Raw genomic sequence first — 128,111 nt, 5'->3', positions numbered from 1 at the left:
CCTATCCAGTTCTCCCAGCACCATTTGTTAAAAAGGCTCTTCTCACTCCATTTTATGTTCCTTCCTCCTTTATCAAAGATTAGTTGACCATAGAGGCCTGGGTTTATTTCTGGACTCTCTATTCTGTTCCACTGATCTATATGTCTGTTCTTATGCCAGTACCATACTGTTTTGATTACAGTGGCTTTGTAGTATTGTTTGATATCTGGTGTTGTGATTCCTCCTGCTGTGTTCTTTTGTCTCAAGATTGCTTTTGCTATTCGGGGTCTTTTTTGGTTCCATATGAATTTATGGAGTATTTGTTCTAGGTCTGTGAAATATGTCCTTGGTATTTTCATAGGGATTGCATTGAATCTGTAAATTGCTTTGGGTAGTATGGCCATTTTGATGATGTTGATTCTTCCCATCCAAGAACATGGTATTTGCTTCCATTTATTTGTTTCTTCCTTAATTTCTTTCTTCAATGTTATGTAATTTTCAGAATACAGGTCTTTTATCTCTTTGGTTAAGTTTACTCCTAGGTACTTTATTTTTCTTGTTGCTATAGTAAATGGTATTTTCTTTTTTGTCTCTGTCTCTGCTATTTTATTGATGGTGTACAGAAATGCCTTAGATTTCTGTATATTTATTTTGTACCCTGCGATTTTGCCAAATTCACTTATTATATCGAGTAGTCTTTTAGTGGAGTTTATAGGATTTTCTAGGTATACTATCATGTCATCTGCATATAATGAAAGTTTTACTTCCTCTTTCCCAATTTGGATGCCTTTTATTTCTTTTTCTTGTCTGATTGCTGTGGCTAGGACTTCCAACACTATGTTGAAAAGGAGTGGAGAGAGTGGACAACCTTGTCTAGTTCCTGAGTTCAGGGGGAATGCTTTCAGTTTTTGTCCATTGAGTATGATGTTGGCCTCAGGCTTCTCATATATAGCCTTAATTATGTTAAGATATGCTCCCTTTATTCCCATTTTGTTGAGTGTTTTCATCATAAATGGGTGTTGTACTTTATCAAATGCTTTTTCTGCATCTATTGAAATGATCATGTGATTTTTGTCTTTCATTCTGTTTAGGTGATGTATTATATTTATTGATTTGCGAATATTAAACCATCCTTGCATCCCTAGAATGAAGCCCACTTGATCATGATGTATGATCTTTTGGATGTATTGCTGGATCCTGTTTGCCAATATTTTATTGAGGATTTTAGCATCGATGTTCATCAGTGATATTGGCCTGTAGTTTTCTTTCTTTGTTGTGTCTTGACCTGGTTTTGGGATTAGGATAATACTGGCTTCATAGAAAGAGTTTGGGATTTTCCCCTCTTCTTGGATTTTTTGGAACAGTTTGAGGAGGACAGGAGTTAGTTCTTCCCTGAATGTTTTGTAGAATTCGCCTGTGAAGCCATCCGGTCCAGGGCTTTTGTGTGCCGGGAGATTTTTGATTACTGTTTCAATTTCCTTCTTTGTTATTGGTCTGTTGAGACTTTCCACTTCTTCTTGATTCAGTTTTGGAAGGTTGTATGTTTCTAGAAATTTGTCCATTTCTTCTAGATTGTCAAATTTCTTGTCATACAGTTGTCTGAAGTAATTTCTAACTATCATTTGTATTTCTGAGGTATCAGTCGTGATTTCTCCTCTTTCATTTCTGATTTTGTTTATTTGTGTCTTCTCTCTTTTTTTCTTGATTAGACTGGCTAGAGGCTTGTCGATTTTGTTGATTTTTTCGAAGAACCAGCTCCTAGTTTTGTTGATCTTTTGGATTGTTTGTTTAGTCTCTATGTCATTTAGTTCTGCTCTGATCTTGATGATTTCATTCCTTCTTCTTGCCCTAGGCTTTGTTTGTTGTTGTTGTTCTAGTTCTTGTAGCATTGTGGTTAGGTTTTTTATTTGAGATTCTTCTAGCCTTTTCAGATATGCCTGTATTGCTATAAACTTCCCTCTCAGGACTGCTTTTGCTGTGTCCCACAGGTTTTGGGTTGTTGTGTGCTCATTATCATTAGTTTCTAGAAATTTCTTGATTTCTTCTTTGATGTCATTGTTAACCCATTCATTATTTAATAGCATGTTATTCAATCTCCATGAGTTTGGGTGTCTTTGATTTTTTTTTCTGAGGTTGATTTCTAGTTTCAAGGCATTGTGATCTGAAAAGATGCTTGATATGATTTCAATTTTCTTGAATTTGTTGAGGCTTGTTTTGTGACCTATCATGTGGTCTATCTTTGAAAATGTCCCATGTGCACTTGAAAAGAATGTATATTTTGCTTTTTTGGGGTGAAAAGTTCTATATATATCAGTTAGATCCATGTGGTTTAGTGTGTTGTTCAATGCCTGTATATCCTTGGTGTTTCTTTGCTTTGATGATCTGTCTATTGTTGATAATGGAGTGTTGAAGTCCCCTACTATGAGTGTGTTGTTGTTGATATCCTTTTTGTGGTCTTCTAGTATTTGCTTTATGTATTTGGGTGCTCCTATGTTGGGTGCATATATGTTTATCAAAGTCATATCTTCTTGATGGATTGTTCCTTTAAGTATTATGAAATGTCCTTCTTTGTCTCTTTTTATTGTCCTTGCTTTGAAATCCATTTTGTCTGATATGAGAACTGCTACCCCGGCTTTTTTTTCCGGTCCGTTTGCTTGGAATATTTTTTTATATCCCTTTACTTTCAGTCTGTGTAAATCTTTTGTTTTCAGGTGTGTTTCTTGTAGACAGCAAATATGTGGATCCTGTTTTCTTATCCATTCCGTTACCCTATGTCTTTTAATTGGAGCATTTAATCCATTTACATTTAAGGTTATTATTGACGTGTATTTATTCATTTCCCTTTGTACCTCTGTTCCTCTCCTCTCTCGTTTTTTCCTTCTTTTTTCTTAGAACACTCCCTTTAGCATCTCTTGCAATGCTGGTTTGGTGGAGATGTATTCTTTCAGTCTTCCTTTGTCTGAGAAACTCCTTATTTCACCTTCTATTTTGAATGAGAGTCTTGCTGGGTAGAGTATTCTTGGTTGTAGGCCTTTGTTTTTCATTGCTTGAAATATTTTTGACCATTCCCTTCTGGCTTGTAATGTTTCTGTTGAGAAATCAGTTGATAGCCTTATCGGAGCTCCCTTGTATGTTATTTGCTGCTTTTTTCTTGCTGCTTTTAGGATTCTCTCTTTGTCTTGGAATGTTGCCATTTTAACTATGATGTGCCTTGGAGTGGGTTTTTGGGGGTTCCTCTTGATTGGAACTCTCATTGCTTCTTGGACTTGCATAGCTTTTTCTCTCATCAGGTTCGGAAAATTTTCTGTCACTATTTCTCCTATCAGATTTTCAATTCCATGTTCCTTTTCTTCTTCTTCTCGTATTCCGATGATCCTTAAATTATTTTTCCTAATGCTATCCTGTAATTCCCTTACATCTTGTTCATATTTTTTCAATCGTTTTTCATTTTGCTGTATTGTCTGGGAGTTTTTCTCTACATTATCTTCTAACTCAGTAATCCGATCCTCTGCTTCATTTAGTCTGCTTTTGACTGATTCTACTGTGTTTTTCAGTTCAGAGATTGTATTCTTAAGTTGTTCCTGGTTCTTGTTAACAATTTCTATGTCTTTTTTTATGCTGGTGTAGTTCTCTGCAAGTTCCCTGTAATTTTCTTGGAGCTGTTGGTAACCTCCTTGAAGGTTGTCATAGTTGATTTTAAGGATGTCAGGTATATTGAGCTTCTTTACCACCATTGTTTTGAATTCCATGTCTGACATTTGGGCTATGTCTATTTCATCTATCTCTCTTTCTGAGGATTCCTCTTTTTTTTTCATTGAGGAGTTATTTTTGCGTCTTACCATGTTGGATTCTTTTTGTTTTTATTTATTTATTTATTTTTTTTTTGGGGGGGGTAGTCTGCTTTGACTTCCCTCCTTTGTGGTGTAATATTCTTTATCGAAGGTCTGGGAGTTTCAGTGGTGCAGTCTCTTTGATATCCTGAGCCTGATGTTCTTGAGTTACCCTTTATGTCGTTTGTTTATGCTGTTTGGTTATATTTCAGATGTTCTTTTATAGGATCTTCCTTCTGGCTAGTTGGTTGAGAATCACTCTATCCGCTTTGTCTTGAGTTCTTTTGTGGATATGCTGTTAAAGACATAAACACACAGCCCAGGCAGGAGACCCACACCCTCAAAAAGTATCCCCCACTCTATCCTGCTATCGTTAGCCAACTAGCCCGTATTAATATAAATGTAAAGAGATTTGAGCTTTTATACTATAAGAAGAATAGATAAGAGTTGTTTTTGTGGAGGAAAAATATAATTTTTGATAGAGGGGGTGATAGATTAGTAATATTTGAGACTGTGCAAGCCAGTTAGTAATATTTACATTGTATGTTAATAAAAATAGAAGAAAAGGATAGAAAAATACATAATATAGTAAGAAAGTGGGATTGTATTGTATTTGGGTTTATATAGTAATTATATTATATTATTTAGAGTGATAGGGGGGCTAAGCTAGACACACAAACGAATAAACAATGATTAAAGAGAAAGGATGAGAAGGAGAGGTTATATGCAACACGTTAGAGATAAAGTTTGTTATTATTGGAAGAGGTGAAGGAAAAACACCCCCCCAAAAAATCTCCAAGAAAATAGAAGAAGAAAGAGAGAAAGAGAAGAAAATAAAAAATTTACCACAACCCCCCCCAAAAATCCCAAAAGGTAAGAAAGAAAGGAACAAAGGAAGATAGAAAAGAAAGAATAAAGAAGAAAGAAAGAAAGAAAAAAGAGAAAAAAAAATATTGAAAAAATATATATATACCCCACAAAACCCCCCCAAAAAACCCCAGGAAAAGAATAAAGAAAGAAGGAAAGACAAGAAATGATTAAGAAGAAAGAAAGAACAAGGGAGAAAAAATTTGGGAGAAAAAATTTGGAAAAAAAATTTTTTTAAAAAAGCGATGTTTTTACTCCGTTTTAGCCTTGGTGTGTTGCCTTCTTTTTCTGGGTCCGCAGCTGGTCTAGTGTGGCAGGTCAGAGGTTCTTGTTTTTTGCAGGACTGGTGTGCGCCCCCGGTTGCTGCTATGGTGCGCGCCCGCGGTTGCTGGCACAGCGCGCTCCCTTGCTGCCCGCTGGAGCCAGTTGAGGTGCCCTTGCGCTCGAGCCCTTGCGCGCGAGCCCCTGCGCGCTCAGGCGGCCCAAGAGTTTGCCCCGCGGTTGGAGGCCACTGCTGCCCGGCCGCGGTGGTTCCCCGTTCGCGCCGAGGTGTCCCTGCGCGAGACCCTGCCCGCGCGGGCGGCCTGAGCGCTTTCCCCGGGATTGGCTCCTGCTGTTGCTGGGCTGCGGCAGTTCTGCGTTCGCTCCGAGGAATCCCTGCGCGCGTCCCTGCACTCGCGGGGGGCCCGAGAGCTTTCCCCGGGATTGGCGCCCCCTGACCCCGGGCTGAGGTGATTTCGCGCTCGCGCGCCGCCCCGTGCCCTCAGTCCCGCTGAGCCGAGCACCGGGAGTTGGTCTCTGGCCTCTTAGGGCAGGGCCGGGGACACTTGTGCTCAGTGGAAGCGAGCGTCCGTGGGTCGCCTCCTCCCGCTGTTCCCGTGCTGCAGCCGCCCGCCTTCCCTCACCCGTCTGGGCGGGCACAAACAGAGCTTGCGCTAGTGGTCTGCTTTCCGGCCTGGGGCCCTGCGCCCACGGGAGCTGTCTAGGGGTGTCTGTGCACGGTTCTCTGCCTGTTCAGTGGGCCCTCCCTGTGCCCATAGGGGCACTGATCTTATGTCCGTTGGGGAGTGTCCGAGGGACGCCTGGACTCACGGCCCCACGCACCTGGGCCAGTGAGTGAGAGCACTTCCCTATGCGCGCCCCGCGACCCAAGGGTAGGGTTGGGGAGTGGATGAGCGCGCCTCTGCGCCTGGCCTCCTCCAGAACGGCCTACCACCCCCAAACTTTCCTCCCCTCTCCACCGTCCACTAGAGAAAAATATAAAGTAGAATTATGTTCTCACTTGCCCGGCAGCACGCTGTCTCCTGTCCTTCAGCGCCAATGCCACTTGGTGGAGTCCTGTCTCTGCCAGCGGGCAGAGATCCGCTTTCCGCCTGCCTCCTCTCCGGGCAGCCTGTGGTCGCCAAAAATCCTTTGTGTGCTTCCCGCCGCAGCTCGGACAGCCGCCCCAGTCAGGAATCCCGTTTCGTCCCCTTTTTCTCCGCTATCCTCACTAAACAGGTTGTTCCCAGATGGATTTTCTCTAATCCAGCAGTGCCTTGGCTCAACTCCCACCAATGTCCAGCTGCTCACTGAGATGTTCTGTCTGCAATTAGCCCAAACTGCAGACGGGTCTCCGGAGCCTAAAACCGCAACCTCTCCTCACTCCTCCGCCATCTTACCTTCAGCATCTTGTTTTAATAGGGACTTTATCTTTAAGCTGCTTCCTTCTTTCCCTTCACCACCAAGCTTCCAAGGGAAATCTCCCTTTTCCTGGATGCTTCCCTCTTCTCTAGAAGTAGTGCCTTCTGTTACCTCTGGTCTCATGAACTTGCCAAGTCTTCTTTTGATCTCACCAGGTCTTACTTCTCCTCTGATCATTTTTCCATTCAGAGTTGGTCTCTGCCTTCACAGAGATATTACCTTAGTTGATATTACCTGTGTCCTACCACCATCATGACCATGCCATTTCCTTTTTCATGCAGTCCTTCCCTGGATCTATATTCTGGTATGAGATTTGATGTCAACTCTGCTAGTCTAAGATGTTTATTTTCCCACTGACATTTCACTAAAATTTGTGGGTTTTGCTCTATCCTGGTTACACTGTAGCTCTGAGTGATAGGTGGTTTTATTTGCTCTTTCTCTTAACAACTTTTCAAGGATATGAAAAGAGATTCAATTCAGGTGGTCTCAATAATCCTCTGGTGTTATTTTAGAATGCGTTCTTTCCTATTAATTCTGTGGAAGATGACTTGAGCACTTTAGTATCTACTTTTCATATTTAATTGGAACTTCTTTTCTTATAGGACACTGGTCACATTGTGGAGGTGAGTTGGGAGTAACAGAAAGGGAACAAAGATTTTCTTAAAACAACCTTAAAAGTTATGAAGCCACACATTAGAAATGGGGTAAAGTAGCCTTCAAGTTATACTTGCCATCAGCCAGCCAACCAATCTTTATTACAGGCCCACTCTGTGATGAAAAGTGAGTTGGGCTCCCTTGGAAAGTGATTGCTGAATTGAACATACTGAACAGAGAAGCATCTCAGGTGACACATGGCTAGCTGGACTTACCCAAATGGCATCAATGTGCACCCCAGGAACTGAGCACTAAGTTAGATTCTGTGGTATTCATTTCTCCGGATCAAAAACTCTCACCAGAATCACCATATCCACTCAGTAACTCTATTATTTCCTTCGTTTCCTTGTTCACCAAAATAATACTATCTGCATGGTAAGTACATCATGGGACATCCATATGACGGGCCACTATGCAGTCTTAAGTCTTTCATAACATCAAACTATACTAAGAAAAAAAAACAAAACTTACACACATAAATTTCTACTGAACTGTATGCTCTAGAATTCAGAGTTCCAAAGCTAAATATGTTGAGACAGACCATCTTTCAGAGATTCACAATGCACATCATCTTTTTAAAAGGGTCTGAGAAACCCTAAAGAAACCTTGTCTAACTCAGCGTTTCCTAGATGTTTTTGATTGTGGTTCCCCCCCCCCCAAAGGGCAGCAAATAACATTTACAAACCTTTTGGGATACCCACAGAAAATCTGAACTAGGTACCTGAGAAATATGTGTGAAGAAAAGGTGGAATGAAAATAGACCAAATACTTAATTATAGTTGTTTTGGGGTTGGTGGGGTTGTGGGGACCTTTCCTCCCTGCTTTTTATAAATCTAGTCATTCCAAATGCTCTAAATGTTAAAACACATTTGGTGAGAGCTAAAACACAATAATTAAAACCCCTGAACCATTGCCCAAATTATTCCTTGAACTAACAAGGAATGTCAGCAGGACCCAGTTTCTTCCCAGCACTCTGGCCCATGCTGCTTTTCTAGGTCTCTGATTTCATTTTGAACCTCCAGATTCCATCATGCATTTCAGCACTGAATTTCATTATTTGGTTCTGTTATCTTTCTTTTCATTCAACAAATATTTCCAAAAGTCCTACTTTGTGCCACATGTTGAGATTGCAGCAGTGTGCAAGAGCAGCCACTGTCCTGATCTTGTGACATTTACTGTAACAAATTATCACACCTTTGAACATATAACTATATGTAACATGTCTCAGGGAGATAATTTAGCTAAAATTGATTGATGAAATAGGAGCTAACTGAACACAGATGCAAAAGGAAATATACTTGCACAGGTCCAGTGGCAGGAGGATAGACAGCTTGTTTGGGAATATGAAAGACTCATGTCACTGGAGTACAAAGAGGAAAGTAAAGGTAGTAGTAGTAGGCAGAGGCCAGCTCATGCAGGCCTCATGAAGGCCATAAGGATTTTGGTTTTTTAATCATATGGGCAACAGGAAGCCACTGACATGGCTCTGAAGAGGCTGTACCTTAAAAAGATTTCCCTGATACCATGTGGAAAATGGATTTGAGGGACCCACTATGGTGGCTGGGAGATGAGTTAGGGAATCTAGTCCAGGTGAGAGACATGTAATGGCCTGAAGTAGAGTGACAGATGTGATGAAATGGATAGAACATGTAGGAGGTAAAAATCAAAAGGGCTTGGGGATAGAATGGATTTGGAGAGTGAAGAAAAGGACAGGTGTGAGGAATAATTCCTAAGTTCTGATTTCCGCAATTCAGTGGTGATGCCATTTGCCAAAATAGGGAACATAGCAGAGGACCTACTTTTGGCTATGAGATAAAGAGTTTGAGGTACTACTGAAAGATCCAAAGGAACATGGGTGCTCAGAGTAGAGATCTGGGCCAGAGATTCAAATTTGGAAGCCATAGGTACATTGAAGGTAGGCTGAAACTTTGGACTTGCATGAAATTGCCTAGAAAAAGTAAAGGAAGGAAGGAAGCTTGGACCTGATCCTTAAACCAACAATTAACATCTCCATGGAGGTGGGTTAGCCACAAAGGAGGCAGTAAAAGGCATTCCCAGAGTGAAAGAAGAAAGTGTGGAACCAAAGATGCCAAGGACACACTGTTTTGGGAAGAATGGTGAACAGTATTGGAAGCTGCTGTGAGATCAAGTAAAATGAGGGCTAAAAATGCACTGTGAGTGGGAGAATGACAGTTTGGGTGCATGGACAACATCTGTAGAAGTTTGACGGTGTCGTGTGTCCCTAGCTAGACTTCTTAATATTAAGGGTAGCAAAGGGCTGAGTAAGTTTCCATAAAATTTTGATGACGATTAACACACACTAAGATCAACCAGGGGTTTTGCTGTCACCTCTTCCTCCTACCAACCACCATTTTCAGATGCATCTTGACAAGACCAGTCCTGTCCTGGTCACTGGACACAGAAGTAGATCAATGCACTCCTTGCCCCATGGAGCTCACAATCTGGTCAGGTGGACAAGCACAAAACCCAGAGAATCATCACATTCAAAGCACTGGTTAGCAGCTCACCTACCCCAAGCTGTTGGTGAGGTACAATTTAGTGTGTCACAGACTCAAAGGCTGAAGTAGAACTGAGTATTTCGGGAATCGTAATAACCAGCTTCTGTTGAAGAACCCCTGAATAGCCTGGAAAAGGAATGGTTACCCAGGTGCAGAAATCTGAGAACATCTTTTAATTAAAATTCACCTCTTTATGAAGGGTGAGACACAGTTAATTTTGGTCACTAAAATTAACATTTTTTGTTTTCCACAAACTAGATCTACCAGTTTGACTTCATTTTGTTATGTACTGAAACTTTAAGGCAGGATTCTCTGGAACTGAATTCGGTTCCAGGAAATGATAAAAAGTTCAAGTCAATCCTGTTCTCACAGAACTCTTTCAGTAGAATCAGAATTCACTTTCCTATGCTCTGCACATCACATTAACCAATGTGGGAAAACAGATAACTTGGACCTCATTGAACAAATCTTCAAACATTTGTGGACAGGGCCTTTGGGGTTTTTTCCCTCCATAAATCATCCCTAATCCACATCAACACTTCATAGGACCCGCCTTCTCTAACCTGACAACAGCACTAAAATGTGAAAGTTGCTAGAAATTATACACCTTTGACATCTATGAGTTGAGGTTGTCATATGTACATTTACCTTAAGCACTCTCAAGTCAGGCCAATGTCTTCCAGGAAACCCAGTGCCCATAATCATGACAAAGAATGGGCAAGCTTGTCATCAGGAAATCTCTCTGTGGGTAAGAGGGAAACAGCTACTTTTCAGAAAAAGTGAGAATCCAAGAATTTTAAAGGATTTATTTGATTTCTCCACATGATCACAGCTATGGTTTTTCACATCAATAGAGTCTTGTTACTACTCACAAACAGAATGCATATTAAAAGAAAGCACTCCTTTCCTACCCACAGTTACAGAGTGGGTGTCAGGCTTCTTGTGAGCAAGGTGTCCCTTGAAGTCTTGAAACAGTCTGCATTCAAGACCCGGTTCTAATCATTTAAAACAACTCGAAGATGAATGACAGTTCTTAAGAGACAGATACTGCACATGACCTCAGTATGACTGCAGACAGAACAGCAACACTGACGTGCACAGGAGACATAAATGACCTCATGCAGGTTCTTCCTGCTTTGCTTGTCCTTTTTCACCACCCCAACTTCACACTGATCCATTGTGCGATCTGTTTCCTTGCTTATTGTTATTTAAAATATGTAGAAAATTACTCATTTTTCAGGCAGGAAGAGTGATATTTTTACAATAAAACTATGATGCATGCTTAACTTGTAGAGACAAAGCTTCATATGGAAAGCTGAGTCAACATTGAGGATCATGTTTAAATATCTGCTGTCTTTTCAGCTCATTTTAAATAAAAAGAGGTGGCTTCTGCTGCATGCAGTGCATGGTGAAAAACTCACGCTACACTGGGAGACTGAAGACATTTTTAAGCAAGATGTGCATATCATATTAGGATAAACTTTATTTTTACAGTGTTGTACAATTCATTAATAAACTTAAAAAAATACATGATTTAATTGTTGTCCCAGAAAAGATTTTTGTGATATTACCAGCTGCTTCCTCTAATGGTCACCTGTTCCTGTCAGAAATTACCTAATTGAAATAATTTGTGCAACTTGATAAAAATGTCCCAAGAGTATCCTGACAGATGACACAACACTGTGGTGAAACTCAGCCTCTGAAGGGCAAGGGGGGGCTCTGTGAATAGGTCCCCACAGCTGTGACTCTGACAGGATGAAATTCAGAGAACAGCCCCATGAAAGCAACATAGGGATCATGTTTGGCTCCAGTCTCTTAAACAGAACAATGTATTTCTGGTAATACGTCCCAACATAGGTTTGCAAACAAAACACAGAGAATGATAAAACCTCATTGATCTGAATACACTGTATATAAAGTTGGAAACACAGGGAGAAACTGAGTTTGTTCAAGTAGCCTCTTTTCACTAGGCTTAGCCTTGTGGCACCTGACAAACTCAGGGCACATCAAGAACAGTTTGGGAGGTGAGAACTCTTGAGTGGCCCTCGGAGCATGGCAGATGCAACAAAGAGAGAGCCCTCCCACAGGCCCTCACCAACGAATTTATTGTTGGTTCTTTTTGCTTTGTTTCTCACTAGTGCCTGTCCCTTCAGAAAGAGCAACCTTGTACAAACAGCCTGTATCTTTTCTGGAACAACCTACAGTTTACAGTTGAACTCTACCATTGGTACAGAAGAATAAAAAAAGCAGACGTATTTAATATGTTATCACTTTACTGCAACTATTTGTCAATAGTAACACTGATATATTTTGCAAATATACAATACATAGATGTGGCTTCACACGATCAACATCTATGACACACAGTACAATTTGACTTTCCCAAGTCAGAACATCCTTTAAACTGCACAATAGAGAATGCCTCAGGGAGCCTGGCTTTGAAGGAAAACCAAAGAATTCAGGAGTCAATGGGACTGGGGAGTCTTTCCCCAGCTGGGCCTGGACCAGATCAAGTGCCTGTGCTCTTTACCTCTCTCTTTCTGAGCGGATGCCCAAGAGAGAGATGCTGGACCAATGAGAAGATAAAGGTAGGCAGGTTCAAGTCACACTTCTTTTATAAAAAAGGCTAAACTCTAGATTGCTGTATTTGCTCTCTGTGGAGATTTACAAAGTGCTCAGTTTGCAGATTTGCTGGTATGATGACCTCAATGATATGGCAAAGGGGTGATGGAGAGGGAAATGGACAGACACCCAGTCAGCTGGCTAGGGTGGGTTCCCCTCTGTTGTCTGCAGTCCGGCCACAGCTCACCACGACTTCCAGGAGCACGAAGCCCCACAGCCTACAGTCCTGCGTTAGCTTCGCCCTTTCTGAAAGGGCTCTCCGCCTGGGTAGGTGCCGTGGGGCAGTCCTCAGGTCCCATGGCTTAGGAACACAGCACTGGTGGCTGCAGTGGCTCGAAAGGCTGAAACTACAAAGTATGGCCCATGGGTGACTCAGGCACAGAACCGGACGTGTGCAGCGCCCGGCCCCAGGGGAGCAGATGGTGTCACCACAACACGGAAGCAACAAGAGCACAGCTGAGTCATGTGATGCCCTGGCAGCTAACTGGACCATGAGAAGGCAGCGGGAGCTTCACCAGTGAGGGCAGGGCACCTGTCAGCTGGGGTCAGAGGGGCCACAGTGATGACACAGGGGTTATGCTAGCACATGGCTGCATGAAGTTACAATGATCACAGCTACCACTCAGAAAATAAAATGGGAAACACACACACCACCCTAGGTTGCTAAATGCTAAAATCAGCCTGCAGGTTTGAAAGAGGTTCCTGGTGAAACCCTGCTCAGGGGCTTCTGCCTGTTGCAGTTGGAAACAGGATGAGAAAGTTATGGCGCTGAGGGAGACGAGGATGAGAGCTGGTCGTTTCCATGTTGGAGATGATACATCTGCAGTGTATGGGTGCCCCTCTCAGAGAGCTCTGAGTGAGCGTGCATCAAATCATATGCATATAAAAACATGGGTCATGGAAATTCAGTTACCACAGCCATTCAAGTGTCTATGAATCTGTGTAACCAATGTTCTAAGACAACCAGTTCTTAACTAGTTATCCTGAGTTGCTACTGTAGTTTACTGCATTTTATCTATTTGCTTACCTGAAATAACAAAGCAGTTATAATACTGATTGCTTATGAGAGTATTCTGTTAATAAAATAAGGATTTATATAAAGCAATACTGGACTTTTTAAACAGCTATACCTATGTTACTTGGCACAGTTAGTAATGATTGCGTAAGTAATGATTTAGTCAGTCCTAGAGGGACTCCTTTGGAAGTGTCTGAGTTTGCTCTTAGCATTTAGGTTTTTGGTCTACTCTCTCACACATTCATCTATCAGGTGATGGAGCTCCTTGTAAAGTCTATATTGCTAATTTTGTGGACTGAAATGTTTGCCTTTCACACACAAATACTACCTATACAGTGTGTGTGTGTGTGTGTATATATATATATTTATATATTTATATTATATAAAGTTTACTTACGTATTTTCATCAACCATATCAGGTCTACTTAATTTTGCCCATTGTCAATGAGAGAGCAATAACACAGCAAGTTTTGGGTTTTCTGTTTTGTTCTGCTCTGGTTTTTGTGTCTTGTTTCTTCTTTTTCTAGGTTTTTCATATGCGTATACAATTAGGGAAGAGAGAGCTCTGGGTTGCGGGGGCAGGGGGAGCAGTTCAACATCAACTTGACCAGAGGTACCATTTCCAAGCTGATGGTGGCTGAGGCCCACCCCTTGGGTTGATGTGGATGGAGCCTGGGGCTCCAATGCTAAATTAAATCAGGAGCTTTGTTTCCTACAACACAAGCCCATAGGCTCGGGGTCAGGGTTGGGGGTTCCATCCAGGCTGTGGGGAGCAGGGCGCATAGATGGAAACGGAAGTGCCTTGGGTCTGGTCTGAGGCTGGCTGTCCCCAGGCATGCCTCTGTGTGGTATGCACTTGTTCCCGGGGTTCTGGAACCCCCTGCCCAGACTGTCTACACAATTGTGCTGATGACACTGGGTTTTGCCTTGCTGCTGGTGGGGAGCGGCGGGGCAGGGGACTGCCCGTGGTGGTGTGCTGCATGGCCTGAGTGGCCAGGATGGTTGGCGTGGACCAAGGGCAGTAGTGGGTGGCTGTGTGTGGGGGCCCCATAGGGCAGGTGTCCCCCGTGGGGTCCGTGGTGGTATTGGTGTGCATGCTGGATATGCTGGGGTGGGTGGTAGTGGTGGTGGTGGTGATAGGGGGGCGGGTTCTGCTGTATATGGCAGTACTGGCTATGGTAACCATGTATCTGGGCCTGGGGGGAGCCCTCTGCAGGCCCCTGGTGATGGCCTGGCACAGAGTGCTGAGGGTGGGGCAGGCCTGGTGGGTGTGGGGGTGGCTGAGGAGGGGCTGAGGGCAGGTGAACCTGAGGAGGGGGCTTCCCTCTCTTACTCCCAAATAAGGAGCCCAGGAGGGAGGATGAGTTAGGCATTGTCTGGTGTGGGCGAGATGGACACTCTCGTGTTGATGGAGCTCTCCGGCGCATGTGAGGGCTGCTAATGGTGGACCCCTAAAAAGGAAATTCATAGAAATCAAAATTAAAAGATCTTAAAGCACTTAGGTCAGAACGAATCTTTTTTTAATGTAAAAAGTTCACCCACTGACTGCTAAGCCTTAGTTCAACTCACTGGCCGTGAAGGGTGGGGCTGGGTGCGGCTGGACTCTGGTACCACTTCTTCTCACACTACTGTGGCAGGTCAGTTGAGGGGGTGAGAAGTGACCTTCCAGTGAGAAAAGTGGGAGATGGGCAGGAGAGGAGGGACCCTCCTGTCTAGTCAACCGCAGCAGCAGCATGTTTGGGCTCTGATCCTAATGAGCACCCTGTCACGGCAGGTGGCCTAAGCTTCCAGATAAGCACAATTTGTTTGGGGGTGTCTGTGAGAGGCGTGTGCTGAGGGTAGTGGGGCAGGCTGATGTGCATGAAGAGGAACCCTGCTCCTGCTGAAACTGCACCCTCAGCTCTCCTGGGTTCTCTCAAAGGGTCCAAGGGCATCTGCTTTGCCTGTGAGGAATCCAAGGTTTTCGGGAAGGTGGTGAAGGGACAGCCGAGGCTTGGGAAACCTTGTCCTGGAGCTGGGGACTGCCTAGGCATTTCACTGCAGCTACCTACTGCAAACCAAACAAGGAAAAAGAAAGAAACAAAAAGGTCTGCAAGCTGAAGTTAAGATGTGAACAGTAATATAGAGATGGCTGTTGGATGAATGAAATCTCATGAAATCCACACTGTATTTCTCTCTCTCATGGCTCTCCTCCCCCGAGCTAGCTAAGCAAGTCCATGGTGCCCTATCTGCAGACACACAGCAAGTGAAACTCCAGGAAGGAAGCAATGGGGATAGTGGAGCATGGAAGTCAGGAGACTGGCAAAGGGGAAGGTTGCATTGGCGCTCAGCAGCTGCTGCTTCCTGTCCAGAAGCAGTGCTGGTGGGTGGGGGTGGGGAAGTGCCTAGAAGCCAGGGATGTGAATCATGCTGGGAGGCCACAGGGGACAGGGGTTAAGAGGTAACTAAAAAAGACAAAATCCAGAACCAGCCCCCATCTTCCAGCCCAAACAAGCGGTGAGATTCTAGGCAGAGGGAAATCTGGCATGCGCTGGGCTGAGGCAGGCAGGGAAGATGGGGTGTGTTTGCGCCTCTGTGCAGCAGGAGAAGCACGCGCGCGCGCGCACACACACACGCACACAAGACAACAGGTATAAACCCAGGATTGGGGAGGCAACACATGACAGCCAGCTGAACATAGGTGCTTCCTACTTACTTCCACAGTGCTCTCTAGCGATCCCGCACTGCTGCGACGCCCTCGCTTCCCTGCCCAGAACATGCAATACCAGAGGTTAGATGCGGACATGAGGTCAGGGCACCGTGCCACTGCCACCACCACCAGGCTCAGGTATGGGGCCCACCTGCTGTGTGTCAGGGTAGGAGGGGGGGGGCTCAGCAGGGAAGCTGGTGGCAGGGCAGCAACGAGTTAATAAAAAAACAAAATACGGGTTTAAAAAATATATAAAAATAAAATTATTTTTCAACCAGCTCCTTCTCCCAGATTGGTAGTCTGTGGGGAGGGGCCTCAGGGTGGGCTAAGGCAGGTACAAAGGTGGGGCTCAAAGCCCCATAGCTCAAGTTGGCCTCAGCCAGCTCTGACAGGGGACAGGGTAAGATAACTTCTCCAAGAGCTAAAAACAAACAAAAAGTAGTCCTGCATGGGCCAGGCTTTCAGTGAATTTCATATATGTATGGTATGAACCTGCATATACATATACATACATATATATCTCCCCACTCCAGGCAGGGTGGGTATCATGGTTAGGAGAAAACTAAACTTGGCATCCTTTTCCTCCTGGATAGGTTAAAGGAGCTGGTGCCTCTGGGAGACAGGGTCAGAGGCTGCTGAGAGGGCCTTGGAATCCTGCTCCCCTCTGTGGGCACCACCCGCCAGGATACCACTAGCCTTCCCTTGGCACTCACTGCCAGTGCCTTTTTATATCCCCAGCGCATGGAACATGGTGGGCACTCCATATGTGTCAGCCATATTAGAGGAAAACTTTATTTTCCTCTTGGTTCTGGATGTCCAGTGCCTGGTCTGGCCTGCAAAGTCCCTCTGAGGACTTCTTCATGGGTTCCTGCAGGACATCTGGGCCAGTGGGAAGAATGATGACCAAGCTTAGGGGGCCAGCCTCCGTTGGGTCTCTGGGAATGCAGATGGGTAGGGGACACAGAGAAGGGGCCTCCCTCTTGACATTTTCTAGGCTTCCATCTGTGCAACCCTGGCCATCAGTTAAGTACCATGTTAGTTCTTGGTCAAGCCCCATAACAATGCAGGACAAGGGTCCCTCTGTCCATGCCAAGGAAGAGGAAATGGAGGCTCTGGTTGATGGCCTGACCAGCTCAATTCCCATAGTGAGCAGGGTTCACTCTCAGGTCTGCCTGTCCATCTGAGGCTGGAAATCTCGGCGATGTCCAGGCCAGGCCCAGGAGCCTGGAAAATGGGATAGATTGCCATGTGCCTCTCTCTGGCCCGCACCTCTGTGGAGAGGGTGTGCCTGTGGGTCCTGGTAGCACCTGAGCAAACTGGGTCATGTCCAGGATAAGGCCTCTGTCCTAGGCTCAGGGAAGGTCCAGTCCCTTTGCCGCGCCTGCTGACCCTCCACCCCTTCCCCAGCCTGAGTTCCAACCGGGAGCCTGAGGTCTGCAGAAGGCCTTGCTGGACTTTGGCATGTGTGCAACGGCCTCAGAGCCCAGTTAGGACAGGGCCATGGCAATGGATGAGGGCAAGAGTGTTTTCCACCAGTTTCTGAGAACCAGGGAAAACCCTTAATCCTAGCCAGAAGAAAGATGACAGTCACATTTCCTCATCTTCCAGATGGTGTGAGAAAAGAAGTGATCTTCTCAAGGGCCTCCTCCTCCTGCCAAATGTAGGCCAAGACTTAGGAGAGCTTTAACTTGGATATCTTTGAGTGATGTTAAGTTTCTTAGAACTCATCTTTTCTACTTCTCAGATCATCATGAGATATAGGATGTCCCTACAGGAGCTCTCTGAGCTCCAGTCCCAGAGTCCCTACTCACAGGCATACCCACAGACAGCTGCTCACTACACACCCATGTCCAGATGTGTGCACACACACACACACAGACCGTCTATTAATAGAGGCACAGCATGCCAGAACAGGTCTTACACCTGCATAACCACACCACCCCTCACCTGCACTGTCTCCAGGTAACCTTCCCTGGGTCCTACACTAGCTTCAGGTGAGCCCCTCCCCAGCCAGCACCTGTCTGAGAGCCAGACTGATCAGAGATCATGTCTGGCAGGGCCTTCCACTGTGGCTGTTCAGAGCCTTCCGCTACCTCTTAAGAGTCAGGATGCATGTGAGCTCTGTGCCCTTAGCAACGCTGGAGGCCATGCAAGTGCACTTGCTCAGCGCCAACAGCCACACACTGTGCCAGGCCCTGCTTTAAATGCTTGGCACGCATCGACTATCTCACAGAGATAGCACTTCCCTTCAGAGGGAAGTACTAGTCCCCACCTTGCAGCTGGGGAAACTGAGGTCCAGAGACATTAACTTGGCCAGGGCCTGACAGCTAACGGGCAGCCGAGGAGGGTAAAGATCTTATCAGTGTGACTCTGAAATCAGTGTGCTGTGTGTCCTCTGCTGGGCTCTGCTTGGGCGGCCACCGCAAGCACGTCCTTGAGCACGCCCCTGTCCCAGAAGAGGCAGCCACGGGTTACTTGTGTGCAGGGTGCCCACCGTGGGGCAGTGCCACAGCCGCCAGGGAGCTACCAAGTCTCCCCGGACAGGGCTGCCCTGCTGCAGGGCACAGCAGGTCTCCAGCTCTGCTCTGGGTGAGGATGGGTGCAGACGGGTCCTACGTCCCCATGAGGACTGGTGCTGAGCAGTTCAGCTGGGAAGGGACAGAAGGACCCACAGAGTCCACCATGACTTGACTGATCTGGGGCAGAGGCTAAGGCCCAGTCACACTGTGTCCATGGTTCTTGCCAATCCTTGATCGCAGGTCAGCAGGGTTCTGGTACCACTGAAACGCACATGGGGCCCTGACCGAAGAAAGACCATGTGGAGGGACGTGGGGTGAGGCTTCGCAGCTTAGTAGGGAGCTTGGGTTGGAGCCCAGGCCCCTCTGCCTACCTCTCAGAATGTCAGGGGTTCCTGGAGGCATCTGCTGCCAGTTCTGGGCCATCAAACCATGGCTGCCTCTTGGGTTCTCAAGATTCATAAAGGGCTGAGGCCACATTCCTGGTGTGCTGTCTCCTAGAGAGATGTGTAAGCACAGGCCTGGGCAGCTCCTCGGGGAGTAATAACTTGCCAACCACTAAATGCTGGCTTTCCTGAGGGAACAGGCTGCCCAAGGCCTTGCCTCTCTTTGGCAAGGTCATCCTGCTGATGGCCGTGATGGACAGGAGTGACGCTGCGTCTTGAGAGCTTTGCCCTGCCTAGTGCAGAGCACATAATTACACATCTCTGGCTACTCAGCCCAGTATCTTCTGGAAGGCTGCTGGCACTAGCCTGTCCCCGGGAAGTCACAGGTGTCCTGTCCCTAGTCTGGGGCCCTGGCAGCTGCCAGAAGGCAAACGTGCACCTCACCACACCTTCCAACCTTCCTAGAGTCAGGGAACTTGTTTCGCTGTAGCTGCAGTCCCTGAGAGGACACAATCCCTAGGGTCCTTCTCACCTCCAAATCCCTAAACGATAGTGGCACGAGTAACAACAAATGGAAATCAGCCACATCTTGGAGCTCCATCCCTCACACGGCCATGCGCCTGGGTATGCGGCACTTTCTGACCCCTGAGCTCTAAGCTCTGCCAGAGTGGACACACTTATTGCCTGGACTGAAGTGAATGTGTGGACACGCTGAGAACCTCGGTTCCGACAGAGTCACTGCTACCTGAGGGGGTGGGACAGGTCCTCCGGCTCTCCGAGGAACAGAGGCCAAGTGCTGCTCTGCTGCACAAACTCATATACAGGCCCGAGGCACCAGCCCGCAGAGGCCCGCAGTGGTCCAGTTATGTTTAGCTAGGTTAAGAAGCCACAGGGAAAATCAGTCATTCTCAACCAAGGGTGACTCTGCCCCTCAGAGGATACCTGGCAATTTTTGGAAACATTACTAATCGTCACGACTAGGAAGTAGAGGGCAGGGATGCTTCTGAACCTCTTGCATAGGACTGTCCCTACAGCAAGGAATTACCAGGCATAAAATGTCAATTGGGCTGGGGTTAAGTAGCCCTGGGTTAACCCTCCTGCTAGCAATGGATTTCTGATTTTCACTATGAAAAAGAAATGACAATACAAAAGCAAAGGAAAAAATCCAACTCAAAAAAAGAAAAAAAAAGATAAAGAAAAAAACAATTTCTGAGAAATGAATAAACCAAACAAAGGGAGGCAAGCTGCTGGCGAGGCAGGTCCCAGATGGAGTCATGAACAGGCTCTCTTAGGGGGGCCTGCAACTGGCTACTCAGTGATGCTTGAGGCAGCCCCTAGAAAAGGCAGGGCCACTGGTCCACTGGAGAAGAGGAGACTGATCTTGACCCGAGAGGGTCTTCCCCAACAAAGCAGGGGCTCCTGGGGCCAGATATCTGGGACCTCAGGGCAGGTAGAGCCTGGAGTCCCAGGAGCCTTCAGTGGTGGGCACAGCCCTGTGCCCGCTGTGCAATGCCCTGCAACCCCTGCTGCACTGCAGACCCTGAGCCTCCTCCTCGGAGAAGCTAGACTGGCTAGACATGACTAGCAGGACACTGCCAGGATACATCCCTCACTCCACAGCTCCTCTGATAGGGCAGCAGGCAAACTAGGCTGGAGCAGCACTCAGAGCAGTTAGCTGGGTCTGCTCCCAAACCTTCCTGCTTCGTGTGCCCCAATCATGAGGGCCAGGCCATGTGAGGGCTGCTGCCAGTAGAAGGCATGTGAGGGCTGCTGCCAGTAGAAGGTCCCTGCTCTCTGATGCTTCAGGCACAACACCCCTACCGCTACCCCAGGAAAGCTGGGAGGCTTGAGAAGTGCTGCTTGCTTGGGGGTTAAGAGTCTGGCAGCAAATTAAACACACAGAGAAACAGAGAACAACAAAAATCACAGTTTCCACCAGGGCTTTTCTGATTCCCAGGGCCAGCTGTGGCTGCTGCTTCTGGGCTGGACAGAGGCCCAGAAGGGAGATCTTTGGGGAGAAAGCAAGACCAGGGAGAGCAGGAGAGGGCATTTTCAGATGCAGTTCAGAGAGCCTTACTCCATTTCATTCATCAGCATAAAACACAGGGACATGGCAGCACAGAATACACAGGACACATTCATCAGCGGGCCTGGCTCACTCTTTGTGAGAGCCATTTTCAGGAAATAAATAAAAGAACAAATAAAACCCCAGAACAATAAAGGGAGAATGGAGGAAACTTCCTTGCTGTTCTGCCTTTGACATTCGGTCCCAGTTTTGTTTTGTTTTTGCCTTTTCATGACATCCTCTCTGCATGCTCTTACGTTGCTATGATTTGGGGATGGTCATGGGAAACTCAGCAGTGCTCTATCTGAGCCCTCCACCACTAGCCATACTGTAGTACCTTCCCGGTGCCCAATGCATGCCCCAACCACTAGCATGCCCAGCCTGAGTCCTAGGCCCAGCTCTTACCAGCTTCTGAGAGGTCCCTCAGGGAGCTGCTGAGGGCACTGCGCTTGAGGCCCTCGCCGCTGGCATAGCTGTCGTCCAGGCAGGCCCGATTAAGTGTCCCATTGCCTGACTCCTTTTTGAGGCTGGAGCACTGGGACATGCTGGGCCGTACAACACCCTTCTGTTTCTCGAGCTCCGCTGAAATAGAGGAGCAAGGGCCCAGTGAGAAGAGCATAGCCTGGAGCGGGCAAGGCTGGGGGTGGGGCAGGGCTAGGAACCCCTGACCAGGAGGAGATAAACAGGACCCCACATACCTGAAAAGGGGAAAAATTAAGGGATTAAGCATTGTCTTGGGAAAGAGGTGTGATGGCTACTTCAACAAAAGGAAGACAAAATGAAACTCCAGAAGGGACATTGCAGAGGCCAAAATGCCTTGTGGCCTGCAGGAAAGATAGTCGCTTTCCAGGCTTGAGGATCAACAAGGAGAGAGAGTTACAAGGTATGGAGATAAGCTAAGTGTTAAATGGCCTTTTGTGGAAGGGTGAGAGGTAGGCACATCTGAACCTCCAGAGGGTGAGGCTTGGAGCCTGGAGAAGCAGGGGTTGTATCAGCTCTAACAGGTGATGGGCGTAGCTGTGACCTCATCAGTATGCTGGGCCCTGATGCAGAAAATGAATAAATAAGTGCGAAGAGTTCAGCGCCAGAACTCTGAGAGCTCTAGTCTAATGGGGTAACCAGGAATCAGAGGGCCCTCCCGTCAGGATAGGACTCGGCCTCTGAAGCCCTGGCTCTCACCAGGAGGCCTCTGGCATCCCCTTCCTCTGTCTGTGCCACCTTCGGTGGCCTGGGCACGTGGGCTGACGGTCACATGGATATGAGGTCAGAAAAGACTGGGGCACCTCATTTCTGCAGGCTCACAGAGTCACTGCCACCACATAGAAGCCAACACCTGTGTCCAGAGAGTCCTAAAAGATGCCAAGGTTGCTGGCTCTTCCTCCCCAGGAGGTTTGCAACTTACACTCTATCCTGTGCTTCTCCATCTCCTGTACCTCTGCAATGGACTCCCGCAGGTCATCGCTGAATTTCTTCCGGTCTTGAGGATTGGGAGCATTAAAGTTTATTAACACTTTTATGTCTGCTCCAGGGACTGCTGATGTGAGCCGGATACCATTGGGGTAGTCTGCAAAGGAGAAGACGAGAATGAATGGGCCCCTGCATTCTCTGTCATCTCCATTCTGGCCAAGAAAATACTAGTAAGTCTGGATTCAGAATGGGCATGAGAAAAAAAAAAGGAATGGTTATGAGAAAAGTGGACAGAGTGCAGGCTCTCAGCAGACATGTCTGAAGGGGAAAAAATGCTTCTCTAGTGCAGACTGGTGGGACCACCAGCCAACCTTCATCTGCTAACTTGGGCCCATGTTGCTTCATATGTAAGTCAGAGGAAGATTTGGCTGATCTCGAGGGAAAGTCAGGGCCCTCTTCTTCTCCAACTTGAAGGTCATTGAACCCAGATCCTTCCTTTCCAGGCCCTTGGCCACTTTGAGAGAGCGGCCAGCTGCTGAGTCCAGGAGGAGACAGAGGGAGCATCCTGTGCTAGACGGAGTGTCTTACCCAGTCACCTCAGATCATTCTGAGACTAAATTGAGTTCTGTTCTCTCCCAAATGACCTCCAGACCCCCAGTACCTTGGGGTGCACTGTGGGTGCCCCATACCCAATGCACTCTGTGCTGAATGCAGGTGCAGTGTCCTTCTACTCAGACCTGCCTGGGGCCACTTCTGAGCTCAAGGGGTCTCTAGAGTTTTGAGCTCCTGGTAGCACCTCTTCCCTCAGTGGAAATCAAGCATTAATCACTGGGTGTTTGAAGGAAATTGATTCAAACACCAATCCCACCTTTGATCCATGTCTAGGCTGGGAACTCGCTTAGAAGCCCAAGAGACTCTTCTAAATGCAAGTGGAACTGAGAACACCTAACAGTGCTGGGGGTGGAGTGTGCAGCCCAGGACTCCTGTCACTCAGGAGTGTGGGCCTAGGGATGCCAAACATTTCTCACTTTTTAAGAGAAGCCAAAAATATTAATGTGAGTATTTAAATATCAGCTCAACAAATTTTAAAAAGTATACAAACTAAATATAACGTAACTGAGCCAGACGGACCCAGGGGCTGGCAGTTTGAGAATCTTGGCATGAAGGCATGGCCTGTAGGATGTAAAGTCAGCCCTTATTAGGATGTGTGTCCAGGATCAAGGGCTAAGTGCCTAGAATCTAAAAATGATCCAGGTACAGCCTCTGTCTGGGGATTCAGTCTGGTCAGGCTGCTGCTGGGAGCATCACTGCTACGACCACCCCTTGGGAGAGGGGGGCTTGCTGGTTTGGACAGTGCAGGGTGGCACCAACCTCCATGGTGCCTCCTGGTGGAAACCAAGGTAAGGCAGACCTCTGGCCTTGGGTAGGGCAGACAGTTCAGGAAGTAGGGAAACTGCAGGGTTGTCATCCTGGGTCTCTTGTGGACATGTGAGAAAGGAGAAGGCACAGCAGGCACTAGTCCCATTTAGGACAAATAAGAGGTAAAGAGCCCCAAATCCAGGTGCCTGACACTTTCAACTTGCAAGATGAAAGGCTGACCAGAAAGCACCATGGCAACCTGTTTCAGAGGACGAGGGCACCCTTGCTGTTGGAGACTTCATAATGTTCCATCAGGACAGTTCTTCCCTAGGGCCACTCCATAATATGTGGGACAGCAGGACTGCTACCCCACCCCATCTCGGGAAGACTGGCTCAGCCTGCAGCTCAGGGATCTCCAACATGGAGAGAGGAAAAGAAAAGGGCATGGGGCATGAGAAGCAGCAAAGTGAAAAGACAAAGTCAGTGGGGGTATCCTGGTTAGGAGCCAACTACCCTAGGCCCCCGTGATCCACTCACACCCAAAGAAGGCCTTCCAGTTGGAATTCAGAAGAAATCCTGACCGAGTACTTCCTCTGTGCCAGGAGTGCTTCACACGTGTGTAATCCTGTTATGCAGGCCCTGGCACCACCCTATTATACAGATGAAGGAAACACAGCCCAGAGGGGCTAAGCAGCCAGGCCACACAGCTGCCAACCATAAGAGCTGGGATGGTAACACTGGCTGTCCGCTCCAGCTCAGCCCTGGACCTGTGCATTCCCATATTACCTTCACCTGCTTGTTCATCCACACTTGCATATTAGCTACACCATTTATTTCATGCTTTCCCATTAACACTTTATTTAAATAAATCTACTATGCCCTAAATTAAAATGTCTTATCACCTGCAAGAAGTAACAGTAAAAGGAAACCCAATGAGCACTACATATAATGTTATTAAATTCTTTCTGATCACTATTGCTTATCAGAGAGCATCAGAGAAGCTACCCTGGGCCTCTGTCCTTGACAGCACAGGGCAGGAAGAACAGAAAATGGAAGAAGTGCTTCTTGACTATGAAGTGAGAGCCGTGTGACGCGTCATAGCCACATGCAGACAAGTGTTCCGACACGCATGCACACAGCCAGGCCAGGGCAGGCTCCCAGGACAGACTTACACTGGTTCTCGAAGAGCAGGACCTGCATGCCGTACAGGGAGAAGGACTGTCGGAAGTTGTATGTCACCGAGTTCTTCTTCTTCTGGAAGATCTTGGTGACCTGGGTGGGGGCAGCCAGAGACAGAGGCTAAACTGTATCATCTGCCCTGCCCTAGAGCAGCTCTGGGCGCTCAGGACTGAGAATGGATCTGATAGCAGCCATGTTCTCCTGTAAGAATTACTCTATGATTCAAAAGTCACAAGGCCCCTGCAGCGGGGAGAACTGACAGGGGAGGAATGCATATCCACTCACACCCTGATGTGGATGCTGTTTTCTGTTCCTGGTGCCATCCTGGCCGGCTAAAAAGCCCCTCAACCCACCACAGAGGTGGCAGGCGTGTTCGTGTGGCACTGAAGACACGGTGCAAGGGTCTTATGTCCAGCACCCTATCTGACCACTGTAACCCTCAGAGATTAACTTTACAAAGGAAACTAAGATTCAGAGGTTTGAAGTGACTCACTCAAGGTCAGGGAGGCTTAATAAAGAACTTGAACCCACACATCTGGATTCCTACCCCAGGAATCATACAAGTGTAGCTGATCCTTAGGCAGGTGGGGACTAGGGACATGGACCTACAGCAAGGAAGTCTGTGGTATGCAGAGGGGACAGAGACCCAAGAAGATGTTCCCCCTGTTCTCTGCAAGGGCATCTTCTTCCCCACTGGCTAACATCATGCTGCCTTTTGGGGGGCCAAGAGTGCCTCAATATCCCTCTCTGTCACCCTCCTGGGGACCGTGACCAGGCTTAGCCACTGAGATAGCACCACACCTGCCTGGCCCCATGACTAGCTCAGGCTTGGGCACAGAAAACAAGAACTTTGCTGAAATTCTTAGGAAGAGAATCCCACTGATGGCCAAGGAGACAGATTAAGCTTGGAGAGGCTGAGGCTGACTTTCCTGTCTTGGACAGTGCCTGCCTGAGAAGGGAGCCCACACAGAGGAGAAGCCTACAAAGCTGAGAGACAGAAACTATTTAAAGGAGTCCTGCTGACATGTCTGAGCCTCTGGAACAGCCAGGGCTGAGACTCCAAAATCCCCTCTGGACTTTTACACAAGCCAAGGAAGCCCCATTTTCAATGGTAGCAGTTTGTGTTATATTCTGCCCCTGGATATCCAAAAAGCTGGGCTAACTCCACCCCCCCTCCTCCACCCCACACCTGTGGGGGCATTTCCCCACATGCAAGCATATAGCCAGGTCTCCCTGTGCAGCAGCTGTCAGCCATGAATGCCGTGGGGGAACCACATACCACCAGGAGGTCGTTAAACAGGAAGATTTCTCGCTGGTGCAGTCCGAGTTTCTGGGGCTTATTTGGGTCTGGAACCTCGAAGAGCCGGCAGTAGCAGACCAGCCGCCGGTGAGGCAGAGAGAGGACCTGTGCAGGGAAGGCAGACGTTGTCCTCAGCAGCCCGCCCCAACTCCAGGGCCCAGGCAGCACGGGAGTCTAGGCTGAGTGCGAGGTACCCAGCCCCTGGGCCTTGTGTTCAAAAACACATTTTCTTATAAACTGCAGAGTGGACCATGTGTTTTGGTTTGTGGCAATTTTCCCACTCTGTCCTGTAGGACCATGGTAAGTGTCCCCCTACTGGTGAGACCTCTCTTCGATTCTTTCAGGCAGGTACCAGACTTCTTAAGAGGACCATGCTCACACGTAAGCCCCCACCCATTGAGAAATTCACGTGTTCCGAGTTCTCGCAAAGCACCCATTAGTTCCTGCAAACATTTTTCTACGAGTCTACTCTAGATGTAGAAGAGGAAACTGAGGCACAGAGCGGTTGAGCACCTTTTCTCAGTCACACAACTAGGAAGCTGCAGAGTCTCAGTTTTCCCACTCTCTCTAAATGATTTCAACATTTCTGAAGCCTGAAAGACCTTATCCAAACTCTTGAGCCAATAGTCACTACTCTGTGGGGCCTGTTCAGACCCTTTTCTATGCACATCTGCCTCTGAACACACCTGCCACAGGTTCAAGGAGCCCCCCACCTTGCCACAGTACAAGCTGCTATCAAGGCCTGGTATGACAAGCCATCATGGAGGCCCAGTCGTGGCTCTAGGAGCACCCCAAATCCCTCAGGAGACAGACAAGTTAGTATGGAGACAGCACACACCCAGATAAGACCCTCAGGGGGTAAGCATGGTTGCAGCCAGGGAGCACTAACTCTGCAAGGGGTGCCCTGGTAGAGGGGTGCCTGAGCTCAGCACATCAGGAAGACAAGACAATAGGGCCAATGTGTGGCCCAGCCCGGCACACTTGGAAAACAGTGTTGTCTGGAGTAAAAGTACAAAGGAAAGAGGGTAGTGGGATATGGGGCTGGAGAGGTGGATGAGGGCAGGTCACAAGAGCATCCAGGGGTCTTGGTCTCTTTCTGGGGAAACTGAGATAGAAAAGGCAGTCATAGGGTTTTGTGACACTGATTCCACTGACTAGTGAAGGGTAACGACAGGCACAGGAGGGTTGTGTCATGGGACTGCAAAGCTAGCAGTGTACATGTGTACTTCAGGGGCAGTCAGGCAATTTCCTCAAGGCTGTGGCAGCAGAGAGGATCCTGATGTTTTGGGGGCAGAGGTTGGGTAGGGTGGGGAAAGAGAAGGCCCTCCAGTGCACACCAACATCATCTGTTTCAGGTAGTGTCTCAGGGCCTGGGGACAAACCTTGGTCTCTGAGCTCAACTGGACTCAGACGAGAGGGAAGGAGACTATCTGCTTTCAGCCCGATAGCGCAGCCCTCCCTGTGTGGCTATAATCTCTGGGCTTGCAGAGATTTGAGGCTGGGCTGGGTTAATTATTAAAATCAAATTTCTTATTGCTCCAGAAATTAACTCAAGCAGCCAGAACTGTGGATCTGGGAGCAGGGAGATGTGGCCTCACTAGGCACCCTCAGGGCAGGATATCAGCCAGAATGTGAAAGGAGAGGGATACTTACACAGCCAAGCCCATGATGCAGGGATCCAATCTACATGGGGAAATAGCAAAGGAAAAAAGACATCAGTATTTCAAAAGATGCTCCTGGGCCCTAAGGAAAATATTGGGTAACACAATGCCTTCTTAAGGAACTTTCCCTTAGCTCTACCAGCCACACCAAGGGGAGAGGTCAGGGAGGCCCTCTCGCTGGCAGGCTCTGAGGGTATTCCCAAGTCACCAAGGAACTGTACAATCCTGCCTGCTGATTTATTAAAAGCCTCAGGTTCTCTTCAACTTTAACCCAGAGTAAACAGTTGTTACTCCCAAATATTAGAAACCACTTCAAGAAACCCAAACGCTGAAAGAAGTCACCAGCCCTGCCTAGAAGGGGCATCAGGGCCATTGGCAGAAGCCTTGGCCAGCAGGTGGCCTTGGTGGGAAAAAGGATGTGAGCACCTGGGACACAGGGCCACCACATACCGGTTTCTTCCCCACAATAAGCTTCTCCACCTTCTGCACCTGGGACACGTGGTCCTCATTAGTCTTCAGCTCCCGCTTGCGGATCCGCTCATAGATACCAATCAGCATCTCCCGGGGAATGTCCTCACCATCATCTACACCTGTGCAGGAAGAGTGGTCAGGGGTCATTTGGGACGGGGTCTGGGTGGCCCCTTTAGCCTTGGGTCCCAGGCTTACTTCAATTTACCAGTTTCTAAACCAAATCAACAGTTTCACCACTCCCAGGGAACCACAGACCTTCCAGACCCACAGTTACTGAACATCCTCAGTCAATCACAAATTCCTCAGAATCCTTCCATGAGGGACAAGGCCAGCACAGCCACCTGGACAAGCGTAGCAGGGCTGCTCAGAGGGCTTTATAAATATTACCTTGCTGATCCTGACCACAGTCCCGTGGGGTGGACATACCATACCCATTCCACAGATGAGAAAGCTGGGGACCAGGGTAGGGGTTGGGGTTGGGTTGAGGGGAGGCTGTGTAGATAGGATTTGTAAATTCAGGCTCCAAAATCGGGCCCAAGTCCTCACTTCACCCCTTGTTAGCCTTGTGACTCAGTCTTTCTCAGTTAGGCATCTGTGAGACAGGCCGTCAAGAGCATGGTGGCTTCACAAGGCTGTTGGGAGGAAATGTGAGCAGCTCATGGCCTGCCCCACAGGGTGAGAGCTCTGTACATCTCAACAGTTTTGACAGCTGTTGTCCCACGGGCAGAAGTTGGGGGCCAGGATGCGAACCCAGATTGCTCTGACAACAAGCGCTTACCTTCTGCTGCACCACCTGAAAATTGCTGTGAGAAAAGAAACTCCGCCCTACTCACAAGAGAAACACAAACCCACATCCACCCTCAGATGGCAGACTGGCATAAGTTCAGAAGTTTGAGAACACACCCTGTTGGAGAGGTTATGGGGAGGGGCTTGCAAAACCCTTCAGACCTAGCAGCAGACCTCACACAGAGAATGGCCATCCGAGTGCTCTGAACTAAGCCTCTGTGCCCCATTAGGAGTTAGCAAGCTTGGGAAGGGGGTGGTCCTGACATCTCCTGGTGGCCTCTGCCCTCTCCAGCCTTCCTGTTATGGTGGTGCCCACCACCAGGGAGCATGCTAGAATGGTTCAAATCCCAGGAGGGGGTATGACAGAGCAGCCTTTATCACAAAAGTAAGGGAGAAGAGTAGAAATTTTAAGCTGCTCAACAAGCTCACACCTGGACTTGATTTAGAGCAGCTTTTTTGCTGTTTAGAAAGTATATACATGATACGTCCTCCCTGGCTGCTTGAAGACGGGCCACCATCATGAACGACACGGTGACTATGTGGGCCAGGAAGTTCATGACCGACAGACTACTTCAGTGGGACCAAAGGGTCATTGATGTCCTTCATCCTGGGAAGGACGGAAATTCGGGAAAAACTAGCCGTAACGTTTGATACCACATCAGGTGTCATCTTTGTATTTGGATTCACAATTCATCTCGGTAGTGGCAAGGCAACTGGCTTTGGCATTATTTACACAAAGAAAAATGAACCTAGACACAGACTTGAAAGACATGGCTTGTATGAGAAAAAGACCTCAAGAAAACAGCAAAAGCAATGCAAGAACAGACTAAAGAAAGTTGGGTGGCACTGCAGAGGCCAATGTTGGTGCTGCAAAAAGTGAGCTGGAGACTGGACAACAGGAGGAGTAAAGGTTCTTCAGTGACCTCTGTAGTGATTGTGCAGATTTTCATGAGAGAACTAATGAACTAAGAACTTTTATATGAAAAAATAAATAAAAATTTTAACAATGACACCATTTCAAAGGGAACCTCAGTATGCTGCAGATGGTATTTCCCAAGGAGAGGGACACAGTCCCTGCTCTCCTTCCTTCCAGAACTCCAGCTACACAAGGCACATGCCAACAGCTAACATGGAGTCACCTGGAAAACAGCTATTTCCTTTTCCATTCCTTCCCTATCTCACACCAAGAGGAGGCCCCCCCTTCTTACTGCGTACCTCATCAGCACCTGTCTAACATGGGTTCACCTGCCAAGGAAAGGAGAGCAGCCTCCGCCTCAGGGCCCAGTCAGAAATAGCTCCTGCTGGCATCAACAGTGGTACTTTCTTTTCATTGTATGTATTTTAAAATGACTGCCTATGTGTGGCAAGTACTACTGGTTTCCTATTTATGATAATGATATAAAGTTCCTTTTGAAAATATACTAAAAAATAAAAAGGCAAGGCGGTTTCAAGAGGAACGTTAAGTGTAAAGGAGGTATGGGTTGCGCAGATGCTGTGAGGGGTGCAGCAGTCACAGGGTAGGGCGTGCTGGGCCATCTGTCCAGATGCCACCTGCTGGAGGCTTCGGGGCTCTCAACACCTAGATTCCACTCTGCTCTCCTGCACATCTCCTAGCCAGGCCTTGCTCGACCTGTGTCTGGCCCAGCCCTCTAGTACTATGATGAGTTGGTTTCTCAGGCCTCTGCCCCCTTGTAACTAGTTCCCATCCACCTTGACCTGTCAAACCCCTGTGCATCCTTTAACAACAAGCTAAAAACATCACTTTCTCCAGGGGTTAGGCTTCCTAAATCCTAAGACCTAGGCATGTGTCGCCTAGTCTGTGCTCCTACCATGTGCACCCCTAAGGAAGCACTCACTTTTAATGGTAATTTGCACCGTGTTCACCAATTCTTGGGACCAACACTCCCCAAAGGCCCCTCTGAGAAAGAACTGGGTGTGCTGAAGCCAGGTCCCCTTGCTCTCCCTTGCACCCAGCATGAGGCTGTGTTGCATTCACCTCTCAGCCCCACACACAGCTGCGGCTCACACTCAGAAGGCGTCTGTGGGGAAGCTGTGTGTCTGAGCCCAGGGCCAGAACAGCTCACCTCGGAGGTTCTTGACGAAGTCCTCCAGCTTCATCTTGCGTTCGGGCTTGACGTTGGGGCTATACATGTCTGTGTTGAGCAGGATGATAGCGAAGGCCAGGATGAAGATGGTGTCTGGGTTCCGGAATTGCCGTACCACCCCAGGGTTGCAGATGCAGTACCGCTGGCTGGGGGCCAGGGAGAGGGAGGAGGGTCAGGGCTGCCTCAGTCAGGGCAGGGAGTGAGTCTGCCTGTCACTCATGAGTAGCTGCCTGGCACTAAACAGCTGAGGCTGGTCACTGCTTTTGGAGTGTCAGCTTCTGTATCTGGTAAATAGGGATAACACTTGCATGGCAGACAGATGACCCTGACTATCCACTCACTCCTTCTCACTTTAGTTATATACCACCCATCTGTACAGTAGGCAATGGTTTTCAGAGTGAAGACCAATTTCCTAGGCTCCCTAGGAGCTAGTACAACCACGTGATTAAGTTATAGTCACTGGGATATGTGCACTTTCAAGGCTGTACCTTATAAGGCAGGGGTGTGTCCTCAACTCATTTGCCATGTCTGGAACAAGGATGTGATGGCGGATACTGGATTGAGAGTAGAAGAATCTGGCCTCTGCACCACTAAGAGGGAGATGTACTTCCATCCTGTTTCAGCCTCGGCTGCTGTGGCATCTTGTTAAGGCACCTAAACCCACAGCCTCACTAACATACTCTGCCTCGCTGAGACATCTGTCTACTGTCCTCACTGCCTCAAATACACCCCCTACCCTCACCTCCAAGAGGCCCCTCCATTGGTAACCTCATGGAGGCACGGTGAGAGGGGCAGAAACAGAGAAGAGGAACCAGGTGGGGCATTGTTTCTGAAGCGGTAGCCATCGTTGCTCAGACAATATGGGGCTCAATTCTGTCCTCCCCATTAGTGACCCCCCCCCCCCAAGAAGCCTTCCTGGAAGGAAGTGGCTGAATACCCCCCTGCCCAAGGCCCTAGGACTGCCCTCTTCCTGTGTCCACATTCCTCCTTGGACCACCACTGGAGTAGGGTTCAGAGTGCTCCATCAGCAGCTGACTGTGTCTATCATAACCAGCAGAGGCCCCTAGACACACAATGTGCACAGAATCCCAGAATGAAAGACTGCAATGACCTCAAATGCAGGCTCTCTATCATGCCAGGTGCTGGGCTAATTGTGCCCACAGGTCCTAAGTGGTTTAAGCCTTCCAACCTATCTAAGGTAGGTGCTTTTGTTATTTCCACTCTAAAGGCAAGGATGTGAGCAACAGAGATGTTAACAAGCACAAGGTCACACAGCTGTTAGTGGTGGAGTAGGGTGTTAGAATCAGGCCCTCTGGCGCTGCAGTTATGCTCTGAGTCACTGTGAGAGACTGGCTGCCCTGAAAAAGGGCAAACAAATAAAAACACAGATGGACTCATGAATGGATGAGGCTCATGAGGACTTGGAGGAAGACAAAGACTGTTCAAAAACCCTGGCTCTAGCACGGAGCAGCACAGCGCCCGGCACCCAGGAGGGGCCTCTGCTTCACCCTCCAGGTGAGTTCAGGGCCACCTGATCCTGCGTAAGGAAGGAAGCTAAGAGATTCAGCCACTGTGCTGGGAACCTTCCTTTCCCCGATGCCCTCCCCCTGCCCTGCCACAGCCCAACCTGAAGGCCTCAATGAGCCGCTCCACCTTCTGAGCCTCCCCCTGGACCCGAATGTGCGCCTGGAACTTCCTGAGGGCTTCGTCCAGCTCCATGGCAGAGAAGTCCATCTCGTCCACCACGCAGCTGAAACAAGACAAGGCCGCATCAGTGTCCTCTGCCCACATAGCCTCTCCACCTTCCCAACAGGTGGGCTGGGCACATGCTTGCAAAGGATGCAGAGGGGTGGTGCAGGGGAGCCAGGGAGCTGCCTGCAGGGCCATGGGGACAGTGCGGTCACAGTTCTGGGAAGGCATCTGCTCAGCTTCTCTCATCAGCAAACAATTTAGGTAATGGCCAAAGATCCTTGTGCTTTCAAGGAGTCCATAAAGCCCTGAAATTGTAGGAAAATGTTGGTGCCTATATCTGTGTGCAATTTTCTATAGACGTACAGGCAGCCAGAGCATACGGCTATTCTCAATAAGGGCCCTTTGTGCAGAAACAAATGTTTTCAAGCATGTGCCAGGCTCATAGCAGACTTAATGTATGAATCCTCTCGTGTTCTGTGAGGGAGATGAGGAGCACACTCCCGTCTTCACAAGGAGGAAATGGAGGCTGGGGCACTAACTCTCCATACAGCCATCTCACACAGAGCCTGTCCTCTCATGTCAAGGGTATGGGGAGAGGTGCTTGGGTTTGGCCAGTGTTTTTGAGACCATCTTGTCTGACAATCAGAAGAATGGAGGGCAGAGCCTGGGGAGGTCTCCAGTTCTTATCACAGCCAGGCTCCCGCACTATAGCCTGCTGTGTCCTCTGACTGGGTCTCCTGAAGAGCGAAGGAGAAGTCTGATCCAAGGACCCAATCAGCATAACTAGTGTCTGGTTTATATTTGTAGCAAGGCCACAGCCACCTTGTTGGGGCTGCAGAAGCCTTATAGACGGGGTAACCTAAGCCCACTCCTTGAACATACCCTCCACTGGGGGCAATGGTCTTAGGATAAGCTGTTGTGCCCCCCAACCTTTTCTGAGCACGAAGGGCCTCCTGGGGCAACAACCTTTGTGGGGAATGTTAGGAGGGGCAGGGGCCACATGGTGCTATCTACTGACCAGCACCAAAGTTGGATGTTGGTGTAGAGGAAAGAACCTCACTACTTCCTGAGGCCACTGCTATTTTCTGATCCAAGGAGAACAATGCACGGATTTCCTATGGACCAGAAGCCAGTGTGGAGGCAGATACAGAGGGGAGTGCAGAAATGGCTGTAGGAGAGGGGAGCTGAATTGAACTGGTCTTAGGCCCAATTCACTAAAGAGTGAATCTGCTTTTCCCTGAACCATTTCCTCATACTGGTTTGAAAGGGAGGGGGGCGGGGAACATTAACCATACTAACAATGCAGCAGGCTTTTCCCAATGAGGCCAGAACAGAAATAATGAGCAGGAAGAAAGCAGCCCCGATGAGCACACCTGGCTAAGAAAGGACACAGACTACAGTCTGCTGGGTACTGACCACATACCAGCCATGGCCAAAGTACCTGGCTCACTGCATTTCCTGCCTGTGCATCTGCATGTGTAAACGTGTGTCCATGTGTGAGGGACTGAATATTTATGTGCATGTGTAAGTCAATGTGTATGGGGTGCACCCAGGCCAGTCCCTCCCACTCTGACCTTGGGTTTCCTCTCCTGTGAAACAAAGGCCACAGCACCCACCCACCTCCCCCTAGGGAAGCATCAGAGGCAGCAGGTGCACATGTGGCCATGGCCCCTTGCTTGTCCTTTTCCTTGATGATGCAGGGGCTGGAGAGATGAAAGCCACTGCTGTTGTTGTTGAAGGTTGGCTCTTTACCCTGCTCTGATTTCTGTTTCTAGACTACTTGTTCAAGGTCAGCATCATATCAACTCACAGCTGCCTGGGTCAGAAAGATCCCCTAGGTCCCAGCAAAGGGTGAGTAGGACACATGTATTGAGCCATCTCATTCTGCTGGCTTTGGCTCCTCATCTGTGAAATGGGGTTGTTGATACCTGACACCCACCCCATAGGTGAGATAAGGACACAGGGCTTGAACATAGTAAACACAAGGGTCCAAACGCAGGTGCCTTTCTATTCCAGGCAGTCTGAAGGAGGAACGGAGAGATTTAGGATACATGCTGGGCATACTTATCAAAATTGACAGCAGAGCTGAAAACCCATTTTTCTGCAGTGTTTCTAGTAGCTGAGTGCTATGGCCTCCAGCTCTTTGGGCTGGGGTGTGGGGAGTGTGGTGTGCAGGGTGGGGAGGTAGGGGTTGGACTCTCCTGTTCTCTCATCCAGGAGAGGCAAAAGAGAGAGGCAGAGATCTGTGTGTGGTGCTGCCGGTCTTGGAGAGGCTAGAGTCTCTCTGGGCTGCCCCCCCCCCCCACTCCTTCAGAGGGTGTATGTCAAGGGTATATGAGCCACTGAGTGCTGGGTGGCTCAGCTGCCTGAAGAGAAGTGGAGGTGCCAAGGGAACAGGGGGGTATCCAATGAGGGATGCCCACATGTATGTCTGGCAAGGTATGTGTAAAATGGTGTGGAAGTATCTAGGAGCTAGAAAGAGGTAAGGGGAGGATTTGCTGTGTGTCCTAGCAAGCAGGGCAAGCCTGACAGGTCAAGCAGTCTGTCACAGGAACGTGGCCATGTGGCCCAGGCCCCAGACCCACAACTCACTCCAGCACATCGCGGTTGAACTGCTTCTGCCTGTTGCCCAGGAACTCGCCAATCATCTGTCGGCTCAGGCCCTTGCGCTGCAACAGGAAGTGGGCTACCCCCACTGGTGTGTCCAGCACGAAGCCACGCTCAATGAGGTACTGGATGCCCTTCTCAGGCTTCCTGGGGGGTGCGACAAAAAAGAGGCTCAGTCCTGAAGCCCTGGCCCTTCAGGGCTTGCTCTCCACTTCCGTGGGCACCCAAGGCACCCCAGCTGGCCCTGGGAGACCCCAGGCTCCAGGCACCCTGTCCTGTCCCATCCCCAGCCTGCAACATGGGGGAACCCAGAACTGCCCAAATTCTACACCAAGAATGCATAAGACTGGGCCAGTCATAGGAATATAGCATGGGACCCTCTCAGCTGCCCTGCATCGGCCTGAACACCATCCCCCTGACCCCCCAACGCTATGCTCCCCACTGAGAAGCTGGTTCCCCATGCCGCACGTCTCGCAGACCAGAACCCCTGGCCCAGCACATGCTGGCATGCCCTCCACCCACCCTCCACCCACCCACAGAGAATAAACAATCTTTAACCCTGCGCATCACGATCTAAGCACTCTATATGCTTCTTACACTCTTCCTTGGGGTCAGCACTCTTGTTACCTGTGCTGTTTAGGAGCCCCACAACCTTGTGACCTTCCTTGCTGTAAGGACTTGCTAACAGCCAGTGCCTAGGATGATGCCCACAGTAAGCACCATGAGAGGTTCTCAGGATTAGTCAGTTTACAAGAGAAGAAATGGAGGTGCAGCATGTGCCCTCCCAGGGCAGTTGACAAGGGCTTTGGAGACAGCCTGAGTGTGTCCACCTGCGCAGGGAGCTGTGGGACAAGGAGGCCCCCTCGGGGGCTTGGCAGTGAACCCAGGCAGGTTCCTCCCACCCTTTGGGCTTCCATCCTCCTGCCTGTTGTGTGGTATGACATGAGCTTGGCTGACCTCACAGGGAGGTACTGGTGGTCCAAGGAGACAGGGTAAGGTGAGGAAGCCACACACATGACCCTGGAAGGGCAGGTGTCCTCTTCTGATAACCCCAGAACCTGAGGAGTTGTGAAGCCCTTAGGGTACACCCAGGGGCCGACCCTATCCCTTGCCCAGTGGGCAGAGAGGTCAGTGTTCTGCTGTTCCCCGGGGGCATGGAGATGAAGGCTAGTGTCAACCAGCCTTATCTGTGCTGCAGCTCCTGGCTGACAAGTGTCCTGCAGGTACTGCATTTCCCCATGCAAGCAAAAGTGAGCCTTCTGCTGTAAGGTGACCTTGCTATTTTTATCCTGGGATGACGATACACCCTGACCTCGCCCTCAGGTCCTTGTCAGGAAGCAGAGGCCAGTCAGATGGTTCCTGACACTAAAGTGGTGACAGAGTAGCCTTGTTCCCTCACCCCTGCCAGGGCTCCCCACATCCCTCATTCTTCCCCATGACTCTAGGGTCTTTAACCAAGAACTCCACACACTCCAGGCCTCTACAGCCACTCTGCCATTGATACTCTGTCCAGGGCAGGTCACGTTTTCTCACTGACCCACTCCATGCTGGCCCCACAGGACCCCAGCCCATGCCCAACTCCCCTCCCTCAGCTTCTAGATGAGGAGTTACCCCTGGGCCTGTGTTCCTATGTGGCAATGACTGGAGGGCTGGGCACCCTGAATCACCCACCCACCCCTGGCCTGCCTGGCCCTTTGATGACCTTGATATGGTGTGCACATTCAGGCCCAGCCAGCTCCTGCTTCCCAGGGGATGGCTTCTCTCCTCTTCTCTGCCCCCACCCACTCTCTCCCATATTTACATACAATGTCATACAGCATCATGGACAACCAGGAGATGCGTTCTTCCACCCTAGAGGAGCTCAAAGTGCAGTGGAAGAGTGGACACACTACAGGAAGGAGCGGCTGTGCAAGGGCCCCTGGGAACACAGATTCTTTCCAGATTAAGCACCACGTGTTTCCTCTGTGCCAGACACCACTCGGGACAACAGCAGGGAACGGGACTAGCTGATTGCCCAGCAAAATGGCAGGCTGCATTTCACAGTCTGGAGAGCAAAGGGACTGAGTGATGGCCAGAGAATGTGGAGAGGGGCCCCTGCAGGTGAAGCAGAGGCCTTCTCTGAGCAGGCAGCAGTGAGGGGCCCGTGATTAAGAAGCTTTCTGGTGGAGGGAAAAGCGACTGCAAAGACCCTGGAGTGGGAATGGGTGCTGCAGGACTGAGGACCAAGAGGCTGCTCTAGGGTGGCTGAGAATAGAATAGGGGCTCTGGGGGAGGGGGAAGGGAGGGCAGTGGGGTATGGGTAGGGGGTAGACCATACAATGATGTGCAGGCCATACGGGAAGTCCGGTTTTCCTCTGAGTGGGATGGGAAGTCCCAGTGTGTTCTGAACAGGGCAGTGATGGGCCCTAATGTCCATGTTTAAGAAGCTCCTTCTAGCTGCTCTGTAGAGAGCAAGGCCAGGCCCAAGCTGGTAGCCCAGCTAGACTCCTGCAGGCATCTAGGCAGCGGGGCAGGGTGGGGTGACAGAGATAATTTAGGACATAATTCAAGGGTAGAAATGACAATATTTGCTGGTGGATCTGTGTGTGAACCTGATGGCTTCAGCTTTTAACCTGAACCAAATGTGGAAGGGACTGATTCTACCTGGCAGGTTCCACAGAGATGATGCAGGAAAGGAATTGAAACTGACTAGGCCTTGACCAGTGACCAGGAGCTCTCTAAGCAATTGAGAGGAAAGGCGTGGTGGTAGGAGGTACTGGTGAGGAGCTGAGTGGGGTGGAGGGGCCAGACCAGGCTGAGGTTCTGGCGTTAGGACGGACATGGCTGGTGAAAGGTGCCTCTGAATGGCTATAATAGGGGGGGTGACCAGTTTTGAGTGACCTCTCTGACGACACCCAACCAATACACCATACATCTGTTTGTGTTGAGTCTCCTGCCTGCTGGGACCTTGCTGGTCCCTGGCCACACACAGCAGTGCAGTCAGGCCCTTCCCACCTTCAGTGTGCCCCACATCCACTGTCTGCCAAAAGCCCGGGCTGGCTTCTCCAAGTCAGCTCCTGATTCAGACACAGCTGTGACAGGTGAGCACATGCAGACCACACCAGTGACTGGCTGGCTGCTTAGCACCTCTCTGCCAGGCATCGGTAGGCCTCCAGATTTCCCACCCCACCTCGAGTTCTGTCCCCTTGACCCAACAGGCTGACCTCATTCCTAGCCTGGCCAGTCAGAGCGCACCACAGCAAGTGGTTCTCTCAGTAAATGGTTCTGAGAGAACCAGCAGGAGTCAATGAGTGAGGAGGGGCTCTCTCCCAGCCTTGAGGTTGGACCCTAAGCCCGGAACTGCTGGCAGTCCTCCTGCCCCGGTGGGGAGACTGGTGGGAGATGGGGCAAACTCCAGAAGAGATGGCTAGGAGATGCCCAACAACTTCAGGTACATGAACCAGTAGGACCTCTTTGCTTAAGCCAGTTTCATTGGGCTCCTGTCGCCTGCACAAGAGAAGACCCTGACTGACACAAAGACCAACACAAGGGTCTGTATACATGTAGGGTCTAAGGATCCAAGGTCAGAAGGCTAACCCATTCTGGTGATGGCTCTCAGACTGGCCACAGAGGTGGGATGGACTCACCAAGTGTGGTAGGAGAACCCCTGCATGCCTGGAAGTGCCCTGCAATTTGGCAACCCAATCTTGAAGCTCTTCAACGTACTGCAGAGAAGTGACCACCTTCTATCTGCTCACATACCTCCATGATCAGCAAGATCACCACCTCCTCAGATTGCCTATTTCACCCAGCTCTGATTTTAACAAAGTTCTTTTTGATATTGAGAACCCAAGCTGAATCTGGCTGCTGGGGTCTTCCTTGCATTTATCACAAACAGAAGGTGAAAGAATGGCCCACTAGCATGGCTGGTATAACCTGTTAGGGCCGGCCTTGGCACTGTCTTCCTCCCTGAGTGACTTGGCACAAGGACTCCAGACCCAGGACAGAGTTAAGGATCGCTGGGGCTCTGAGGGCAATGAGGGCCACAGGCCGGAGGAGTGGCTCATGTCGCGGGGAATGGGACCCCAATTTCTTAAGTAGCTCAAAGTTCTTCTAAGAGAGCCGGTTGTTTAAACTGTTAGCACTACCAGCAATAACAAAGAGCCTGAAACAGGCTCGGGGTCCAACCAGAATCCTGGAGCCAGTACTTCTGATCCTGTGGCCTCGAGCTGGTACCTGGGCCTCTCTAAGCCCTGGCTCCCTAGAGCCAAGCTTCTCAGGATTACTTGAGGATTCAATGAGATGATGCACATGATGTGTTCAGCACCGTGTCTGGCACTTAATACATATGTATACAGGTTGGCTATCGTCATTATTTTCATTAATCACAATAAGCATGTTACATGCAAGGAGCAAACTTGGAGTTAGCAGATCAAGAGCCAAACCCCAGCTCTGCCGCTTAGAGAGAGAGGCTGGCCAAACTCTGCACCCTCTGAGCCTGCCCACCCACCTCAGGCAGAGTACAGGTGCCCCTGTGGATGTTGGAAGGGTGAAATCTCAGACCAACCCCCAGACTCACAGCAGCTACAGCAGGCAGCAGGCAGGGTGACACCTCAAAGCTGGTGAGCCCCAGGGGCTGGGGATGGGTGAAGTGAAGGCCTGCCTCCCAGTGTAGGCCCTGGGCTGGAAGGCACCTCAGAGGCCCCCATGAATAGTTCCCAGCCAAAGCAGGAGTCCCAGCACCCTGTCACATCACATGGTTGCTGAGGCCCTGCTTATATGCTTACTCCCTTATGAAAGCTCTTGATTCATCACAGGGCAGCTCTGGGGAGAGGGCAGTCTTTCAGAGTTGGGAGAGGTCTGGTCTGGTCTGCCTATGACAAAACTGGCTTGGACTGCGCTCACCTGGACCCCTGCCAGAGATTAAGTGAGAGGGGTAGGAGAGAGGGGAAAGGGACACAGTGAGACCTGAACCCTGGAGCACAGGAGCAGGGGACCCTGGGGTGGGATGAAATGCTTTCCATGGGTAAAGAGGTAACAGGCTGAGTAAGGGTCCTGCTGGGTGCCCATCAGGGTTGTGGGATACTGACCCCAGCTCCTGACATTGTGACCCAGTGGGCAGGTAGAAGTGCATAGGGCTACATATGTGGTAGCAGTTTCTACACTGGATTTTAAGAGGATGTGTTCAGGAGCCACGTGGCAGGGGTGTGAATTCCAGCCTGGCCACCTACCATCTGAATACCTCTCAGAGTCTCAGTTTCCCCATCTGTAAAATGAGATTAATAATAGTCCCTCCCAACAGGAGAACTGATGTTTAAAGCATGACAGGCTCATAGAACATGCCTGGTACATTGTCAATACATCTAAGTATTAGGCATTCTTATTATTTATGATTGCTACATTCACAAAACCACCTGTTAGGTCCTCCTAAAGCCCCACGCTCTGAAAATTCCCTTCCCTTTGCACCAGCTATGGGTGAAGAAGCCCCAGCTATTATCCTCAAACACCTCTAGGCAAGGCTCTTGGTTCCACTATCTCTAATCCATACTAGGCCTCTGAAAGCAGGAACCCTGTGCCTATTTTCCAGGTGTGTCCAGCGAGGCTCAGAGAGTGCAGGGAGCTGTCGAATCCTGAAGCTGATATGTGGCAGAACTGGGGTCAGAACCCTCCTGCCTCTGGCTCCTATACTCCAACCCTCCCTCCAGTGTTGTGAGACAGATGTGTGGCCCCAAAGCCAATAAATGGCAGAATCTCAGAGGAATACCTGAATGTCAGGCTTGACAGTCCCAGCCTCCTCTAGCAGCCTGGAATGGGCCCTGCATGCCAACCCACATCACTTTTTCAGGTTTCCTTTGTTTTTCTTTTCCTCCTGCTCATAGGCTCACCCACTTTGGACACATCATTCAGACCATCCATATTACCATGAAGTGGGGGTCTGTGACTGGAAACCTCACTGCTGGAAGTGGGTGGGAACTAAGGGCTGTCTGAAAGGTCGGGTAGGCAGGGGAGGCAGTCAGGGGTGTGGATAAAGGTGGGAGGCTGGGGAGGGAGAAAGACAGAGAACAAGAGACCCACAGGGAGAGCCATGGGAAGCAGAAGCAGGTGGTGGAAAGGTCAGATATGGTTAGGAGAAACCTTCTGGGGAGGGACCCCGGCCTTGGTCAGTATGGTGTTGTTCAGTGTTCAGTGGGATCTCCTGCCCTCAGCCGTCCTCTGCCTACAGCTCCAGGGCCCTGGGACAGTGCTGCCCAGCCCTGAAGGCCTTCAGCCCCCAGCTCTGGCTTTGCCTCTGCAGAGGGCCCTGGCTTTCTGTCCACTTAGAGTAGAACTACCAACCCTCTGGACTCCAGGGGAGACAGCCAGTGGGCATATATGTGGAAGGGCTTTATGAATCAAAAAAAGTTCTGCATCTGTATAAGAAAGGTACTTGCTTGTTTAAATAGCACAGCTTTGGAAAAGCGGTTTCTGCTTCAATCCTCCCAACAAACCACTGAAGTGGTAAACCAAAGCTTGGAGCCATGAAGGCTGTGTTGGGAGCAAGACTATATTCTGTAACTAGTACTCATTGATGGGCAGAAGGCATATTTCACAAGGACTCCAAGGGCTCTTGGGACAGAGGAGAGGGCTGTTCACACAACTTAGCCCCACACCCCACACGCAGCCAATATCATTGTGTCTGTCCCTCTTAGTACTTCACCCATCACTGTCTCCCAGAGTGCTCTGCAGCCACGAAGTTGTTCTAGACCCACACTGCCAGGTACTGCAGCCAAGAACTACACGTAGCCCATGGGCACTTGCACTGCAGCTGTACACCTGAGGAACTGGGTTAATTTTAATTAGCTTTAATTTCAGTTTTCAATAGCCATCTATGGTTGGACCTCAATGCTGTAAAGGTTTGAGTTACTCCAAGTTAAACTCTGAGTTGAAGGTGACTCCAGTGAAAAGTCCATCAGGATTTTTCATGGGTCATGACAAGCTGATTCTAAAGTTCATGTGCAAGAATACCTACCAAGAAGAGCCAAGACAATTTTTAAAAAGAACAAAAGGGGTTTTGTTCTAATAAGAAAACACATAAAACTAAGTCTGATGTTGGTAGAGCAGTGAAAAAACATATCCTCTAACAATTAGCGTGGAGCTTCACAAATATCTTTAGTCTATTGAATGGTATGTCCCAGGTCTCTAAAACAGTGCCTAAAATGTAGTAGGTATTCAACAAATAGTTGTTGAATGAATGAAAGGATCTAAGCACAAACCCATGTTCATGTAGGAATTAGAAGGAATTTCAAGACAACCTGCCTGAAGAAAGGACAGACTATTCAATAAATTGGTAGGAGACAACTATCTAATTTATACACGATAACAAAAACTAGACCCCTCACCTTGTACCATTCTCCAAAACAAATTCCAGGTTAATGTCCTACTGAGTATAAAACAAAACTCTGAAAGCACTGAGGAAAATCTTTCAAAATTATACTTATGACTTGGGGCAGATTTTTAAAATACAACATGAAAAAACAAAGTAATAAGAAAACACTGATGAACAACACAAACAAATGAGCAAAACTGAACCAGAGGCATGTAAACAAGGAACACAATAACAGTTACCAGGGGGATGGGAAGGAGGGAGAGAAGGGGGTAAAGTAGGGGAAGGGTTTAGTAAAGGAACTAGTATAAATAACCCATGGACATGGACAACAGGGTGGGGATTGACTGTGGGATAGGGGGTGGACTGGGTGGGTGGGGGGAGCAATGAGGGAAAAAGTGGGACAACTGTAATAGAAAAACAATTAAAAAATAAATTAAAAAGTTGTACAGTATGACAAAAACAGTAATACTGTATTGCATATTTGAAAGCTGAAGTGAGCAGATTTAAAAATTCTCACAAGAAAAATAATTTCTAACTGTATGGTAACAGATGGTAATCAGACATATTACGGTGATCATTTCCTAATATATACAAATATAAAATATGTTGTACACCTGAAACTAATGTTACATGTCAATTATACCTGTTTAAAAATGTAAAAAAACAAACATAAAAAGCTTCCACTAAACATAAAGTTAAAAGATGTATAATTAAAAACCAATGGATTGTACCCTTTATAAGGGTGAACTGCATGGCATGTGAATGATACCTCAAAAAAAAAAAAAAGTAAAAAAAAAAAAAGAAAAGAAAAGGACAAGTGACAGTGTTACAGAAACAGGGGAGTCCAAAAACAAACCCCAGAGTTTACGGCTGGGAGATAGGGAGCAGGAGGCAGCTTTCAGGATGCCCTTGCATGCCTTGAGCTAGTGGCTGGATACATTGTTGCAAAGATCCACTTTACTTCTAAGACTCAGGAAGATGGGAGGATCTTGGACTGTGGACGAAGCAGACAGAGCCTACGTAGGGTTCTGTGAATGGTCAGAACTGTTTGCAACACCCACTGCGTCAGAGGACGCAGGGAGAGAGAGGAGGCAGTGAGGAGGAGAGGAGCTGCGGACATATTTTGGGCTGGCTCTGGCTCTAGGAGTCTCTCGCTCTCAGGCTTTCTCTGGCCCTCACGCCCTCACTCTCTGGCTCTTGTGGGCTCCCTCCATGTGGCTTGGAGAAGGGGTCTCCAGGCTGCTTGAAGAAGAAGGTCTCGCCAGGAGGTTTTGAGAAGGAGAGGGATCCGCGCGGTTTGCAGGAAGAAGGCAGTTTACAAGGAGGCTGAGAATCCAGGCGGTCCTGCATTGAGAGCTGGAGGGCACCACAGCACAGAAAGGACCGCCCCAATCAGAACCGAGTGATTGGCAGCTACTGGTAAAGCTGAACTGTGCCTAGGAAGTAGGGAAACGGTATTTCTGACTTTCCTAAGACTGGCTAGGTCTGGGAGGGAGAGGCAGGACTATGTGTAAATAAACAATTCTTTTTCTTTTTACCAAACTCTGATATTCAGAGTTATAATTCTGGCGGCGGGCAATCGGGCCCCTAACTAAACAGCCCATGGGTTCTGTTTCAATCGGAGCAGCCCAGGGGTTCTGTTACAACAGGAATAAAATATTCGTAATTACAAAGGATTCGTATCAACAAAACATAAAGAACTAGTTAAATCAAAATGACAAATAACCTAATAGAAAAATTAGCAAAAAACAATGGACATTTTATAGAAGAGAAAACCCAAATGCCCCAAAAACATACATATAGATGCCCCATCTTAGAACTAATCGGGGAAATGCAAATTAAAACAACCAAGAGACACTTCCTACCCTTTGACCCGGGATGGGAGGTAGATGATAACACCGAGTGTTGATAAGCATGTGAAACAGTGAAAGCAACTGGCCACATCAATACAGCTAAGCACACACAGACCCCACACACCAGCAAGCAGAAACAAGGTGGTCCATGGTACTGACAGGGAAGATCTCCAAACCATGTGTCCTCATCACAGTGAGATGATCCCCGTGACTGTGCACAGATGATGTCAGCAAGGCCACAGTAACTGCAGTTAATACTTGGGCAGGGTTGACTCTGTGCCAGCAGCTGCTCTGAGAACTTCTCAGGTCCCCTCCTTTCCTCCTCATATCCCCTTGTTTCCTCCTCACATCCTCTGAGGTAGATGATATTGGCCTCAGCCCCACTGTACAGACAAGGTCACTGTGGCACAGGGCTGCACTGCCCAGGGATATATAGAAGAAGTAAAAGGGCCAGGCTTGAACCAGGCAGCCTGGCTCAGAACTGTATTCTGAACCACAGTGGTCTACAGTTTCTAAGAGCATACACATATGCTCAGAGAAAGGGATCTGGAAGAAGGACTCCAAAATGACAAGAGTAAAGGGGATGCTACCCTAATCAAAAAGCTTTCATTTTCTTTGGAAAACATACTTCACGTAATACACATGCAATTAAAAACTAATACAGACTTCCAGTCAAGATGGTGCCATAGGTAAACGCTGCTTGCCTCCTCACACAACCACATCAAAATTACAACTAGGAACTTCCCGCCAAGATGGAGGCGTAGGTAGACATGCTACATCTCCCTCACAACTAAGAAGGCAATACAACTACATCAAAACTTAAAGAAAAAAAAAAAAAAGGCAACCAAAAGTTCCAGAAAATTGAACTGAATCAAGTCCAACAAACAAATAAATAAAGAAGAAATAATTATCCAGACGGGTAGGAGGGGCGGAGCTGGGCAGAGAGGACACAGTGTGGCAGCAGTGGCGGCTGCGCCAAATAGTCATACATTTTAAAAGTAGGGAGGGACAGCTGGGAAGGGATCCCAGCCCCAGACTGGACTGCACAGCTCACAGTTTCAGTGCCAGGGAAAATAGAGCCTCACTGCTTCTGACTGAAAAGCAGTAGTCGTTGGGGGGGAGGAAGAAACTGCCAGTCTCTCAGCAGAGTCTGCTTGTTTAGACAGCCCCCATGTCCTAGAATGTCTGCAAACCCATCCACTCTGGGAACCATCAGCAGACAACAGCTAGACAGGTGCCAGTTACATATGAAAAGTGGGGGAGGTGCCTGAAAAATAGGCTCACAGACTTGACAGACAAGATTAAGTACAACAAACGCATAAGGGAAGAAACGAAGGAAAACTGACATGAAACCAGTGATGAAGGCAAGGAAACCAGGATTCAAATGAACAAATTGAAACTTAAGGAAGAAATAAACAGTCAACCTGTACAGAAGGAAGAAACAAGAACTGAAAAAAAAAACAAGGAGAGGCTCAGGAACCTCTGGGACAACTTTAAACGTGCCAACATCCGAATCACAGGAGTGCCAGAGGAGAAGAGAAAGAGCAGGAAATTGAAAACCTATGTGAAAAAATAATGAAGGAAACTCCCCTAATTTGGCAAAGGAAACAGACATACAAGTCCAGGAAGCAAAGAGAGTCCCAAACAAGCTAGATCCAAAGAGGACCACACCAAGATACATCATAATTTAAATGCTAAAGGTTAAAGATAGAGAATCTTAAAGCAGCAAGAGAAAAGAGTTACCTACAAAGGGGTGCCTGTAAGACTATCAGCTGATTTCTCAAAAGAAACTTTGCAGGTAAGAAGGGACTGGCAAGAAGTGTTCAATGCGATGAAAAGCAAGGACCTACAACCAAGATTACTCTATCCAGCAAAGCTATCATTTAGAATGGAAGGCCAAATAAAGTGCTTCCCAGACAAGGTAAAGCTAAAGGAATTCATCATCACCAAGCCATTATTATATGAAAGGTTAAAGAGACTTATTTAGGAAAAAGAAGATCAAAACAATGAACATTAAAATGACAGCAAAATCACAACTATCAACAACAGAATCTAAAAAATAAAAACAAAAACAAACTAAGCTAACAACCAGAATAGGAATAGAATCATAGGTATGGGGAGCATTTGGAGAGGTATCAGCTGGGAGGGGGAAGGTAGAAAACGTGGAAAATGGTGCAGGGATTTAGAAACATAATTGGTAGGTACAAAATAGACAAGGGGAAGTCAGGAATAGTATAGGAAAGGGTGAAGCCAAAGAACTTACATGCATGGTCCATGGACATGAACTAAGGGGGGTGGGATTGCTGGAGGAAAGGGGGTTACTGGGCAGAGGGGAAGAAAGGGAAAAGAAACTGGGACAACTGTAATAGTATAATCAATAAAATATACTTAAAAAAAAAAGTTACAACTAAAAATAGAACAACCATCACTCAGAACCATCAAAATTCAGTTAAATAGAAGTCCAACAACTACGGAATTAAAGAAACTACATCCATCCAGACTGGTAGGAGGAATGGAGAAAGGCTGGTCCCACACCCACATGTGGTAGATAAAAATTCAGAAGGGATCTCAGGAGTGAGGAGTCTCAGCCCCATGCCAGGTTTCCCAGCCCAGGATTCCAGTGCCAGGAAGATAAGGCCCATAACTCTGGCTGCAAAAACCAGTGGGGACTGAATCAGTGGAAGAAACTTCTGGAGTCCTAAGCAGTTCCCCTTAAAGAACCCACATACAGACTTACTCAAATTCATTCTCTCTGAGCTCCAGCACCAGTGTAGCAGCGTGAAAGGCACTAGTGGCATACGGGGAGAAACTGCAGTGTCTGGCATCAAGGTGAGAGCTGCAGGACAATTTTCTCTCAGGCGGAAAGGTGGGAAGAGGCCATTGTCCCTTTCTGAGCTCTCCCCCTGACAGAGCCACAGAGCTGGCAGGCAGCTGCCTTATCTGAGACTCCATAAACCTAGCTCACACTGCCCCACCCTGGAGATCCCCTGAGACTCCATCCCATCCAACTTACGAACCATCCAAACTGTTAACCATGACTTTTCCTATGAATGGCTGGTCTTGGTTCATGCTTCACAACTTCCTAAATCCTCTCAAACAAGCAACAGTTGGCCTCAGCGAGCCCCCAGCTCCTGTACCTCTTGCTAAGTGGCCCCAGGCCTGGCACTAGCAGCAGCCAGCCAAGATTCAGTTTGGCTTTGTCTGGGACTCTTCAAGCCCAGCACAAGTAGCAGACATCTCAGATTGCTTTACAGCTCATGCAGGGTGGCCCCAGGCAGAACACAGATGGGGCCTGACCTTGGCCTGCAACACCTGGGGATCCCTAGAGTCTGTGCAGACCTCATCAGAGCACCACCACCCTGCTCCTGAACAGCTGATCCTCCATGGAGGGTGGAGGCTGGGGTTCAGTGGTCACAGCCAGTTCATTGACCTGCCAACAGCAATCAAGGCTCAACTATAGAGGCAGCTGTATCAGTCCACATGAAGGGCACACCTTGAGTACCCAGTTTGGGTGATAGGAGAAGCTGTGCCACTGGACCCTACAGGACACCTGCTACATTAGGTCATGCTACTAAGACATGGAGTCATACCAGCTCTACCTTATACACAGAAACAAACACAGGGAGGCTGCCAAAAAGAGAAGACAAAGAAACATGGCCCAAATGAAAGAACAGATCTAAACTCCAGAAAACAAACTAAATAAAATGGAGATAAACAATCTACCAGATGCAGAGTTCAAAACACTGCTTACAAGGATGCTCAAGGAACTTAGTGAGAACCTCAATGCATAAAAAATGTCCAGTCAGAAATGAAGGATACACTAACTGAAATAAAGAACAATTTACAGGGAAACAACAGTAGAGTGGATAAAGCCAGGAATCAAATCAATGATTTAGAACATAAGGAGGCAAAAAACAACCAATCAGAACAACAAGAAGAAAAAGGAATCCAGAAAAGCAATGATAGTATAAGCAGCCTATGGGATAACTTCAAGATTTTCAAGGGCCCTGGCTGGTGTGGCTCAGTAGATTGAGCTCTGGCCTGCAAACCAAAAGGCTGCCAGTTCAATTCCCAGTCAGGGCACATGCCTGGGTTGTGGGCCAGGTCCCTAGCTGGGGGTGCGCGAGAGGCAACTACACATTGATGTTTCTCTCCCTCTCTTCCTCCCTCCCTTCCCTCTCTCTAAAAATAAATAAATAAAATCTAAAAAACAAAATAAAACAGATTTTCAACATTTACCTCATAGGGTGCCAGAAGGAGAAGGGAAAGCAAGAAATTGTAAATCTATTTTAAAAAATAACGAAAGAAAACTTCCCTAATTTGATGAAGGAGATAGGCATGCAAGTCCAGGAACACAGAGTTCCAAACAACATGGATACAAAGAGGCCCACATCAAGACACATCATAATTAAAATACCAAATGTTAAAGATAAAGAAAGAATCTGAAATGCAGCAAGAGAAAAGCAGTTAGTTACCTATAGAAGCCTCTCCATAAGGCTGTCAGCTGATTTCTCAAAAGAATCTCTGTAGGCTGGAAAGGACTGGCAAGAAATATTCAAAGTGATGAAAAGCAGGGACCTAGAGCCAAAATTGTTCTACCTAGCAAAGCTATCATTTAGAAATGAAGGGCAGATAAAGTGCTTCCGAGACAAGAAAAAACTAAAGGAGTTCATCATCACCAAGCCATTATCATATGAAATGTTAAAGGGACTTATTTAAGAAAAAGAAGAATATCAAAACTATGAACAATAAAATGGCAGTGAGTGCTCGCTTCAGCAGCACTATACTAAAATTGGAACGATACAGAGAAGATAGCATGGCCCCTGTGCAAAGATGACATGCAAATTCGTGAAGCATTCCATATATTTTACTAGAGAAATTTCTCTGAACGTGTAGAGCATGTGAAACCATGAGGAGGAGGTGTAGTGTTCTCTTCTGAATGTGAAGCCAGCTTTTGGTGTTGCTTTTTTAACTGCTAATGGCCAGTGATGATCGTTCTTCTCTTCCTTTGGAAGAGGAAGAGGAAGAGGAAGAGAATGCAAAAAAATAAAAATAAATAAAATGGCAATAAATACATATCTATCAACAATTGAATCTAAAAAACAAACTAAGCAAACAACAACAGAGACAGAATCATGGATATGGAGAGCATTTTGATGGTTGGCAGATGGGAAGGGGTTGTGGGGGGAATGGGTGAAGAGGTGAGGGGACTAAGAAGTACAAACAGTTACAGAATAGCCACGGGGATGTAAAGTAAAGTATAGGAAATGGAGTAGCCAAAGAACTTTTACGCATGACCCATGGGCATGAACAATGATGTGGGGATTGCCTGAGGGAGGAGGGGTGCTGGGTGGAGGGGAGAAAAGGGGGAAAAACTGGACAACTGTAATAGTATACTCAATAAAATATAATTAAAAAAGAACTAATACAAATAGAATAGGGTCAAGCAGGGATAAATGGTGATGGAAGGAGACTTGACTTGGGAGAGTAGACCTATAACAAAAATGCAGACAAAGTCAAAAGGCAGGTGCTGGTGCAAAAAAAAAAAAAGTTTCTTCAGGTGCCGTGACTTGGGAGACTGTTGGACTCTTGTCTCAAAGACCATCCCCTTTTCCTGCTCAAGTCCAAGGTTCTTATAGGGATAGGGAGGGGAGGGCTTTTTTTCTATCCAATTATCTTGCTGGCTTTCAGTGTGCTTGTGTCCTGTCCATCCATCTTTCTAGCTTTTGGCACACTGGATCCTGTCCGTTCATCTTTCTGGCTTTTGGCGTGCTGGGCCCTGTCAATTTATTTATCTAGCTTTGGCACGCTCTGTTAAGAACCTCTCCCTGCTGCCATCTTGGCCAGTGGGGGAGACTCCCCAGCGCTCCCTGACTCTGCAGTATCCAAATCAGTGGGGTGGGGGTGGGGGTGCTGCAGGATCCGCTGTCAGGAAGCCTGGAGATACTGCAGCTTTCAGCCCACCTTCCGACATTGGACACAGCACCTACATATCCAGGGGAGCTGGTTGGAATCCATGCTACTTTTGGCAGTGCTAAGAATAGCCTGCTTTTAAATACCAGTATCCCTCCTTAAATTTGCTCTCAGGACTGCCTCTCTCTTACCTTTCTAGAACCCATGGCATGTAGTGGCTACTTAATAGACCTAGTTCACACACCTCCCAAAGCGTCTCGCAGCTGGTTGAGAATTATGCTACCATAGATTTACCTGTGTCCTGCTTCCCCTGACATGTGCCTCCAAGTTCAGACTGCACACAGACTGCATCATGCCTTTCTCAAAGATCTTCATGCTCCAGATCACCCAGAGAAAAATAGCCAAACCCTGGAGCCTGACATACAGAGCCAGGGGTGGCATTATACACTGCATCAGCCTTCACATAGTTTCCTGAGCACTTACTGTGTACTGGTCACTGTTCTAAGTGCTGAGAGGGCCCCAAAGTCATGTTGCTAAAGCACATAGAAGCCCAATTCTGCCCCCGCTCAGCCTGTTAAGTGTCTGCTCTCTTCCCAACACTGTCACTGGCCTCCAATCCCCACTACCAATAGACCTGGTTATGCCAGATGCTGCTGAGGGCCACCCTCCCAGGTGCTCACAAAGGCACTGGGGAATGAGATGAAGGCCCTGGCCGAGGTCCCCTGGGTGTCACTGCCCTGCCTTACTCTCCCCTGCAGAGCTGGCAGGCACTCACTTGTTAAAGAGGTTGAGGCCAATGCGATAGTGCCTCTTGCGGATGACGTCGTTGCTGAAGGCAGGTGAGTCCCAGCTGTTTCGGGTCTCCTTGTGGTAGGTCTGCTTGCTGAGTGTCTGCTCCCGCAGGCTGTCGCGGGATGATGACTCAGAGCTGCAGTTGATGGTGTCATTGGAGTTGGAAGTGCTGTTGATGCTGTCATTGTCCCCATCCGAGTAGTCTGACTCAGACTTGCTCTGCCTGTTGGCTGAGCCATTGATGGCCAAGTGGCCATCAAGGGGCCTAGAAGGCTGGGGCCGCAACTCTGGCTCCTCCCGGGGTAGGCCCTTAGAGGGGCCACTGTGGGGGCCGTGCTTGGGGCTACCCTGCTGTCCACCAAGACTGCGCTCATAGGTATTCTGCCTCTTGAGTGAGCCACGGTCTGAGCGGTCACTGAGGTCCACAGAGCTGTCACTGGGTGGCTCAATGGTGAGCAGTGGCAGGTGCTCCACCCGCAGCCGCTGTTCCTGCTGCTCAAGTGATGGTGTGCTCTGGCAGCTAGTGTCCGTGTCCCCCTTGTCATCCTTGTGAGCCAGGGGCCAATAGTCCTGGGTGGCGCTCCCCGCCCGCAACTGCAGGTCTAATTCAGCACTGGATGGCCGGTGCCCCACCTGTGAGAGGGGCAGGGGTGGTGACAGTTCCTCCTCATCGATGTACAGGGTGACATCGCTGTATGAGGCTGTCATCTCATCCAGTTTGTGGTGGTCCATGGTCTGCAGGGCTGCCTGGGGCCCGGCGTCCCGAGCTCGCTCTGGGTCAGTGACTGATGCCTCCTCAGCATGAAGGCTGCGGCAGTTGAGGGCATCATCGATGGACTCAGCCAGTGATTTCACCTGCCGGGAGAAGGCGTCCTCCAGCTCGGTGATGGCATCTGCGAAGTCACTGGATGGGACTGAAGACTTGAGGGAAGGTGGCTCACCAAAGTCGCTGCACTCAGATGGCACCAGGGCCCCCAACTGAGAGCCATCATTGGTCACTGAAACCTGCTTCCCTTCGAAGTAGGAGCTGTGCATCTTCTCAGGCCCCTCAAAGGAGAACTGCATCCTCATGTTGGACAGCACAATCCTGCGGGACATGCGGTTCTCTGACATGGAGCTGCGCAGGCGTTCGAAGTTCTTGTTCATCTGGTACTGGCGGAAGGCCGTCTGGATGGTGCGGGCTGCATGGCGGGTCACGAGGCGTCCCCCATACTTCCGTTCTAGCATCTCAACCTGGAAGGGGAAGGAGAGGAGACTGAAGACATTCCAGAATGCTGGAGCCGCACAATACCTACCAGCATCATTCCCGCTCCCCAGCCCCATAGCGGCACCATCTGAGAAGGCTTCGGCACGTCCCACAACTGCTTAAAACCGTTTGGATATGCTGATGTGCAAAATCTGGGTTCCAAGGTAAAATAAGATGGAGAAACAGTGTGTTAAAATTAAAGCAAGTATGTTCCCTTATAAGACTCCTCAGAACCTTTAAAAAGCGGTGATATCTCAAACCTTGGCCACAGAAGCCTTGGTCATCATGCACCTTACGGTATACAGTTTAACACAACTTCGGAGATGCTGGGAAAGGTGAGGGCACACAGACCCGACACAAGGAACTGCGGCGTGTGCAGATTAAGAGACCTGCCAAAGACCTCAGCAAGATCCTGGTGCTGAGCCATCGGCTGTAGGCTTCTAGCCTTGTTTCCTCTCTATGGCACCAACAGCCCATTTTTGCTGGACTGGAGAAGTCACTAAATTTTAGGGAGGCCTGAGAGAATCACCCAAGTGAGGAGCAGTCTTCAAGGCCAGATGCCTGGGTTTTAACCCTGGTCCTGCTCAGAGACTGTGCTGATCACTCAGTGAGACCAAGGAAAGCTCAAGACATGCCAAGCTCAGAGACAACTGGGGCTACAAGACCCTCAAGGTGGGTCTTGGAAGGTACTGACAGATTATGGGGTTCCCACTGTTCATAATGAGGAAACTGAGGCCCAGAGAAGAGACCTAACACCCAGAGTTGGGAGCCAACTCTCATACTCTAGCACAGATCCTGATAGCCCTTCTCCTTGAGTTTGGATATGGGGCAGGGCTGCAGATAGGCAAGAAGGTCTGGGACTCCCTAATGTGACACATGGGCTTCCATCAGTCCTGAGGCCCATGCCAGCTCACTTGTGACCAAGGACAGCCCTGAAGGCTGTTCCTCGTGCCTCGGTCCAGAGTAACAAATGTACACCTGGAGCTGTGGCCTCCTTGGCAGGAATCCAACAGAAGGAATCGTTTTCTCTCAGGTGGCCAGACAGCGTGGGCACCTGATGTGAGGCCCAGACAGCTCTCAGATGCTCAGGAGCAAGTCATACTGCTCAGGGAGGCAAAGCACTGCACTCTGCTCATCTAGGTCCCACCTGCCTGCTCCATGCTGGGCAGCACACCAAAATTGGCAGCACAGAAAGACAAGGTCCCTGCTCTCAAGAATCAAAGAGTCTGTCAAGGAGAACAGAAAGAGAGGCACAGATGTCACTGAAATAAAGACAAACAGATGCTGGAGTTGGGGGAGTGGGTTGCTCAGAGCCACTATGGGGGCTGGGAAGGAAGGGTTCATAGCCTCATACACCCAAGTATGGGTACTGGTCCCCTCACTTGCCAGTTAGTGGCCTATTCACCTCTCTAGAAAGTAAGAGCGTGCCCAGCTGCATGAGCCATCCATTTCAGGGATGCCAGCTCCCCCCAACGGAACATTCCAGCTCTCTGGTGTCCATAGGAGAGGACACGGCAGGCTAGGTAGAGCAGCTATCTTAGCAGAACAGGGGAGGGAAATAGGTGTGTGGGGGGGGGCGGGATGGGGGGCAGGGAATAGAGTGCATGTGGCTACAACTGATTTTTCAAAGCCTGGCCAGACTCAGAGTCAGTCAGGGTAAGTCTGTTTTTTCTTTTACCCTGAAGGTAGCTTCCCTTTCACATCTATAAGCAGAATTTTTTTTTTTATTGGAGCTCTGAAAGCCCACAGGTCCAATAAAGGGCCCAAGGCTGAGCTCCTGGAAGCCATCTCTTCTCTTGCCATCCCAGGCCCACAGTCCGGAGCCCCTTCTGTGAGCCTTAGCGGGGGTGGGGGTAGAGCAGAGTCACGATGCCAGGGTCACAAGCTCAGGCCTGGAGCTCGTTTCAGTGCCTGTTTTCTCCTGCTGACTCTGGATCTCACAAACCAAGCAGCAACTCTCCGTGTCTGAGACCGGACTCCCAAGTCTGAGGGTGCAGGGGAGGCAGAGAAGAGGGACTTCAGGAAGGCGGAAATGGGCTGTTCTGTTATCAAAGGCCCTCTCAGTCCCTCCTATCTGGACTTCCCCAGAGAACACAAACTGAGCCAGGCCTGTTCTTACTCATTCCCCAGACTCACCGCGACCATTCTTCCCTCTGGGCCAGAACCCACCCAAGGCCTGTTCCACAGTTTTACTGGGACACAGGGGAGGAGATCCAATCAGTATGTCGTCGTCGTCGGCAGCCGTCCGTCTCGAGAGACGATGGTGTAGCTTCTTAAGAGTCTATCTGCACCGCCGAGAATGGCTGTGCAGTCCGACTCGGGAGTGACACGGTATATGTCTCCTCCCGTGTTGAATCGACATCTTGCGATGACGCTGGAGTGTCCTCTCCAGTGAAGCTGAAGCTACAGGGCCTGGGCAGGGTGATATGGAGGGTCTGCTGTTGCCCATGCAGCAGACCCCCCCCTCTCTTCGCAGCTGAAGGGTCCAAGGGAAAGACGGAGTCAATACAGCTTGGCTTCAGGTGCGCCGCAGGAGTTGCCGGTGTTGACTACAACGTCAAACCGCCTTAGGGACTCCGGCTCCGGATTTTCTGTCGGGGTTTACTCCCTTAGCCTTTCCCTGAAGAGGTATGCCGTAAGGCAGCGGAGGTTTTTTGGAGTCAGAGTTTTCCTTCTCTGATGTGCCCTGACTGGAAGATCGAACCAGCGACACTTAGCTCGCAGGCCGACGCTCAATCCACTGAGCCAAACCAGCCAGGGTCTATGCATACTACTAGAACACGTCAATCTGAAGTGCTTCTAAAAGGAAAATCTGTTATTTCAGAACCGAAATAACTGAAATAACAGTCCCTTTAAACGGTGAGAATTCTAACACAAGAAGGAATCAACGTGTTAGGTTAGTATTCTCTCCACTGAAAACACCCCCAGCTGGAATTCTCAGGATGAGCTTTCTTCTGTGATGAGGCCGCACCCACAAGGCGGGGCGCTCACCAGGGGAGTGCAGAGAGGCCCCCCTTTTCTGAAAGCCCCCGGCCCTTACAAACTGCGCGATCACGTAGCCACTGCGGAAGGGCTTCTCTAGTCGGTGTCCTTTTCTAACTTACGCCCGAGTGACAGGGTTCACGTGCCAGTTCTTTCAACAGACAGTGAAATTCAAACTCAGGTTTCACCACCATTCCTTGACGAAGCGGGTGGCAGAAGGACGCCCACGCCCACCCCCGTGAGAGCTCAGGGAGTCCGGGCAACCTGGTCGCACGCCGGCATCCCCGCCGAGTGAAGTCCCCCCGTCGTACGCGCAGGGCCCATGTTTGCACAACTGTCACCGGAAACCAGAACCAGCCGTGTTCTGTTCAGTATGTGCTCACCTGATATTCACAATGATGCAGTCTTCAGATACTCACAAGGATGCACACTCTTAGCAGCGGCTCAAAGAATCAGTGTGACAGGAGCCAACACCAGCCAGGTCTCTCCCATCAAGCCCTCACTCTCCCTTTAAAGGGGCACTTCTCAGTAGCAGGGAAGAAAAACTGAAACACCCTTTCATAAAGTAGAACTACCACCTCTCAATGACTTATGCCTCTGGCTCTCACTGACCATAAACTACCAGGAGGTACAGAGGCCCAGGGGCCAGACAGAAAAGCCATGGCTTCCCATTGGGATCCTTTCACTTAAATGGGACTTTGCATTACCCAGACTTGAACTCCTCTCGGAATCAGGCATCTTACATTCATCTGGCAATCTCATGCAATCTGTCCTAGTCCCACTTTTGTCTTAATTGCCAGGAAGCTCAGCACAGAGTCAAATGCTCAGTGGCCCTCAATGTCACTTCCTCACTCTCACCTTTTACTACCTCTTCCCTGGAACCCACTCTCCCAAGTTCATTCTGTTTCAGGGCCTCTCACCTGCTATTAACTCTTGCTGGAAAGCCCCTTCCACAAAAACCCAGTTCTAATGCCGCTTTGGAGAGGTCTTCCCCACTACCCTTATCCAGTGCTATCACCTTCCACAATCATGCAATTTCTTTCACCTATTTCATGATCTTTAATGTTTGTATCACTTTCTGGAATTAAACTGTGTCTTTATTGCTAACTCGTCCATGGTCTATTTCCTGGACCACATTGTCAGCTCAACCCTTTTGTTCACTGTTGACTCCCCAGCACCCAGCACCCAGTCTGGCACAGGTGGGCATTTAATTAATATGTACGGATAAAAATGAATAGCTGGGGTCATGTTAAGGCTGTATGAGGCACGTGATTATCTCTGTAGGCTTCCAGTAAGTCCTAACCTTTCATACTTCTATTTTAATGGTCCTGCTACACATGTTTTTCACTATAAATTATTTCTGGTCCACTTTGGATCCAGGTGTAACTGATAAATGGAACAGAGGTTCTCCCCCACTGCTGTGGGCCTGTTCATGAGGCCAGATACCACAGGGGCAGAGGATTATTTGCTCTCACAGACTGAGAAGGGGCAATTTGCTATTAGGCTCTGGCCACTTGCTGTCTCCCCTCTCAGTATCAGCTCACAGGTAGAAGAATTAAGAGCGATCAGGGCTAAGGTAGGCAGGGCTGTCCAAAGTCAGAAAGCAATACCGGGAGCAGGAGAGGAGGGGCTGATGGGGAAAGACCCACCTTGGGCAGTACCCACACTGCCCTCCAGAAAAGTCAGGGCCATACCGGGCCCAGACCTCTGCTCCAAAAAAGACAAATAGAAAGATTGGAAGCAGATTAAGGGCATCCAGGCCACAGAGCAGATGTGGGCAGAAGGGAAGGGCAAGATGGCTGCTATAGCCTGGTGTCTGAGGGACTGGGGTCCTGGGACCAGGGAAGTGCAAAGGTGGCTGCTGAGGACCCATAGGAGATGGTCTAAAGCTGAGTGCCCCGGACCTAGGGAGAGTCAGAGAGACAACCTGGTCTTGCCTGCTTGCACAGCTGCTTCCCAGCAGCCTAGAACGTCCTGGAACTTTCCTCGGAGTTTCATACTTAAATTCTTGTTAGAGTGTCTCCTATGTGCCTGAACTCTGAAAGTAAGAACTTTCTGCCCCCTGCTCCCTACAATGACTCCTGCTCTTTGCTTCCCCACCCACCATCACCCAGCTGTGACAGACCTTTCCCCTCTTCCCTCTTTGCTGTAGCTTGGCTAGGCGGTGCATCAGCCCCATTCAGCACACAGGTGCTGACCTTCCAGTGTGCGTGTGAGCCCAAGGCCCCTCAAGGAGGAAGTACAGTCTTCAATGAGGTGATTTCCCACAAGAACGCTAACTTAAACTGGAAGGGATATAATAATAAGCAACCTCTCTTCTCTGGTTGTGGTTGGATTTGGTGTTCTTTACAGAGTAAGAGCTATTTCCATTGTAAATTGACCGACCTCCCTCTTCTCCAGTGGCTCCCTGAACAGACTTCCCAATGGTCAGACTTTTCTTGTGGACTTAGAATCTCAGTAGCCGGCCACACAGCCTGTGTGTCCTTGTGGTGTCAGGCCTTGACATCCAGATCCTCAACATAGCTCCCGACCCCAGGCATTAGGCCTGACAGAAGAAATGTCCACAGTCCTGTCCCTTCACTCTGAATCCCTCCATGCCTCAGGAGAGACAAGTTAGCTCAGGCAAAGGTCACATTCTTAAGGAGTATGCACCTCACTCATATTTCCGTGTGCTGGAGAATGCAGAACACCAGCATGAAAGTTGAGAGACTTCTGCTATCCCAGCAAAGGGCAGCTTCATTCCTGGGAGGACATGTGGCAGGCAGAGCACCCCTGCTGCCTGTCCCCAAGTTGCCAAGAGGCTGGATTTGCCTACCTGCTTGTCCTGCAGGTCCGAGGAGAGCTCATAGCTTTCAGAGAGGGACCGTGAGCGCTTGATGGCCTCCTCCTCGGCCTGCTTGCGTAGGATGGAGGTCGAATGCTGCAGCTTTGGCCTCCGTGTGCGCTGCTGCTGCCCCAGTGGCCCGGAGTATAGCCCATAGGCACCCCCAGACTTATGCTCGTAGTGGTCAGGGCTCAGGCTGGAGCCAGGCACTAAGGAACCTTGGCGATAGACCGAGGGGCTGTCCAATGATGTGCAGGTCTCGCTGCTGGGGGCTTCACCTTCCACACTGCAGAAGAGAGGAGAAAGGCCTCTTGTGAATACGAACCCAGAACCCAGGGCCTTTCCGGACACCAGGGGGTAGGAGGGGATGACAGCCAAGAGGCAGCCTACTGCACTGCAGTGGGATTCCTTAACTCCCAGCCTTCCTACTTCCCCATCACCCTCCCACAGTTGATCAACCCCATGCAGCTAGAGGGACTCTGCCAAGGCTCTGCCCTGCATCTTCCTGAGGTTTACCTCCCTCAGGTTTCATGTTCTCTGTAAAACTCACAAGCTTCTAAAATCTGACACTTTACTAATTGATTTTGCTTACTGTCTATGTCCTACACAAAAATGTCAACTTGTGAGGATAGAGGTTTAGCCCATTGATCCACTGAGGATCCCAATGCCAAGAAGAGGTGGAGCACACAGTCGTCGTCGGCAGCCGTCCGTCTCGAGAGACGATGGTGTAGCTTCTTAAGAGTCTATCTGCACCGCCGAGAATGGCTGTGCAGTCCGACTCCGGAGTGACACGGTATATGTCTCCTCCCGTGTTGAATCGACATCTTGTGATGACGCTGGAGTGTCCTCTCCAGTGAAGCTGAAGCTACAGAGCCTGGGCAGGGTGATATGGAGGGTCTGCTGTTGCCCATGCAGCAGACCCCCCCTCTCTTCGCAGCTGAAGGATCCAAGGGAGAGACGGAGTCAATACAACTTGGCTTCAGGTGCGCTGCAGGAGTTGCCGGTGTTGACTACAACGTCAAACCGCCTTAGGGACTCCGGCTCCGGATTTTCTGTCGGGGTTTACTCCCTTAGCCTTTCCCTGAAGAGGTATGCCGTAAGGCAGCGGAGGTTTTTTGGAGTCAGAGTTTTCCTTCTCTGATGTACCCTGACTGGAAGATCGAACCAGCGACACTTAGCTCGCAGGCCGACGCTCAATCCACTGAGCCAAACCAGCCAGGGCACTCAGTAAATATTTACTCACTGAATGGATCCTGTCACTCTCTCTCTCTTACTCTGATCATCTGCATTAAATAAACCACTGATTTTTGTACTTTTTTAAAAAACAGTAATTAACAAAAGTGACTCTTTACTACACACCTGCTCAGGGTACATGCCTTGGTGTTTGTTATGGGCTGAATTGTGCTCTCCCTCCAAATCCATATGTTGAGCTCTAACCCCCAGAGTACTTCAAAATATGTCTGTATTTGAAGGTAGGGTCTTTAAGAGATAATTAAGTTAAAATGAGGTTATTAGGGTGCTAATCCAATATGACTAGAGTCCTTATAAGATTAGGACACAGACACACACAGAGGGATGACCATGTAAGGATATGGCAAGAAAGCAGCTATCTACATACTAAGGAGAGAGGTCTCAAAGTAATCAACCCTGCCTACACCTTGATCTCAGACTTTCAATATCAGGAACCGTGAAGAATAAATGTCTGTAAATGTCTGTTGTTAAAGCCACCTAGCCTGTGGCACTTATTCCCATACAGGCAGTTGCCTGAGGTTGTACTGTTAGGGTTAAAGCCCAAGACCCAAGTGCCCCCCTCCACATCACCATCCCTCATCCCCAGGAAGTGGACACATCCTCCCAAAGTTCCAAGCACCACATAGGAGCAGGGCTGACTGGGGAATACAGAAAGGGACTTGTCGATTTACTTATCCCAAACTCATGAACTAAGCTGATAGACATCGGTTCCCGCTGCAGATTGCTTTTTAGCACAGGACAAGGAGAGAAGGGAGAAATTTATACAAGACATTTCTAACACAGCTTCTGGTAGCCCCTCTAGTCATATCTTTCAATTTGCATGTCCCTGTAGGACATCACTCAACCTTTAAAAACACCTGGGGCCAGGGCAAGGTCTCTCTGGAAGCGACCCAGTACTTCCAGAGAAGGGATACAGGCCCTACCCAGGCTACGGACCTTCTTCAGTGGTCCAATGGGAAGGCCTTGCATTCAAGTACCTCAGGGCCAATTGGTTTGCCCTTTAATCACCTCTGCTTCCACTGCCTCCATTTGTCACAGGGACTGGCAAGGGACTCATTGCCAAGTATAGAATGTGAGACTGTTAACTGACTCCTAGGTAAGACTCAAAGTAGGGGCTTAGGAAAGGAGGTCCTGGAGCAGAGAGGACCAAGACAAAGGCAGCAGACTCACACAGGTGGGAAGGGAAGTAGCAAATCCAACTCCTAGTTTAAGAATAGGACAAGAATTCAGCTCCACTAGCTGGTTCTGGCCTCTGGAAACAGGCAGTGGCTTTCCAGTGACAAAAGGACATCTCATCCTGCTGCCCAGAGGATGTGTGACAGAGGTCATCCTTCCTTGGGGAAGAGCCCTGGGCTAGAAATTAAGAGAATGGGTGCTCTGCCTTGTTCTGGCTGTGAATCAGGGTAGGTCAGCCCACATTTCAAGGCCTGCTTCCCTACCTGTAATACATGTGGGCTGACCTAGATGCCTTCAAGGTGTCAGAGGAATACCACACTTCAAGACCCAATAGCAGCTTCCTTTGGGCCTCAGGTATATGTGTAGGGAAGGGAAAGGGATGGAGTTAGACAGAACTTAAAATTTTACTACTGTTTTGCAGATGAAAAAGGGACTCTAATAAATCTAAAAAAAAGTAACCTCAGGATGATCTGATCATAAATTCCTACCTGGGCAGGTCATGGTAACTACTCACACACTAGACAAATAAAAGGCTTATCTTTGTCTTAAGCGAGCCCTGTCCATTGTTTTTGTGCATCTAGGTTAATACACCTTTGAAATGCCTTTTTCAGAGTAGCAGAGGAGACACAGAGGCAGGACCCTCGCTGTTAGCTGGATGTGGCCATCATCCTAACTGCCTACCCCTGGGTCTAGGAATCCCTCCCAGATGTGGCCTTCCCATATGGGAGAGGTTTTGTAGGGTCCCAGTCGGTTGGCTGTCCCCAGGCAGGGGCATGCTGTTTCCAAGGGCTGGCACTGCTGAACAAGCTGGGATTCTTGTCAGATTCCGGGGGTGGCGGATTTGGCAACAGGGTTAAAAGGGTGTAATTAAAACTATGGCCACTAGGTGACAATGGGCAGGGATTCATTTTCTAATGTCCTACGTCACATCAAAAAATTGGCTTCTCTGGTGGAAGGTGTGCAGGGCGCGTTGCCCCTGTTCAGGGCCCTTCCGCCCACTAAACTTGGTTTTGAGCTGGGGGGAGTAATTTAGGATTTTTATTTACTTTTTATTGTTTAAAGCCAACTCTCTTTGTGCTGAATTTTCACATGAACACATTGGTCAATGAAGGTTTCATACTCTAGATTCCGTTTTGCTTTTTCTGACTCCAGTGGGGCAAGATTTTCCTTCTATACACATCATTAAAGTGTCCATTGACAGGTACAGAGAACTAACACTATTTTATGCAAATTTTTTTTTGTAGATGAAAAAGCATGTGCATTGTTCTGTTTAATAATACTATCCTTGCCCTGGCTGGGGTGGCTCAGTGGATTGAGCACTGACCTGTGATCCAAGGGGTCACCAGTTCGGTTCCCGGTCGGGGCACATGTCTGGGTTGCAGGCTGGGTCCCCACTTGGGGGTGTGTGAGAGGCAAACACACATGGATGTTTCTCTCTCCCCCTCTTCCTCCCTTCCTTCCCCTCTCTCTGAAAATAAATAAATAAAATCTTAAAAAAAAAGAAAAAAAAGAAATGCCTTTTTCAGAGTCCTCAGAAGTAATCATCCCCAAGGGAGCACATAATCTTGTTAAGTATCCTGTACTTTGTTTTCTCTTACCTTCATGTAATCTTTCTTATGTTCCCTTCTTAATTCCAGATGTATAAAAGTAACATTATCTGGAGCATCTGAGATCTTGCTTCCCAGCATGTCATTAGTTTGGCTTAAAAAAACATTTCCAAAAATTCTCTACAGTTTTGGACCATTTCTTACATTAACATTTACTTGGTTTAAGACCTCTGCAGCATTCTGAAGAAGCCCTCACTACCCTTCCTCCGTCACCCTGCAGACCTATACCCTGGCGCCAGATATCAGTGTGAGAAACACTCACAATAAAACACTGGGACAGAGGACTTCAGCAGGAAAGTGAGGCGTTTATTCATGAGTATGCAGAGCCCAGCTCACAGCCAGCCAGTGGCATGAGTGCTCAAAGTAGACAAAGTAAAGTGGTTTTATACTAATGTGATTAGCTCCCCCTCCCCTCTCTTTCTCCCCTGTTTCTTCCTACAGGTTAATCTAATGTGATTAACTACTTTACTCGGGGTATGATTAACTAAGGGTAATCTAGGTATAGGTTTATCTCCAACTTATTTGCAAAGTTATATAGCTACATCATCCCATTTCTCTGTGTTTGGTGATGACAATCTTCCTCCTTTTGATCCCAGAGATATGTGTGAGGAGCTGCGGAATGTCATTTCCTTGCCATTTTTTATGATTCATCTCTTAATTATCTCCTACTGGTTTGAGAGTCACTGGCTTCTTTATCCCTTACAATTCCCCCTGTCTCTTTTGGGAAATTGACTACTCAAACCTCTAATTTGTCCTTTCAAATCTCAGGAAGATTTCTAGATTCTCTGCCGCATAGCAAGGATTTTCTTCACCCTCCAGGAAGAGATTATTTTGTTGGTAATTTACTGGCATCTGTCTAGTTAAAGTAGTCACAATTAATCTCTGAACTAAACCTCTGATGCAGGGAATAATACAGCAGCCTAAAGCAGTAAGGACACCTGCTACTACAATGAGGGCGGGGAGACGAGAGCTGACCTGATCATTACTTTCCAATAGCCAGGTCAGTTTTCTAACCATCCTGTTACAGGACTGTCGATGCCTGAGTTTTCCGCTAGTTCATTTGCTACAGTGGTCAGTCACTGTAGAACCTTAGTGATAGTCCCATTAGAAGCTGTATTATTGGGAATAAAAGTGCAACATTGTCCCCTGAGCATTACACATACACCTCCTTTTTCTGGTAGCATCATATCCAGTGCCATCCTGTTCTTCCAGGTAATTTGACTGGTGATGTCTAACTGTTGAGCTACTTCTTCTACAGCATCCCTGGTATAATTAATAAATTTCTGCTGATTATAATAAATACAGTTTATCCAATCAACATTCTTATTAGTTGTTGACCACAAGAAGAGGATTGACTCAAACCCTGCTGCTATTTGATTCCTAGCCTTAAACTCATCCGGAACTCCTTTAGAGACCTCAATGGCATCGATATAGATGTGAGGATCAAATGATCCACCAGGGGCTCTTGACCTCTTTTTCATCACCATTTTATAGTCAAAATCCCTCCCATCTCCTGGGGGCCTTGAAAGTACCAAAGCCATTTGTGTAACTAAGATACTAGCTACCAGCCACAGCTTTGCAAAGGCATCTTGAAAGCTGTCTTCCCTGATTACCCAAGGGCAGGCTCTGGGGAATTTGGGGATGTGGGGGGGACCTTACTCTGTAACAATTCCCCCTCTCAGACTTAAGACCCTTTATAATATTATAAAGGAGAATGGGTAAAGGTCTAGTGCTCCTCTAGCTGCTTCAAGCTGGACATGGCCATCGTCCTACCTGCCCCTGGGTCTACAAATCCCTAATAGAATGGGAGTGAGGAGGGGAGGGTGGCCTTCCCACACGGGAAAGGATTTTGTAAAGTCCAGGTCAGTTGGCTGTCTCCAGGCAGCAGCATGCTCAGTTTCCAGTGGCTGGCACTGCTGAACAAACTGGGATCCTGGGGACAACAGATTTGGCAACAGAATTAAAAGACATAATTAAAACTATAACCACTAGATGACAACAGGCAGGGATTAATGTTTAATGTCCCACATTAGGAAAAAAATTGACTTCTTTGGTGGAAGGTGTGCAAGGGGTAAGGAATAAAGAAGCCAGTGACTCTCAAACCAGTAGAAGATAATTAACAGATGTCATCACTTTAGTCCCCCTTCACAGCCAACCCCAACCCTGCCCCATTCAATGTCACCAAGTCCTGTAGAAATCTACATAAATGGTGTCCCCTTGAATTGTGCTATGTGGTAGCCTTTCCACGCCCCAGAAATCAAAACCAACCTTAAATTATCCTGATAAGAAAAGAAATGGCCAGGCCATCCTATTACAACCACCATGGTGCCACAACCAACACCATCCTCCAATAAAATGAGTGGACAAAAGTAAACACATCGTGAATGTAGACATGTACCTTAAGAACCCATCTTGAGTCAGAGAACATCACTTCTTATTGGTTCCAATCAGAAGCCACGCCATATTAGACACCAGAGGACAGTTTTTTCTTAACCTACCTACCAGAAATATAAATTTTTAAGTGAAAATGCCCAAGTACGTGAAGCAACAGGCACTCTCAGAAGAAGGTAGAACTTTTTCAGAGTAGTAGCTAGAAATAATTATCAAATCAGTAGATGCTTGACTGGCTGAACCAATAAAGATGTTTTATTTACAGCAGCACCCTAAAACTCAGAAATCTAAGCCCCTGTCCCAATTAGTACTCAGTTCTAACCCCAGTTCTTTCCTGGGGGTGAGGGGAGTGACAAATGTGAGCAGAACAGTCATCTTCTCCCTCCCTACAGCAGAATTCCCTAGGGACAAAGATCTTTGCTTTTGACCTGAGTACACAGGTGAGATTTTTGGGTCAGAGAACTGCCAGGTCCACCTCCACCCCCACCCCCACCCCCACCCCCACCTGAACCTCCCCCTGTTCCTGCTACTCCCTCCTCCCTCCTGAGTCTCAAGCCTGCTGAACCATGCCTTGAACACCACGTCTTTGCCACAGTTATTTTCCACATGGAGCTTGGTGTCTCACCACCCAGGTCTACTCCCTTCGGGAAGCTTCTCCCACAACCCAAGTCCATCAGCCAGGACTGAATACTCTGCAGTCAGTCCTCAATTCCACACCGGGATTCACGGTCTCTTAAGATTCCTGGGCCACAATCAAGGAATGGGAAGGGCACCTGTTCCAAGTTCCTGATATTCCCTGACAGTTTAGTTTCTGGAACATTCTATGACAATTAGGTGGCTGTTGCCTGCAATCTCAGAAGAAGCTCCTGGTCCAGAAATTCCTTTCCTAGAAATTTATACTAAGAAAAGATCAATACACAAAGAGGTAAATACAAGGAATTTCACTGCAGTATTGTTTCTAACTATAAAAATTTGGAAATAATGTAAACACCTGTCAACAAGGGACTGATTCAAATTAATTATACATCCATATAATGGAAACAATGTCAAGATGGGTCAAGGTTTGGTTTGATGGCTATTCTTATAAAAAAGACTGGGGGATTTTTTTTTTTTTTTTTTTTTTTGTGGCTGACCACTAATTTAATATGAACTGATACAATACAACTGAGAAGCCTGTCACTAATAATAAGAAGCCAGAAGCTAAAACAGCCTTGCTGTCCACTGCAGCGTCAGATCACAGCAGAAGACCATGTACCAGTGCTGCACTGACCAACCACCCTGGGCCCCAAAGTGGGGACTGTAAACCTGGGGCATGTGCTCACCCCTACTTTTGCTTGCCCACATTAAGCAGACCTGCTAATTGATCACAGACTCCCTCCCAACACATCTGTCAACACAGCACTCCACACTGTGTGGATGACCTGGAGGGACAGAGAGAAGTCCACCCATCCCCAAGGAGTCCTGCACCGTGAAGAATGGATTCCTGAGAACCCTGGTCTCCAGCAAAGACAGGGACACTAGACTGACTCCTCCCCAAGACACAAGACCCACATGTGTGTAGATGGAGGCCTAGATAGACACACTGCATCTCCCTCCACAACTAAGAAGGAATACAACTACCTCAAAACTAGAGACAACCAGAAGTTCCAGAAAATCGAGCTGCATGGAAGTCCAACAAAGATATAAAGAAGAAATACTCATCCAGACAGGTAGGAGGGGTGAAGAGGACGTGGTGTGGTGGTGGCGGCAGCAGTAGCAGTGGTAGGCTGGTGGAAAGCACAGTCAAACATTTAAAAAAGTCGAGAGGGACACCTGGGGAGTGCTCCCAGCACCAGCCCATACTGCACAGCTCACAGTTACAGCGCCGGGGAAAACAAAGCCCCATTGCTTCTGACTTTGCAAACCAGTGGGGGTTGAGGCAGAGGAAGAAACTGCCAGTCTCTCAGTAGAGTCTGCTTGTTTAAAGGGTCCTCACAAACCTAGAATGTCTGCAAACCCACCAACTCTGGGAAGGACGGCCAGGGCAACAGCTAGAGAGGTGCCAGCCCATATGGAAGTGGGAGAAGTGCCTGGAAAAGGGGCAAGTGCTGAGCAAGCGGCATTGTTCCCTCAGACACCTCCCCCCAACACAGCGCCACAACATGGTGAAATGGTTGCCATGTAATGACAAATACCTAAGGCTCTGCCCCTTACAATGTAACAGGTGCGACAGCTCTACCTAAGACACAGGCAAACAAACACAGGAGCCTGTCAAGATGAGGAGACAGAGAAGTATGGCCCAAAAGAGGGAATGGATCAACATTCCAGTGGGAGAGCTAAGGGATGAGGAGATAGCCAACCTAACAAACGAGGAGATAGCCAGCCTAACAGATGCAGAGTTCAAAACACTAGTGATAAAGATGCTCACAGAATAGACCGATATGCTTAAGTATGGCAAACGCATAAGAGAAAAATTGAAGGCTATACTAAGTGAAATAAAGGAAAATCCACACAAAACCAATGGTGAAGGGAAGTAAACCGGGGTTCAAATCAATGATTTGGAATATAAGGAAGAAAAAAACAGTCAACTAGTACAGAATGAGGAAATGAAAGAATTGAAAAAAATGAGGAGAGTAAACATGCCAACATCCGAATCATAGGGGTGCCAGAGGGAGAAGAGGAAGAGCAAGAAATCAAAGCTTATCTGAAAAAATAATGAAGGAAAACTTCTCCAATTTGGTAAAGGAAATAGACATACAAGTCCAAGAAGCACAGAGAGTCCCAAACAAGCTAGACACAAAGAGGACCACACCAAGACACATCATAATTAAAATGCCGAAGACTAAAGATAAAGAGAGAATCTTAAAAGCAGAAAGAGAAAAGCAGAAAGTTAACTCCAAAGGTATGCCTATAAGACTACCAGCTGATATCTCAAAAGAAACTTTTCAGGCAAAAAGTATTCAATGTGATGAAAAGCAAGGACCCACAACCAAGACTACTCTATCCAGCAAAGCTATCATTTAAAATGGAAGGCCAAATAAAGTGCTTCCCAGACAATGTGAAGCTAAAGGAGTTTATCACCACCAAGCCATTATTATATGAAATGTTAAAGGGACTTATTTAAGTAAAAGAAGATCAACACTATGAACATTAAAATGACAACAAACTCACAACTATCAACAACTGAATCTAAAAAATAGAAACAAAAACAAACTAAGCAAATAACCAGAACAGAAATAGAATCATAGGTATGGGAACCATTTGCAGGGTTATCAGCTGAGAGGGGAAGGGGGAGAAATGGGGAAATGGTGCAGGGATTAAGAAGCATAATTGGTTGGTACAAAATAGACAAGAGGGTGTTAAGAATAATATGTGAAAGGGTGAAACCGAAGAACTTAAATGCATGACCCATGGACGTGAACTAAGGGGGGTGGGATTGCTGGAGGGAAGAGCGTTACTGGAAAAAGGGGAGCAAAGGAAAAATATATTGGGACAACTGTAACAACATAATCAATAAAATCTACTTAAAAAAAAAGAAAAAAAGAAGAAAATGTAGGGAAAAAAAAAAGAAAAGATCCACATGGGCAAAATGGGATCCCACAGGTGGGACCAGAGCGAAAGGACTGGAGAGCAGACAAGAGTGGAATTGCACAGGAACATGTCCGCACTGGCCTCCAGCGGCCCTGCCCCTCTGCACCACTGAGCCAGGAACTCCAAACTCTGAGTCACTGGGACAGTTACCCTAAGCTGCTCCTCTCCTGTTTTCCAAGCACACCTTCCTCTGTGGGAAGCCAGTCTGTTATTTTTATGTGGGGAAGTGAGTTTCTGTCTGCCCTAGGATGTGGCAAACACATAAGAACAGAGAACACATTTTGAAATGCCCTCCCCTCCATGTCCTGCCTCCTTTCTGCCAAGTGAGGGGCTCAATGGGCTCATTGCTGTGGCCTCTGAGCCATATGTCTAGGTTGGAGTTTGGGTTATAACACTTATCCACTGTGTGACCACAGGAATGAAGACTTCTATGCCTCAGTTTCCTTTTCTATAAAATGGGGGCAATTAGAGTACTGATCTGATATGACTGTTGTGAGACTTAAAGAGACTTGATAGAGGTAAAGTCCTTAAAAGGATGTTTGGCTCATGAAAAGCACTTTCTAATTTCTGTCTTTGGGAATTCTTGACTGAGAGGGCCCAACTCATACTTCCAAGCAGTTAGAAAAGGGAGGGGAACACAGTCCCAGTGCAGGAGACAAGGTCACCTGCCCCTAACTACTGCAGGGCCTCTCTTTCTGAGGACACCCACCTCCAGCTGTGGGCCATAGATATTGGTGATCAGGGAAGACAGGAGAGTCCTGGAAAGGAACCCAGACCCCATGACCCAGATAGCACATCCTGACTCTAGTTTGGGAGTGAGTCAGGGTGTGTGTGTAGGGGGGGGGGGGCTGGGGGGAGTGGGGAGCCTCAACCTCTATGCCACAGATGTCTCTAATTATGACCTGTGAAGTCTTAGATGACTTTTCTGAAGAAAAATGTTAGTCAGAGGTGGCTTGGACATAGGCAATGGAGCACAGCAGAAACTGAGACCCACTGTTAGGGTGCTCCCTGTTCACCTCTAACATTGATGATGATAATAATGATAATAACAGCTAATGTCTATATAGTTAGCAGTGCTGTATGCTTTACATGTAGCTCATTTCATACTATCAACCATGAAGAGGACAAGCCCATCTCCAAGGTCACACAGCTAGTGAGTGAAATCAAAACCCAGGCAGTCTGGCTTCAGAGCCTACACACTCACTGTGCTTATATGACTTAGTCTCATACACACACACACACACACACACACACACAAACTGGGGTTATGTCACAGCAACTCTGCCCCATAAATCTAAACCTGCCAGGTACAGGTGCTCTGCTGGGTGTTTAAATTACATGGCCAGTAAACCAACCACCAGCCCTTGGAGCTAGCAGGAAGCCAGGTCATTGTCCTTTCTGAAGATGAACCTGGGCTTGGTGAAGCTGAGTCGCTGGGCTGAGATCACCAACGCAGGGAAGAGTGGGACTAGGACATGACTCCAAGCCGGTATATCTACCACTGGGCTGCCCAGAGGAAGAGCATGCAGTACCTAGTACCTGGAGGTCTGGGAGTGCTGCATGGTCATGAGATAAATAAGCCTGGGCCAGCTGCAGTCTTATCACATGGTAAAGCCACTCTTCAGAGTGGGATGGGCCCCATGTTAGAGGAAGTGGCAATATGAAAGCCTGCCTGTGGTTAAATGTCCACACCAGGAGCCTCATTCCAGATTCCTGGCAGTCTTCACAGGCCAGAGCAAAACAGCCTCCTGAAATTCATATGCCCCTTACGCTTCCACGCCTTATGGCCTTCCCTACACTCTGCTTTCAGGGTTTCTGATTTCCAGAAAGGGAGTCTAGGCAGGACCTATTAATTCCCAGCCCTCACAAGCTTCCTTGTGCGGCTTTTTGCAGCTCTTTGCCTCCTAGGCTATATTAACCCATGTTTATCACCCAGGATGTAGAAGGGAATAGTCTTGCCCTGTTTCAGATTTTTGGGAGAGGGACTCAGACCAGGACAAGGTCTGGGCAAGAGGTGAGGGTGGGAAGCAACTGGAGGTACTGTCCTCTGCACAAGAGCAGGGATGGCTCAGCTGGAGTAGTGCCACCTTGGGACAAGTTGCCACACTAGGTCTCTCTGGAGCAGGCAGTGCCATGGGACCAGAAACAAAGTGAAGGCAGTCTGGGGGCTTCGGAGAGTTTTTAGCAGTATGTATAGCTACTGGAGAAGGGGATGCCTTGTGTAGGCGTTCCAGCAGGGTCTGCTGTGGCTTCAGATGTATCACCACCATAGTCACCCACTATGTCATGTGGGAGCCCTGGCACAAGCTAAGTCTGTGCATTTAATCCCTGCAGTGATTCATCAGAAAGGATTTGTGGTTCGGTCATGACTGTGGAGCTCAGAGCAGAGCCAGGATTCAAGTGCATGTCATTCTTTCAGTCCTTCCCATTTGGTGAAAAGTTCCAGGGCCTGCAGGCACCCCCAAGGATCAAAACTGAGCTCCTGAACTCCCTCTACCCACTGCCCAAGCCAGCAACTCCAGCAGCCTGACCTATTTCTGGCTGGTAGCTACTCAAGCTTTCCAGCTGCTCAGACCAATAATCTGAGACTCACTCTTGGCAATTCTTTCTCTCACACACTACTTACCATCTATCAGCAAATCAGGCTGCTTCACCTTCAAAACAGAGCCAGCATGTGAGCACTCGGCCTGTCCCCACAGCCTCCCATCAGCCTAGTCTGCCTCACCCTCACCTCTTCCCTGCAGGACTGCCACAGCCTCTCCAGTGGGTTCCTTAGGCCTCTCTTGCCACACCCTACACTTAGCAGCTGGCAACCTATTAACATGTTGTGTACCGGGTATTTAAATGCCTTTTAGAAATGACGAGAATTCTCGCCACCCATACGCAATGTGTTAAACCACTACTTTGACCAGGTCCCTCCTCTGCTCCTACCTCACTGGAATTTAGAACCCAAGTCCTCAAAGTGACCCAAAAGACACTGCAGGACCTGGCCATCCCACCTCAGCTTCATGACCCCCTGCACTTTCCTCTACACTCGTGATACATTCCTACCTCAAGACCTTTGCATGTGCCGTTTCCTCTGTCTGGTGTCTCTTCTCCTAGATATCCACCTGGCTCACTCCCTTGCCTCCTTCAGATCTTTGTTCAACATCACCCTAAGTCTCCATGACCTAAAACTACATCTTCTTCCCCCCGCCTTTCTTTTATCTTTCCCTGCTCCAACTCTCTCTATAGCACTTACACCACCACATCACTATGTGGGAATACACATATGTGGCTACCACACTAGGATGTCTGTCCTATGAGAGCTGGGGCTCCAGAACAGTACCTGGCACACAGAAGATACACAAACACTGAACTAACCCTATCAAGCCAGACTCCTGGGGACTGCTTTGTCATGTCATGTGGACTGTAAGGTCTATGGGGAGCGAGAATCCTGGGCTAGGGTGGCAACCGAATTACAACAGCCACAGCCAGACCATCAAGTGATGCTTTAGATCCTGGCTGGGGAGAGCAGGATGGGGAACCACAGATACACACACAAAGCACACTCCAAGTTAACATTTCGATGCAGAAAATCAATGTAAGTATTACCTGGAATTGTCTAAGGAACAGGTTTTCAAAAGGAATGCTGGAAATTTTTTTACCCCCTATCCCCAACTGTGGGGCTTGAAAGGTACAAAGGCCAGGCATTAACATCCCTCCCTCAGGACAGTGGTAACCAGACACAAGGTAACTCTCAGACCAGAAGACCCTCAGAGGGGCTAGGGCCATGGCGTCCATACTGGCTGATTCCCAGACTTACTTGGGGAGACTTCACAGCCTATTCCTGCTCAAGCCTAAGAAGTCCCAAGAATTCAAAGGGCCAGTCAGCAACAGGGTCCCAGAAATGATACTTCGAAAAGAGCCCCGAATGACTGTGACACGTGACCTATCTGGAACCCCATGAATACTAAGCCCCTCCATCACACAAATGAGGAAAATGAGTCCCCAGAGTAGAGACCTGACCAAGCTCTGCTAGGTGCCCAGTAGCAGCCAGGGCAGAGCGCAGCCCCTCCCCTCCCACTGCTCCACACCTCTGGCCAAGGGCCTGCGTCTAGCCCGTAAGGCTGTTTGGTCTACACAGAGCAGTGGTTACCTTCAATTTCATTTTATTTCTTAAATTAGAACAGGGACCAAGAATATTCACTCAAAATCCAGATTTCTGGCTTTTCTTAGAAAACGAAAACCAGAAAAGAATGCATTCCTACGTGACATCCATTGTTGAGTGGGTTGGCAGCCACCTGCAGTTCCCTGAATCCCCAGCTGGCTGTCCCAGGAGATGCCAGATGCCAGGGGCCTGGCCAGCCTGCTTCATTACTGCAGAGAGCACAGAGTTGCAGCCACAGCTCTGACACTGGCTGTGTGCCATGTAACTTGCCCCAGTTGGACCTCAGTTTCCCACCAGTAAAATGGTCCTCAATTCGCCTGGCTCACAAGGCTGTTGTGAGAGTGGCTGAACGCCAGGCTATTCTCACAGAAAGTGCTCAGGAAACCACTTTGTGCTCAGACTCAGAGCCCCTGCCAAGCCAGCACCTTGCTATAGCAGCCAGAGAGCTTAGGATCCTCGTGGGCCCCCACAGGATAACTGGGTCCCCAGGCTGAAGACTGCAGGGTCAACCTGACCCAGCTCCGTTACTTAGGATTAAAACATATTTAACAAGAAAACTTGCGTTTTTAAAAAAGGAAGGTGATTTAAAAATGTCACTGCTTTTAACCTGTCTTGGGATTTTTCTCTGGACTTGAAAAGTCTTATTCATCAAACCATGGGCTGGGGCAGCTAGGGTGCATAGGAACCAAATGTAGACACAAAACAAGTCATGCACTGGAAAATCCCTTTAAGCTCTCTCTTCCCTGGCCAGTCACTTCATTCCCTGAACATTTACTCAACACCAACTATGTGACAAACCTGTGTCAGCCACTGGGGACATGGCAGTGAGCACACAGACATGACAATCCTCATGGGGACACAGATAATGATGATGGCTTGTGTTAGGAACAGTAATTGGAGAAGCATCAGGCCCTGTAGGATGTCAAGCAGAGCTCCAGTGCCAGAGGCAGGAGGACTTCCTGGAAGGTGCTCACCATCAGCCAGGACCCGAGGAGAAGCAGCCATGTAGCAGGTTAGGAATGCTTCCAGATGAGGACACCCCCCTCTATGAAGGTTGAGCAGACAGAGATGGAAGTCCATGGTGTGTACAGGAATAGAAAAGTTTAGTGTGGCAAGATCATGTATTGGGGGGAGAAGTAGCACCAACATTTTCACAACCTTGTAAGGCTTGCTAAGTAGTCTGTGCTCGATCTCAGGATCAGGGCAAGGTTGAGGGAGGGTCCAGGGTTTAACTGGGGTGGAAGAGGACAGCAGTGGGATTCTAGAAAGCCAACCCTAACTGCAGAGTGCAGGATGCTAGCAGGGGAAGGGTGGAGGGAGCCGTGGCAGTGAGCCTGGGGAACAGCAGGGCCTGCACTAGGCTGCGCCAGAGGAGTGGGGAAGAAGACCATTTGAGGGACAGTGACGGGCTTGAACAGCATGACAGCTATGGGAGGGGAAGGAAGGGTAAGAGTCCTCAAGGTCTTAGGGGCCAGGTTGGTGAGACCAGATGTCATCAAGAAGTTGAGGAAGCTAAGGACAGTGACACGGTCACAAGTGGTTGGCTAGGAGCTGGGGCAGAAGCTGGGCTGTATGAGGTAAGAGAGGGAGCTGGGGATAGAAGCATGGGAGCTGAAAATAACTTTAGAGTTCTGCGGTTGAGAAGAAAGTAAGATGGGGTAGAATCTAAAGGGGAATGGGGGCTCCATGCCTGTGCTTTCAAAGCTGAAAGACACCTACATACTTTTGAATGGTCGGAGATGCTACCAGAAGGAAAGGGCCCTGGACAGGAGCATAAAGTTAGTGGGTGGGGATAAGGTCAAGTGAGAGACCCTCCCTCTGGGAGGGGGGCTCTACTTTCTCTGAGTGGGTGGGGCTAAGGCAGGGCCAATTTCAGGAGCCCAAGGTTTCAGTCAGACAAATCATGAGAAAATGGGTTCATTTCGAACCTGTGTCCAGTTGCAAAGAGTAGACACACAGACCTTACCCCCGCCACTGCCTCCATCCCTGCAACTCTCGGCCTCCATGACCCTCAGACCTCTCAGATGGCTGACCGCCTGCCTCCCCACCCTCCCAACCTCCAGGGAGAGAGTCTTGCTGACCTCCCAACCTGCCAAGTCTGACTTACAGGCTTACCTCTAATCACCAGGCACTGAGACCTCCAGAAGTGACTTTTATATACCTACAAAAATATAGGACTTCAAACAATTAACTTCTCAAAGCACAAGGCTATTTTTAGGGCTTTGCTTACTGACCAACATTCAGCATTTTCCTGTGTGTCAGCTGCTGTTGGCAAGATGAGCAGGCCACAGGAGGGAACGAGGAGAGCAGTTAGGAGCCAAGGGGGACTTATCAGGCCATTCAAGCGTATCAGAAAAAGTAGTTTTCCTGGATGCCCAAGTTGGAGAAGAGGGTAAGCATGGCAATGGTAGCTGACTCATCATGCTCCCTGCCCTCTGGTCCCAAATGTCCTGCAAGGCACTCACCACCCTAATATTGTAATGACATGAGTGAAAGCAGAGTCTGAGCTGGACTCTGACACCTGGGCTCTACCCCAACTTCTCTGAGCCTCATTTCCTACCTTCATGTTGGGGACCAGGCTGCCTCTTGGTGGCATAATGGTGGAGTCAGGGAACTGGTCCCTGGCTAGCCCTGCAGAGAGCTAATGCTACACCTAATAAGACAGGAATTATTCCAGGAGGGGCTGAGACAGTGCCCTTCCTCAGATGAGGCTTGTTCTCATTAGTGTATAGCTAGATGGCTGAAAGAAGTCTCATGTCCTGTGCACCCAGCACACACAAACAGGCCCTTGCTCCATCCTGTCAACAACATGTTTGCCAAGGTCGGCTTTCAAGCCCAGCGGAGGTGGCAACTCCAGCCTCCTCGGTCCAGGACTTCCTCCCAAACATAATGAACATGTCTGCCTGCCTGTGGAGCTAGGCTAGACCTTCTGACAACTGTCACTCTCATTAAAACAGCGTGGAGTACCAGAGTGAGCTTTGGAGATTAAAATTCAGGGTCAGAAGTCAGCCTGAAGAACCTGCAATCAAATCAGATCTTCCCTGTTTGTTTACAACTTTAGGGGTTCCCATCAGAGAGGGCCAAGGGTCTCGGTTGTGCATAAACACAGCACTCAGTGCAAGGGCTAGAAGAGGCCCCTCGTGGCATGTGAGTACCAGTGCACAGTGTTCCAAGCCACTAAGAGCTTGGATCTCCAGGTGCCATCTGCCCGCACCTCCACTATCTCCATCACAAGGAATTCTTGGGTTTTTTCATACCATGCTTCATGACCTGACTACCTCTTCTCATTCATTCTGATTTATAAGTCTGTCTCTTGCCATTAGGAAGTCAACTCTAGAAAGGCAGAGAGGTAGCTGCCTATGTAGCCTGTTCCTTACTCAGGTGACTCGTGTATGAGAACAGGGTTTAGAATGAGTGATGCTACCAGAAACTAAGAAACCAGCACAAACCTGAGAAGTATTATCACTCATTCGTTCATTCATTCAACAAATACAGAGATGGGAACGATGATGCCCAATGGATAACCAGGATCTGAAGCCACAGAGCTCTGTACTGAGCGCATCCTCTGCAACGGTGGCCGCATGCCTCACCTTCTCCCTAGCCAGGGGCCCTGAGGACCACAACCCTCTCTTCTTCCTCTAAGACCTTTGGGTGGTGCCACCCTCATCCCTGTCTCCCTTGGAATTTCACCTAGGCCACCTCATTCACTCCCCATAACAAGAGGGAGCACCAAGGCCTGGAGGGGAGAGACTTAACCAGGTCACACAAGTGACACTTGGGGCACTCCCTCCACCCTACAGCTGGACTTTGGAAATTCTAAACAGCTGCAAAAACTGGCAGGTTTTCCCAAGGTACAGACATAGGTTCTGCACCCAGAACGCCATTCCTCAGGCCTCTAGTCACAAAGGAACAGGGGATGACGCAGCCCTACCCCTTAGGGATACCCTGGCACAGCCTCCCTGGGCCTACCTCTGTTCCGTGCCCACCTCCCAAAACCCTGGGACGCTGGCTGGCTAGCACTGGTGAAGCCTTGGACAGGAAGCAGGAACAGAGACTCACCCCTCAGGCTGGCAAGCATGCACTTTTACTTGGGCTCAAAGCCTGCTGCCATGAGGTTCTGGGGAGGGGAGGGGGGCCTATGCAAACACCTACAATTGAGCCCAACTAGAACCTCTGCTTGAGAAGTTGTCACTCATACTGGCATTACTGTCTGAGGGCTTCAACCTGCCTGAGGATCCCACTCTGCATCCTGGAGACCAAAGCACCAAACCAGGGGACAGACCTAACCAAGAGGAAAATCAGGCCTCTAATGTCAGTCCTGCAGCCTTTCCAGAGAAGCTGTGAAAAAGCCCTTTATTCTCCCTGAGCCATTTGAACCAGGACCAAGGCAAAGGTCAGGTGCATCTGTCCCGGACTCTGGACCTCTCCCTTGGGACAGCTGGATGAAAAGCCTGGAGCCACTGAAGAGTCAGGCCCAGTGCCCACTCTGACACTCCTTTTTATGTTTAATATTACTATTATTTAAAAATACTTATGCAAGGATATGTTTATTGATTTTAGAGAGAGAGGAAGGTGGAGAGAAAGAGAAAGAAACATTGATGTGAAAGAAACATCAATTGATTGCTTCCCGTATGCGTCCTGACTGGGGACTGAACTTGCAACCTAGGAGTGTGTTCTGACTGGGAATTGAAGCTGCAACCTTTTGGTGTATGGGATGACATGCCAACCCACTAAGCCACCTGGCCAGGGCGTCCCTGCACTCCTTATATGGATACTTCAGACAGCACAAAGCTATTTTGGAGACAGAGCCTCTGCAAGAAGCTCAATAGGTCTCAACACAGAACTCCAGATTGACTGCCCCTGGACCAAACAACATTTTGGGGGAAAGAAAACCTAAAATGAATCACCTGTATTTTACCATCTAGAGATCTTATATCAAAATCTAGGCTTCTGACTTTCCTTCAAGGGGGAGCAGTAAGGATCTGGCCACACTGGGTCCATGTACCTGCTTGATAACAGTCACAGGGAGTGATGGTAGCACACCCATCAGACTGATGGGCTGTTCCATCACCACAGTCCTGACCACACATGCCTGTTCCTTTCCCTCATATCACCACCCTGCCTATCAAGGGCATCTGTATTTGTTTCCAATGATTGCAAAAAATACATAGAAAAAGAACAAAACAAAATAAAAAACCCAAAACAAATTCAAGACCCAACTCAAAGAGCAGAAGTCAGATCTACAGCTCTGGGATCAGTCACTCCCAAGGACCCTGATTTAGAATACCAAGTCCCCAGGGACAGGGCTCAAGAATTCCCACAGCTCTGCAGAGCTGGTGGAATGCCAAGGCCTTCTGCTCTGCTGCATCCTTTGAGTATGATTTTTACAAGACTCTATCAAAGTAAGGCCACCACACTGACCACGATCTGCAATCATATAGTTGGCAGAGCCACCAAGCTCCAATGCACCAGATGTAAAGATATAATTTAAAAAGCATCTGATACCTGGTGTTTATTCCAAAACTAGACTCTCAGGTGGTTTCCTGGGGTTTGAACCCAAGCTCTGTCCACTTTCAGCAGACCCTTTACCAACAGAGTGGGGAAGCTCTGCTTAGAGATCACACCAGGACGAGTCCACCTTCCCCACCTCTGACTGAGTGACTGGGGCAGGTTACCTCACCTCTCTGGGCCTCCATTTTGCAATGGGTATCATTCCTGCCCCACTCGCCCAATGAGAATGTGGGAATTGAGCAAGGACACGCTTTGCCAATTGCAAATCCCTGTGCAAACATGTGGGGCTATTTGTGTTCTGTACCATTGATCAGAGAATTCAACTAAGAGGCTTTGCCTAGATTGTCAAGGCCAGAAAGAGGGATAGCAGGAGAAGTCCTTTTTTTTTTTTTTTAAAGTATATTTCATTGATTAAGTTGTTACAGTTGTCCAATTTCTTTTCCCTTTGCTCCCCTCTTCCCACTACTCTTCTTCCCTCCAGCAATCTCAACCCCCTTAGTTCATGTCCATGGGTCGTGCACATAAGTTCTTCAGCTTCACCCTTTCCTATATTATTGTTAACTTCCCCCTGTCTAGTTTGTACCAACCAATGATGCTTCTTAATCCCTGCACCATTTTCCCATTTCTCCCCCTTCCCCTCTCAGCTGATAACCCTGCAAATGGTTCCCATACCTATGATTCTGTTCCTGTTTTGGTTATTTGCTTAGTTTGTTTTTGTTTCTATTTTTTAGATTCAGTTGTTGATAGTTGTCAGTTTGTTGTCATTTTAATGTTCATAGTGTTGATCTTCTTTTACTTAAATAAGCCCCTTTAACATTTCATATAATAATGGCTTGGTGATGATGAACTTCTTTATCTTTACCTTGTCTGGGAAGCACTATATTTGGCCTTCCATTTTAAATGATAGCTTTGCTGGATAGAGTAATCTAGGTTGTAGGTCCTTGCTTTTCATCACATTGAATACTTCTTGCCAGTCCCTTCTTGCCTGCAAAGTTTCTTTTGAGAAATCAGCTGATAGTCTTATAGGCACCCCTTTGCAGTTAACTCTTCTTTTCTCTTTCTGCTTTTAAGATTCTCTCTTTATCTTGAATCTTTGGCATTTTAATTATGATGTGTCTTGGTGTGGTCCTCTTTGTGTCTAGCTTGTTTGGGAGTCTCTGTGCTTCCTGGACTTGTATGTCTATTTCCTTTGCCAAATTGGGGAAGTTTTCCTTCATTATTTTTTCAGATAAGCTTTGATTTCTTGCTCTTCTTCTTCTCCTTCTAGCACCCCTATGATTCAGATATTGGCATGTTTAAAGTTGTCCCAGAAGTTCCCAAGCCTCTCCTCATTTTTTTTCAATTCTTTCGTTTCCTCATTCTGTACTGGCTGACTGTTTATTTTCTTCCTTATATTCTAAATCATTGATTTGAACCCTGGTTTCCTTCCCTTCACCACTGGTTTTGTGTGGATTTTCCTTCATTTCACTTAGTATAGCCTTCAATTCTTCCCTTATGTGCTTGCCATACTTAAGCATATCGATCAAGTCTGTGAGCATCTTTCTCACCAGTGTTTTGAACTCTTTGTCTATTAGGTTGGCTATCTCCTCGTTCGTTAGGTTGGCTATCTCCTCATCCCTTAGCTCTCCCACTGGAATATTAATCCATTCCCTCTTTTGGGCCATACTTCTCTGTCTCCTCATCTTGACAGGCTCCTGTGTTTGTTTGCCTGTGTCTTAGGTAGAGCTGTCGCACCTGTGCATTGTAAGGGGCGGAGCCTTAGGTCTCTGTCAGTACAGGGCAACCCATTTCACCATGCTGTGGCTCTGTCTGTGGGGGAGGGGTGTGAGAGGGAACAATGCTGCTTGCTCAGCACTTGCCCCTTTCCAGGCACTTCTGCCACTTCCATATGGGCCTAGTGGCTCTCTAGCTGATGCCCTGGCCATTGTTCCCAGAGTGGGTGGGTCTGTGAACATTTTAGGATCACAGGGGCCCTTTAAACAAGCGGACTCTGCTGAGAGACCAGCAGTTTCTTCCTTTGCCCCAACCCCCACTGGTGTGCACAGTCAGAAGCAATGAGGCTTTATGGTCCCTTGTGCTGGAACTGTGAGCTGTGTGGTCTGGACTGGTGCTGAGAGTGCTCCCCAGGTGTCCCTCTCAGCTTTTTTAAACGTTTGCGCTTTCTGCCATCCTGCCGCTGCCATCACCACACCACGTCCTTTCCGCCCTGGCTCCGCCCCTCCTATCTGTCTGGATGTGTATTTCTTCTTTATATCTTTGTTTGTTGAACTTCCATGCAGCTCGATTTTCTGGAACTTCTGGTTGTCTCTAGTTTTGAGATAGTTGTATTCCTTCTTAGCTGTGGAGGGAGATGCAGCATGTCTATCTAGGCCTCCATCTTGGCTGGAAGTCCAGGAGAAGTGTTTTCTAACTCAACACCAAATTAAGCACTCCCTGCTCAGAAAACCAGGAATACATTTGGTATGTCCACATAGAACTTTATACTTTGAAAAGCCCCTTTTCTTTCATTCTTACTCACAGCTTATCGGTCTGCAGCAACAAGGTTTACAAAACTGCTTCCCTTGCCATGATCTCCTCTGCAGCTAGCATCACCTCCGTCTTTTCTGTATTTTTTTATTAGTTATTTTCTATAGCCTGCCCTCTGCCAGACCCTCACCCCCAGCTAAGCCAGGATAGTTCTTGTGTAGTTCTTGTTGTTTATTATTAGTTATTTTCTATAGCCTGCCCTCTGCCAGACCCTCACCCCCAGCTAAGCCAGGATAGTTCTTGTGTAGTTCTTGTTGTTTTTGACTTCATAAAGATGACTAGAGCTTCCAATCCCTGGGCTCACTTGTTCAGAGTTCCAACATGTGTGCACAGAGCCAAAAATCTTCTTAGCGGAGCCAAAATAAATAGAGGCCTCTAGTTATTTCCATATGCACAAAGTGGACTTAAATAAAGTAGTTCTCTGTGGAAGGCTCCAGCAGACAAGGCTGGGCTGGGCCCCAGGGATAACCCAGAGGTGCTGGAAGTGAGGCACAGGCCAGAAAGCCAAATCTGGCAAAGAATGTGGGTACAGAAGAGGAAAAAAATGCCAGAGGAAGGCATGTGGCCCTCACAGAGCCCTGGACAATCTTAACGTCAGCTTTCTAGTCCCATCCAAGACTGCCACCACCACCAAACTGCCCTTAGGGATCCCCCCATCCCAGCACTTGCCCACCCTTGGCTGACAGAAAACACCTTCTAAAGTCCAAATGGTCCAAGTCCTCACTGGCTTAAAGTTTTTGTCCTGGTCCAAACTCCTTAGAGTGGCACCAACACCCCACCCCTGCCCACCTCCCAGCCCACTGAATGTTGTGCTGACCCATCTCACTCTGAAGCTCCATTCATGTGGTGCTGTCTGCAGTCTGGCAGCTATGTGCTGCTGGCTGGTTCACTGATACTGTTTGTCTTCCTGGGACATTTGGTGCCCCGCAGTAGAGGGAGCATAGCCCATGAGTGCACACAGACTCCTCTGCCCAACTATGAGCCAACCCCAGGAGGGGGGTGTTCTATGTGTCTATATCATCAGTGCCAACACAGTGGCCAAAAAGTATGTCGTAGAGCCCTGGCCAGGTAGGTCAGTTGGTTGCAGCATCATCTTGTGCAACAAAAGATTGGGGGTTCAATTCCTGGTCAGGGTAGATACCCAGGTTGTGGCTTTGATCCCCGGTTGGCGTGCATACAGGGGTGGGGGGTAAAAAGCATGTTATAGAATGAATGAATGAACTGATGATGGTGAAAAGAATAATAACACAACAGCAGATAATACCTGCTTGTCAGGCACTGTCCTGAGCACTTCACGTGGAACTAACACATAGCATCTATTTTTTAAATAGATTTTTATTTATTAAAGTAGTTTTTAGGTTCTCTGCAAAAAATGAACAGGAAGTATAGAGTTCTCATATAGCTCTCGCTATAAGAGAGGGCATGAGGAGGGCAGAGGCTGACTGAGGCACTGGTCTACCGGTAGATGGAGCAAGCTACCTTATACTCTCACCTTTGTCATACTCTTCCCTCTGTGGGGAAAGCCCATCTGCCTTTTCTGCCCAACAAACTTCTCCTGCTCTTTTAGGACAGGACCTGGGCCTGTAGCCACAAGAATCCACAGCACGTCAGCATCTAACTGACAGGCCCCCATCTATACATGGTACCCAGAGCAGGTGTGCAGACAGGGTCTACGAGGGAAGAATGAAGTCACAGAGTAGGTAAGCTCCTGCAACTGTAATGATGACACACAGAGCCCTTCCCTAGAGACTATCTGGCACCTGGGAGGCAGGAACTGTGAGAACTTGGGAAAGTGACTTGGCCTCTCTGTGTCTCGAAGGCAGTATGTCAGGCTGCCCAGAGGCCAAACAAGGGTGAGAGGCCAATATGTCTGGGGATAGGAAGGGAAACAGGTGCCACTTTCTGATCTACCACCCGCCAAGGCGCAACCCAGAGGCAGCAGGAAAAAACTGTGGAGACACTCAGCAGAGAGCCCCAGTTTTGCCCAGGGAGCCAAGGCATGAAGGTAAGTGCCTTGGGTAACCCTTCCCCCATAAAAGCCGTCTGATGGGTGCTCACAGGCTGGCTTCCCCCATTTACTCCTAGACACAGGGCTTCCCACATAGATTTCCTCAAATGGGGCAAGGCATCACGTAAGTGTTCTAGGCTGGGAAACTGGCCTAGGCAGCTGACATAGCCAAGAGCTGTTGAGGAAAGGCTCTGCTCTAAAGGCCCACCCAAGCAACATGACACCTCCACTGCCAGAAACAAGGCTGATCATGCAACAAGTCTTTGATGTAAATTCAACAAAATGTCTGGTATTTGCTTCAAAATAATCTGGAGGCAATAAAATAAAATTGCCCATGAGGATCATTATGCCATTCTACATCTGTATATGTTAAAAATTTTTCTGTAAGAAAAAGTTCAAAATAGAGTGAAGAATTTGCTATCCACATTAAGGCCTATTGTCTTCCTGACCATTGTGCCATTTTTATTAGGTGGGGAAAAAAAATCTAAAACCCTGCCCGTTTATATTATGACTCTGAGAAAGGGCAAGGCTCCAGAGGGAATAGAGAATTCACCTTTGCACGCCTACACCTCCCTTCCACTAATGACAGAGAAAAGAACTACTTCCCCAAACACTTGCTCTCCAACTCACACCCAGGACTAATTGCACTTCAGGGCCCTTTCCAGGGCTTGCGCAGGGAGATAATAGCAATAAGAACAATAACTGTGGTAGATACATTAGTTAGTAACAACCACAGAGTGTCTGGCATTCATTGAACACCTATTATGAACCTGTACTTCTCTAGCACCTTCTGTCCTACCATCTCTAGTTCACAGTCATCCCAGTACTGACGGGGAATCCAGAGAACAGTTATTATACTCAGATGGCCTCCTGGGGATGGCAAACATATTTTTGAGATTCCAGGCTACTAGTCAGAGCTTCAAAGGGAGTTCTGTCACTCTGCAAAGTGAGATACATCTCTGTGTCCACCTATAAGTGTTGGGGTCCTGCAGGTTTCTGTCACCCCACTCCCCCACCCTTTTCTGCCTCTGCCTCATCCTCCACTCTGGAAAGCCCTACATTAATTAGAAGACCAAATAAATCTATATTCTGCAAAGTTTGAATATGCTAGTGTCATTTATTCTTGTCTCAGGATCCTTGTCTGTAAAATGGAAACGATACCAGCTACTTCACAGGACTCTTGGGAGGTTGAAATAAAACATATATGTATAAAATTCAAAGGCCACCCAAATGTCAGATACTACCATATTGCAGGCCATCTGCCAGTCTTGTCTAAGAAATCTTCACCCTAGCTGAGTTGAAATTTTTCTAATCCACAGGCAAAACACCTTAACTGTCTACTCCCAGTGGACTGTTTAAATCTGGGGAAACCTGGGGACAGTGGGCTATAAACATACACAGCCTATGAGCTTTAGTCCCTTCTCACCAAGTCTGATCTGTCTCACCTCCAGTTGCCGCTGCCACTGCCTCACACCATGAATAGCATTGGCCATTCAACTGCTTCACTCACCACCATCTCTCTGTGTCATTCTCTCAAACCTGGCCTTGTTCATGTCTAGAAAGAGAGATATCCACTCACTCCCATCTAGCAACACATCTCCCCTAAACAAGTAACACAATCTAGTTCCAGCACAGTTGAACCTCTCAGCTCTGAAATACTAAAAGCCACCATCTATCAGGTGTTTCCTCTGTGCTATTTATACACTTCGTGTGTATTAACCTAATCATTACAACAACTCCATGAGCTGCTACTGGCACCCTGTGCTACAAATAGGAAACTGAGGCACAGAAAGGCTAAGGAACATGCCCAAGATTATAAAGCATGTGGGGATCAGAGCTGGGGTCAAGGTTATAGATAGCCTGGCTACAGAATCTGCCCCCTTAACCATCCACCCTCAGCAAATGATCACAAGTCATGAAGCTCATCTACCTTCATAGATATGGAAACTGAGGCCCAGAAAGGAAATGTAAAGAGATGATTGATGTCAGAACTTCTGGGGAAGCCTGATGTCAACAGTTTATTATAGCCAGCTCCTCCCAGGCCTCTCTGGGTGGTCTCCTGTCTCTAGAGGGAGAGACCCTTCTAAGCTTAGTAATAATCAATATAATAAGGCCAATTACAATGGTTATAACTAACATTTATTGAGTGCTTACTATAATACAATAAAACACCATTTTAAATGTGTTGCACATACTATCATATTTAATTCTTATACCACCTAACCTCCCAGCCAGAAACAGAAAAGCGAACATCATTTGGAGAGAAAGCATTCATGTTGGCAGGCAGATTCCAACGCAGTATAGGAGATAGTGATTTCAAGGAACCCAAATGAGGAGGCCACCCACTAACTAGCTGGTGACTTTCCAAATTTTCCAGTTATTAATGGTACCTATCTCCTCCCATGGGATGAAATTCAGCTGCCCACATGCATGTACATCCCCCAATGATGTCAAAGGCCCTGGCCTTGGGTTTCCTCAGCACGAAAAAGCCGTTTGCACTTGTTTCCCAGTGACTCAGCTTTTGTCTCCAAGACCCTGCTCCACACTGAGGCTGGCCTGCAGCAAGTGTGCTGCCCTCAAAATGCTGCAAGTCCTCAAGACCAAAGGATACTGTCTCAGAATCCTACTGGAGTCTTTAGGGACGCAGCTTTTGGGGTCTGTGGAGTCTTGCAAGACACAAGGAGAGCCCAGTGAGCTCAGGGAATACCAAATGGGGGAAATATTTTGGGAATACTGACATCAAGGGATACCAAACACCTGTTCTGTGGTTTGGGAGATGCAAAAGGCTCTACTTGCAATGATGACATATTTTGCTGAGGATTATTTAACTCCAGAGGAAGCAGAGCCTGGCTATGAAGAGCACACCTCAAAACCTGGCAGACGAAATCCCAGCTTTAGCGCTTAGTGGTTGGTGACTTGGGCAAGTCATGTAACCTTCCCTCATCTGAAAAAAATGAGAACGCAGAAGCCCTTACACATAAATTGCTTTGAGAATTGGTATTTACTTCACACAGAGTTCACTAAATGGCAACCATTGTTATTATTATCATTATTAGTCCGAACTTTGAACAAAGAAGAAAAACCAATATTGGCATAGTCCCATATATACACACAGGGATGGAACTCTTGCTATGGTTACACATCTGGACCTTAAGTTCAAATTAAATGGTCACCAAGTTAGGAAGCCACAAAGCAAGAAAGAAAAAAAAAAAAAAACCCCGAACAATCCTTTCCATGAAGGAGCACAGAAGCCACAGCCACGCACAAATAAAGCATAAAGATATTAAAATCAGAGCAACTAGGACCAGGCCTCAGCCCCCCAGAGAGATTTCACAAAAAGCTATATAGGCCCCAGAAACTAGTCTTCAACCCCCAAAACTAGCAAAACGGACAACTGTGAGGAACGTCTTTAATTCAGCAGTTATTTCACAAATGGGAAAAGGTTATAATAGTAATGATAGTGACAACAGCTGTCATTTGGGGGTGGGGGGCATCTAGAATGTGCCAGTCACTAGGCAAAAAGCTGCACATCCCCTCAGGAGGTAATTTTGGCCTCATTTCACAGGTGGCAAAATTACGGTCTAGATTGGGCAGGCAACATATCTGAAAAGCCAGCTAGGAAGAGGCAAAATTAGGGTTTTGTGCGAGCCCAAGGCCTGTGCTCTGTGATGCAGTTTCACATTATTCACCTTGGTTCCTCTACATCTAGCCCAGGGCCTAGCACAAAGTATCACAAACTGTTTGGTGAATAAATAAGGAAACATAGGAAAGTGCAACATTGGGTGCTCTTGGGTCACAAAGCACTCCTTCAAGCTCAGGAGAGCATGCCTGCCTTCGTGGGCTTGTTCGTTCACGATGGCTGTGGCTGCCATGCACCTAGGGCTGGAGGGGCACACTTGTCCAACGAGGAGTTCAGCCATGGCGGCCAGAAGAGTGGCAGGGCCAGGTGGAATTGTGCCATGTTTTTCCCCACAATCACCGTTAATTTTCTCTCAGCAGCAGCTCATATAGTAGGAGCAGCCAGATTCTGTAAGGCCACACCAATTAATTCTTCAAGAGCCTTAATGGCCTTTAAACTCATTATCATTTGCTTTTGAGGACAAATAATAAATCATTCTCAGCCCCTGAGCATCCTCCTCCGCCACACAAACACACATTCCAACAGGGGACTGGTCACCTCTGTGGAACTCTCTCCAGACCTGGCCAGATCTAAGCCCATCAGAGCTGTGCTGTCATCTTGCCTCTGTACTTGGTGGACAGATATTCCATCCCTCATTATAATTCAAAGCAAATTTACAAAAGAGGAAGGAAGAAAGTTCAAGGGGTTAGTGGAAGTGGGAAGAGTAGAATGCTGACTTGAATAATCACAGCCTCTGACTGAAGGCCTGGCGCTCGCCAGCTGGGCAAGGGCTTTTAGATACCCACTTTCTCAGACACCTCTGGTGATGCAGTATTATCATTCCTTTCCATGGCGGGGAAAACTGAGGTCCCAAAGGGTGTGGTAAGTTGCACAAACTCACCAAGCTGAGCTGGGATTTGAAACAAAGTCTGTTTTTCTTTTACAGCTGCCCTAAACTCATAGATTCACCTGGAAAACCATGATCCATCCCATGCTCCACAAAGTCCAGCCAGATAACACCTGTAAACACACACACTGAGCTCCCATAGCCCAAGGAGCCCTGTTCAATCCCTTCGAGAAACACCTATTTGCCCAGTCATCTCACTGTTTGTGCAGATGTCAGTTCTGTCCATGTTTTTGAACTCAAGCTGTGTAAATATTAACACAGCTAGTTCATAGTCAGACTTCTTTGAGCAAAAGTCTGAAAATCCCAGCAGAGCTGGCAGAGGCCCTCCAGAGGTCTAGCATCAGAATATCTGTGCTTTACTTCAGGCTTCCTTTGTAATATTCTGCTCACCCTACCTTAATGTGCCCATGTAGAAAAGGAGGGCAGGGAAAGACTAGGGCTGCCACAAGGCTCAAACAGCAAAGCATTAGGTGCTCTACATGAGGGCTGTTAGAAAAGCCTGCACTTGCAGGGTGTCCCAAGAGAGGGTGTCTTGGACTGTTACAGACTGGAGTTCTCCCGAGGTCTCTGAGCATGCTGGATCCTTTCCGGGTTCAGAGAAGAAGAGATGACCAGTGCAAGGAGCTCCTTGCTGAGCCCCTGCAGGCCAGAAGCTTTGCTGATTCTCTCTGGTCCTGCCCCAAGCATGCTTCAGAACCACACCCCAGACATGGGGGAGCAAATGTGGCCCACCTGCTCTGAGGCTGAAGGGTGAACTGATACGTACCCAGAGCCTAGAGCAGAGGCTGTATACAGCAGACTCTCAATAAACCACGGAGCCTTGGTTGACAAGACTTAACACTTGAACTCAGTTTTCTCTCCTGCAATATAGGATACCAGTACCACAATAACAAGTATGCAAACGCAATACCAGGTGGGACAGCTGCTTAAGGCAGTGGCACATGTGGGATATGAATATCAGTATCCTCGTTCTCAGGCTCATCCACTGATCCCGGACAGCTGGTGCTGCAGCTGCAGCTTGCTCAGCCTCCACCCCAGATGCAAGGAACAATGGGTCCCTGGGAACTGCATCCCCACCACCTCATAAGAAGTCTCAGGCCCACAGCCTCAGGCCCCTGCAGTGAGGAGGGGGCAAAGGGAACATATGCATGTTCTCAGTGCAACTGCCAGACACAGGCTGCAGGATTTCTGAACTCAAAGATCAAATGGTTGCTGGTGGACCTCCCCCCAGAGGGCCTGACACAAGCCAAATCAGTTTGTCAACAAATCCCCTCCATCCCACAGCCCTACTCCTTAGGAGAGGCCTGCAGACAGCTCAGGGGGCAGCTATGCTGGCTAGTGGAGAGAGGAAATCAATATTCCCAGTACATACACACCCTCTCTTGCCATAAATATGGGTCTTTTGATGCTCAGACAGCCAGCCATAGGCCCTGAAGCAGAAAAGGGTTGGTTTCTGGGACACAAGCTCATCCTTCCCACCCCCAACCCACCCCCATACTCCATTCCTTACCACACCAGGTGTACATAAACAAACACTCCCATTCCCACCAGCAGCCCCCTCACAGCCACCACAGGAACCACAGAGAACTCCACCTCCCTCATCTCCAGGTACCCAGTACACTGGCAGGTGGCCCCGCCTGGAGCACACCTGAACCACGTACGCTCAGCACTTGAAGAGGTCCCTCAGCCTGGCACACACTCACTGACAGAGTGGACACACAAACAGGCCTGCAGGAGGGCTCCCTGCATGCCTCTGGCCCCTGCGACCAGTCCCGAGCACAGACGCCCGCTGGCCTGGCTCGCTCTCACAACGCGGGGCCATGTGCTCCCCGGCCTCCCACCAGATAAGAAGTCCTGTCAGTTTCTCCCACGTTTGCACCTCGTCACTCACGAGCATGAACACACACGCACGCCTCCCACCCAGACAGCATCTTTTTCCCGCACGCACACACTCGGGTCCTGGGTCCGGTTCGAACACACTAACACAGACGCGCTGCACCCTGTCACAGCCCTCCCTCTCACACAGGCACCGTCCTGACAGTCAAACAACTCTCACACATCCGTGCCTGAAGCCTCTGTGCGGTGCGCGCACTCACACCCCCAGCAGTTTCTAACAAACCATCGCACGACAGAGCACAGTGCCCGGCTCTCACCAACCCTCCCCTGAGTAGTGGCTGGGGTGCTGCGGGCACTCCATCGCACCCAGGGCCCTGTCCGCCCGCCTCTCCCCACCGCCCTCTTCCCCGAGCTCCCCGCCTGCCCCTGGCCTCGGCCCTGCCGGGTGCCCTTACCCGCAGTCAAGCTCCAGCTCCAACAGGGACTGGGTTCGCTCCGAGTTGCAGTGCAGGCACCACATGGTGGCCGCGGCGGGAACTGACGGGCCCGGCGGCCGGGGCCCAGGCCCAGCAGAGAGCCGCCTACTCCCGCCAGAGGCGGCCGGATCCTGGGGCCTATACCCGGCCACCACGGGACCTGGCCACCCGCCACGCGAACGCCCTGGCGACCACCAGTGCCTGCCAGTTCCCACCGCTCCCGGCCCCAAGTCCGATACCCAGGCCAGCCAAACCCAGCACTCCTCTTGTTCTTCCTCCTCCTCCTCCTCCTCCTCCTCCTCCTCCGCCACTGCAGCCCCGCCGGCCGGCTAGGCGCAGAGCGAGGCCCGGCCAGAGGAATGTGGCCCGGGAGAGGGAGGGGCTACGGAGCGGGGCTAGGGGGCGGGGCCGCGGCAGGAAGCGCGCGGGGGGGGGGCAGGGCAGAAAGGGGCGGGGCTTAATAAAGAGGCGGGACAAGCAGATCCACTGTGCTAGAAGGGTGACTAGCGCAGAGGCGCGATTCTCGGGAAAGAGCCTCACCTGTCCCAGCAAGTTCGGCCTTTTTCTGGAAGGACTGTGCACTTCTCCAACACAGATATCCCTGATATCTATACCTACACTTCCCCAACGTGCAAGCACAACAAATACAAAAGCTCAAACCAGGTATCTGTAGTCCTGCTCTGCTGATGGAGCCAATGTCTGCAAATACTGACTTTGGCCACAGTTTATAAAGCCGGGTCTTTGCTGTCCTGGATGGTGTAATTCTGGAGCTCTGATGCTCCTGCCCCAGAGGAAGGAGTGGGTCCCACCCTGAGGCTAGGGATGCCCTTTTGGGGACTTTTAGATGTGAATCTAATGGAAGCAGCTTCTTTCTCCTTAAGTCCATCTAACCCCCTGCCCTTCCCTCACTCAGAGACAACTTTCAGAAACCCGTGGCAGGCTTAAAGTAATACTTATTAATATTTCAGAACTCTTTACTGATATTTGGTCCTCAAGACAACATCGTGATGTTGTGGAGTTATTATAGACCCCACTTTCCAGAGAGGAAACTGAGGCTTAGCCTAATTGGGTTAACTAAGGCTCTTCCCTGCATCTTCTCTCCCAGGCTACCCTGCTCAGCACACCCTATTATATATACACAATCGTGGAATGCTGCTCTCAATTTGTATATTTACTTGTTTATTATCTGTCCTTGGGCTTCATGAAAACACACACAGTGCCCAGCACCCACACTTGTGGAATACCCAAATGTGGTTGGGAGATATCAAGCAGACATTGATACAATAAAAATCCGACCTGTCTTGGGCCATCCCACCTGTCCTGGGCTGACCCACCTGCAAGTCTGCCTCACAGGGCCAGGCAGTTGGCAGTTCTGTGGAAGGCAGAAGTGTAGGTTCACTAAGGTAGTCCCAACCATCTTGTGTCTTTTTAAATCTTTCATTGGTGGGGGTAGTGTGAGGCTGACTTGCCCCCATGTTCTAGAGAGAGCAGCCACCTTCCTTCCCCCAAGACATAATATAGTGTCCTGAATAGATTTGTTCCGCTGTGGTCGTGAAACCTCTGCTGGACAGAGTAGTTTCCAACCGAGCCTCAGGCGTTGGAGGCAACTCTGCCTCAGTGGTGCAAAGGGCCTGTTAATGAGTGTTATTCCCAGATGGGGAAACTGGGCTGGCCTGAGGGACAACAAAGGAAGAGGGGTGAGCTGGCCCAGCTTACGGCATGAAAAAGGGCAGTCCCCAGAGCCAACTAAGTGCACCAGGGTACCCAAGCAAGAGACTGGGTAGGAATCCAGTGCCCCTTATTGCCCATCTCCACATTCCTCCTCTTTGCTTTTTTTTTCTTTTCTACATTAAAAATAAATAAATAAAGGCACAGAATGGGAGAAAATACTTGCAAATCATATATTGGATAGGGTTCTAGTATCAGTACTATATAAAGAACTCTTACAACTCAATAATAAAAAGGCAAATAACCGAATTTAAAAATGGGCACAGGATATAAATAGACATTTCTTCAGAGAAAATATATGAATGGACACTGACACATGAAAAGACATTCAATATCACTAGGCACTAGAGAAATAAAGATCAAAACCACAGTAAGATATTACCTCACGCCCACTAGGATGTCTAGAATCAAGAAAACGGACAAAAGCACCCACACATAGAGTTCTAGAATGAGAAGACCACTGATTCACATTGTTCAAAGACTCTGATCACATCCTACATCCTGGATGGGGGGGTGGGAGGAGCTGGGAGGAAATCGGATTGATACAGTCCTGTTGCAGCAGGTGAACTCCACCCCAGCTTGAACGGCCCTCTAAAAATAGGCTGCAATACACTCAGAGCCAAGAGAATCCCCCAATCCAGCTGCTAGAGCACTCCAGACAGGCTCCAACAGCCTCAAAACCTGATTCTTTAAGAATTCCAGGCACTTCTTCAGGTCCAGGGCCTCACCATCCACTGGACATTGTTCCAGCTGGGATTTAGAAGAAGGGGGCTGAATTTCTCTGTTAGCTTTTGGAACACCATAGGATGGAGTGTCTGAAAATCAAATGCCTCTTAACTCTCTTGTCTTGTTTTATATTCCTGCTAAATGTGCCTATCACTTCTACTCAGTTAACTGCTTCACAGATTAATAATTTAGCAAATTATGAGGTGAGAGAGAAAAGTTCCAGCCTGAAGAGGCAGAGACAGCCAATTTTTCTGTAGAAATGACTAGACTGCAAAGAATTCATACATGTACCATTTGGGCAAATTGCTTAGCCTTCTGAGTATCAGTTTCCTTCACTGTAAAGTGTAGCTCATCAGCCACCTCTATCCCTGGCTAATTCACCTTGCCATTTAATTTAATTTATCAAGCATTTATTAGTGTTTATTCTGTACCTGTCTTCTGAGACCTCAATAGGGAGATACTGTTGTGATAAGTGTTCCCCAGTATAATAATGTCATCATAGTCTGGAGGAAAGAGCCTATAACTCGGCCCCATGAGAGGCTTCAAAGATAAAAGGGCATTTGGACTGGGCCTTGAGGGATGAATGGAGTTACAGGATGCAAGATCAGGATAATATTTACTGCCACTGTATTGTCCTGGGTTTCAGTACTGAGCTGCTTATCTTGGCCCATTTCACGTGCCACAACCCAACTTTGTCCCTTCCCCGTGGCTTCTAAAAGCCTCCCATTTTCCACAGCCTCCCTGTACTCCTTGGGCCATATATGTGGCACTCCACCAAAGGTCAACTTTTGCAGTCCCTCTCCCAGAGCTATCAGGATGAAGGCCGTCCTCTCCACACGGCTGGCCTTGAGGCCTGTGTGGCCTGGTTCTGATTCATCCTTCTAGCCCTTGTCCTTCATCATGCCCACTCTATTCATGCCACACCTCCAGCAATGCTAAACTTCTTTCAGACTCCCACACTCCCCACTGTACCTGGCTTATGGCTAGGACTTTGTGTTTCATCTTTCAATGTTACTTCTTCCAGAAAATAACCCCTTACTGACCACTAGTCCAAATTAGAAAGTCTCATGTTACCCCCCCCCCCCCAATTGCTCTTTCCTCACACCAATGAGCTGTATTGTCATTGCAGGTGTTAGGCCTGCGTCCTTCTCTATAGCATCCCTCATGCCTACTATGAGGGCAGGGACACACAGGTGCCCTGCAGCTGAATAAATCAAAGGTTGTCATACTAAGGCCTGAAAGCCAGATTTAGCCCACTGTCTGATTTTTTAAAAATAAAGTTTTATTGAAACAGATTCATACTCATTCACTTGCATATTTTCTGTGGATACTTTTGTGCTACAACAGAGTTGAACAGTTGCAACAGAGATGTATGGCTTGAAAAGGCAAAAATATTTATAATTAGATCTCTACAGAAAAATTTTGTCAACCCTAAAATAAATGAAGGTACCCTGAAGAAGTTTTATGTTGGCTCCAGCTACCTCAGCGAATGCCTTGCCCTTTCAGCCAGACCCTTGATGCCTTCGCTCAGGCTCTGTGAATAAAACCTGAAAGAGCAGAATCCAAACATCATGGGGGAAGATGGTGATTAAAACAACAGGGCCAGGCCAGGTGACCTTCAGACAAGACAGTCACAAAACGAGACATTCAGTGTTAGGAACGGATCCTACAAACTAGCTATCCATGTGCACAAAGACTTAGGTCCAAGGATATTAGTTATCTGTAACAGCAAAGCATGGAGGAGAAAACACACAATGTCTCTCAGTGATGACTCGTTAAGTAATCTGCGGTACACCCATAAGTGGAGGTCTATGTGTAAATGATGGCAGCAGCACCATACACACTTATAGGAAAAGATCTGAGACACAACACTGACATTAGAAGTCCAGAAAAATGTGAAATTTATTTGCAGTAAAATATATATAACACTAAGTGTAGACTATTTCTTATAGGACACCCAAGAAAAAGGTACCAGTGGATGCCTCAGAGAAGGGAAACTGGGAGTTCCAGAGATTCCTAGAGACAGGTCTCTGCCCTCTAAGTTGGAGGTCTAGTTGGGACAGAAGTGGGAAGAAGGAGGGAAGACTTTACACTCTATGCCTTTGCAAAGTTTTCAAAAATTTAAATAAGTGTTTATTACCATAAGGAAGAAAAAAATGACCAGTGAAATAAATCAATAAAAGGTATAGTAATCCAAGGGGATGGAAGTCTTCTGGCATCTTCTAGAATTTTCTAGAAGACTCTGAAGCCTGCCAGAGCCAGCCCACAAAGACCACAGTTCCAGACTGTACTTAAGCTGCCTCTGGCCACTCCACTTTCCTTGTCTTTTGAGCAGGCTGTGTCTTAACTGGCAGCCATAAAATTAAATTACATTTGCCTTATAGTCCATTCCAGCTTCCCTCTCAGTGTCTATGGGTAACCAATATGTTACTCTTCATAACTCTGAGACAAACATCTCTGTATCACAGCCAGAAGCTCTGCGATCACCCCTCCAGGCCAACCCCTCATTTGACAGACAGGGAAAGTGAGGCCCAGAGAGATGAAGGGATGAACACTGACACTGGCCTAGGTGATCTGCCTCCCAGGCCACAGTGCCCCACTGCTGGTATGGCACAGCAGGAGCATGGACAGTCCAGCATACAGCTTGGGATGTGTGAGTTATAGGGAGCTGTGGATTCTACACAGAATGGAACTTATTTGTATGAATGTTGGATGCTGTAAAAAGAGGCAGCCACACAGAACATAGAATTCTCTAAAGCGACATCTCAGCAAAGTGAGTCAGTCCCCAGAAGAGAAATTATCCAGATAAATAAAGCTGTACTTATTAAGTGCCAAGTTACTTTTTCAATTTCAATAATTTTTAATAGAAACCACTTGCAAATCATGGACTTCTCTGATCTTACTAAACAAGGTAAACTAAATGACATCAGCATACCTTACTTTAGGAGGCTGAGGGTTGTTTACCCCGAGCTAGCCAATATGGCCATTTACCTGCTCAGGCACTGACTTGGTTGTCATCCAGCACATGACTCTCTTTCCAGCCTCATTCCCAACTACTATCCCTAATAGCTAGCACCTCCCAGAATGCACCAGGCACTTTCCCACCCCAGTGATGATGCTAAACCCACTGAGCCACACCAGTCAAGCCTCCTGTGGTCTTTAAATGAACAATAAAATTAGATGCACTTGTTACGGTGACAACAGTTGACAAATGGATTGATATAACCTGTAAAGGCATGTAGAAGACCCTCAGAAAGAGGCTACAATAATAGAACCACAGTTAAAATACAGGATCTGATACAAGGAGAAACAAAATCTCATACAGTGTAGGTATAGGGTGGCCTTGTGGGAACTCTGAAAAACATAGCATATGACTAACCAAGTGAATATAAGATCCGGAAGTGATCACCTCCTGCAAGAAGCCCTCCTAACCTAGATCCTTAGAGCACTTCGCGCTTCAAAAGAACCCACTACCCACGGCAACCCCTGCCACATTCAGGGTGTTGGTTTGTTGGAAAAGTGAAGGAACATGGTGGTGGTGGCCACAGTCAGAATGTCCTCCCCACAGCCCTCCCCAGTCTGGCCCTTCCTGTGGGCACACCTCATCCCTTTGTACCCTGCTGCTGGGCCCAGCCAGATGAACAGGATTGCTTGTCCAGGAGTCCACTGGGCAGGGCCTCCAGAGAAGTGTGGCTACTTGAGCTATGTCTATTAAAGTGAATGGGAAATGGTCATTTGCAGGTCTTGCAGGATTCAAGGGGCTTGACAACATCAGGAAGAAGTGAAGCAAAAAACTGACCTGCTGCCTTCACCAGTGAAGGGCTCTTCCCTTACCCCCACCCTCCCCAAATCACACTGTTCATCACACTTGCCATCAGTGTGCCTGCCAGCCCTAAGATACAAACAAGGGTGCCCCCATTTCAGCCTCTCATACTCAACCTCCTTTCTCTGGCTGGTGACACAAGGAAGTCACTGCCAGATCCTCCACACAGAGGTAAGACCCTCAGTGCTTACATTCAGTGGGCTCAGCCTTCCCTTGGGGACATCTCCAGGAAAATGGCTCCAGGCTGTTCCAGGTCTGCCCCTCTGTGCCCCTTCTGCTCCACCTGAGATGGAGCCCAGGCTGCCCCAGTTCTCTGTCCCAAAAAGAAGAGGCAGGCCTGTGCTTAGCAGTCATAGGCAGATATCCTCCCCTACCCACCATTTGACCTCAGGCAAATTACTTAGCTTCCTGGAGACTCCATGCTTCACCTACAAAGGGAGAACAGACCTTTCTCACAGGAGTGGTGTGAAGCTTGGCAATGACACTTGTAACTGCCTAACCAGGGCTGGGCACCCAGGAGGCATTCAGAATCTGCAGTCCTTTCTCCTGCTCCAGTGGGGCCCCTGCACCTCACAAAAGCTAATTAAGCCAACATTTGTTGAATTAAGTGCCTTTCTAACCAGACGCTGTGTCCTAGAGTGGGGCCGCTTGGCCAAGATGGTATTAAATTCTAGCGCCTTCACACCTGGTATGTGTCAGAACATTGCAGCAGCTGGAATGCCCACCTGGACTTCTGACATATGCAAATAAACCATATGCAAATTAACCTGGATCTAGCCCTGCCCACAGGAAATAAAAATGGACTTTGCTTATTCTCAGAAGAAATGTTGATGGACCTAGCGTGATATACAGACTGGCCTGGTGGGGGAAAAGCAGGGAGATGTAAGTGACCTGCTGAATGTGTAAATGGGTAAACTCACCCTAACCAAATGTGTGTTTGGCAAAGTATGGAGACAGCACCTGCAGACACACAGGCAAGTGATTCCTATGGGCCAGCATGGGTGACTGGGAGTTTCTACTCCCCCTCCCTCCTCCCTCCTCCCTTCCCTTCCCTTCCCTTGCCTCCCATCTCCCATCTCCAGCCTCCTGCCTTGAGTTGGTGTGAGAGTTTCCTCTTCATTCCACCCCACTTCCCCCATTTTCCCCTCAATAAACCCACTGTTTAATCCTAATCCTAGAATGGTCTCTGGGTGACTCTCAGAGCAAGACTATCTGATATATTGGTGCTGAAACCAGAGGGGCTCTGAGAGCGGTCCCTGGCAGCTTGCAGGCAGGGGAGTGGTGGGCTGCGGCAGCAAGTCCCAGGCTTACCCCCTGACCCTGTCTGTTGTCTCAGGCTTGCCCCCTGACCCTGTCTGTAGGAACCCTTTCACCCTCCCCCGCTCTCCCACCTTGCTCGAGAGATCTGTGCATCTGATGACTCCACCTCTGGACCCTTTGCTGTGGCCTGTCCACCAACCACGTTAGACATCGACTAGTCGCGTTTCGTCTCATTGGGTGAGTCTCTCGTCAGGTTGACTGTCTCGTTTCTGAGCCTCCTGTGGCTCTGCTTGAAAATCCTAGGCCTAGGTCAGTCTTCCTTGGGGCCTTGTACCTTGTTGTACTTCCATCAGCGGTTGGGGTTGTCCACTCCGTGGACAGTTTGTTTGGGGCTTTGGGCCCCAGAGCTTTTACACTCGGTTGGACTTCCAGAGGTAGCTGGGGACATCCTCCCCTTGGACAGTTCACTTGGGGCCTTTACGCCTCATAACATCAGCAGCTTAAGCGGGGACACCCCTTAATCCTCCTGATTCATTTAGTCTCAGGCTCACCCTCTGGGTTGTTACTCTCTGTACCATGGAAGCACATTAATCCCTACCTCCAAAAGACTCCCCTTTGGGTTGTCTGTCAGGACCTCTGGACCCTTCAAATAGGGTCTCAGGTAAAGCTAAGAAAGCTAATTTCTCTCTCAACTGTTACCTGGCCTCAATATCCTCTTGATAACAAATGCCGTTGGCTGGAACATGGAATATTTGACCCTCAAATTCTTACTGATCTCTACAACTTCCTCAGGTGAAACAAACAGCAAATGGCCCAAAGTTTCATATGCAAAAGCCTTTTAGACACTTCACAGCAGACCGTCCCTTTGCTCCTCTTCATCCCCGCTCCAACTTATTCTTCAACTGACCTCTGCCTGCAGTTCCTCTGAGTCAACAAATTCCCCCGACCCCCCCCCCCCCCACACACACATCCACGTCTTTTACAGAAGCAGACCTCTTGGACCTTGGACACCCTTACTCTCCACCCCCATATGCCCCCTCTTGGTCAATAGCTCCCCCTACCCATGGTAAACCCTTCTCCTTAATCTCCCTCCCCTCCTGATTTGTTGGCCAAAGGCAAGCCATTGCCGCCCCAGGACCCCACCCCTCTCATTTCACCTCCTTGCACCCATTCTCAGGCTGCCCTCATGCCATCATTGTTCCCACCACCTCAGGCCTGTATACTCTGCAAGGTGGCAGGACCTGAGGGCATTGTCTGGGTACATGTCCCCTTTTGCCTCATGGATTTAGCCCAAATTGAGCACCATCTAGGGTCTTATACAGCATATCCTACCCATTTTTGGGAGGAGTTCCAATGTATAACTCAAACCTATTCATTAACATGTCAAGATGTCTATGTCATCCTAACCTCCTCCACCACTCCACCACCCCAGAGGAAAAAGGTCATATTCTGTCTGCTGCCTCTACATTTGTGGATGTCCTAAATGTCCGGGATCCTGATAGGAATCTAGCTAGACCCACTGCAGTCCCAGCTGCAGATCCTCACTGGAACTATCAGTCCGGGTCTCCTGACTTGGCTAAGATGTCTCATTTTCTCACACACCTAGTTGAAGGCATGCATAAGGCTGCCCTTAAGGCTGTCAATTATGACAAAATCCTAGAAATTATGCAGGAAGCCTCTGAGAACCCAGCCTCATTCATGAGCAGCCTTACAGAGGCCATTCTCGAGTACACCAACTTGGACCCCAACTCGGAAGAAGGGAGGGTCTATCTTAATACCCATTTTATTACACACTCCACCCCAGATATTAGAAGAAAGTTACAGAAGCTGGAGGATGGACCCAAAACTCCCCACAGGGACCTAATTTGGATTGCCTTCCAAGTCTTTAATAACAGAAAGGAGGAGGAAAAACAACAAAAATCAAAAAGGGACCAGCAGAAATACCTCATGTTAGCTACCGCCAGTAAGGGACAGCTCATGAAAGGCCAAAGGAACAAAGGCTTGCCTAAGCCTCCACCAGGACCGTGCTTCATGTGTAAGCAGACAGGTCATTGGGCACAACAATACCCCCAACTGCAGCCCCTGCTGGGTCCCTGTCCATCCTGTGGACAGAAGGGACATTGGAGGATCAACTGTCCTCTGGCCTCTAACCGAGGGGCCAGTAGACAGCTTCAGTCCACTTCAGCTCAACGTGAAAGGGATGAAAACTTCAGCATTGCCAATCTGTTGGGGCTTGCTACTGATGACTGATGGTACCTGGGCTTGGAGCTCCCATCTCTGACCATCTCGATGACTGAACCCAGGGTAATCATGGTGGTGGCAGGTATGTCAGTCTCCTTTCTTCTGGACACAGGGGTGACCTATTCCATCCTTATTGAATATGCGGGTGTTTTACACCCATCCCCGATCTCTGTTATTGGAGTTAACGGGGTCTGTACTAAAACCCTAGCTACCAAATCTCTCATGTTAACATTAGAGTCCTTAACCTTCGTGCATTCTTTCCTAGTTATGCCTGAATGCCCAGTCTCCCTCTTGGGAAGAGACATGCTGGCCAAACTAGGGGCATCTCTGTCTCTTAATCTAGATGGAGGGGCTAAGGCCAACTCCATTTTTCTTTTGGCTTTAGAACAAGAAGCTTCTCAGGGGAATACCCCTCATCAGCTGTGCCACTGTAGTGTGAATGTTAACCCCCTTGTTTGGGATACTGAGAACCCAACAGTAGCTAAACACTACCAGCCACTACGGGTCACCCTCAAGCCTGGGGCTTCATGCCCTAGTTGGTCTCAGTATCCTCTCAGTGCACAAGCCATGCAGGGTCTACGGCCGGTCATTCACCACATGCTCAAAGCCAGACTCCTATGATCAGCAAACTCTCCCACCAACACTCCCATCCTAGCTACTATGAAACCCAATGGGTCTTTTCGCCTAGTCCAGGATCTTCAGACAGTCAATGAAGTTACTATCCTGACCCCTTGTGAAATGTGCCTCTGAATATTTGCTGTTGAACAAGTCCTGTGGGGAATTTGACTGGTAATCTCTCTTATTTTTCAGTCATAATGTGTACCTTCCTTTTATTCCTCCCCCTTCTCACTGTTCTCTCATCTACCTACCTAAACCCCACTCCTGATCCCTCAAGACTATGCTCCATCCTACTCTCAGCTTATCGAAATTTACAGGCTGACAATTATTCTGACTCTCAGTGTTGGATTTGTATAACCCCGAATCCACAGGCATACTCCGCTGTACCCCTGGCTGGTTTGGCTCAGTGGATTGAGCATCGGCCTGCGAGCTAAGTGTCGCTGGTTCGATCTTCCAGTCAGGGCACATCAGAGAAGGAAAACTCTGACTCCAAAAAACCTCCGCTGCCTTGCGGCATACCTCTTCAGGGAAAGGCTAAGGGAGTAAACCCCGACAGAAAATCCGGAGCCGGAGTCCCTAAGGCGGTTTGACGTTGTAGTCAACACCGGCAACTCCTGCGGCGCACCTGAAGCCAAGCTGTATTGACTCCGTCTTTCCCTTGGACCCTTCAGCTGCGAAGAGAGGGGCGGTCTGCTGCATGGGCAACAGCAGACCCTCCATATCACCCTGCCCAGGCTCTGTAGCTTCAGCTTCACTGGAGAGGACACTCCAGCGTCATCGCAAGATGTCGATTCAACACGGGAGGAGACAGATACCGTGTCACTCCCGAGTCGGACTGCACAACCATTTTCGGCGGTGCTGATAGACTCTTAAGAAGCTACACCATCGTCTCTCGAGACGGACGGCTGCCGCCGCCGATGACTCCGCTGTTCCTATACCAGCCATAATGTGGAGATCTGTTAATATCTCTCTTTTCTCCAATGACTCAGGGAAACCCAACACCCTCTGATCCCCTGCTCTCCAGAGATCAGAGGCCTTAGACAACCAATATCTGAAAACCCTCTTGACTTATGCTTCTAAGTCCTCATCTATTGCAGGACTCGTCTTCACCGGGGTCTCCATCCCCCAAGGCCAGCAAGTACCCATTTGTGTTTCTCATACTCAACATTCAGGATTTTCTAGCCTGGTAGGTCACCTGCCAGCTCTCCTGTGCAACTTCACAATCAATGCCAGGAGCAATACAAGAATCACCTGGCCTCTTGTCTGAACCTGGTGTCAAAATTTACATATCCTCTGCGGTCCACCACCTCTCCCCTAATAAAACTCGCCAAGACTTCCAACAATACCTCTTGTTCTGGAAGCCCCTATACAATGCAGGCCCTGTGCTAAATGCTTTATGTGTGCCACCTCATGCAATCCTTACAGAGATCTTGTAAAGGTTAGCACTATTACTATTATCCTCAGCCTGTCATCCAGGGGAAAAAAAAGGGGGTCCTTCAGCATATACTCTGACCCCCACTGCCCACACTCAGTCAGCTCCTAGGACCCCAGTCACAAATCCTGACTCCTTTTCTAGGGAATGCCCCACATCCCCTCTGGAATGGAGTACAGCTTAGGAGAAGCAGGGTGGGGACAGCAGCGGCCACTGGGAAAGGACTTGAGGCTTCTGCCAGCTCTGCTGAGGCTGCCTTAGGGACGCAGGTTGGGCCAGATCAGGGAGGCAGTTCTTGCCTTTGTCCATTCTTTTTCCCAGCTGCTTGTGCTTGCTTCTCCATTCCTCCCTCAATAAACCAGTCCCAGGGCTGAGCTCACACTCAGAGGGTCCCTTGCTAAAGACCCCTTTGGGAGCTTGGGACCAGAGATTAATTAAGTTCTGTAGTTTCAAGCCCCACCCCCTAGGCCTATAGTCTGGGAAAGAGACAGACCCCATACTTAAGAGCTCTGAGACAGTGCTCATGTTTCATGGTACAGGTCACCCATTCACTGTCATTTTCCCCAAGCAACCTTCCTGGAACCCCCAGGTAAGGCCCACCTCCATTCCCTTGATCTCATTTTTTTCCTTTAAAGCCCATCTAACAACCTATATTTTTATCTTGCTTAATTACTCGTTAACTTGTTTACTGTCTGTCTCGTCTACCAAAATGAAGCTCTCTGAAGGAGGCGGCTTTGTTCACCACTGCATCCTAGCATCCAGATGGCGCTGGTCTACAGTAGGTGCTCAATAAATGTCAGATAAATGAATGAATCATGTTGAACCAGATTCACTCCAGCTCAGGAACAACTACAGGAGTGGTGCAAGACTTGTGAGCCTGGAATGGAACAGAAGACCCCCTTCCTGATCCTCATTCCAACCCTTACTTATTCAATCTGAGCCAACATTCTCTGAAAAGTCCAGGTGAAATTGTTTTTCAAAAACACTGATTCTTATCTCCAGAAAGCCCAGTGCTCAAAGAAAACTGTCAGCTGAAGATTTTATTTAAAAAATAAATAAATAAAAGGCATCCTTTATGCAAAGCAAATGACTATCCTTAATATATTTGGGTTTCTTTTCTAGTAGCTTTGCTTAAACTGGAGCCCATCTGCATTAAAGGGAGTGGGGAAATTGAGGAAACCTAGAAAAAGATATAGAGAAAAAGCTGCTTGCTCTGGTACAGAACATCCCAGCTAGCTGTCACTGATTCTGTCACCTGGCAGGGCCAGGGCCACATTTGAAGGGGCTGTTAGGGAAGTAGCTTGCTTACTCTTAAGTAGTCCTTTACACCACAGAACGGCTACCAAAGGGGTGCCAAGCCAAGGCCCCCAGTGGCCTCTACTTTAATAAATAGTTGCACTCATTTATCACAAGTGCTGGAGATGCCTGTTTTGCAAATGGATGTCACTAAGTACTTCTCTTAAGTGGGTTGAACATTCTCTGTGCAATCTTCTTTATGTGATTGATTCAAACAACACCTTCTTTTGTCTCAATGAGAGGAAAGCTTCAGCCAGCTTGACCTGACTCCCCTGATTTGTTACTAATGGAGGCAGGGTATATGTGACATCTGATTCATTATTTAAATCTATAACCGAAAACGTGTGTATTCCTAAATGTGTTCAACAACCCCCCCCCACACACACACACATTTATTACCAACCACTATATGTTAGGCTTTGACTAGGTATCTCAGAGAATGCAGAGAGAAATCAGATGTGGGCTCTAAGCTTGGGAAGCTCAGTGGGTGAGGGGACTGAAGACAACTCAAAATTGATTGTGCCAGCCCTATTGATGCACAAGTTCACATAATCCTGACAATGGCTCTGCAAGGTGGTTTTGCATCCCAGTTTATCATGAAGGTTCTGAAGCACAGAGAGGGTATGTAATTTGTCCAAAGACACATGGCCCATTAATGATGAAGTTAGAATACAGCCCAGGAACAGTGACGCTCAATCTATGTTCTTTCCACTCCACCAGTGGTTCTTAAAGTATGGTCCCAGGAACACCAGCAGCCACAGTCCCAGCTGGGAATCATTAGAAATGCAAATTCTAGAACTTCTGGCCAAGATGGAGGAATAAGTAGACACACTTTGTCTCCTTCCACAACCATAAGAAGGATTACATCTACCTCAAAACTAAAAACAATGAGAACTACCAAAAAATCAAACTGCATATAAGTCCAACAAACAAAGATATAAAGAAGAAATATTCATCCAGACAGGTAGGAGGGGAGAAGCCAGGACAGAGAGAATGTGGTGTGGAGGCAGCAGTGAGGGCGGTGACAGCAGCTGTGGCCCGTGGGAGAAGTGCAGTCACACACTTAAAAAAGTAGGGAGGAACATCTGGGGAATGATCCTAGCCCCAGACTAGACTGTACAGTGCACAGTTCCAGTGCTGCGGAAAATAAAACCTCATTGCTTCTGACTGTGAAAAGCAGTGGAGTTGGGGCCTAGGAAGAAACTGCCAGTCTCTCAGCAGAGTCTGTTTGTTTAGAGGGCCCCCAGAGTACTAGAATGTCCACAGACCCACCCACTCTGGGAACCACAAACAGGGCAACAGCTTGAGGGGCGCCAGTCCCATATGGGAAGCAGGTGAAGTGCCTGAAAAAGGGCCGAGTGCTGAGACCCTCCCTTTCATACAACACCACAATGTGGTGAAACAGGTCACCCCATACTAACAAATACCTAAGGCTCCACCCCTTACAATGTAACAGGTGAGACAGCTCCACAAGGCAAACACAGGAGGCTGTCAAGTTGAGCAGACAGAGAAGTATGGCCCAAAAGAGGGAACGGATCAAGGTTCCAGTTGGGAACTAAGCGATAAGGATATAGACAACCTAATGGATGAAGAGTTCAAAACACTGGTGATAAAGATGCTCACAGACTTTAGAGATGTGACTGAGTACAGCAAATGCATAAGGGAAGAAGTGAAGGCTTTCCTAAGTGAAATGAAGGAAAATCTATACTAAATCAGTGGGGAAGGGAAGGAAGCCAGGGTTCAAATTGGAACATAAGGAAGACATAAACAGTCGAGCAGTACGGAATGAAGAAGCAAGAACTCAAAAATACGAGGAGATGCTTAGGAACCTCTGGGACAACTTTAAATGTACCAACATCCAAATCATAGAGGTGCCAGAAGGAGAAGAAGAAGAGCAAGAAATTGAAACTTTATGTGAAAAAATAATGAAGGAAAACTTCCCCAATTTGGCAAAGAAAATAGACATACAAGTCCAGGAAGCACAGAGAGTCCCAAACAAGCTAGACACAGAGGACCACACCAAGACACATCATAATTAAAATGCCAAAGATTCAAGATAAAGAGAGAATCTTAAAAGCAGAAAGAGAAAAGCAGAAAGTTACCTCCAAAGGGGTGCCTATAAGACTATCAGCTGATTTCTCAAAAGAAACTTTTCAGGCAAGAAGGGACTGGCAAGAAGTATTCAATGTGATGAAAAGCAAGGACCCACAACCAAGATTACTCTATCCAGCAAAGCTATCATTTAAAATGGAAGGCCAAATAAAGCGCTTCCCAGACAATGTGAAGCTAAAGGAGTTTATCACCACCAAGCCATTATTATATGAAATGTTAAAGAGACTTATTTAAGTAAAAGAAGATCAACACTATGAACATTAAAATGACAACAAACTCACAACTATCAACAACTGAATCTAAAAAAAATAGAAATGAAAACAAATTAAGCAAATAACCAGAACAGGAACAGAATCATAGGTATGGGGATCATTTGGAGAGTTATCAGCTAGGAGGGGGAAGGGGGAGAAAGGGGAAATGTTGCAGGGATTAAGAAGTATAATTGGTAGGTACAAAATAGACAGGGGGATGTTAAGAATAGTACAGGAAAGGGTGAAGCCAAAGAACTTACATGCACGATTCATGGACGTGAACTAAGGGGGGTGCGATTGCTGGAAGGAAGGGCGTACTGGGTGGAGGGGGGCAAAGGGGAAATATTTAGACCACTGTAACAGCATAATCAATAAAATATACTTAAAAAGAAAAGAAATGCAAATTCTCACCCTCCAGGTGATTCTGATGCCTGCTGCAGTTTGAGAATCTCTGCACTATGCCAGAGCTCCAAAGTTGTTGATCAATGCAATCATTGGAGCCACCTGGCATAGAAGCAGGAATGACTGAGAGGGGGTGGGTGGCAATCAGGGAATGCTTCCTGTAAGAGGTGACACGCCTGTCTTAGTATTTGAGAATCCTTTGCGAGGCCCAGCAGGGGACGGCCACTGCAGGTAGAGGGAATGGCCTGGGTAAAGGCTTCAGGAGCTTGGAAAAATATAATCATGGTTTTGGAAATATGCGGAGTGTGAAGTGTGAGGCTGGAGGATGAAGCAGAAGCTTCATCCTGTGGGTCTGTATGTAAGAAGTAGCAGTTGGCAGAAGTCACGTGGACGTAATCCCCAGGTTAGTTTTCCCAGGGACCACATAGCACTGTATACCAATCACTTAATGCCATTCTTTCTATCAGTGAGACTTTATATCCACTATATCAGTGAAAAACCAGTCTCACTAAGCATAAATTAAAATTTCCCATGAAAACAAATCACCAAAACCAAAACACTATTATAAAATACTGCTTGGATTCTGTTATCAGCAGAAGGCCTGTGCTTGAAAGCCTGCCAGTTTAAAACAGATTTCAAGTGTGAAGAATCCATATTACAACAAGGATGCTTTATAGGAAACAAGATATAAGATGTATTGCTAAGTGAAAAAAATAAGGTGAAGAATCCTGTATTTGGATTTTAAAAAAAGAGAGAGGAAAGAGTACACACACACACACACACACACACATACACACATGCACACACACGATGATATATGTATAAAATATCTCTGGACAGTAGTTACCTCTGGGGGAACTGGGAAAGAGCTGAGAGGGTGGCTCCCTCTTCACTGTGTACCCTTTTATGCCTTTAGCTATTGAACCATGTAATGCTATTATATCCTATAAAATAATGAAATATAATTAAGCCTTTTTTTTGAGTAATAAAGAGGCATTAAAGACATGTTAGTAGCAACTACCACTTTGGTGTGGATGTAATCAGAAAGGCTAAGAGAGCACTGGGAGGGGAAGAGCTTTCTCCCAGCTTTCATGTGAATACTGACTACTGAACTGATGGCTCACCTGGAATCAGCTCTTACCCCACCTGGGGCCTGGGTCTCATGCCAGAAACCCTGCTTGGTGGGTAGCAGGGATCTGAGAACACACTTTCTGCAGCAAGACAGAAAACACCCTCAAGCATGTAATGACTTCATTGTCACCTAAGGCTTGGGAGGCCTGCCCTGGTACCACTCCAGGAGGACCAAGGGGTGGGGACAGGTGAAGGGTGGCAATCATGACCCTGTCCCCCACCTTTTGGGAATAAGACTGTGCACCTATTGCATTGCGAAGAGCAAAATACAGGTCCGCAAGGAGCACCTCCTGCACACAAGACAGGTGTCTGCAGCCATGTCATGGAATCAGTTATCAAGTCCCATAATTTATTCATAAGGAAACCATGACCAAGAGTGGTTAAATGGCATATATTTCAAGTCCACTGAGCTGGTCGTGACAGAGCTGGGATTCCCACCTGTGGATCTACCCATGAAAAGTCTAAGAGCCTCTGTACCAGTGAGTCTTGGTAAGAGAACCCAACCCCACAAAACCAGTGTAAACCTTGAGACCCAGAGAGGGCCCACAATGAATAACAAAATCACTTATGCAACCAAACCACAGACAATTTTGGTCTCTCTCACAATTTGCATAAATTACTGTCATTTATGTGTGAATAGCAAAGACATCAAGGTTCAGAAACCCCTGGAGTGTTAGAAACACAACTTGTAATTATAAGCACACAACCATTTGTTCAACATGGCAGCTATGTTTGCAGTAATTATTAGCCTGGTTAAAGATAATCTACATTTAATACACCACCATAAATAGGGACTGAAAGCCAGAAGTGAAGGTGCTGGGCTTGGACTTCAGTCGTTTTTTTTCCAGGTTATTTCTTCTTCTAGGATCCCTCTTGAAGTGGGGCTCATCCTCATGGCAGTTGCACCTGATGGACTTCTCATGGGGCTCAACCCTGGTTGGAGGCACCCAAGTAGGAAACAAGTACACATTCCTTCCTGGACGAATTCCTAGTGGACCTTGCCTCCTGTCCTAAGGAGGGGCCCTGTTCTATCTAGGCTTGCTTCCCATTTTTCCTGGACAGTCTGGGGACAATGCTACCTTCTAGTAAATTCCTGCGTGCTGTATGCTGCTTGTAATCAAGGCTCTAGCTTCTGCTCCTTGTTCTCCCTTTGTTCCATGGAGGGATGGTTAGCTACACTACCACTGGCAATGTCTGCCATTTCCAGAGAACTGATTCAGTGCCAGGGGGCTCCACGGGGTTCACACAGGGTGTCTGCAACCTTCCCAACCACAGATAAGGCACTGTCCACAGCTTATGAAAGGGATAGGGTTCAGAAGCTCCAAACCACTTGCCCAAGATGCAGGACTGCTCACAGAATGCAGGAAGCTGGGATTTGATACCAACACATAGCACAAACCATGAGCAATCCTGCTTGGGGACTCAGCCTCTGGTTGAGAAGGTTCTTTATTCAACACACACTGGCATCTCTGTACTTTAGCTCTGGTGCCAGGTGCGGAGGCCACAGTGGAGCAGGGGAAGAGACTGCCAGGCTCTGAAGGCCTCCTGAGTGTCTGCCTAGGCTAACATTTGTTGGGCATTCACTGTGTGTTTTAAATATAACTTGCTGACAACCTGCCCATCCTGTGAGGCCAGGACTTCATTATCTGCATTTCACTAACCTGAGGCTGCAGGGGGGAGATCTGGACCCATGCACTCCCCTGCAAAGAGTGGTTTCACCCATCTGTCCCCAGGTTGGACTTAGCGGCAAGTTTAGATAGGCTTGAAAAGACAGGGCAGAGCTGATGGAGTCGTCCTCAGAGGGGATGAGAGATGGGGTGGTGGCAATCGAACCAAGAGGCTGGAGCCACCGAACCAACAGTCTGGGCACTGGCTCATGGTACAGGTGAAAAACAGGGGGAAGCTTGTCCAGAGCAGTCCCCAATCCCACCTCTCACGCCGCTGGTCCAACCCATCCGCCACCACTGGGGTGCTGGTGCCACCCTTGGCCCTGCTAAAGAACTGCAGTCTGGCTGTTCTAGGCCTGAAACAGCTGGCAGACTGGGTGGTGCATCAGCCTGGGGGTGTTAGGATAAAGAAGCCAGTGACTCTCAAACCAGTAGGAGACAGTTAACAGATGAATCATGGAAAAGGGGCGAGGAAATGACATTCTGCAGCTCCTCACACATATCTCTGGGATCAAAAGGAGGAAGATTGTTGTCACCAAACACAGAGAAAGGGGAAGATGTAGCTAGATAACTTTGCAAATAAGTTGGAGATAGACCTATAACTAGATTACCCTTAGGTAATCACACCCTGAGTTAAGCAGTTAATTGCATTAGATTGTGAACCCAGGTTAACCAGTAATGGAGAAACGGGGGAGAAGGGGAAGGGAGGGGAGCTAATCGCATCAGTATAAACCAGTTTTCTTTGTCTATTTTGTGCGCACATGCCCCTGGCTGGCTGTGTGCCTGACTCTGCAGACTCGTGAATAAATGCCTTGCTTTGCTGCTGCTCAAGTCCAGTGTCCTGGTGTTTTTTTGTTTGTTTGTTTATTTTAAATAATTTATTAATTTATTTGTTAGTTTTGTTTATTTATTTATTTTAGAGAGAGGGGAAAGGAGAAAGAGAGGGAGAGAAACATCATTGTGTGGTTGCCTCTCACTTGCGCCCCCAACTGGGGACCTGACGTGCAACCTAGTCACGTGCCTTGACTGGGAATCGAACCAGCGATACTTGGCTCGCAGGCCGATGCTCAATCCACTGAGCCACAGCAGCCAGGGCCAGTGTTTTATTGTGAGTGTTTCTCACCGTTTGGGGGCTCATCCAGGATCCTCTGCCTGTGTGTGGGAAGGGGCTCTGAGCCGAGGCGGGGAGAGGTGTCCTACCTGCTTTTGGTGCCCCACTCGACCCAGGACCCACCTGCCTCACAGTGTCTGGAAATGGACCCTACACTTCTTGTTGGGATAGCAGTAGAACTGATGCAGGGGGGAACAAAAGCAAACACTGCAGTAACTAGGCAACCTTGTGCACAGGCCAAGGTAAAAAAAAAATTGGGTTAATTACTGCCTTGGTGGTTGAGCATCCTTGGAGATCAAATGTGTGTGTGCAGCTGAGAGATATCTCAAGTCATGAAGCGAGTGTGGAGTCCTGACCCGTGGTTCCGTTCTACTGAGAAGGAAATAGCCGGAGATGGATGAAGCAAATCTTGGGCTGTGTGCAAGAGATCTCCATTACGAGGGGTTGGCACACAGGGCATGGGCGTGAAACCTTCAATAAGGGAGACTGAGTTCACGGGCCATGGGCAAGAAACCTCCAATATGAGGGGTTGAGCTCATGGCGTCTCCATATACAAAAATCTCCAGTAAGGGGGGTTGAGTATATGGGGTCTGTATATAAGAAACTTCCAGTACGGGGGGTTGAGTATACAGGGTGTGAGTAAGGAACTTCCAATACGGGGGGGTTGAGCTCACAGGTTCATGTGCAAGAAATCTCCAATATAGGAGGTTGAGCACAGAAGGTGTGGACAAGAAACCTTCAAGAAAGGGGGTTGAGTTCCCAGGCTGTAGGTAAGAAACCTCCAATATGGGTGGCTGAGCTCATGGCATTTCCGCATAGATGAAATCTCCAGTAAGGGGGGTTGAGTATATGGGGTCTGTATACAAGAAACTTCCAGTACAGGGGATAGAGTATACAGGGTGTGAGCAAGAAACTTCCAATATGGGGGGTTGAGCTCACGGGTTTGTGTTCAAGAAATCTCCAGTAAAGGGGGTTGAAGACACATCCAGATTCAGCCACAGCCACAGGAATTGACTGAGGATGGGAAATAAAAATTCTAGGCCTAGAGAAACTAAAGACTTAGGGAAAATGTTAGGACATCGGGGAGAAAACCTCCAGACTCAGAATAAGGAAAAACAGAAAATGGTAAAATATTGCTATCTCCTTTGGCCAGAGGAACCCAATAAGGGGCAATCTGTTTTTTGGCCCCAATTTGGGTCTGATGAAACTTGGGTTTATCAAGCCCTGATCTTATAATCTTATATGTGAGTGATCAGGCATCAGCTTCTAAGGAAGAGAAGGAATATGCCTACTGGCAGGTCTACAGCTCTACAAGTCTCTTCCCTGTAAAAGAAAAAGAAGATAAAGCCTGGGACCCTTTGTCCTGTCTCCTACCACCTGACGGCCCTGGCCAGCTGGCGGCCAACTGGGCACAGGCACTGAGGACAGACAGTACAGACGAATCAGGCCAGGGACACCTACCAGCTGACCAACTGGTAGCCATGCCCATGACACACATGACACAGGCGGGAACTTACTCTAGATTAAGAAAAGAATTAGAACAATGTAAGCAAGACTTGAAAAACTTCCCCATTTCCTCAGAGCAGCCAATGATTCCCATGGGCCCAGGACAAATTGGATATGTCAAATGCTCCTTCGATAAGCACTGAAGTTAGAAACTTCAAGCACGATACGAAGCACTTGGTCGAGGACCCCTTTGGATTGGCAGAACACTTAGATCAGTTCCTTGGAACCAGCATATACATGTGGACAGAATTAATGTCTATAATAAACATCTTCAGTGGGGAAGAGAGGGGAATGATCAGACCAGCTTCTTTGAGGATATGGGAAAGGGAACATCCTCCTGGTCAGGGAATTTTCCCGGGCAAAGAAAAGATTCCCAATATAGACCCTGAATGGGATAATATCGGGCTGGAGGATAGCGCTCAGAGGAGAAACCTTAGGAGCCTCATCATCAGGGGAATCAAGGAGTCTGTTCTCTGAGCACAGAATTTCTCCAAGGCATTCAAAATACAGCAAGAAATAGATGGAACTCCATGAGTATTCCTACAGAAGTTCAGGGACCAAGTGAGAAAGTATTCTGGTCTAAATCCAAAGAACGCTGTAGGGCAGGGACTCTTAAAAGTCACTTTGGTAACACAAGCTGGCCAGAAATTTATAAGAAATTGCAGAAGGTAGATGAATGGGCCAGATAGAACAACTGAAAAACTGCTCAGGAAAGCTCAGAAAGTGCATGTTAGAAGAGAGGAGAAGAAACAGAAGTTTGTTTAAAGCTGCGGGATATCTTTGCAAATCTAGGAACTTTTAGCTGCCAGATACTGAGTTTGAGTATAGTCCTTCACAGTCTGAAAAAGAACAAAAATTGGAAGCATGTTATGGTTAAATCTAAAGAAGAAAAGGGTATGTAGAAAGTTTATGAATGTTGCAGAAGGTCTGTGAAAAGTTGTAATAATAAAAAGGAAACAGTTATGGAAATTTTAAACCTGGGGAGAGGAAACCTCAGCTGCTTGTGTTCTGATTTTATAAAAGTGTATTTTGGTCTGTTCTGTTATGGAATTCTCTGTATCTGTTTTTGACCAATGAGACCTAGGAAAGGTCATCTGTAAACTGGTCAGGGAGAAGGAGAATGCCTTTCGCCACCCAGGACTCAGGAAGGGTCATTCAGGGCTGATGAGCATTCCAGCATGGGTAAGTGAGCACGTCTCTCTAGGAGGCCAGTGGACATACCGGAGAGAGAGGACCTAGCTAGCTGCATGTTGAATTATTGTTCTGTTTATGCTCTGAAAGGTTTCCCTGGGAAAGTTAAAACGTCACATGAAAGAAAGGAACCAGGGAAAGTGTAAGGCATGAAAATGAAAAAGGTTTGTTAGAAGCTTATAAAAGTTTTGAAAAGAAATTGTATGGTTTTAGTAATGGAAGGTATAATGCATGGAAATGCAATTTTGAAGAACAAGGGTTTTCCTTCATGCCTTTATATTTTTCTCCCTACTTGCACCCTCCAGTATTTGGCATTCTAAATAAGTAAGAAATGACATAAGGTTCCTTTGCATAAAATTAATAAGACCAGTTGCTAATGGTGGTTTTGTCAGCTGAGGCTTTGACTGGGATGTCATGCCTGAAGGAGGCATGCTTAGGCTCTGGCTGTTACCAGAAGCTCTGAGGAATAGGAGTTGACTTTTAAGGCTAATGAAAGTCAAGGAGGAAAAAGCCTGATACCCTGGTTGATTGTGTGGTTTGTGGCAATCTTTCTAGGGAAGGAACAAAGGTTGCCTTTTTGAAAAATGGCTAGGCAGAACCTTAAGGCTCAATGGAAAACCTGAGGGTCTTGTAAAAAGCATGGGTTTTACAGGCAAGCCAGATGGCAGGTGTGTGGCTCAGCTTCTGTGCCCAGAGAGCAGACTGAAAGTCAACCAGAAGGTTCCTTGTGTGAGTTCCAGCAAAGCAAACTTAAAAGATTATATGTGATCAGCTGCTGCTCTTGTTGTGTTTATGCAAATTAACAGGCTAAATTAAAACTGGACTTAATGCAGTCCCTTTAAAGACAAGGAGGGTAATCTTAAGGAGAAAGATCATGATTTGAAGAAAACCACAATGCTCAGTGGTAGACTATAAAGTAGTGGAGCTAACTGTCTTTAAAAGTTTGTTTTCATTTAGCAGTTAAAACTAGGTTTTTAACATCATCAAAAATGTTCAATCTATAGGCAAAGAGGACCTGTCAAATTGTCACTGTTAAATATCATTCCAGCAAAGGCCCTGTGACTGGATGTCTCCACGGTCTTACAGATTCAGAGGCTGGTTTGTGGGTTATGTTGTGTGAATTAACATGTGTATTCTTCCTTCTGTTTGTATAGGGCATAAGCCTATAGTCTCATTACCTGAGTAATTGCAGAGAGGAATAATTTTTAATATAATTCCTGTTGAGTTCAGTTTTTCAGCTGTTTTGGACTTACACAGGCATGCTGATTTCAAAACTGCAGTTAGTTTTCTTCTGTCATGTCAACTTTTTTCTGTACAGCTCATCTTAATGCAACCACTCTAGGCTGGATTGAGCCTGGATCAAGGAAGCACTAGTGTTTCCCAATTGGATAAGAGCAAAGCTCCCTTGAGTGGGGAGGGGTGGGGAATGACCTTGGAGACCAGCGACAGGTTCATATTTGTCTAAGCTATTCAGTTACACAGGAGACAGTGTGGTGAGAGGTTGTGTGCCACTCTAGATAGTAAATCATATTCCGAAGTGTAGTCCAAGTTCTTGCCTGTATACAAGGAGTTAGCAGAATTTATTTTTTTATTGACATACATACTTATTTCCTTTCCTTCAAATCATGTCTGCCTCTGCTATTTCTCATCGTAAGTGCCTAAACAACCCAGATTCATTTTGTTATATTTATGGCAGTTTCACCATTCCCTGTCAAAGGACAAACATCAGCGCATTTGTCAGACAGGCCTATTTTGCATATTTCAAAGAAAAATTCGTGATCAAGATAAGTCTTGGGCCCCTCACAAGGTGTGCAAGCAGTGTGTCGAGAGTTTACAGATGTGGATGAAGGGAACACGTAATAAATTGCCATTTGGTATACCTATGGTTTGGTGAGAGCCCAGAAATCATTCAAGTGACTGTTATTTTGTATAGTAAAACTTTCAGGATATAACCAGAAAAATAAATGTAAAATAGTCTCCTAGTCTACCATCAGCTATATGCCCAGTGCCTCATTCAGCTGAAATCGCAGTGCCAGTTTTCATTGAACTACCCTCTTTCGAAAAACAGGAGAATGGTGAAGAACTAAGTGACAGCAACGAGGAAGACTTTGAAATTGAAGATGACTCAGTTCATAAGGGATTTAATCAGCATGAGTTGAATGATTTGGCACAAGATTTGGGACTATCCAAAAAGGCTTCAGAAACTCCTAGCAACAAGACTGCATGAGAAAAACTTGCTTGAAAAAGGAGCAAAGGTATCCTACTTTCGATCAAGAGAAAGTGCATTTCTGCAATACTTTCGAAGTGAGGTGGCTTTGTGTATTGCCATAACATACATGGTTTAATGGAGGAATTGGGAATTCCAATCTGGAACACAACTGAATGGCGACTGTTCATCAATAGCTCAAAGTGGAGCTTGAAGTGCGTCCTATTCCACAATGGCAATTTATTTGGTGCAGTCCCAATTGGCTGTTCAGTTTGTTTTCATGAAGAATAGGAAGACATAAAGAGAGTCATTGATCTGTTGTAATATCACAAGCACAGTTGGATCATCTGTGTTGACCTTCAAATGGTCTGCTTCTTTCTTGGTCAGCAACGTGGATACACCAAGTATCCCTGTTTTCTGTATGTGTGGGACAACAGAGCTCATAAGAAGCATTGGGTGGAGTAGAATTGGCCTTCAAGATCTGACCTCAAACCTGGTGATCCAAACATTCTACATGAGCCACTTGTTGACAGAAAGAACATTATATTCCCACCTCTGCACATAAAACTGGGTCTCATGAAGCAATTTGTTTAAGCTTTACCAACTGAAGGAGATTGTTTCAAGTATCTCCTCTTGGCATTTCCTAGCCTGTCATTTGAAAAGATAAAATACCTTAATATGTCTTAGGTTCAGTAAGAGCCTCAAAAACCCGCCACTCAATAAGTTGATTAGCAGGAAGTAAAAACCACAAACAATGACTATTGAGGAGTCCAGTGAAAAGTTCCTCAAATCTTGCAAAACACCAGTAGGGAGTAGAAAATTTTTTACTCCCTTATTCTATTCTTCTCCCCAGAAACATGCCCAATAAATCACCAAGCACCTTCTCCCAAGCAACGTACCCAACAAAACACCAAGTACCTCGTTGTTCCCACCACTGTGCCCGCCGTTATCCCCAGACTCAACCCATTGTTCGCGCAGTTACCCCCAGGCCCAACCAATCACTAGGTGCCCCAATACCCTGTTCCAGTCATTCTCTATCCCTCCCTTTAAAAACCTTGTCAGCCTGTACGCCAGCTGCTGTTCTCTCCTTTGCGACAGCCCGGCAGGTTCCTCTTAATAAATCTTGCATCTCAGCTTCCTTGGTTTTGATTTTTACTATTTCTAACAATAGTGTATGTTTCGTAGCAGAACTTTACTACTTGTATACAATTTGACTTACAGTAACGATATATAGCCTTCACATGAATAAAATAACTCTAAATAAATAGTATATTCAGGTAATTTTTTCTTTATTTTCTTTTGTATGTACATTTTGTATGATTTTTGGGACAAAGGGAGGGTATCCTGTACCTTAAAAACTTGACACGATAGAGAAAAACTGGGGTCATTTTTGGATTCAGATGCCAAAACTTAGTCAAGAAAAAGTGTCGGATCTACCTCAATGAAAATTGTGTTCTCCAGTGTTGTCTGTACGTATAGGCCTCACTTAAGAAGCCCATCTCCATCACCACCTCCTGAGACTCAATGGTTTGGCTGAACTAAATGGTTGGGTTGGTAAAGTGTGGGGCAGTCTGTGGACTGCACTTTAAAACTGGTTTCTATTTTCTGTCCCACAGCTTGGACAGAAAGGCCCCAGAAGTCTGAGAAGGGGGAAATCCTAAAATATTCACCTTAGCCCAAACTAAGTTTAGTGGACAAAAGGGCTTTGAACAGGTGTGACATGCCTTGCACACCTTCTGCCAAAGAAGCCAATTTTTTTCCCTAATGTGGGACACTGAACATTAATCCCTGCCTGTTGTCATCTAGTGGCTATAACTTTAATTATACCTTTTAACCCTGTTGCCAAATCTGCTGTCCCCAGAATACGACAAGGATGCCAGTTTGTTCAGCACTGCCAGCCCTTGGAAACTGAGCATGCTGCTGCCCAGGGACAGCCAACCGACCTGGACTTTACAAAATCCTTCTCCATGTGGGAAGGCCATCCTCCCCTCCTCACTCCCGCTCTATTATGGATTTCTGGACCCAAAGGTAAGTAGGATAACAGCCATGCCCAGCTTGAAGCAGCTAGAGGAGCACAAGAGCTTCATCATTGTTCTTTGTAAGATTATAAAGGGTCTTAAATCTTAGAGGGGGGGAATTGTTACTAAGGAAGGTCCCCCCAAATTCCCCAGAGCCTGAAGTTGGGGGGGGGGTAGGGGAAGAGGACAGCTTTCAAGATGCCTTTGTATAGCTATGGCTGGTAGCTAGTACCTTAGTTATACAAATGTCTTTGGTTCTTCCAGGGCCCCAAGGAAGTGGGAGGGATTTTGACTATAAAATGGTGATGAAAAAGAGGTCAACAGCCCCTGGTGGATCATTCGATCCTCACATCTATATCAATGGCACTGGGTTCCCTAAAGGAGTTCCAGGTGAGTTTAGGGCTAGGAATCAAATAGCGGCAGGGTTTGAGTCAGTCCTCTTCTGGTGGTCAACAATTAATAACAATGTTGATTGGGTAAACTATATTTATTATAATCAGTAGAGATTTATTAATTATACCAGGGGTGTTATAGAAGAAATAGTTCAACAGTTAGATGCCACTCGTCAAATGACCTGAGAGAAGAGGATGGCACTGGATATGATGCTAGCAGAAAAAGGAGGTGTATGTGTAATGTTCGGGGGACAGTGTTGCACTTTTATTCCCAAAAATGCAGCTCCTGATGGGACTACCACTAAGGCTCTACAGGGACTGAACACCCTAGCAAATGAACTAGCAGAAAACTCTGGCATTGGCAATCCTATACAGGATGGTTAGAAAACTGGGTTGGCAATTGGAGAGGAATGATCACGTCAGCTCTTGTCTCCCCTCCCTCATAGAAGTAGCAGACATCCTTACTGCTTTATTCTGCTGTATTATTCCCTGCATCAGAGGTTTAGTTCAGAGATTAATTGAGACTGCACTAACTAAACAGATGTCAGTAATTTACCAACAGAATAATCTCCTCCTCCTGGAGGCTGAAGAAAATCCTTGCTATGAGGCAGAGAATCTAGAAATCCTCCTCAGATTTGAAAGGACAAATTAGAGGTTTGAGTAGTCAATTTTCCAAAAGAGACAGGGGGAATTGTAAGGGATAAAGAAGCCAGTGACTCTCAAACCAGTAGGAGATAGTTAACAGATGAATCATGGAAAAGGGGCAACGAAATGATATTCCACAGCTCCTCACACATATCTCTGGGATCAAAAGGAGGAAGATTGTCATCACCAAACACAGAGAAATGGGAAGATGTAGCTAGATAATTTTGCAAATAAGTTGGAGATAGACCTATAACTAGATTATCCTTAATCACACCCTGAGTTAAGTAGTTAACCGCATTAAGATTGTGAACCCAGATTAACCTGTAATGGAGAAATGGGGGAGAAAGAGAGGGGAGGGGGAGCTAATTGTGTTGGGGGGAAGCTAGTCACATCAGTATAAAACCAGTTTTCTTTGTCTACTTTGCACACACATGCCCCTGGCTGTCTTGTGCCTGACTCTGCAGACTCGTGAATAAACGCCTCGCTTTGTTGCTCAAGTCAGGTGTCCTGGTGCTTTATTGTGAACATTTCTCACAGGGGTAGATGCCCAAAGGCCAGGCAGTGGATGAGCCAGCCTCTGTATCCCACCCTAGGCTTCCTCATTCAAACTTTCTTCTTCCTGCCTGTACAATGTAAGACACCCTCCTCCCCATCTCTCCTTGTTGTATAGAGGGAGGGCAGCTGTGTCAGGAAGCAGAGCCAGTACTCAAACCCATTTTCATGGACCTTTCAATCTAACAACAAACATGTCACTGCCCTTCTTCAAACCCTGGCTTCTCACTGCTTAAGAAATAAGCACCAAATTCATTGCCATGCCCACAAGCCCTTGTGGATTTGGCTTCTGCCTATCTCTGCCCTTCCCAATCTGCTCTAGCCTCCTCATATTTAGGAAGTTGAGTCCTGACCCTAGGCCTCTGCATGTGCTCTTTCCTCTGTCTGGTACACTTGTTTCTCTTATTTCACCTACTTAACTCTGACTTCACCTTCATGCCTCAGCACCTTCGGGTAAGTCTTGCCTGACCTTTGCAGGCACCACTGAGTAATTTCTCCCAGCACATGGTTTTACTGTTCATGGGAGCATTTCCCTGTCCTTCACTGGATAGCTCCATGAGGATCAGGGTCATGTCTGTTATACTCACCATTCATTTCCAGTCCTAGTGCAGTGCCTGGCACATACTAGGTGTTCAAGAAATATTTGTGGGTGAAATGAATGATGTGTAGTTTGTGGGAGTCCCTGTCCTAAAATCAGCATACCTTCATCAATATATAGTGTTCACTTTCCAAGGGGCCAGGCACCAAGGTAAGGATCCTTCATACTTGAGCTCTGGGGGATATTAACAGATGATAAAGTGCAGAGGTATCCTGATCAGGAGTAAACAGCCAAGCAGAGCTAGAGCTGAGATGTGGACTTAGGTATGATTTGAGCCAAGCCATTCTATAGCCCCTAAGGCCAGGCCTACAGCCTGGTTCCTTTTAAGGATTCACTGGGCAGGGTCTACTTAAGCTGCTCACATAGGTGGAGGATGGTATTTGAGTTCCCTTTCCCATGGGATTACCAGCATGGCCCTAGAGAAAGATTCTGGAAAACTGAGCACAGGGAGACAACATAAGTGGGAAGGAGACCTCCATGCCCAGGCACCTCTCCTTTGCCACTGAGTACTTGAAGCTGTTCTACCACCAGTAAGCAGGACCCCTGCTCGTGAATTTGTAAAAGGCGCCTTCTTCTGATGAACACAGCCTTTCAGGCCCACAGCTTGGCAAGAATACTTTCTTCTTCACACAATGCTCTTGTACAGTATGCAATTTGAACTGTACACTGGAAGTACCAGGAGCTCTGGCCCACTGGGTGACTGTGACCCTTGGTCCCAGCCATCCTCCCAACATCAATAGTAGGTTCTGTTCTTCCTTCTAGGGGGCAAGGAGGCCTTCTAGTGAGGCCTTGTAGTCATGCATGCAGGATATGTGGCCACACGTAGCCAGCCACCTGTCACTTCCTTTTCTCAGACACTGGGAGAGATAAGGTCCTGCCCTCAGTCCTCTGGGAGATTTCTGTGGCAGAGATAAGACACCAGCATGTCCAGGAGTCACAAGGCCTACAAAGAAAATGTCAGCAGAACTTAGAACTGAGTTCAGTCGCCTCACAGAAAACCACAAAAGTTTAACAGGAAGGCGGTGAAAATCCCAGCCCATGTCATGGGTTTTAGCCCAGGTGAGATAAGTGATGGATGTGTGGCTCACCTGGGTCTTCAAGGAGCCAGACCCTCAGTCCTCTCACTGAGGCCACCACATGCCCTGGGTTTCTGCACTGAATCAGGAGCCAAGAAGAGGTCAGGTCTGGCTCAAGGTCACCCAATGGCCAGCTGGCAGGCAGGCGGGGCCTGAGCCAGGTCCCCATGCTCCACGCTCGATCCAGAACCAGATCTGCCAGAGTAGGAAGGAGGGGGAGCTGGTCTCCAACTTGGGCCTTCACTGGGCACAGAGTGACTTGTTTGCTGCTCAACAGTCCTCCTATTCGCCTCATGCCAGGCTATAGCCTCCTTCAAGTCCTGCTGACAAGGAAAATCTGGTGCCAGTATCCACAAATATATGTGCCTTCTGGAAGAAGGCAGCAGCTCAGGCTAAAGCACAGTGGGTAGAGTTAAAGGCCCAGAGGGACATCATAGGGTGGGGGCAGAGCAAGCTGCTAGGGGTTTTCTTTAAAATGCGATGTGGGGGGTGGGGGAGCAATATACATGTGCCCTGAATATTTCCACAAGATATCCCAAAAATACTTTTCATGTTTGTTTTGGGGAGGGGGTAGAGGCAGGGGCAGATGTAGTTTTCACTGTATATTCTTAAAATGTTGAACATTTTTACAATGTGCCTGTATTTCCCAAGGAAATATTAAACTCATAGAAATAAACAGATAAATAAAGAGTCCAGGAAGAAAGGAAACAGACAGGAGCTTGGGATTTCAGAGGAGGCAGGGAACTCAGGTATTGACCTTCCCTATAAAAACAAAAGCTAAGATTTCCTGAGTGCTCGCTGGGAGCTGGCCATATTTGAAGCCCTTTTGGGCAGGTTGCATTTCAGCCTCAGAGTGACCCAAAGAGGTGGGTACTATTATTGTCACCACCCTCTCATCCCTGCCCCCCGCCCCCTGCAGAAATGGAGACAGAGCCTAAGTTCTAAGCACTAGCCTAAGTTGAACTGGATCTGGACGCACTGGCTCTTGTTCCTGGCCCCTCAGAGACCAGAGTTCTCAGACAGCCCCTGCTCTGGAAGGAATTGGGTAAGGGGTGTATCATAGCCTACAACTTCTGGGGTCATGTAAGCAGGCCACTGAGATCCCAGGGGTCCATCTACCCTCCTTGACCAGGCCAAGCTGGACTATAGCTCCACCCTGAGCCTCAGTTTCCTCATCTATTAAATGAGTGAATCTTCCCTACCTTGCAAGGCAGGAGTAAAGATTACCCAAGGGAAGGTGTCTGGCACATGGGAAGTGCTCAGTACACATTTATTACCTCCCTCCTCTTCCTGGCCTTGATGACTCCAGGAACAGGAAGGCTGTTTCTCCAGGGCCAGGTACTGCCCACTGCCTGGGCCAAGGCACCAGGGTCTGCAAGGCAGATTAGAAGGTGGCAGTGACCCTCTCCCACCCAGTGGGCAGGCCGTAGACACTGAAATGAAAAGTCTCTTGGGAGACTAGTGGGCAGAGTGCCAGTGCATGTGTGTGAACTCCCATGGGTTTGCATGGGGGCCAGAGACTTGGTATGTCCTTGCTACAGACTGTGGCCTTTCCCAGAGGGCAATGTCCTGGCTCTTGGCTGCTCCAAACAGACACAGGTGGAAAGAAGAACTGGGAGGGGACATTTTATTTTCTAGATAGAGCTGGTCAGGGAAGACATAGCCAGGGACCATGTTGGTCTTCCCTTACCTTGGTTCAGTGCCCTAGGTGGGGGCCTCCTGCCACAAACAGAGCCACTCTTTGGCCTCCGGGGATCTCTTCTGTGGTCCATGTAGATGAGCTCCCTCTTCCTTGCCACCTGGCATTTTCAGTGGTCAGTTCCAGTCTTAAACCCTGATTCCCTGCTTAATCCACCAAAGCCCCAGTCAGTACCAGCCAGACATGGGACAGGCCATATCCCCACAGACCTGTTTGGCAGGAGCAGCAGCTGGTTCAGTAGGGGAGGGCTGAACTCCCTGCCCTCAAGGGCTCTCACTGATCACCAAACTTCTGGGCTCTTGGGCTGCTCAGGATAGGTATAGAGACATGGAGTTATATGGGTGGGAGGGTTGGGTGGGCAGATAAGGAAAAAGGGACACACTTCTCACCAAATAGTGCTGGGCTGCCAGGGTAATGGCATGCATGTGTGTGTGTGTGAAGAAATGAGTCCTTTATCTCAAACCATAAACAAATATCAATTCCAGGTAGATTAAAGACCTAATAAAAAAGATAAATGCAGAAGATTCTTCATGACCAGAGGAGGAGATAATATAACACACAAAGCATTAATAATAAAGTAGAAGACAGTAGATCTCTGGTAGTCTCCAACAGGCTGCCTAGGCCCAGACTGGTACATGATCTGACACCACCAGGGGCAGATCCAGGAAGAGCAGATGAATCTAAGACGCAGCAACAAACAAGAAGAGTCACAAAAAAGGGGAGACAGAGAAACAACTCCCCATCGAAAGGAAAGGAGGAATACCGAGAAAGAATACTAAATGAAATAGAGGAAAGCAAACTATCAGACATGGAATTCAAAACATGGATTACAGGGAAGCTCAATGAGCTCAGTGAGCTCAAAGAAAACTACAAAAAACTCCAGGGAAACTACAAGGAACTTACTGAGAATTACACAAGCATGAAAAAAGATACAGAAGCTATCAATAAGAGCCAGGAGCACATGAAGGATACAATTTCTGAATTGAAGAACACAGTAGAAGGAATTAAAAGCAAGCTAGAGGAAGCAGAAGATTGGATCAGCGAGCTGGAGGACAAACATAGAAAAAAATTCCCAGACAGTGCAACAAAATGAAAAAAGACTGAACAAGAATGAAGAGGTTCTAAGAGAGCTGCAGGACAACATTAAACGTAATAATATCCATATCATAAGAATACCAGAGGGAGAAGAAGAGGAGCAAGGGATAGAAAACCTATTTGAAAAAGTAATGACAGAAAACTTCCCTAACTTGATGAGAGAAAAAGTCACGCAGGTCCAGGAAGCACAGAGGGTCCCAATGAAGATGAACCCAAACAGGCCCACTCGAAGACACATCATAATTAAAGTGGCAACATTGAAAGACAAAGAGAGAATCATAAAAGCAGCAAGAGAGAAACAGCTAATAACATTTAAGGGAGCTCCAATAAGGCTATCATAAGATTTCTCAACAGAAACACTACAAGCCAGAAGGGAATGGAAAAAATATTCCAAGCAATGAAAAACAAAGGACTATTCTACCCAACAAAGCTCTCATTCAAAATGGAAGGTGAAATAAGGAGTTTCCCCAGACAAAAGAAGGCTAAAAGGATGCATCTCTACCAAATCAGCATTGCAAGAGATGCTAAAGAGTCTGCTTTATGAAGATGAAGAAACAGAGAGAGAGAGGAACAAAGTACAAAGGGGAAAAATAACAATGAATAAATACCTATCAATAATAGCCTTAAATGTAAATGGATTAAATGCTCCAAACAAAAAATATAGGGGCCCTGGCTGCTGTGGTTCAGTGGATTGAGTGTCGGCCTGCGAAGCAAGTGTCGCTGGTTCTATTCCCAGTCAGGGCCATAACTAGGTTGCACGCCAGGTCCCCAGTTGGGGGCGTGTGAGAGGCAACTGCACATTGATATTTCTCTCCCTCTCTTTCTCCTTTCCCCTCTCTCTAAAAACAGATAAATAAAATAAAAATGACAACAAATTTACAGTATTTAAAAAAAAATCTTAAAAAACAAAAGATATAGGGTACCTGAATGAATTAGAAAGCATGACCCACATATATGCTGTCTACAAGAGACATACCTCAGAACAAAAAATCTACACAAACTGAAAGTGAAGGGATGGAAAAAAATATTTCAAGCAAATAGACATAAAAAAAAAAAAGCTAGGGTAGCAATACGTATATCAGACAAAACAGATTTCACAGCAAAGGTCATAAAAAGAGACAAAGGAGGACATTTCATAATACTTAAGGGAAAAATCCACCAAGATGATATAACCCTTGTAAACATATATGCACCAAACATAGGAGCACCCAATATGTAAGGAAAATCTTGAAAAACTTCAGAAAAAATATAGACAGCAACACATTCATAGTAGGGGACTTTAACACCCCATTGTCAACAATGGACAGATCTTCGAAGCAAAGAAACACCAAGGACATTGAGACATTGAACAACACTCTAGATCAAATGGACTTAATTGATATATATAAATATATATATATATAACTTTTCATCCCAAAGAAGCAAAATACACATTTTTTACAAGTGCACATGGAACAGTTTCAATGACAGACCATATGGTAGGACACAAAGCAAGCCACAAAAAATTTAAAAAAATTGAAATGATATCAAGCATCTTCTCAGATCATAATGGCTTGAAACTGGAAATCAACCTCAAGGAAAAAATTAAAAACATTCAAATTCATAGAGAATGAATAACATGCTATTAAATAATGAATGGGTTAACAATGACATCTAGGGAGAAAGCAAAGGTTCTGGAAACAAATGATAATGAACACACAACAACCTCAAACCTATGGGATACAGGAAAAGCAGTCCTGAGAGGAAAGTTTATAGCAATACAGGCCTACCTAAAAAGGATAGAAGAATCTCAAATTTAAAAATCTAGCCCTACAGCTACAAGAACTAGAGGAACAACAACAAACAAAGCCCAGAGTGAGGAGAAGGAAGGAAATCATCAAGATCAGAGCAGAATTAAATGACATAGAGACTAAACAAACAATTCAAAAGATCCATAAAAGTAGGAGCTTGTTCTTTAAAAAGATAAACAAAATTGAGAAGCCTTTATAGGCTCATCAAGAAAAAAGGAGAGAGGACCCAAATAAACAAATCAGAAACGAAAGAGGAGAAATCACAACCGATACCACAGAAATACAAAGGATTGTAAGAAATTACTACGAACAACTGTACCACAAGAAATTAGACAACCTAGGTGAAATGAACAAATTTCTGGAAACATATAATCTTCCAACTGAATCAAGAAGAAGCAGAAAGCCTGAAGAGACTGATAACAACTAGTGAAATTGAAGCAGTAATCAAAAAATTCCCAGTACACAAAAGCCCTGGACTGGATGGCTTCACAGGTGAATTTTACAAAACATTTAGGAAAGAACTAACTCCTATCCCTCGAAAATATTCCAAAAAATCCAAGAAGAGGGAAGACTCCCAAACTCTTTCTATGAAGCCAGTATTACCCTAATTACAAAACTAGGTCAAGACACAACAAAGAAAACTACAGGCCAATATTGCTGATAAACATAGATGCTAAAATCCTCAACAAAATATTGGCAAACTGGATCCCGCAACACATTAAAAAGATCATTCACCACGATCAAGTGGGATTCATTCCAGGGATGCAAGGATGGTTTAATATTCGCAACTCAATAAACGTAATACACCACATAAAAAAGAAAGACAAAAATCACATGATCATAGCAATAGATGCTGAAAAAGCATTTGATAAAGTATAACACCCATTTATGATGAAAACACTCAGCAAAATGGCAATAGAGGGAGCATTCCTTAACATAATAAAGGCCATATGTGAGAAACCTGAAGCCAACATCATACTCTATGGACAAAAACTGAAAGCATTTCCCCTAAGATCAGGAACAAGACAAGGATGTTCACACTCTCCACTCCTATTCAACATAGTATAGGAGGTTCTAGCCACAGCAATCAGACAAGTAAAAGAAATAAAAGGCGTCCAAATTGGAATAGAGGAAGTAAAACTGTCATTATTTGCAGATGACATTATAGTGTGCATAGAAAACCCTACAGACTCCACGAAAAAACTACTCGACCTAGTAAGTGAATTTGGAAAAATAGCAGGGTACAAAGTCATTATTCAGAAATCAAAGGCATTTGTGTACACCAACAATAAAATATCAGAGATAGAAACTAGAAAAAGAATCCCATTTAGTGTATCAACAAGAAAAATAAAGCACCCAGGAATAAACTTAACCAAGGAGGTAAAAGACCTGTACTCAGAAAACTACATAACATTGAAAAAAGAAATTAAGGAAGATACAAATAAATGGAAGCATATACCATGTTCATGGATCGGAATAATCAACATCATTAAAATGTCTATAATACCCAAAGCAATTTATAGATTCAATGCAATCCCTATTAAAATACCAATGACATCCTTCACAGACCTAGAACAAAAACTTCAAAAATTTATATGGAACTAAAAAAGACCCCGAATAGCCACAGCAATCTTGAGGAAGAAGAACACAGTAGGAGTAATCACAATACCTGATACCAAACTATACTACAAAGTCACAGTCATCAAAGCTATCTGGTACTGGCATAAGAACAGACATATAGATCAATGGAACAGAATAGAGAGCCCAGAAATAAACCCAGGTCTATATGGTCAACTAATACTTGACAAAGGGGGAAGGAACATGAAATGGAATGCAAATAGCCTCTTCAACAAATGGTGCTGGGAGAACTGGACAGGGACATGCAAAAAAATGAAACTAGATCACCAGCTTACGCCATACACCAGAATAAACTGAAGATGGATAAAAGACTTACATGTAAGCTATGACAGAATAAAAGTCCTAGAGGAAAACATAGGCAGGAAAATTTCAGATATCCCACGCAGAAATATTTCAACATATCTCTTATGCAAGGGTAATAAAGGAAAGAATAAACAAATGATGCTACATCCCTAAACTAGAGTTTCTGCTCAGCAAAAGAAATCACCAGCAAGATGAAAAGGGAACCAACCATATGGAAAAATATATTTGCCAATGACACCTCAAATAAGGGATTGATCTCCAAAATATATAGGGAACTTACACGACTCAACACCAAGAAGCCAGGCAGCCCAGTTAAAAAATGGGCAAAGGACCTGAACAAACACTTCTCCAAAAAGGACATACAGAGGGTCCACAGGCATATGAAAGAATGCTCAACATCACTGGCCATCAGATAGATGCAAATGAAAACCACAATGAGATACCACCTCAAACTGGTCAGAATGACCATCATCAACAAATCAAGAAATGACATGTGCTGACGAGGATGTGGAGAAACGGGAATCCTACTGCACTGTTGGTGTCAATGCAGACTGGTGCAGCCACAATGGAAAGCAGTATGGAATTTCCTCAAAAAACTAAAAATGGAACTGCCTTTTGAACCAGCAATTCTATTGCTAGGATTATCCCGAAGAATCCTGAAACACCAATTCAAAAGAACCTATGCACCCCTATGTTCATAGCAGCACTATTTACAACAGCCAAGAGCTGGAAACAACCTAAGTGCCCATCTGTACATGAGTGGATCAAAAAACTGTGGTACATTTACACAATGGAGTACTATGTAGTAGAAAGAAAGAAGGAACTCCTACCATTTACGACAGCATGAACGGAACTAGAAAGAATTTTGCTTATGGAAATAAGCCAGGCAATGAGAGAAAAATACCATATGGTCTCACCTAATACAGAAAACTAATGAACAACACAAACAAACAAGCAAAATTGAACCAAATGCATGTAAACAAGGAGCAGACTAACAGGGGGAAGTGGGGAGAGAGAGAAGTGGGTAGGAAGGGGAAGAAAGGTCTAGTCAAAGAGCATGTATAAATGACCCATGAACATGGACAACAGAGTGGGGATTGACTGTGGGAGAAGGGGTGGGCACGGTGGGGGGAAGCAATGGGGAAAAAAGTGGGACAACTGTAATAGAAAAACAAACAAAAATTTTTAGCGGGAAAAAACAGAATAAATAAATGAGCCAGCAAATCCCTCCCACCAAAAAAAACAAAACAAAAACCCTTCACATGTAGGAAAGTGAACAAAAGAAAGTGTAGAGCAAAAAAAAAAAAAGAAAAGAAAAAGAAAAAGGAAATTAGCATGTTTCAAAACCTCCTCCAAAGTAAAGCGCCAGCTTTCTCCAAAGAATTCTCCATACCAATCTTTCTTTTCCCACTGTCTCTAATATTATTATATGTCCTTAATCTGGCAGAGGGGTGAAAGAGTCATGTTTTAGGGTTTTATGTGTCTCTGTGTGTGCAATATCCTTAAAAACCAGCATATGGAGCCCTGGCTGATGTGGCTCAGTGGACTGAGCAATGGCTTGCAAACTGCAAGGTCACCTGTTTGCGGGGCCTGTGGGCCAGGCCCCAGTTGGGGGCATGTGAGGGGCAACTGATTGATGTTTCTCTTACACATCAATATTTCTCTTCTTCTCTTTCTCCATTCTTTTCCTTCTCTCTAAAAATATAAATAACTGAAGTCTTTAAAAAATTTTAAAAATCAGCATATGGGGACAAGGCTGCCTGTATACACTCCCTGCTATCCAGTCCTTTTCCTTACGGTACCTCAGTTGAAACTTGAGGCAGGCACAGTCCCATACTAACTTCCTATTACAGTAACTTTATAACATTGCAACAACAATTTAATTTTCTGGGTCTGTATTTGCTCAATAAAAAGAGAGGGTGTAACTCAATCTCAAGAGTTCCTCCCAGCTCTCAGATTTGGTGGTTTTGCAATTAAATCTCTATAAACAGTGTAACACAAGGAAAAACACATTGAGATAATTGTCAAGAAACATAAGCCCAGCTGTAATCCTCTTAACTAGTTGAATGACCTTAAGCAAGTCTCTTAATTTTCCTGGGACTCAGTTTTGTAATACATAAAGGTGGTATGTAGACTGGATTACTTTGCAAGGACTCTCTCTCAGAGATTATTTTTATTTATTTATCATTTATTGTTTTTGAAGATTTCTCAGATTACAAATCCTTATTT

General features: G+C 47.3%; 1 protein-coding gene and 1 non-coding gene across 7 annotated transcripts; one reads left to right on the top strand and one right to left on the bottom strand.

Moving 5' to 3' along the window:
* Positions 1-10,323: 10,323 nt before the first annotated feature.
* IQSEC1 (IQ motif and Sec7 domain ArfGEF 1) lies at positions 10,324-89,745 on the bottom strand. Of its 6 annotated transcripts, none has more exons than XM_090278834.1 (14): positions 89,355-89,745; positions 58,339-58,633; positions 51,279-52,528; positions 35,378-35,539; positions 32,721-32,843; positions 31,073-31,239; positions 28,182-28,321; positions 27,724-27,753; positions 26,050-26,175; positions 24,764-24,863; positions 22,228-22,389; positions 21,231-21,407; positions 15,865-15,914; positions 10,324-14,620 (listed from the first exon to the last, which is right to left on the bottom strand). In XM_090278834.1, exons 1-14 carry the CDS (start codon positions 89,417-89,419, stop codon positions 14,063-14,065), a joined length of 3,405 nt encoding a protein of 1,134 aa, XP_090134960.1. In that variant the 5' UTR covers positions 89,420-89,745; the 3' UTR covers positions 10,324-14,062. The 6 variants fall into 6 exon arrangements, with proteins under 6 accessions (XP_090134960.1, XP_090134963.1, XP_090134966.1 ...); XM_090278837.1 differs by having other exon boundaries at positions 10,324-12,501; positions 89,355-89,743; XM_090278838.1 differs by lacking the exon at positions 10,324-14,620 and adding an exon at positions 15,156-15,219 and having other exon boundaries at positions 89,355-89,743.
* LOC150021769 (U6 spliceosomal RNA) lies at positions 49,354-49,458 on the top strand. Its single transcript, XR_016513427.1, has one exon. It is a non-coding gene; the product is annotated as a U6 spliceosomal RNA (small nuclear RNA).
* Positions 89,746-128,111: the final 38,366 nt, after the last annotated feature.

The sequence above is a fragment of the Furipterus horrens genome, unplaced genomic scaffold (genome assembly GCF_987537825.1).
Source record: "Furipterus horrens unplaced genomic scaffold, mFurHor1.1.pri manual_scaffold_1, whole genome shotgun sequence".
Taxonomy (NCBI): Eukaryota; Metazoa; Chordata; class Mammalia; order Chiroptera; family Furipteridae; genus Furipterus; species Furipterus horrens.
Note: the sequence above shows the minus strand (reverse complement) of the source record. Positions and strands in the feature narration are given on the sequence as shown.

Excerpts from the sequence above, each read along its gene's own strand:
- IQSEC1 (XM_090278834.1), bottom strand. The coding sequence starts at position 89,419 with ATGTGGTGCCTGCACTGCAACTCGGAGCGAACCCAGTCCCTGTTGGAG. Across the intron at positions 31,240-32,720 it reads CGGCTCATTGAGGCCTTCAG|CCAGCGGTACTGCATCTGCA; the intron begins GTTGGGCTGTGG and ends CCTGGCCCCCAG. Across the intron at positions 24,864-26,049 it reads TGTTTAACGACCTCCTGGTG|GTCACCAAGATCTTCCAGAA; the intron begins GTATGTGGTTCC and ends GCCCCCACCCAG.